Genomic DNA, 144179 nt, shown 5'->3' with positions numbered 1-144179 from the left:
CATGTTAAACATGGGAGCAAATTGTTAGTAAATAACATAATTGATCATATGCGAGAAGGAGGCTGACAATGAATACCAAGTGCGCTGATTTTGGCTTAATTTCATTCAAATTGGTAATTCATGCAGATTAAAAGTGCGGCGAAGTGTAGAATAGCGTTTATCATTTCATATTTTACACGACATATTGGTAGACAATGCAGTTTATAGATACGCTATTTCTTCCAGAAATAGAATATAAAACTGAAAGGTTTTTACTTGTGGAAATGAAAATAAAACCACAACACAGAAAACGCCCGGCTACACATAAAATAATATGTCGCCGGATGCTTAATGCTGCAGTCACATTTCCCTAATGACGGCCGTACGACGAGTCGAAAACAGCCGTTTTATTCATTTTTATTCAAACCATCTATGTGTAGCTTGTACAGAAATGCTAAGACGGTTGTTTCCGACTCCTATACGGCTGCCGTGGGGAAAATGTGACCGCGCCATTGAATTAGCTCAGTCGTAGAGTACCTGTCTCATGGACGGTTTTGGGTTCTATCTTTTGCCGAATCATACCAGCGACTAATGAAAATGGAACATTTTGCCCTACGGTTGCGCGCTAAATCCGAGAATCGGAAAGGGTAATGATAACACTATGTGACTGGCCCTATGGTAGACCAGTTTAATAAGTAACGTGTCTGTCATTAAACATAAAAGCGTCATTGATCGTACACGTGGTTTCATTATCATAATCACCATAATCAGTTGTTCTCCTTTACCTGTTCAGCTTGAAGTGTATACAAATAGTTTAATTCATAATGAAATAAATACATCGAGTCTAACCTCTCCATTAATCAATGGCTATAAAGAATGAAGAAAAAAAAACTGCCGCCCATGTTTCTGTTCATTGCGTATCAAAGGACACAAAGTAGCTTTTTTAAATATTATATTAAGAAAAAATCACTTTCCATATGCTCTCGTACTCTCGCAGACAGTTAAAAGAGTGTAGATTGGAGTAAGTTTTAATTTTGAACCGTCCTCTTCGTAATGGAGCCAAAATTAGTCTTTTGGGAGATGAGTCGAGACAATATATACCCTGTCTTTAAATAATTTACTGATCTTAGCTGAAATTAAAGAGTTTGCTCCCCTGACCCGACCTACATGTAAAAATAGCAGAGGTTTAGGAGACTGAGGTTGAGCTCACACTGGGTCAAGGAGCGCTTACAAAGCGAGGTCTAATTAAAAAGATCATCATCAATTCTTTGAAGAATAAATGAGACTTCGGTGATGGTTGATTATCATAAATGATGAAGATGCGCGAGTCGCTTCCGTGAGGATGCTGTAAAATGAATTGAAGCTCATAAAAAGAGCTTCGACTGGAAGTGAACTCATCAGTGCGCGGGGCAGGTTAAGAGAAGGAGAGGGGTGATAGAGAGAATACGGGGGCAGAGTGAGAGATGGAGGACGAGAGAGATTTAAATTTAAATAGAGAGAATGATTGCGATGAAGAGAGACAGAAGTAGAAAAAAAAACTTAAAAAGAGAGAAGATGGAAGAAAGAAATGAGAAGAGAAAAAATAAATAAGTGAAAAGGGGAAAGAGAAAGAAAGAGAAAGGGGGGGAAAGAAAAGGTCACAGGTGGACGGAGAAATCATCTTATTGTTGCCATGATTATTTCGGTCGAGAATCTTTTCAGAGGAACAATGTGCCAATTGCCAATTGTTCCAATTGGCTTTTAGCATGCTCAGCTACGCCAGAATTGATGACAACAGTCTCCCAAAAAAATACAAGGGAAGATTGGCATATTACAGTATCAATATTAACTGGCTTAACAGAAACTGACAAGAAAACATATAAATTTCCAAAGTTTTAAATTTGAAAAGGGGCCTCCAGAAATTTGTCAAGTTCTTATCTTAATGATGAGATCGACTTACAAAAATCTTATTTTCAGTACTGAAGCCCTGCAGGAGAAATAAGGCAGAGAAATATAAACGAGGACAGAACTACAAATCATAACATGTGCCAAAGATGCCAATGCCGAATGATAAAATCATGCTTTTTTTTCTCTCTCTCTCTCTCTCTCTCTCGGGACAGTAATTCTGACGTCCATCAATTGCTGGTCACATCCTACTTGGCTCACCTCCTGTAAATTGCTGCCGGGCGCAAATTCATGAGGAGGGGGAACCAGGAGAACAGGGGCAAGTTCCCCCTTTGGCAGAAATTTTGCAAATTTGCCCCTTTAAAGATTATTTTCCCTTACAAAGTAATTACTTTTTTTGACAGTCCTATTTGGGGGAGAGGGTGCAATTCGGTATTTAAAGAACTGAGAATCCCCTTTTGGCTTGGTAATAAATGCTGAATAAATCTGCCAACCTGTGCCTCCTTATTATTAAACAAAATCTGGAATCGCCCATGGTTGCTGCGATTGGACTTGTCCACTTCATCAAATGACTCGGTCATCCTACAGCTATTAAAGAACTACTTCAGATTTTTCGATGTAAACTGCTTTTTAAATCCCTTATTTAAATTGATGGAATATGAACGTCCTATCACTATCACTCAATCTCGTATCACCTATTCTAACCTATCATTCTTCCAGATTCGGACTTGAATGTATACACTGTGAATCGAGAGAACGTTTACCAGATACATTGTTTTAAAGACAATCTGTGTTTCCTGAAATATTAAAATGCAGATGTCACAATGTGTAGTCTCGAGGGCCTAGCCCTAGATGCACAATCCGCACGCTTTTCAAAGAGATTTACATCCATGCATTAATTATTATACTACGAATTAAGATCAATTAAGTACGATCTTATCATTCAAATACATACGAATACTGTCTGCTGATAAGAATATACCTCAATTAAAATTGCGTTTCTTCTAAAACTCACCTCTTGCCCAAATTACAGCGATTTGATTTTTCCTTTTTTCAAAAGACGTTCACATCTAACGTAGATTTCGTCTAAGATGCTAAAACACGTGAAAACATAATTATCACAGTATTTAAGATTGTACTTAAAAACCAATACTGCAAAAAAATCTTTCCAGAGTGTGGGTTAAAAAAATGGTTAATCATAACGTAAAATAACGAATTTGAATGTAAAATTCAGTGCACGCCCAGTTTCAATTGCGAAACAAAAAAATGGCAGAAAATGATATAACGATAGATGATTATTTTCATCCTCCCTGGCAAATATTCAATGACTCTGTTTGGCATATCAGTGACCGTAAGATAACTGAAGATTGACAGATTTGAGGTGTCCTTGTGGATTTCATTTTAATAACATGATTAATACAGAGTTTGTTGAGTATAACCTAAGGGCTAAGGATAAGCGTTAAATTTCATAGGTATTGCTGCGTTGTAAAATCATATCTCTTATTCCCAGGTTGACGCCTCCCAACTCCCGCGTCTTACTTCTAGTAGTTGGGTTTGTTATCCTATATTAACATGCCAGTTTATGTTGGCGCCTTTGAAAGATATGACTTTGTAATGTAGACAAGTGGAGTTAAAGACAGGTGGGTTCAATTCTTCTTATTTTTTTCATGACGTACATGGTTTATGAAGAATTCAAAGAGTTATCACGTTTATTGCAATGACATTTTGTGTTTCTGAGTAACATCGTTTTTATACAAATTTAAACTACTGTATGTACCTTAGATGAAATGAGAAGGGGACGTGAGAGAGAAATAGCGTGCTGCCGATTGCGTGCGTGTGTCGGTCGAGGATATGTCGAATGTATACAGGTAGGGATTTGAGATTGTGCGGGTGTGTGCAGGCACGCATGTGGGGTCGGTGCGCGCATGTGTATTTCCAACCATCTACAGTGTTGAATAATAAAAGAAAAACAAATATAGGCAGTATTTGTCCAACTATTTTCATAAGTTAAAATTCCTTGCTGGGGTTTCGATGCATGAATGTGTGTGTGCTGTCTTTAGTAACTCATTCAAGGATGTAGCTGCATTGGTCAATTTGTTGTAATTATTTATTTTGAACGACATGAAAAATATGACAATAACAAAACCAGGACAAACTGGAGGAAAGACTCTAAGTAATGTACGCCATGTGCATGATGTTTGTATTATTTGAAATCGAATCCACCCTCTGCCACGAGGAGGTCATGTTTGGGGTCAAGGTTTGCCATCAAGTTACAGTGAACCATGATACCTTTCAAACATGTCAGCAGTTTGTCAGAATTGCGATAAAGGTGACTTCATCAAAAACGTCCAAAACTTAGTACTTAATGCATGGAGCTGTGTTAATAGCTCTATGCTTTTTAATAATGCATTTGTGAATATCAGAACCTCATAGTATCAAATTTGTTCTTATAGAATTAGAGATGTATGGATGACACATTCATTGGCGTACAATCGATTCGAATTCAAGTGTCTAATATTCCGTAATCAAGTGTGTGTATAATGTCAATAGCGGGTTTCGGAATGTAGGACTATTTAAGAGATTTATTGTGGCTTTAATATTACAGAATTACGTAGATGATATTAAGGATTATTCATCTATTCTTGATGCAAACATTGTCATTTTCTATCGCGTGAAGCAGTTTATGATGACCGCCTGCACTCTTAGACCTATACTACCAGTCACGCAAAGAGAGAGAGAGAGAGAGAGGGGGAGAGACATCTCTGTTAATCTCCTCTTCAAGACATTAATGAAAAGAGACCAGTCTTCATTGATAGCACGAGTGTATGAGATACGAACACCTGTAAGTCCCTGGGCGATTATTTAGGGCCAGTCAACCCTGTAATATGTCGCCTTTTCTTTATCCTTTTATAGTGCCCTACTCCACTTTTTCCGCCAGCTATAAATAAAACGGCGGAGCCGAGTAAATGACGGCAGCAAAATTGTGGTCCCTATATTAATTTTCGAACGCTCTTTACGTCCTCTTTTCCTCAGTCTGTAAATAAGTTATCCGTGAAATGTTTCTTATATTTAATGTCTTCTTGTTTACCGAAAGTAGCAAAGTACGCCAATGTGGGTCTAATTAAATGTAGCTATAGCGAACGGCACTCAATGAAACTTTGAATATCAATCAGGAGGCCATTCAGTTGGATTATTTGTACTTTTGTCTTTCACACGTTTATCATGCTTTCTTGTTGACAGCCATATCGTTCAATGGGTGGAATAACTTCTAAAATGATACGTCATAAAAATGGATACAAACTACCGCTCAAAGTGGGAGCTATTGCCACGCCTAACTAAGCTGCCAAGTGGGCTAATTCGGGGGGGGGGGGGGGAGTAAAATTGATATGCAACGAAGCAAATCTCGATGGCAGGAAATAAAGAATATGATTATTTTATTAAAAGAAAGGAGAGAGAAAACGTAAATTGTTATGTGTATTTAAACTGCAATCACCAAACGACTGCTTCAGAAATGTCGTAAAGATCTGCTTTTCAAAATATCATTTCGATCAAGAAAATACAGATACCTAATTAATGAGTAATGTCCATGTTGCGAAACAAAGTAGGTCTTAACAAGCGTATAAACCTTTTAATGCTTTGTGTTAGTTTTACAGGGAATATGTCACTTTTTTAACATCATGGTTTTAATCTTCCATGATTAATAGAAAATTATCACGTGTATACAAATCAGTCATAATTCATATAGAAGAGATTGTCGGTGCTATCTGCAAGATGGCTGACGGAAGTCTAACTATACCATATGTGAGTGTCATGGTCATACATGCAAGGAAATTAAAACCAGATCGAACGAATAACCAAAATCATTTTTCCAAGCACATTCGGCGATTAGAATAAAGTGTTTGGATTGATAACACTCACCATTACCCTATGAGCGTTAAAGTGTCAATTTAAATTAATGGTGATTTCAAAACTAAATGCCTGTATCCCCAAGGCGACATGAAAAAAATGTTTCTCGTGGTGTATTTAATCAAGATTGCTCTCTGTTTTATCATCACGATTAAATATTCATTATTCAGGGAAGATACAGCTTCATTGCTCAATTGCAAACCTCTAAAACCAGATAGAGGTGTGGTAGAACGATCGTGGTTCTAATAAAGAGTGCAGCATCCACATTGTATCTCTTCAAGGACTAGTGAACACATCTTGCAATACATGTTCTACATAGTGTGTAGTGAACCTGTCTATTTTGTCATGTATGTCGTGGTTTGGCATGGGGGTTGAGATGGGGTTACAAGGGGTGATTTGGTGCCTTGCTAAAGGTAGAGAAGAAACATGGGATTTCGCTCTCCTAAAAATCACATTTGAAAAAAAATTAACATGGTCACGATATATTAGAAAATTTAATTTGTACCATTTTCTTATTCATGAGGATATACCTACCGTACATACGCCCGTCCCTTTAACCATTACAAGTAGACAATCCGTCGTTTTTTTTTTTTTTTTGGGGGGGGGTAAACTCTAAAAATAAAATGCATTTACCTAACGAATATGGCAAAAATTCATCATTGAAAAATTTAAGATATTCAATTCAATTCAATTTCATTTTATTGTCCATGGAAATTCGTTTTGCTCACATTATAAACATTTGTAATAAAACATCACATATTACATATGCATGTATCACATGCATATATACAATTGTACGAAATTACATGAGAAAGCGACAAACACAAGGGAAATTCTTTAGGATAATGTTAATGTTTTTCCAATAAAATATATAAGAGAAAAGACGATAAGCAAAGAAGATCGTCCGGTAGAAAAGATCAGATAAGAAAATCAGGTGGTGAGGTTGAATGTGAGGATAGAAAAGGGAACGAAGGAAATTAGGAAACGTTGAGTGCGATATATATTACCAAGGTATTTGATCATATTATTTTCCTTTTCATCAAACAAGCACGTGATTTGAATAAATATATATATATATATATATATATATATCTGGCATAAAGGAAACCGAAAATATAATATAGGTCGCACAATCACTCAGATCTCGACGGCAAACGAAATCTTAATTTCAATTAGGCTTAGACTGATCATTGCTTATTTTAAAAAGTTACGTGGTCCTGCTCCCTCATTTATTGCACGTTTCCAATGATTATCCGGATATTCTAAAGCCGAAATGAAGCCGAAGACAAGTACTACATCATGCAGCAAGCGTTCTTATTTTAACATGTCCAGTATTATAAGTCCACAGATAAAGAAAACCAACGAGATATAATTAAACAAGCTATCCGTGGCATCGACTGGTAGGGGGTGAGCTGGAGCCGGTATCCACTCGTGCCAAGCAGTAACCGACAAAGGCTCAGAGTAAGTGGTTTCTTAGTGCATACTAAAGTGTCTTCTGTCGGGTGCGTTCAAAGGAGAGAGCTTTTATTGCGTCATCGGTTACACTTTCACCCATTTTAGTACATTGTAGGGCCTCCTAAAATATAGAATCCTAATATTCAGATCCCTTCTTTCGTCGAAACGTGTCTACCATTACACGACTGTGTTATAAAAAGTAGGTATGTGCTATTTAACGTAAGTACAAAGAAATGCTGCTTCTTGGTCATAACCCAGTATTATTATTCACTTGTAAAACCCCTTTTCTTGTATAAGCCCCAGACACATATAGACACGGATCCTCACGGATCAACACGGCAATGCCGGCATGATCCGAGGAGGTCCGGGATCGTTTTGCCCCGGATTAAGCGTCGACAAGCATTGGTGACAGCACACACGGCATCTTCACAAGGATCTACACGGACCATGCCGACATAGCACGTCGTCTACACGGATCATCTGGTCGTCAACACGGACCAACACGTCAGCAACACGGACCTACACGTCAGCAACACGGACCAACACGTCAGCTACACGGACCAACACGTCAGCTACACGGACCAACAAGTCAGCAACACGGACCAACAAGTCAGCAACACGGACCAACACGTCAGCTGCACGGACCAACACGTCAGCTGCACGGACCAACACGTCAGCTACACGGACCAACACGTCAGCTACACGGACCAACACGTCAGCTACACGGACCAACAAGTCAGCAACACGGACAACACGTCAGCTACACGGACCAACAAGTCAGCAACACGGACCAACACGGCAGCTATATTGACCAGCACGGCAAATGAAAATCTGCTCATAACCAATGAGCTGATATTAATTTATTTATTTCATTCTTTTTTCTCATCCTTGTCGCAACATCGTATTTGTTTTCTGAGTGAATTACAAAAAAAAAAAAAAACTCCAAACTTCCTTAACCAGTAAAAACGCTGTTTTATTTTTTATACAACTCGGTTAACTATTTCTACAGTAGTTGTTAAGTACTTGAAATCTTGAACGACAAATTTAATTTTGAATATTTAATCATAAATAAATTAAGCATGTTTGTGTCAAATGTTTAACAACTACTGAAAAGTTCATAAAGTAAACAGCGTTGTACAGATTTGATGGGGAAAAATAACGCGGACTGCCAAGGATACTCCAGGCAGCTACACGGACCTACACGGCAGCTACACGGACCTACACGTCAGCTACACGGACCAACACGACCATCCCGGATTGCTTATCTACCCGGCAGTCCACGGATGACGCCGGGTGTTTTTGACAGTAAAAAACTGCCGTGTTGGCCTCCCGGACGTTCAAGGACCAACACGGATCTCTCCCTGGACCACCCCGGATCGGATCCGGGATGCTCCGGGGTCTATATGTGACCGGGGCTATAGGAAATTTGCGAAACAACTTGAATGAAAATAAAAACCGTGGGTAAAAAAAAAACAGTATATGAATTATTATCAAGCATTGGCAGTCATAACTAAATCATAGAACCCAAAATTGAATTATAATGCTACCATTTCGAAGGGTAATATATTTATATGTTTGGGTCTTTTAAAATTTTGAATTAGTACTTCTCTGTTTGCAGATAGTAATCAATCAAAGTAGCATACTACATCTCTGCTCACATACAAGAGGGGGAATAAGAAGACAATTTCACTTTCATTCTAGCACAATGTCGGGGACAAATTCTCCAGGGTAAGACATTCGCTTGTCAGGTTGGTATTCTGACGCAATATTGATTGAGTAATGAATGACAACGCTATGTCACAAGATCACGTGACCCCCTTTCACGAATCAATTCCTTCCGCGGGGAATGATGCTGTCGCCTTGAGACTGTCTACGCGCTTCGGACATAGTGGACTGTCCCAATTGAACATTCAAGGGTGCAAATGTATGAACTGGAAAGGAAACATCCGAATACGATTTGACAGCAAGGATCACATCGCTAACGGGAAACGATCAGATCAATAGTGTTTGTTATTCAAATATAGAGTCGATTACATTTCGGGTCAATCAATTTATATCCGATGTCAATCCTTTTCTATTTCTCCGTCTTTCATGGGTTTCCTTTTTCTTGTCTTTATCAATTTATTTATGTCTTCTTTCGAAACAATGGTGGCAAGACCTCATTATATTATCATGTACAAGTTTGAATTACATACAATGTGTATAAATGACTACCTGAGAATGCAGCGTCTTCTGTACATGTTCGCAGTGTCACAGTGTTTTGCGAAAGTTCGAGATATTGACTGTAACCTACACGTACCAGAACCCTTAGGTTTCATGCTCTACAAAGACCCGACATTATCCCACCTTAAATACCCTAAGTCAATGGCACGTTGACTTCTAAATGATTGTTAAAGCTCTAACTTCATTTAAATTCAAAAGCTTCATACCCAAAGGATCGAATCCTAGGGAAGACGGGTAGACCTTCTGCATTGGTGTCAGGAAAGGTTATCTTGGTGAGCTTCAAGCTATATGGGTGTGATACGGCCGCGTCATGTATTATTTCCATTATACCATTACTGTGGATTCTGAATTATGGATGCTCCCAGAGTCTCTGAGATTTGGAGTTTCTAGTCGCTGCTAAAAACCGCCATGGTCGTGCCTCATGAGAGTGTTGCTTTCACCGACACTGCCTAGAGGTCATGTTCTCCAAACATTGTCGAGTGTTCGTTCTGTCAGTTTTTGTCAAGGTTTTCTAAATAACATGCATGAACTGAACAAACGAACCAACCAATCCCGCCATGCAGAATTTCCGAAGAACATTTACGACCTTCGTAACATGATGATAATGCTACATATAACGTTACATATCAATCATTAGATTCGTTATGCTTATTGGTATTACATATTGACCTGTTGAATAAGAGATCGGTCACTGATTTCATTTAACGATCCCCCCCCCAAAAAAAAAAAGATGTCGTAATTCAGAAGGGGCCATTCTAAAATAATTGCCTACAAGTTTCACTTTAGGTGAAATAATGCTTGAAATGGGAAAATTATATTAATTCGTCTAACGTTTATTACGGTTTCCCTCTCTGACGTTTGGCAGGTACATGTATAGCCAGGCAGCTTCCGCCTTTTATGCGAATCAACGATGACTTGATCTCCGTGGCTTAGCCTTGATTAAGTAAATTTACAGTTATGATAAATCAATTACAAAAGGGGTTAAATTGCACGTCGAATCATTCAACAAACTGTCGCGATTGATAAATAATGCGAAGCTGACGATTCATCGAGAGGATTTGTTTTTCTTTTTCTTTTATGCGTGTATTTGAAAAGATCATTCTCTAGTGGGCTTACAATAAAAGGGGAAGGTTAGCACTGAGATGAAAAGCTATCCTTGCTTTTAGAGCATTTCTTCGAATACTTCTTGGTTTTCATAGATTAAAACAGGAAAATATACATGCACAATACAGCATCTCGAGATTGAGTTTACCTTCTACTTCCTACACTCCCACTCTCTTTCTTTCAATTTTCCCCTTTATCTACTTTCTCCTTGATAAATATTCTTTCTAGTCCGTAAAATCTATCATGTAGATGCATGATTTATGTGCTTAGTGTTTCTACAAGTACCAACCACCCTCCCCCTCTCTCTATTTCACAATCTCATGTAATGTTTGTTAAATCTATCACAATCGTCAAGAGCATCTATTTAATACCCTTAACGCACGCACACACAAACACCTTTTAATCTCTCTCTCTCGCCCAGAACATGTTTATACATGCGCACCAACACCCAATCACAGCCCGCACACACTCACACACCCTACGCACCCAAACACACACACCCTTCCACATCCACCCATCCCCACATATAGTTACACGCACACACACACACACGCATCCACACACCTATTTTCAATGTAATTCTCCTCTGCGTCCCCACCTATACTCCCCTCCCCTCATGCACTTTGATATTTTTCTTCTTCTCCATCCACCTGACTCAATTTTTTTTCCTCCCACCTTCTCTCGATCTCCCACCCATCTTGCGGATAAGGAACCGGAATTCAATTTGTCAGTGTTCGGGTTACATAGGGCAAGGCGTTTCCATCTCGAGGCCACCAATAATTGATTTGATTAAAAACAAACTATCATCCTTCTGAATGCAAAAAAAGTCAATATTACATTACATAAAAAAGGGAAATCGTAACCTAGGGAACGAAGTGAATGCCTTTTACTCTCAATTTTCCCAACTCATTGACAATATCAATTGTACTCTCGAACGGTTTTTAGTGAATTTCACAACGCATTATATTTTTTTATTACTCAGAAGGTTTTTCCTCTGAAGGTTTCTCCTTAGCTTTGTTTTAATACAAAGTCCGAAAGTGTCTGCATTCCTGCATATGCGAACTAGCATAGTCTATTGACTGAAGAAATTTGTCTGAAATTGCGGTTCCTTTTACGTGTTTTACGGACGTAAAGGATCAAATTGCAGTTTTATTGGCGGTAACAACTTTATGAGGGTCATGCCTCGGAACATTCAACGTCACTCGTCTTTCTTTGCTAAGGTTACTTCTGTTTAAGTCGTTTCGTTTTCTTAAATGTTGACATGGATAGGTGTCATTGTCATACAAAACCAGGCAAAGATAAGCCAACGTGAAACCAGAGCGTTATTCCAAATAAATATGATATCGATAAACCAAATGAAATTATTTTGCTTTACCCAAAACCAAAACAGAATACTCTCGTCGCACTATCTAATAGAGAGGTGCATCTCATTATAATACTCTTCCCCATCACATGATATTATTGGGAAATATCGATGCATTAAAAAAAGGCCTTAAAAACATTTTTCCAGACTTCTTGTAACTTTTAGTTCAGATCCCTCATTTTTACTTTCTTACTTTGTTATCTTGTATATATTTTGTAAATACGTTTCTTCTTACTTTTTTACATTTTGTCAACGTCTTTATCGTAAGTCAACTAAGTTTTTATTTTCCTGTTTTATATTTGCATGTATATATATGTAAGGGACCCCTCTGTAAAACAATGTTGATATGTTATCAACGCTGAGTAAGGCAATCTCTCCGTCTTTTTAATAATAATTTCTTTGTTATTGTAAATAAATATATCATTGTCATTATTTTTAATTGACGGAAAATAAATACAATACAATACAATACAATTTATCTGACCAAGAAATGCGATTTGATAGCAGGAGGGCAATGATCTACAATTAATTGGGCGATAAACTGTTTATAAACTGATTTATCTAAATCTTGTGAATATCTAGATATAAGCTAATTCTTATTCAAGAATAACATTATTTTACCATTGGACTGTCTTTTATTGTTTATCAATAAGAATGCCTTTAAAGGTTTAAGCTAATATGTCGTCGAGATATGAATAGGCCTATTATATATAGGGAAAACATTCCAGCAAGTATCAATTTTACCAAAAAAGAATAAAACCTAGATGCATGCCTACATTAGGTATTTTCGAGTTTGGATGTTCGATGACATTGATAACGACACGTACAATTGCAAGTACTACGTTTTAAGTGGAGCACGGGTAGTATCATAGTAGATACAAATATAACAACATTTCTTCTTGTATTTTGGAAGGTCTTACGAGAATATCAGATTCCTATTCAACTGTGCCAGGTTTCCGAGGTTGTTTTACCTGACTGCTAAGAAAGCACGAATGCCTGTGAGCAAAAGCAACCAGGTGACCAACGGCTTAAGGTCCTCTCCGAGGGACCTGGTAATGAGGATAAATGCCTTACCAAAGGGCACTAGCGCACCACTTGGGAATCGAACCCGGGTCACCGGAATCCGAAACCCCCGCTCTACCGACTGAGCTATCGCGCTTCCTGTGCCAACGACACCTACTTTTTAATTTGTCAAAATGTACTGAGAACACAATTTGTCAACAACTAAACGGGGTGACTGGGTAACGTGACGTATATCTGACGTCACACCAAGGTCAAGTCTTTAATTGATTCTATAACATTTAAGCGATATCGATTTTCCTTCTGAAAAAAATAACGGAAAAATAAGATCGTCAGGGAGAAGAGTTTTCACATGTGTATCCAAAAATAATATCAATCGATTGTGAACTGAAATATATTATTCGTCTTTTTATCTTCTCTTTCTCTTTCATTTTGTCTTTATTTTGTCGATATTGGAAAAAAAAAGTTCACTACGGTTCTTTAAAAAAAAAGTTGATATCATTATTTTTCCATGGATTTGGCGTAATAGGCTCAGCTGAGACTCAACAGATATGATAATTAAGTGTTCTTTGGAGGCGGGTGTGTTGCTTTCTCACCATCATCAATTTCACTGGCTCGATTGGTTATTCTTTATGATTCCTTGAACTTGTTGAAAATGCATTGCTGTTACACTTATTGAATTGTAACACGTGAGTAGAAAAGAGTGATCATGACCACGATGACGGAAATTATAATGATAGTAATCCCAATGACATTGAGCAATAAATATTGTGTTGGAAGTATATAAACATTACAAATAATAATCATAATAATAAAAAAAAATACTTGAAAATAACGTCGCTTTCGTTTACTGTTTTTAGTATCTAACTTTCGGTTTAACCAAAGAACATACATTAGTGAGAATTAACGCACGAGGTATCTTTAGAACAGTTTTAATACGCTCGAGGCACGACCGAGGGTATTGTACTGATTCAAAGGTAATACGTGTATGTATTTTTTCTAATGACGTAGCAAAATTATCTTCATTATATTGTGTTTTATAAGATGGTTATTTGCGTCCTTTTATTCCATAAACCGTTCTCTTTTCCAAACCAAGACCGGTCAATACAAGAAATTCATTAGAAGAAGTCTTTACCTTCTTTTATTTTTCATATTAGCTTAATTGAAAGACTGGTCACGTGACATATTCCAATCAATCATTAATTTTGATTTAGATCCATATCATTATTTTATAATGACAAATGAACACTCTAAATTCCAAGGATTTAGAATAAATCCAGATCGGTTGTGAATAGTGAGCAGCCGAATTTAGAATTTATTTAAATCCTAAGGAATAATTTTAAATCTCAAAAGATTTGAATTCGAATCTTTTAGATTCATATTTAAATCAACAAGGTTTAAATCTAAATCTAATACTCGACTGGTCACCATTCACAGCCGATCTGGATTTATTATTTTAAATCCTTGGAATTTAGAGTGAATGAAGGGGATAATGAAATAACCAAACTTGCGGCTTACCGTTTGTAGATCTCCAAGGAATGTGTAGATCTTGTGAACCATATCGGCAGCCTTGTGATCCAGTTTATTCGTGAAGGCAACAGCGAGTATATCACGTTCCCTCGTGCTCCGTCTCTTTCTCTTCCATCCATTGACTCGGAATGCGCTATTACTAGGTCCTCTCTTGACATTATTCAGCCTGATCTGGTCTTCCCTGGCCGCTTCGCCCACTTGTATTTGCTCGAAGTCACTCAGCGCTGCCAAGAAATCTTTCATCGTGTCCACCACCCTGACCGCGTCGCGAAACAGTTGATTCGCGGGTGTTTCGAATGAGACATCGCTGACCGTTTCGAGGGGAGTCTGTACCGGCGAGCTTGTGGCTACTGCGGATAACCCCAGTAGTACTGCCATGTAAAACAGGAAGTCAGCCAGTGGCATTTTGTGTTGCACCGGATCTGCACCTATGGTCGGAGTTGATGTAGTCAGTGATTTCCTGTAACAATAAAATCCTGTTTACACGATGTGGGATAGGAGCAGGGGTTTGTCCTTGGCCTCTCGGGTGTCCAGCTGTATCAGGTTTTGTATTTCGCCGGAAGATGAATAGGGACAAGTAGAGAGTATGTGGGTTGGACGGTTGGCACGACCTTGCGTGTGGCTGCAATCTTCAGCTAGCCACTTTGGCCAACTCTGATCTTGAGTTAATCGTCGATATCCTTTTCGATTTTCCTCTTCAAGTGTCGCATGCACTCTGCCGTTGAAACCCAATGGGGCTCTGCAATGAAACAGAAGACAAAATGAGTATCGATTCACGTCTAAAGCCACGACACGCGAACCAGCCACATAGGGCTGGACGATCGATTTCTTCAGAAACGTTTACCAGTAGAACTCTAGCGAATTTATGCTCTATCGGTACTCACTTATACGCCCCCTCTCGATTTAGATATTATTGTTTTCAGATTGGAACTGGGTTTCTCGCTAGTTCTTGGTGGCAATCAAAAATATTCTACAAGTAAATGAAGATATATTTCATTACAGTCAATGATTCTTGTTAAACAACATAAAGAATGAATCAATTAATCTTATTGAACAATATATTATCCTCGCCAGGCGCAGATTCAGGGGGAAGGGTGCACCCTTTTTTGCCCCAAAAAACCAGAGATTTGTTTTTTAAGATGACCTATTTTTGGGTTTGTCAAATATTTGGGATTCGGGGCAAAATGCACCCAGACCCTTAATAAAAGTCCTGGATCCGCGCCTCCAGTCTACACCAAATCTACAATTACAATTAGGATACTTTTTATGTTTTTAAGCAAACACCTGACTGATTTATACTTTCATGATTATGATGACAATATCGATAACAATAATAGTAATACATATAATAGTAATGATGATAATCTGCCCCAAAAGCTACCGCAGATAGAATGGACGTTAGGGGGAAACAGTGCATGGGTTTACTCCGTGAATCAAGGTTTGATTCGACTGGTAACGTTAAGGGAAAGCTAGTCTACATTCGGTTAAAATGATAATACTGGGACAGAAAACAAGAATTACCCTAACGGTTGACGTAAAGTTATTCGTATTACATTAATCATGCTAATATAAGAACGACAATGAAATACAAATCGTCAACGAAATATGCAAACAGTGCTTCTCCTAGTTTTCAGATTTTTTGCATATACGTACGCATTTACAAAATTGTGGTGTAATAATTAGACTTCAATCAATTTAATAACAAATATACATTTTTGTTTTTACACAGACATAATGCGTTATTACAAATCTCGTCACTACTGACTTAAAGTATATTACGGCTAGTATTGCTACTATAATCAGTAGTATTAATATCTTTGATCCGTCATGACATCACACACAAACTATATCGAATCTCCGCAAGTGCATTTCCCCATTTCCTTCTCCCTTTTAATTATTTCACTTTCTTTCATTACATATTTGCAGGTTTTATAGTCACACCGAACGCATAATATATCCTTAATAATTCAGATTGAAGTTATGTCATAAAAAGTATGGTCTTGGCATTTGCACTTCCAATAAAACCACGCATCAGCGGGGATTATATTTCGATATCTCCGCTACGGTAAATCAACATCGATGCTCTTTGCACTTCATAGTCCTCAAGTAGTCCTTTCGCAATATTGACTAAACTTGTAATCGTTAATTGGTCCCTTAGTCCGTTTTCAAAGGTGAAGGTACCTTGTTAGCCATTCTGTTCGAAGGATATGCTCACAAAAGCTTCAGGTGCTTTGATTAAAAAAACTAAATGTTGTCGAATTACATCAGTCATTCGGTCATCAATTAGGGTTGAACAATTAAGCAGATTACGCTAACAGTCATGTCCATCAACTTCGTAAACAGCGAGTCATCTAGGAATTGAGAAGTACCAACTTGTATCATTTTGATTGGTAAACATTCAGCATCAGGCGCAGGATGGGATACGAGATGGGAAACGGTTAATGTTCCGTGTTAAAATATATACTTCATCTCCTAGCTACGCGTCCTGGGCTATCATGCTTTAGGAGGTATTTGTGTTTGCCGGGTAGAGTTTTGACAGGATAGTTGCCAGGAATGTACTATATTTTTATTTTTAAAGGTAAATTCCTGGCACCTTGCTGCGCGACTTTCCATCATAAATTTCACGCTTTGAATCAACATGGTACAGTTTACAGCTAAATTTGGAAGCTTTTACATTTACTTTCCCATTAATTGGGGTCTTTTGTAAAGTTAAGGATATTTTCAAGGTAATATTAGCCCCCCCTCCAAAAAAAAAGGGGGTTTGCCCGTACAAAATTACGGTATTTATTTTTTTTTATAGTGTGGACATTTCGAATTTATATACGCGATAAATTATACATGTACAACAGCTTTGGCAACTCTTTTATTTAAATATTTTGTGAAAGAAATGGATGAAGAGAACAATGGTAGGCGTAGCTTAAATCAAGGTTCCCCAGAGCTATCTGCCCTCTGGAAAAATTGGTGATGTCGAAAAAAATGTCTCTGCCGGGAATATATATATTCTCTCTTGTTTTTTTTTTTTTTTTTTTTTTTTTTGGGGGGGGGGGAAGAATGTAGGGCTAATGATGACCTATTCAATGAAAAGTTTCAAAGAATCCTTAGGCAAGCATAGACATATAGATAATAGCGAGCTTACGATTATACGTATAATAAATTGAAAACCTCTTCCAAGGGCGCGGAAAAGAAACTATCTCTATGCAGACAGTAATCACAATGTGCACAAAGAATCAGTTACACTTTGAATTACCGAAGAGATTCAGTCCCTTCCGTCTGTTCGTCCACAAACCAGACGTTATTTTTCTGGAAAATATCATGGAAAATCTTGAGGGTGGAGAGTGGTAGTGTTCCCACATGAACAGAAAGGAGTATTTGGATGGATTAAAGTGTTCTTTGAACCACCGTTATCTTATTTCTTATATTTTCTCGCAGAATCCTCGGACAAGCGAAGATATATTGACAATAGGGGGCTTACGATTCGGATGGCAGAAATATCTTTCAGACAATGCCAGAGGGCTAATGATGTCCTATTCAATAGCACCATCTATTTATAAAAGGTTTTTTTTAAACAATATTTTACAAAATCCTCAGGCAAGCAGCGACATCTTGACAATAGGGAGCTTACGATTTATAACGGTGGCAGCTTAAACTAACGATCCAACACAATGGCAAACTCACTCAAGCACGCTGGAATGCAATCGCAAGAACCGACAGATCAGTACATAACATACACGCACAACACATTTTACCTTGTACAGAAGGTACACTTTTAAGGTTCCTTTTTATTAATCTAGATATTTGCGTAAGACTTAACGCCCTTCACACGGTAAAAAATTCAGTGAAAAATAAGGCTAGTGACGAATATTTAGCTCGTGTGAAACCAAACTAACATGATTTGAATCACGAACGCTAATCACAGTCACGATTACAATAGCAATCATCATTACAATGATGATTCAAGATCCACGTGTGAAAAGGCCCTAAATGCTATTTTGTCTGAATAATGTAAAACAAAAAGAACTTGGAGACGAATCATATACGGTGTATATGGATCTCTACATGTTTTCCTTAAGCAAGGAATTTTCCCAAAACGGTGCTACTCTCGACCCAGGTGAGGTGAATGGGTACATGGCAGGATTAATTCCTGAGCGCCGTTGACAAAGTGTTAGCTAGAGCTAAAGCCGCGGTGCAAAAATAGTTGCCTTGTATCGTCAGACAAGAGAACGCTATATAAATGCAACTACATGTATTATTATTATCATTATTATACCAGGATTTTGATTTTTTCAGGGAGGAGGGGAGGGGGTAGAGGGCAAAGAAATTCACATGGAAGAGGGGCAAATAAGGAGTATTATAGTTTATAGAGTACTACAGCTTGAACATGACGCTTGTGACAGCATGTACATACTGTTTACAAATTACACTTTTTTTTCAAAATGTCTTGGGGGCAAATAGGTGAGAGGGTAATGGTTCTGACTAGAGGAATACCCATGCCTCCCTTTGGTGCCTCCAGTTGATCGTTAATACTTTTACAGCAGCCATGCCAGTATTGTAACGTGTAGCTCTATTCTGAAAGATATTGTATTCATACGTACCTCTTTCTAGTCTTCAACCATAGCCTAGTATCATGAATGCAAGTAAAATTAAAATAATTTTGCTCATGAAAAAGGGATGTAAATAATTACTCGTCAGGAGGGAATACACGAGGACATGCATTCGACTAAAAAATTGAGTGAGATGTGACACAAATGTAAAGAGCACCAGCAGACCATGTAAAGGGTATGAATGTTTAAATACCCAACATAATGTTTTGGGATTCGATGGACACTAACCGAGCCTCGGAGCTATCTAAATTTAGCTGATCGCAAACCAAGCTCTTCCATAATCTAAGTTATGATCTGAAAACATTATTAGTGCCGAGGCGACGATAAATATGCGAGGCGATTTCACTCATCTTCGGTTTTAAAGGGTATGTCAATCTCAGCAACCATCTTAGTAGAGAGAGAGATAAACCAAATAACTTTTAATCGCGAGTTTGTTCTTAGATCGGATTTTGAATAAGAACGTTATCATGGTTATGACGATTAGAATTTTCGCTTAATGCCACGGGTGAAAAATTTATGAAAATGGGAAAGGAATCCATAAAATGAAAAAAAGAACCTTTTGAATGAAAATGGAAATTATTGTGATGAAGGATTTTCAACCATGGAAGCCTCCTCAATTAAAGCAATGAAATGGCAATTAAAACATTATTTGTACATTGTAGATTTTGCGGCTTTTTCATTGAGCCATGACATTTTTTTGAAATTGTATACCTTCATATTTCCAATCCGATTTTTGATGGCATTTTTAATATTCCTATCCGTTAGATTATTCTTTACTCTGACTATTCAAATCAAATTTATAACGGGCCTCGCTCTCGCCTTTAAAAATATCAAGAACCATATAATAAAGTTCAATCGTCCAAATCCACATTTAGAAAATGAACCCGGAACCTACATAGATAGATGTTTTTATTATTTTAAGGTCATAATGTTAAACTAATTGAATACCGTACTTTATTATTATTTTTGTATTCTAATAAGAAGCGTTCTCATTTTCTTTACTCACCAACTTCGATCCTACCTAAAAAAGTGTGTACCGCCTTACAAACGCACCCCTCCCAAGAACGCGGCTCGCTGCATCACTGGCACTTGCATAGATAATTACCAAATTACTTGTTGAAAAGATTACAAGAGTATAAGTAGGAATTCCCGATGTTTCATCATTATTTTTGGTTAGAAGTTGGCTGGTTATTTATAGAACTAAGACGGTGTTTACAAACACGTCTCTCCAGTCCACGCGGTGTACCACTCCCTAACAATAAGACATCACGTGTGCACATCGCTGGTTTGATTTCTATCTTGGTCTTGTTTTTCTATTTTTAGAAACCGGTTTGTATGGGACGAACAAAGGGAAACCTAAAGTTACCAGAGCTTCGAAATCTCTGCTTTGTTACGATGTTTCATAAGATGATATTTTCTTTACTGTAATAGTCGAATAATCAGCACCTTTAGGATGTCACGTGTTTCTCTGTAAGTCTTTATTGTGATAGCCTTTGGCTTACTCTTTCTCTTCCCAGACAAACAGGTTTTTGAAAATAGAAAGACGAAACCAAACCATAAAATAACAAACTAATCACGAGTACAGTGTTAGCATGGTTAGGAAGGTTGTAAATCGCGTGACATTGATGGGGAGTGTTTGTAAACACCGTCTTAGTTCTACAACGATCTGTATCGACAAGCGAGATGATTCCGTCAAGTGTACCGAAACACACGATCAGAAATACCGCCATTGAAATCACTTATTTTTATAAATCTTTTGTTCTTATAATAATATAATGATAATACCGACACGCTGAATCATATAGTGCATATCACTGCTTAATGCGTCCCTATGCGCTTTCTGAAGAAGACGGTAACATCAAAAAGAGATAAATTTGCTGGCAATCCTGGCACGAACTTATTTAAAAGTCTTTTGAAATAAGAATGATTTCAAAGTGGATTTTAAACTTGGGTGTAGAAGAGTTCTTAACATATGATGGGTTGGTATTCCAAAGTGAAGGGGCAGCACGGGCAAAGGATCGTTCTCTATAAAACTTGGTCTGAGTACATACTTAACTAAACATTCATTAAGATATTTTGGAGCCATTGCATGGAGTCACTGATAAGTTAAAAACAGTACTTTAAACGTTCCACGCGAGTGGACTGGGAGCCAATGTAGTAAATTAAAGACAGGTGTGATGTGGGATTGTTTTTTTTCAGTACGGGTGACTAGTCGTGCTGTAGAGTTTTGAATGACTTGTAATCTTTTTAATAAGCCAGTTCGTAGTTCCTTTCTGCGCATGATCAAAAGATTCTACGCATGATCAGAGGAAGGTCATTTGTACTAAAGTGACATGGTGGTTTAAAATCTAATGAGATAAGCACCAACTTTGATGTCTTGATTATTCATATATTCTTTTGAATTGTGGTTTCATTTACATCCATAAAAAACAACAATTCGTCCACGAACGACTGGTATTTCGCAGTATGCCAAGTACATTGTGCAACATGCTATGATATGCATTCAAAGTAGGACTGCAACAAATACCTTCATAAAGTGTTCATTGGTGTGCTATTCTAGTCACCTGGTCTATTCAATTTCTTCATCCTGCTATGTAAGACAAGCTTACGTAATATCTTGCTTTGAAATCTGCCTATCATAATGAAAGAAATGAAAGGTCATTTGACCAAATTTGTCCATGAAGTAACTACGAACTGGTCTATTTGGAAATCGGGCATCCTATAGAGTAATCGAGATGACATATTACAAGAGCCTGGACAAAATAAGCCAGTTCACGGTTAGCTCATGATCAACTTTTCTCAGATGACCTTTGTGATTTTTCATTAGGATAAGCACTATCATTTTCAAATGTAGATGTTGCGTAAGCTTTACCGGTAGAGTATTCAAATTCTAAGAACAAAAGGCATTGTATAGACCAGGTGACTAGAATAGTACATCAGGGATAAAGTTTGGAAATCTGTTTTATTGTCTGCCTTTGGCACATTTGACTATTTTTTAGGCTACTGTCAAATACCAGTGATTATGAAGGCTCTATTTATTACTCTTTAGCTTTGATGCGATAAATATTTTGAAAGGAATACATGAATAATAATCAAATCACAAATGCCTATGTCAGTGAATTTGAAAGCCACCTTCATGGTTGTCTCCAATGACCTTCTTCTGCTCGTGCGCAGTTTACAACCGTGAACAGGCTTATTAGAGGATGTTTTCTGTGTTGTGGTTCCTATTCTAAAACAGTCGAATAATAAGCAACAATAGGAAGTTTCCGCTTCACGAAGCACGGCGGATTCAAGATCATAGAACACGTACTATCAGACGTGTCTTTAAATGCCCCCTCACACCTAACCGAATTGCCTGAAATATGCCTTGCGATGGCTGGCGAGAGGCATTTTTTTTTAAATCGTTTTCAATGGAAACTGATAGTAAATCATATTTACCCTTCGTGATTTGGTTCGTACTCAAAGAGGTGAACCGAAAAATCGATATCCTACGCATGTCATATTTATCCTTCGCTTACCGTTCGTTGATAAAATTTGACGATAGTTACTGATCGCACGATTTGACGGAAATTTTATTTGAATACGTTGAATTCGCGTGCATTTCGTACATTTTTCCCATTCGTCTCCCTTCGTCAGCCTACATTCGCAGGGGCGGATCCAGCTTTCGCCAATAGGGGGGGCCGAAAAATATTTTCATCAACATTTTTCTCGATTGGCCGCTATAATGTGATTTTTTTTTGTTTTTCGGGGGGTAGTCCTAACTAAAGACTGAAGTTTTAAGTATATATTTGTTTTAATTGTTATAAACAAGATAAGGTATCTCATGTGGGCTTTATGTAATGCGAGCGCGAAGCGCGAGCTCAAATTCTTTGATATTTTATGTCCTTAGACCTGAAAATTCTGAGGAGATTGTATAATCATGAAAAAAAATAAGTATCCAACTAAACAATGCGAGCGCGAAGCTCGAGCCGAAATTATATTATAGTAACGTGAAAAGGGACTCAATTAGGACTGTTTTTTAGTGATTAATGAAGAGGATACAAGTATCACCCATTAAATAATGAGAGTGCGAAGCACGAGCTCAATATTCTGATATTCCGACCTGAAAACTGGACAGTCTAAGCGCGTTTTTATTTAAATAAAGAACAAGCTGTGTGTCTCAAACAAAAATGCGAGTTCGAAGCACGAGCTTAATTTTTTGATATACTGACATGATAAAGAAGCATTTTGACAAATTTTGGTAAGAATTTCCAAAGAGGATAGGTAGCTCACAAATCAAACAATGCGAGCGCGCAGCGCGAGCTGAACATTTTGATATATATAAACAATTTGTGTAAATCAAACAAAATAATGAAAGCTTGATGTGCGAGCTAAAATATTGTTTGCAAATTGATTTCAGAACTGGATATATAAGTGCCATTTAATCCTCTTGAATGGGATTCATTACACAGGCAATGCGAGCGCGAAGCGCGAGCGAAAATTTGTATATAAAGTCTATTTTCCCATTCTTCCCCTCACCTTTTTTTGGTTTCCTTTCGGGGTCGGGCCGGCCGTTACGAGGCTGTAAATTACACATCATGGGTATGATACCTCTTTCTTACTTTTCTTTCTGTTTTTCATAGTTTCTATCAAGTTAAAGAGTACACTTTTTTTGCAGGTTGTCAAAAAATAGGGGGGGCCGGGGCCGGCTCGGCCCCCTCCTGGATCCGCGCCTGATTCGGTCAGGTGTGAGGGGGCTTTAAGATAGCTGTTTAATTACATTGTCACTCTCGAGAAATACTCTCAAATAACCTAGACAATATAGGGTATTAATTCCATTGCTCGAATGAACCTATCACTGTCGAAAAACAGGAGAAGATGTAACAATCGTTTGTTTATTGTTCATGCCTGTGCCTAAAAGCATCACATTATCACAACACACTGTCATTATTATATACGAATGTGTGGCACTGCCATGCTAATATCTTTAGTTCATCATTAGGGCGATTCCATGCTAGAAAAATTAGCAATTTTCACAACATTTTTCAACCTGCTGTCCAAACAAACGAAGAATTCAATTTGCTTTGTGGTAATATTAAAGTACTACTAGGTAGACATGCAAAAAACTGATAACCAACAAAAATATGTTGTCCGAAGGTGAATTAGAGCTTAAAATGTTGCGTGTCGTACGGGACATTTCTGTGTTCCGTACGACACACAACATTTTCACTTATGATTTACACATAATAATTTTGTTGTGTTGGTTATTAGTTTTTCACATGACTACCCACTATAGCTTTATCATTGACAAAAAATAATATTTTATTGCTCAAGCATTCGGCTAGGAAACTAGAAGTTGTAAAAATGTCCCGTACGACACGTTTTGAATCGCCCATTAGCGAGACGCGACTGAATAATTGCAACTCAAATTAATGTTCATTTATTCATTTTTTTAAATAATGGAAAAAATGAAAATATATATTTTATTGTTCGAATTCGACATCAGAAAACCTCTTTCGAGATAGCCATTTAATATCGGCAATAAACTAAGACTGAAATGTGGACGAAACTGCCACAAAGTGATAAGGCAATGATGATCATTAACGCACCTTTAAATGTTAGTCTATTCTGTACGATTTAGAATTGAAGGGATACGCAAGACCAGAAATTGCCTTTAATGTTTTTGTATGAAAGTCAAATGCAATGCACACAACATTAGTTTACTGTTAAAGTACCGTTAACGCGTGATACATTAATATCCAAGCCCTGATAATATTTATTTTAAAAAATGACCATGCAACATAAGAAAATCATATCATATAGACATGCTTTAAAGGAATCATCTTTGGAACCATATCAAATAACGTATCATTTGTGAGAAAACTTTGGATGTCTGTGATAGCTTCTGTTTTCTTTAGGCTATGTATGCTACATCTTATTAAATAAGGACTTATACATAAGAGCATTGTTTTTCTCCTGGGTAACTCTGTTGTATACATACATGTACATAATGATGTACATTATGGTTATCATTTTAACGGGCAGAGCATGTTCAATTTGAATAATCTTCTAATATAAATGGAAGTACAGAAATATATTAATATAACGATTATGAATGCCATCGAATTGAATGGAATATATTATAACACTGGCAATCAATTTCGTTGAAAATTAATATTCATGCATTACAAAAATCAGTCTATAGGCGTCAACAGTATTGATTGAAACAAAAATGTAACGATTTCGTCTATAGGTTTATTGAAAAGGCCCTACAAAGCAAACGACCTGCTGGTCTAAAGGTTGTCCTTCTCCTTCTTCGTCGTCGTCATCATCTTCTTTTTTTGGTCGTTTTTGCCCCGTTCTTATTTTTCTTTATTTCTTTATTCCTTTTTTTTCTTTCTTTATTTCCTTCATTCGTTCTTTTTTTTTCTTTCTTTTTTCCTTCTTTCTTTTTTTTCTTTCTTCTTCTTTATTTGTCTTCTTCTTCATCATCATATAAGTCGTCTTCTCCTCCTCCTCCTTCATCTACTTCTTATTATCCTCATCATTTTCCTCCTCCTTCTTTACCTTCGTTTTCTTCTTCTTTTCCTTCTTCTTCTCCTTTTTCTTCTCCCTTTTTCTTTTTCTTTTCCTCCTTTTTCTTTTTCTTCTTCTCCTTATTATTCTTCTTCATCTTTTTCTTCTTCTTCGTCTTCTTCTCTTTCATCGTACTTCTCTCCCTCTTCCTCCCCGTCTTGCTTTTTTCCTGATTCATTCTTCTATATTGTTTTTAATCTATTATATATATATTTAAGGATTTAATTTAATATATTAGATATTATCGTGAATGGCAAATCCAAAATTACATTAGGCATTTCAAGTTAAAATCTTGGGTAAAGATCTTTAATCTTTATTTTTTTTCATCGCTAACTGCAATCACACGAATTTTTTCATCTTTGCAGAACAAACTCTATCATGCCAAGAGAGAGATAATTATTTTTGCTATCTTATTTGTTTTCCCTATCCATTATTTGAAATACAATTTTTCCTTCCCGGCTGCAGTAGATTCTAAACCTCATAAGAGGGACTTCACATCACTTCATTATATCTAATCCCGGCGCCTCTGGGCTCATCATACCATTATGAAACTTGTCAAGATTATTTTCTCAGTGGTTAGCGCACCCTCAAGTGAGCGGGAGATAGGTTCTCCTATAAAAGGTAGCTGACTTACCCAAGATGATCAAAATCTAGAGAGGCAATACACAATATAGATAGATAGAATAGGAGAGAGAGAGAGAGAGGGGGGGGGGAGCATTGCTTGACAACATTGATAAGATCATTATTATACCCGGGGCAAGAAACACAAAAACTGAGCAAGCATCGTAGAACATGTTTTAGCGATCGATTGCATTGGCTAATGTGTACAATTAATAGTGAAAATTAAGCTTACGAGAAATCGCTAACCTTTGTGTTAAAGGGAAAATTGACTTTATTAGGAAGTCCTATGAATTGATTTTTGGAAAAGATCTCGTTAGCATATTTACAAACACACCTTATATATAGCTACACTAAATGTCATTTCTTTTATAATACGGGAAATTAAAGATTCATATTGGCACAAGGGGAAGCACCCTGAAATCACATCATCATTGTCGCAAAGGAGTTTCAGGGAACGGAAATGATTTTCCAACAGTATTTCCGGGTATCCCACTTTCTTTAATAAAATAGTATTAATCCAAGTGATTGGGATCTCAACTGTTTGTTTATTTGTTAGCAATTGCTTACCTGTTATGGATCCCCCTTATTTTCAAGTCACAGTTTTTCTAAGGTGCTTGACCCTCACATTCTACAATGTAACAATTCACTCATGTGATATTGTGCCTGATGGATAAATTGAACTGGCATGAATTATATTGAATTCATTGAATTCTTTAAGCCACATTTAAACTCGCAAATAGTTTTATAAAATATTACATGGCAGAGACATTGAATCATTACACCCATTTTAAACACGTCCACATCTAACAAAGATCAAAGGATTATGAGTTAATCCTTTCTTTCAAAAAACAGGGAATGGTCGATTTGTCATTTAAAAAAAAAATCAGATCGGGTTCCAGTTTAATGTGAACATTCTTCCGATCAATTCTTAAGGAATCTTAAATATATGCGAATCTTTAATCCAGCTCCACATAAACTTCACCATAAAATTGCCTCATCTTTTTAACCTTAGATTTAGGTGTAATGTTATCATTATAACAATCTAAAAGGCTATTGATCACTATTTATATTGTTTCATTGCTATCTTATCATGTTCATCCCCATCTTCATCATAATTATGATTTTTTTATACTGTAACTCTTATCATCGATATATCATGTTACTGTGATTTCTTATAATGTATGTGCGTCTAGGGATACTTGTGACGTGTGCGTGCAAGTGTGTAATGATAAATTTAAAGATAGAAAAGAGAGAGATAATGAAGAAAAAAGGTAGAGAGAAGAAAGTTATATTACGTTACGTTCGTTGCCCTACTCCGAAAGGCGATTCATGTGAACAATGATGAACACAATTTCTGTCTTTTTGAAGGTTAAATTATCGTAGCAGAATAGAGCCAAAATCGGACACTCGGCCTTGCCTATAATTCAATTTTAAACATGTTATTAATGTGCCCTTGACCCGTCATGCTTTGGGTTTGACACTGATGGCCACAATAATGCAGAAAACTCGTACTTTAATTCATCTGACGTAAATTAATTTGAACGTCATGTTACTTCTACAACAATGAATGTTTATCTCCCAGAGCTTTTTTTTTTACCTACAGTATATTAAATTCTGTATTCTTTCGTAATAGTCGAGTCATGAGTGCTTTTAAGTTAACATGTAAAAACGCCTCATAAGCAGAGAAGTGTTAAATATTTTTTTTTTCTAAAGATGACTGTATATTCAGACGAGATTTAAAAAAATGTTCCTTAAGGTTTTTTTCTCCCGAGGGTTTTTCCGATTTTTAGTCAGTATCCTATCATTACGGCCTTGAGTGTGAATGAGTTTGTACAGACGTGTATCAATCAGATATGATTTTCTACGCCTGGGACCGACCCTTAACGTCACCATCGGGAAGGCGTGACCAGGGCTCGAACCTCGAACCTCTGCACAAACTTAACTTCCCCGCATAATTTGGATTACAGGCGCACGCCACAACGCCTAGTTGTGGCAGGCCTTGCATGTACCTTTGAATATGTTGAAGGGTAAGCTTACACCTGGTAATAGCTAAAACTAATAAATGGAGAAACTTATATTTTACCATTCAGCATACCATACGTGTTTTAGAATGGATGGTGGAAAACTGTATTCCAAATTTCAGATAGATCCAATAGCTTTATATTTATACAGTAATTAATCAATAGGTAATAATCTAGCAGAAGTGCTAAATTCGATCATTTATGGCCTTGTTCATTTCCCTGGAAAAACATACAAAACATTACAATGCAACAGTCTTGTTGCTTGGAATAAGGTTGAAGAGTGTCTATTTCGACATTGCTTTCTCTTTAATGAATAAATTTGAATCTATAATTCATCTGCCATCTATGAAATCAACTCAAATTGGTTGGTAGTACGAATTCACCTTATGATTTTAAAGCCGATCATTTATTCACTTCCGTCTCTCTCAATATAAGGTAAACAACTGCTTTATTATTCTCCAAAGGCAGCTGTTTTATTTCATTCAAATGGGTGAAAAAAGATGATTTTGTTGCCTTGAACACGTGTGCTAGCTATGAAAATGAATATGAAAACCACGAAAAAATATATCGGGTTTGTTTTAATTTGACCCGATTTTTTGCACTTGAGGTATTAATTTAGATGAAGGTAGTGAAACGGAAGTTTAGGAAAATACATAAAAAAGTGTAATACTTACCTCTGTTCTAACCTAATTCCTGCCGAGGGATGGTATTGTCGTCACAGGTGCATCGCCAGGTTTTATGTTCGTTTTTCTCCCGCTAATTCTGATTTGGCGTGTTCGTCCGTATGTGTGTTCCTTTCATTCCATTAGGCTCCACGTAAATGACTCCTCTCCGTAAGCAACCATGTCACAATGAGACGCTTCCCGCATTTCAGCTTCCACGCTCGCCACCGTGCCACAGTGGGAACGTCACCCACGCACGTGATTCTCCGCACTCGCACCCGCATCCTCCACACACACACACACGCGCGCACACACACTCCGTTTTCTGTGGCAGACGAAAAACTTTCCTACACACCTGTAAGCAAAGTGTTTACTGCGCAGGCGCGTAACTTGTGACGTCAGGACAACGATAGCCAAGCAAATAGCGAGAAAGTAAATGTCTATCCTTTCTCTAGTTTTCAGTGCAGATATCCACTGAGCGAGGGAGAGTCGGTGAAATGGATGTGGTGACAGTGTTAAATAAGACAACAATGACGTCATTTACCAAGACAGGACTGGGTGATATGAAACGCGATAAAACGTTGTTTCTCAAGATTTTTTTGTGTGCAGAATTTGGGCAAGCATGCCAATGTTATGCAAAGTGGTTGAAAATGGATATTATTTCTACATTCACGAATAATCTCCGTCTGCGTACAGATATTCTGACTTGTTTTGGAGGTTGTTGACTTCCTACCATATCTGTTCGAAACCTTGTATTTCAATGGACTTAAAATGTAATTAAATTTAAAAATTTAAAAAATTGCTTTCAAGGAAATATACCCATGGCATTTAGGGATTCGATTGAAACAAAGAAAACATAGATGAAATAAGTCGCAGAAAAAAATAAATGTAATCGAAATGAATATAAAAGGGTATCCATTTTAACAAACAGCCGTTTATAATAATAATAAAAATAACGTTTTATTTACCCTGGGTAGCCACTTCAATCATATGACTGCTCTTCCAGCGGGCCCTGCATAATATAATATGTTATCATTACCCTTCCCCATTCTAAATGTTGAGCGCTAAGCAAGAAGGCAGAAGGTCCTATTTTTATAAGTCTTTGGTATGACTCGGCCGGAGATCGAACCCACGACCTCCCGTTCATGAGGCGGACGCTCTACCATCGAGCCATCATGCCCGGTTAAAATTAAACTAAAACATAAGTGTAAGCAACAGAGCATAATTACGTTTTGAAGAATTACCTGGAAATTCAATTTGGTGTAAAAAAATCATTAAAATTTATTAAACCATAGGATAACGATGATATGATGTAACCATAATGCAAATTTTTCATTTAAGCAATAATGAATTAAAACATATGCTTGAAAATATATATTACAGTGATAATAACAATAATATAGTTGTTAATTATAATGGTAATCAAAGAAATTTGCATATTGTATTTTCATATCTTCACCACAATTTTTGGATAAATAATAGAGTAATTCATGCTTTGTGTGCTATGATATTGTTTTGTATAATTTTATGTGGAATTGAATAAAAACGATTTTGAATTAAAATTTGAATTAAGAACAAGAATGAAAATGAAATAATGAAAAATAAGTTATGACAATAAAAATAACTAAAATACAATATTTAGTTGTATATTATTAAACTTTAGAAATATTGAGTAAAAAAGTAGCAATACTGAGAAACAGGCACCGTGTCTGATTTTGTAAAGGTATAAAGCAATGAAATTTACAGATGATTATGTAAAATTGAAACAGTACTTGCAGTTATTTTATCAAACAAATTGCATGTTCTCTCTTTAGTCAACGTTTGTGCAAACTTTTATTTCCAGTGCATTTGAATCATAATCTATCCATGTGCTCTCATTTTTATGTTCTTATCTTTATAGAATTAATATTAATTGTGATTTCGTTTGATTTGTGATACGTATGCATAATTATCACAATTCAGCTGCGATTTAAAAACAAGACGAGGGGAGCCATTTTGAATGTGGGGGAGCTATGCCAAGGGGCGATGGCTGAACATAAATATGACAATTTGATTGTCATTTCAACATTGGTTCACATGGATGCCGAAAAATGTGGGGTCAGAAGCCCAATACCACCCCCCCCCCGTTCTGCGGCCCATACAAGAAGGGTTCTTAATGGTATATATTTACGATTCTATGCAACCATTGTATTAGCCTAAATACAATTGGGATTTAACAAGTGAACAGAATAGATTCGAAAGATAGATATTTTGAGGGGGAATTCGCATCCACGTGTGTTAATAAAACGGAATCCACCACGGTTAATTTTAACAACTTGTGTACGATGTATACAAAATAATTGAATTTCATTTTTTAATTTATAGAGACGATCGGTTTTCTCTTTCCATCGGCAGCAAATATTATTACCAGGATTGAACTCCCCTTTAAAGTATTTCGTGAGCACTCCAGATTTAATAAAGAACCAGAAAAGAAAACAAAGAAGATACAAACACAGGACTCTATAAAAAGGTCATCTGCTTGTAACTCTTCCTACGAAGAGAAGTGTAGTTTCGTCAACAATTGTCGTTTGGGGGTGGAAGCATGGATGCAAATACGTTTAGCCCGGGGATCGGGTGTCTTTATGGGTAGCTATCAAATGTTCTTTTGCCGCCTTGGTTTATTAGGTTTTCCCCGGCTTGTTACCGTACTTGGTCGATTTCTTTCTCGATCAGCCCGCTATTGGCCATCCAGACAACCGCTCCGTGCTCGCAAATTGGCGGTCATCTTCTGTTCCGTCGACTATTACTCCAAAAAGACAACGACTGGAAGCGTGCTAATCATTTATTTGATTTTAACCATCCCACAAAGTGCATGCAGAGTCTATTCCATTTTATTTATATGCGTACCCATTATCATTGCTCTTTAAAATTGCTTTTAGTATTTTTAGCTGTAAGCTGCTGTCTGAGAACATGTTTTTACAAAGTTAGAGCAGAAAGTTTGATCTGAGTAACTTTCTCTTTTTTTGTCACGTATGCTCCTTCTTCTTCTGCTAGTCCTTCTTCTTCTTCTCTCCTCCTCCTCCTATTTCTTCTTCTGTTCTTGTTCTTTTTGTTGTTGTTGTTGTTGTTGTTCTCCTTCCTCATCTGCTTCTTCTTTTTCTCCTTCCTCCTCCTCTTCATCTTCTTACTCTCTCCCTTGCTCTCTTCCTTGCTGGATTAAAAAAAAAATCAATTGCCACAATATTTATGTATATATATAAAGTTATATAATTATGAAATAATAATAATAATAACAATAAAAGAGATAAAGTATATTGATGATTTTCTCTATGTTTCTTATATACACGGTTTTGGAAAAAAAGTACCCATCCACTCCCCCCCCCCCCCCGTTCCACACTTCCTGATGTATATCCACACAATAACAGTGTTGTACAAAGATTATACGCATATTTTCGAATTAAAAAAACTTAAAGACATTCAGGGGATATAGACCAGTTCGTAGTTACTTCATGGACAATTTTGGTCAAATGACCTTTCATTTCTTTCATTATGATAGGCAGATTTCAAAGCGAGATGTTACGTAAGCTTGCCTTACATAGCAGGATGAATAAATTGAATAGACCAGGTGACTAGAATAGCACACCAATGAACACTTTATGAAGGTATTTGTTGCATTCCTACTTTGAATGCATATCATAGCATTTTGCACAATGTACTTGGCAAACTGTGAAATACACAGTCGTTCGTAGACGCATTGTTGTTTTTTGTGGATGTAAATGAAAACCACATTTCAAAAGAATATTTGAATAATCAAGACATCAAAGTTGGTGCTTATCTCATTAGATTTTAAACCACCAAGTCACTTCAGTACAAATGACCTTCCTCTGATCATGCGCAGAAAGGAACTACGAACTGGCTTATTCCTGTCGCAAACCTCACGCATGATATAACTGATATGAATCCAATGAACACGAGGGATAGGTCAGGAATATCGCATCCTTCCCATGGAAATAGGTTTGTTGTGCTATCACCTAAATGATACAGTTACACTCACCAACTGGACCGACTACGAACTACTCGATATGCCATTCGAACGGAATATCGTTGATCGTTCTTCAGTCGGTTTCGTTGGAGTGACTGTAGCAAGAAGATCTAACATTTTTCTCGTATTCACACATGTAATGTGTTTAAAAATCATTACATAAAAAACGCGATTATCCTAACGGTAATGCCAATGATAGGATATTCTATACCAATGACCAAGGTGAAAAAAATATACCTCAATATGATTGGTAAAAATAAAATATAGTCATATAGCCACATATAATTATGATTGATTTAAATCCTATACATGTATACTCGTGTGGGACATTCGCAAACTCTGATACTCTATTTTTTTCAAGGTAAACGGTTGGTTTCTTATCGTCGTCCCCATTTCAGTTAAGAAGATTTGAAAGCTTTAAAACAACGAAATGTGGTCATTTCAATAGGCTAATGTGATGATTATTTCACATGCCAACTTCCGTTACCCACGAGATGGACACGAGTACATGTCTGGAGTGCTGCTAAAGACTCCATGGATCATGTTCATATTGATCATTATTTCATCACCTAGGCTCAGGTGATGATGTTCTCACAATTCGAAGAGCTCATTCATTCCATAAACTTAAAGGAGAATGAAACCTTTGAAACAAGATAACTTGTGTGAAAACAGAAAAATCAAAGAAACAGATCAACGAAAGTTTGAGAAAAATCGGACAAATAATGAGAAAGATGTGAGCATTTGAATATTGCGATCACTAATGCTATGGAGATCATCAAATTGGCAATGTGACAAAGATGTGGGATGTCACTTGTGAACATCTCTCCCCATTACTTTAGTATATATTTCACTTAAATTGCCTCTTTTATCACATCTATCAGTAGATCATGTGGTCTTTCTATAGGAGGGCATGTAATACAGATCTTTAAAGAATACATAATGGATAAAGACTTTGTATCACCATAAGAAAAAACAAAAAGAGACATTTTGAGGGTATTTTATAGTCCATCAAAGGGAAAGTTGTTCACATGTGACATCACACATCCTTGTTGCATTGCCAATGGGAGGATCTCCATAGCATTAGTGATTGCAATATTCAAATGCTCATAACTTTCTCAATATTTGTCCGAATTTTCACAAACTTTCTTTGTTCTTATTCTTTGATTTTTCTGTTTCGACACAAGCCTACTTGTTCCAAAGGTTTCATTCCCCTTTAAGCATGTCAAGGCGCTAAAACGCTCTTCTGGATCTTTATTCTGTTTTCTATGTAAGTTTCGGAGTCTTTAAAGCAATTTCTTCTTAAAAATTACACTCAAAATTGAAATCATTTTCTATTAATTTGGTTTGTTTATCACCTAGGTTCAGGTAATGGTGTTCTCACAATTCGAAAAGCTCATTCATTCCACAAACCTAAGTAGCTTAAAGGCTCTTCTACAACTTTGTTCTGTTCTGTTGGAGGTTTCGAGGTTTAATGTACGGTGATTTGTTTTCAAAATTACCGTTAAACAAATCAATCAGTTTAAATTTTAGAATAATTTGATTTCAATTGTATCAATCATTGATGTTTAAATCTAGATACCATTTTTATTAAAGAAAGTACCTACATCCTTATTTCAAACGTATGTAGATTTAGAAAACAATAATTTCCAGATGTTTACACTGCACAGCATTTATTGGGTTAAAGGAGTGTATACACACAAAAGGCTTGTACATGAAGAATGGACATGGTACCTCCTAAGGATTAATGGTGAGGATAATCTCTCGGAACGGATGTCAACGATATGTATAATGATAATAATAATAATGATAATAATAATAATAACAATAATAATAGGCATTTATATAGCGCCATCTATCTAGAAATATTCTAATCCGAGGCGCGTTGTCATTATTACCTCGGCTTTTATAGCTCGAGCTGCCATTCAGCGCTCATGCATTCAAGGTATTAAGCTTGCCGGGTACCCATTCACCTCACCTGGGTTGAGTGCGTGCAGCACAATGTGGATAAATTTCTTGCTGAAGGAAATAACGCCATGGCTGGGATCGAACCCACGACCCTCTGTTTCAAAGTCAGAAGATTAATCCACTGGGCCACAACGCTCATTGTTGCACGTTTTATCCCCTCCATTGTGTATTATTTTTTGCCACCTCAGGACAACACACAATACACAATCAAACTTGACTTCGTACCTAAATAAGGTGGCTTAAATCTAATTTACTCTTGCAAAATTCGTTCATATAATTGTGCCTCTGCTATTCATAAAGCAGGGAGACCTCACCGTCATTATGATTATGATCAAATCTATTTATATATAGCCCGCATGGCCGGTAAGTCAGTTCATAAAGGAACGGTATATAAAAACAAAATTTTACTGGAGTAGTAAGAAGTTGGACTGAACTATTTCAGGTTTTATGTTCACGTATAAGTCTAAGAACAGAGTAAACTTAGAAGGCCTGCAATTGTTTTATAAACTATGAAGTCAGTCGCAGTGTTCGTCACTCTGTAATGGATCGTTTATATTTACCTTCAAGAAATGCTTCGAACGCCGTACGAACGATTTTTAAAGGGATGGTCCGGGCTGAAAGTATTTATAGCTTAATAAATAGAGTAGAATTCACTGAGCAAAATGCCGAAAATTTCATCAAAATCGGATAGCAAATAACAATGTTATTGAATTTTAAAGTTTAGCAATATTTGTGAAAACAGTCGTCATGAATATTCATTAGTTGGGCTGATGATGTCACATCCCCACTTGTTCTTTTGTATTTTATTATATGAAATTAGGTTTATTCAAATGTTTACCTCCGAGAACTAGAAAAAATTGAATTGACAACTGATTTAATGCATTATATACACAACAAAAAAAGTAAGTCCCCCCTAAATCAAATTGCTGTAACTTTTGAACGGAATTATTTTGAGATATGATATTCTGTAGGTGGTTTACTACACTCATTAAGCAACTCCTGGGGAAAAATAAGATTGATCGGTTGCATCATGCATGAGTAATTAAAGATTGAATTAAAAATGACCATTTTTGAAAGTCACAGGAGTCGTTTTTCAGATTGTGCAAATACAAAGTTGGGCAAATGTTGTCTTTAGGTGAATTTTATGGTGTTATGCTGTTTTACTATCCATCATTTAGCCACTCCACACACAATTTTGATATAATATGTTCATGGTTGAGTGAGCATAATGTATTGCAGGGGCCGCGGAAGCGGGGGGGGGGGGGGCTGGGCGGGGAGCTTCAGCCCCCTCCCCCACTTTTTTTCCAAAAGCATGTACACAAATGTAAAAATGACCATACGATTGTGATTTTGTGCATGGTCAGCCCCCCCCCCCACTTTGAAAACCCTTCCCCGGCCCCTGTATTGTGACGTATCATCATAGGGGTTTATAGTAGTATCCTCTACAACTTGTTAGATCATGTTAAAATTTGAAAATGTTGGTGGCTCCCCCGATTATAGGCCCCTCCCCCATTTAAAAATTCTGGACCCACCACTGATTTGTCCATAAATTAAACTGATCATGAAAAATTGTTAGGAAAAGAATACATTTATGCAGTATAAAGAGTAATCATTCCTAAGTTTTCGAATGTGCTCGCTCAACCATGAAAATGTTTAAAGTTCGGAAAGTGTGTGGTGATAGAAATGATGGATGATAAAAACAATAGCAATTAAAGTCTTATTTGAAATCAGTTTGCCCCCAATATTCACTTTATTACCCTTTAAAATGAGTTTGTGACATTTAAAATACCAATTTTCCTACTTTGATGCGTGCTCACTCATCCATAAATAAACAAATCGATTTCATTTTTGCACGGAATTCTGCCCATAGGTTGATAAACATTACTGCCAAATGACATTGCTAAAGACAGCCGTGAAAAAAAGTTCCACCATATTGAATGAGGGGTTACTTATTCTTGAACATGTGCACCCATAATGTACACAAGTCTATGAGAGACGAAGTCAACATTTTAACAAATATGAAATGAGGGTTTTTTTCATGGACGGTTTTTGTTACTTCTGCCAATAGTTATTTCATGAAACTTCGTACATGGCTTCAGAGTAACACTATCCAAAAGGCGCGCACACCAAAATAACCATTCGATACGACACAGAGTGGGGCCAAAGCCTTGAACTTTCTTCTCATTTGCATAATTTTCGAATATTGTGTGCTCACTGATGCATTAAACATCGGGATTTTCGTAAAAATCAAATCAAATGAACTATGCAAGGAGGTTTTTGACAGATATCCATAGTAACAAATCGCATTTTTTCCAATAACGTAAAAAAGAGCGAATCGCATTCCACATGTTCATTCAAGCGTGGATATTTAATTAAACGCCTTTGAATCATTGAAGCAAGTTAATTGGTCATGAACATAACGAAAAAGTTGAGAAAAGATCATTTTCAGTTCCCAAAATGAACCAATACTTGCCTATGATATTTGAAAATCGTATTTTTTTTTTCAATAAATGTTCATTGAACCGTGAAACGATGAATATTGTTGAAGAAACTCTTCCAAAACTAACTGTCATCATATTCTATCATTTTTATTGATATAAATGTGTAAAAAATCCAATTATAGCAAATTTAGACTTGTGTTTATTCAACCGTGAAATTTAGCCAAAAAAGTTGTATCGTGTTTTAGAGAGTACCTTTTACAAGCCTTCTGACTATTTTTTATGATGAGAATGTGGAATTAGTTCCAATAAAGTGGAATCAAAGTCATGATATTTGGCTTGTGACTTTTGAAAAGTTACATTTTTGCCTTCTGACGGTGCTCACTGAAGCATGAAGTGAAATACGTCCATTAACGTTTACTCAGAGGGTAGCTTATAAAATTACCTACACGCTCATGTAAAAATATATTAAAAACTCGCATTGGTTCGGAAATTATTGATGTTTGTTTAAGGGGACTTACTTTTTTTGTTGTGTATATATCTATTGCTGCAACTTATTTCATTATAAGGGAGACATATTATTCACAGAGGTATGAAATAATGAGAAAATTATGATTTCATGTAATAACATAAGAAAACGGAAAGGGGAGATGTGACATCATCAGCCCACCTAATGAATATTCATGACGACTGTTTTCACAAAATATTGCTAAACTTTAAACTTCAATAACTTTAGTATTTGTTTTTATGAAATTTTCGGCATTTTGCTCAGTGAATTCTACTCTATGTATTAACATTTTCAGCCCGGACCATCCCTTTAACGCGTTGGTTCGTAAGTTCGCAACTACGTCGATTGTCTTGTCCACTATTTTTAATGTCGTACGAAACCTTCTCTTCATAAGACGATTGTTCGAACGTCGTGAGAATATTATACAAATCATGCGAGATTTTCAAAGATTAGGAGACAATTCTAGAAGCCTTACATTCTTGCGATGATCGTATCAACACCTTGAGTTGTTCATGGCGGGCTCAAACGCCTTAAACCCGGTAGGATTTATTCCTTGAATGCTTTAGCGCCTATATGGCCGCTCAGCTACAGCCGGGGTAATAATAATAATATACCAAGTATATTTCAGCGCCTTGAGCACATAATCAATGTGGATTTGGCGCTTTATAAATGCTCTATGTTATGTTATTATTAAACACGGAGATTTGCACGGCGCCCTTGCGAACGACTCTTTGAGTTTGTAAGACGTTCATAATCGACTCAAAAGGTTTAGGTGAAACTGTTGAGTAAAACCTTCTTACAAATTACTTGAGGGTGCACGAGTTGCAGGTACGATCATCTTGCGACAGCATAAATTTTAGGAAAGCTGTAAAATCAGACGAAAATAATAATTCAAGGCATTATAAGGAATGAATTACGTATGAATTATATGGACATTTTATAATCTAAAATCATGTCGTTTCTAAATGAGGTCATAAGTTGTTCTTAGGAAGACCGTGCGAATGCATGCCCCATCTATGATTCGTGCGAACAGTTCGGTTCATACGAACACATCGTTCATATGAACCTTTGTGAACGTAGCTAAAGATATCTTGGATGTAGCGACAGGAGAAAACCGCCATCGTACCCTGAAGTAGTGAGAAAAGAGTGAGTGAATAATGAAGTGAGCACATGTAAATAAGACACAACACAACTTTAAGATGAAATGACTTTTAAGAGGGGAGTTAACATTCAAAAAACAAAAAAAATTACTATAGATTCGTAAGGTATTCGTCATATACTGAATACGAGAGTTAGGAATTATGTGGTGTAGCCTTGAAATATAATATCCAGAAAAATAATCAAAATAAAAATGTTGCAACGTAGAAAGTGTGGAAAAGAGGGTCGATGTATAGTACAAGCAGCGGTTAAGACACGTGAGGGGGAAACATGTGAGGAGCAACAGACAGAGAGTAATTACATCCACATTCTAGTCTCAGCTGAGAGAGTTCTGCTTTCATTTCTAGAGTAATTCAAATTCAGTTACACGGATTGCCATTAGGCAGCTTTGTATAAAAGTGTCTATTGACTCCCTTTTCTTTGTTACCGATACTCGAGGGACATTTGGCGGAGTATCGGCGAATATTCCTTTCTTGTCCATGCCATTTATGTTGCTGCAGTGAAATCATAACATTAATATGGTGAAATTTAAGGTCACATATTCCTTATACAAACAGACGATGGCATTTACTAATGGATGTTGTAACTTGGATGTTATTCAACGGAAGATTGCGTGAAGGTCAAATAGCTTGTATTTGATTTATAACAGCAAATAAGATAATTAGATCCAAGCGATTTCACCTATATTGAGTGGAAAGTAAAAACAAAGAGGATAGTTTCATGGCATAGAGCTACTAGAAAGTATTCGCAATGCGACGCAAACGTTTTCAAGAACATAGACAATGTATTGTCAAATGCCTTTACTGCCGATGGACAACCGCGATTCCATAAAGTCTTTGTCGAAAATTGGTGAATCAAAAAGCAAGTTTGTCCTGGAATCTGGACAAACGACATATTTGCACTTTTTTATGAGCTTCGAAACTTGGGAGGAACTGCTGTTCAGGTCCACCAATTTTCGACAAAGGCCTTCCAGCTCTCCACTGCCATTTGGCGGGCATTTCTAAAACAGTTACTGTATTCGTAGAAATATATATATTGTATATATATCTTTTTGTTAAAAGAAACGATTGTTTTTTTAATGAATACCTTGATTACCTACGAATTCAGTCTTAATAAGTCAACATCAGAGTAAGATTTCGACCAATCATCTCTGTACTGGTTGTGAGTGTGGGTACGTAATGTAGTTTGGGTGGGGTATGGATTTTTTATGGGTGTGAATCCGCAAGCGTGTGATGATGTGGTGTGTGGTGTTGTGTGCGTGCATGTGAGCATGCTTATGATTTTCACTTTGAAACTGTCATATTTGAACTAGAGGGTAAGGGCATATTGTAAAAAGTGCCATTGGATAATGTCAATTTCTTTATTAGGAGCATGGTAGGAGCATAGATGATAACTGTCTGTATGCACGCGGGTCAGTCCTGCGGGGATTTGTAGAGCAGTTAGGTATACCTGCGCCCACTTGACTCCAATCGGAGATAGCTGGAGGCGCAACTGGTGCCATTTCCACCATCTTTACACACCGCTGTCATGGAAATTGAGTGGTAACCGATCCCGTTCCTGACATAAATTGCAGGCGTGTATCATCTAAAAGACTGACTTACGCCAATCTAACTTTATACTGGTTGTCTAGATTCCCCGCTCTTCTTAGTAGCGTGGTATACGAGAGCTCCTCGAGAGCTACTCCCGGCCTCTTACGAGTTATCTAATGAACAGAGTCGCCATTCGTCATCTATTTCATTGTTAAGCTCGAGAAATTAGGTTAAAAAAGTTATTCACGTTGTATTCTTTTGAACTTATAATTAAACTCTGTACGAAGATAATAAAGTTCTCATTGTTAAATTTAATCTTGGTAACTAGACCAATTCTATATGCGTAGAAGAAAATTCTTAATTCGTTATTATTTCGATTGTCTAGTATCATAATTCCTATTTCGACCAATAGAAAAAAAAACAGCAGCTTTCATTTTTGTTTTGATTTTTAAAGGATATGTCGATTATTAACTCTCAAATCAAGTCTATTCTACAAATCTAACCAAACTGATTCAGCTGCTCCGGGAGAACAGATGTTTTGATGTTGAACAAACGCAACAGATGGAGGAAGTAAAATCTATGTTGTACCTCAAGGTCCTGTTCTTGCACCTGTCCCTTTCAACGTCTACACCAATGACCAGCCAATGCATCCAGGATCCTTGAAACTCCAAAGCCCGCTAACCCTGGAATTATCATTATCATAACTTTCCAAATAGAGAAGCTTGAAGCTACCCGTTGACAAAACCATTTCATATTATTAGAAAGCCAAAACACTCTTAATATGGAGCTAATACAGGAGCTCCATGCTCTTACACTAATGTTGTGCAACATACAGTCCACACAACAATTGGTTAAACCTTTATCCAATTCTGGGTAGTTTTAAACCAATAATGTGTGCTTTGGGTGAAAATATTGGTTGAAAACTACCCAGAGTTTGAAATTCTTTTTAACCAATTATTGTTGTGTTGACAGTACGTTGCCCAACGTTTTAAGAGTGTACACTCAGACCAATCTGTTCCATCTTCGAAACCATTGCTCTTAGGCCAATTTTCCTAAAGATATATATCATTGTCATAATCCAGTCTACGTCGGAGTGATCCTCAATTGTCGTCTTTCCTACAAAGGTGAAGGGAAAAGTTAGAACAAGAACAACTCACTTTGAAGAATGGTAAATCCTCCAAGGGACGAACACCAGTTCCATTGAAGAACTACTGCCCTTACGCTCTCACATTCTGCTGCAGGATATGTTTGCCGGTATTTGTTCGATCAGCTAACGCAGCGAGATTTGATGGAGCGCTCAATGGCAGCTGCAGATGTAGCTTTGGATGTCTCTAGCCCATAGATGTGACCAAAATTCATGCATTTACTTGCAAGATCCACCATCCGAGATCCATGTAGCCGTGATCGACAGATCTGAGCGCGCCAAATACACTGAAGGAACCCCTTGCACTCTTCACCTCCACCAGGCCAGGTCCAACCGGTTGAGGCCAAGGAACACTGCCGTTGATACTGTCAAACCTCTACTCCACCAATGTCCAGCCACTAAAATGGCCTTATGGGATGGGAAACGATTGACTTCTGGCTATAAACACAATAAATCTGGGTGGAAATCCTGGAAGTACGTTAACCGGCTACGTTTCGGATTGGGTCAATGGATGTGCGTTGTGGCAACATTCTTGAAATCATGACTTAGGCCTTGTAAAAAAAGGGTTAAAAAAAACCCTTATCATTCAGCAATACCTTACAGCTTTATTTTTGGGGTACAGTATTGTGTATACGAAGGGGCGAATTCATTGCAAGTCATACATGTGGCGTAATGCACGTCCATGTACATTAAAGGGTGGCATAATTTAAATCATGAATCTTCAGGGAGACTAGACATCTATTTGTCTGTTTTGAGAGTGAGGTGTATCTGAGATACAAGAGATCACGACTTTGACGAGGAACTATACGTTCGTTTTCATTTCCATTTTTTCCTTCTACGGTAAGGCCAGTGGCGTAACTACGGGGGGCATGGGGAGGCACGTGCCCCCCCCCCCCCATTGGCTGACCAAAAAAAAAAAAAAAAAAAAAAAAAAAACGGGGAAAAGAAGAAAAAAGAGGGAGAAAGGAAGAGGAACGAAGTGGGAAAGAAGAACTTCTTATTCATTATAATTTTATAATATAACTATGTTGTGGTAAATTACATAATAAACATTTTTATCATAACTTTATGAAACATACTTTTCTCAGGGCCTATGTCTTCACTGTTCTTGGTGCTTGTATTGTCTGTTTAATGAGATATAATAATCATGTTGTACTAAAACCTCCCGTTTTCAAGTCAATATACACCAAATATATTTCCTCGCACTTCGAGTTATTATTATAGTGACATATGCTTCTTTTTCATGACTACTTAAAGTGATTGCCCCATGTTAAGGTCTTAATATAAAACATTTCCTGTCGCATTAGTGGATTGGTGAGATATGTCTGCTCTCCATGAATACGGATCAGTCCTTGAGATGTCCCTTTTTTCTAATGTGAATATCAAAAATGTTCAGCTCGCGCTTCGCGCTCACATCACTTGATTAGTGAAATACGTATGGTCTTCGTGAATTCCTGCATACAAGCCTTAAAATTGCCCTCTTCAGGTCTGAATTATCTAAATTTTCAGCTCGCGCTTCGCGCTCGCAATGATTGATTAGTGAGATGCGTATGATATTCATGATTACAATGACTACAAGTGCTTCATGTGTTTAGATGTAATTCTAACAAAATCAACAAGCGCTTAATTGGCACTCGAGACAGGTACGTATCATGATTACAAAAATTTGATTATGTCCCTTTTTAGGTCTAAATATCAAAATTTTCAGCTCGCGCTTCGCGCTCACATTATTTGATTAGTGAAATACATCCGTTTAATGGCATTGTCTTTAAAATGTCTCTATTAGGTCAGTATACCTTGCAACTGAGCGCGCTTCGCGCGCTCACGAAGTGACTCAAAATTTTTGCTGGTGCCCCCCCCCCCCAATGCCGAGACCCACGGTACGCCACTGGGTAAGGCTATAAGTTGAACTTTTTTAGGACCATCCGCCACATCTACAATGAGTCAAAGTATGGTACAGCGAACCGTTTCTTAAAGATTAAAAAGGATTGGAACTTTGCCAGTATTGTTACTACCTTAAAAACCTTGAACGTGAATGGCTACCGAGCTTTGTTACCATGGAAATTGCCATGATGATTGCAAAGTTACCACAGTTGTAACTCTTAATGAAACGGTCCCCTGAACCTCGCCCCCTCCCTCACGACCGTAGCTACCCCATGGATTCTCTACCAAATACTACGGAAACAGAGCGTGAAGCGAGACATGACAGTCGTGTGTTTGGAAAGAATACAAGCAATGAGGCAAACCTGTTCAAACTCGGCAGCAGTGTGTTAGTTGTCCCAGTGACGTACGTGCATGTTTAATGTGACATTTTCGGCCCCCTTCTGAAGAATATATATACATGGTGAAACATGCAGTACGGCGACGCAAATGAATTTTGTGAAAATTTAAAGACATGAGCATTAATAATGTTGTTGAAAGTCTTAAGCAGCATGATGAGTGTACATCATGGATGACAATTTAATTTCCTGTTCGTTTTTCACATGTACCGACAGTACACCTTTGCACAGTAAGTACCCATCCCCACCGAAAAAAATCAACATATCCGACTCCTACCTTCTTCCTCTCCTCCTCCAAGCTAATGTAACCCCATCCACCCGAGAAATTTTATTATAAAGACTGAGTTAAAATGAAAAAAAAAAAAATTCAGACAGAACTCTAAAAAAAGTCGACATACAAATGAAAATATTCGATGAGCAAGAGTGGGATAAACTTAGTTTCCACTCAATCTTGTCGTGTTTGATGGAGAAAAATACGATGTTTGTTTGTTGCTTTATGTGATTTTGTTTACTTGTTTGTTAACGTTGATTTTGCAGTTAATGTCCATTAAAGTTTATGTAATTATCTTTTGTTCCTTCTTAATTATATAGTAAATGGATGGTTTTGTAGCAGTAGAGTCACAGAAGTTGAAGACAACTATTAAAAATCCCCCCGACGTCCCTTTTCCCCTCATGCTCATATTGTAAGTTTGTAGTTTGATGTCGATCAATAAGGGTTGAGCCAATTTTCAAAGGATATTTTTCGCTATACAATCAAACATGGATAAGCTTTCCTATTCTGTTCAATCAACTCACTGTTTGTATTACAGTACACTGTTTGAAATTCTGATTTAACCCAAACAAATCAAATTCGACGGACAATCACGGCAACGATGAGTGGGGTCAATGACCGCAATAAATATTGCATCGCTTTAACCCCTGCTTGTCATCTACTAAACATGTGATAATTTGTGGTTGAAACAAATGGATCCCTTACCGCTAAAAGCTTCCATTAATCACACCTTCTTTCCAGAAATCCTAAGTCACGTAGATGTCGATGTGATTTCATCTCCTATAGAAATGTGTCAGTTGTGGTATCTTGCGAAGTACGGATCTTCGTAATCATCACTTCGTGTCATCAATTGTTTTTATGTTAAGCGTACACAAAAAGAACGAAATTGTTTTAAAATAAGGGCTAACATCGCATTGCGCGTTATCTTCATGAACTTTCATGCCAACGGGTATGGCAGGAGTTTGAGTTTTGAACCACAAAAAAATAAAAGAAGAGAATAATTGAATGCGTCAAATACACATCTTTTTAATTGGAAAACTGTTCGTATTCATTTTACAAAAAAAAAATGAAAATCAACACTTGATGATACTCCTCCATTCTTCGGGTAACGCATCTTTAAAAATATGAAGACGTAAATTGACGATCCCATGGTGTCATACTGGACACTTTGACAACAGCTCCATCTTCTTGAAATGAAAATAAAAGAATGTTATGTTCTTGATCGATTTTCTAGATTTACAGTTGGAATTTTTTTTGCCCTTGCACTACGCCTGAAAACTACGTTACATCCATTTTGATCAACATTTAAGACACCTCTCTCCCACTGCTTCAGTAAGTTGTATCCTGTATTATAGGTTTAATATGCCAAACTTCACAGTCAGAATGGCAAATTTTCTTGCTCGGTTGCTACGATAGAAGTCCTATTCCCAGAAAATCCCCCTTTTCATACCAGAATATCCAAAATTGTAACCCACGCTTATCGCTCGCGTTATTCATTTAGTGAGATAGGTGTAATGTTCATAAACTTTTGCAAATAGTACTCCCGCTGGAGAACAGTTTTTCGGAACTGAGGTGGCTACCCTAGGTAAACATACCGTTGTTATTATTACTATTATAAAATGTCCTTTTCAGGTTGATGTATCCAAATATTTCAGCTCGCGCTTCGCGCTTGCATTATTTCCCTAACGAATTTCCACGCCATAAATTTCATGTTCCTGATTACAGAATGTGAATAAAACTGTCCTGCTGTCATTAATTTAAGTTCTTACTTTGCACTCGCATTATCAAATATGTTCCAAAGATACATGTTTCATGTTAACGATTGAAAAAATATCCTGTTTTTAGATAAAGGTGTCAAAAAAAAAATTGTAGAATTTCCAATCATACTGTGCCGCTTAACATTTCTTCTGACGGACTTGTTTGGGTCCGTGAAATGCCGTCACTGTTTGTACCGGCCAAAATTATACGTTGTACGGTTTTCCTTTAAAGTTAGGCTGGCAATGATCCGAGATTATCAAAATGAAATATTTGACGTTATCCAATTTATAATTTCCTGTATTCGTAAGTAAACATAAAATGCTACCAAAAAACAACAACTACAGAGCATCATGTGGCCCATATTGATTAAAGGATGAAATAGTAGAACAATGCGTTTAGCAGTTTAGTACGAAGTATATCATGTGCACTCATTGTGCTTCGGCTGTTCTAATTGCCAAAATCAGTCACCAACGTTATTCTCTTTTACATTTTGGCGGATATTTTTATTGGAATCAGTAGTGTAAAAAGGTATAGATTTATAAGAGATTAAGAGTAAATATATTACGGTAGATTTGTAGAGAGATAAATGGATAGATAGATGGATAGATAGATAGATATATAGATAAATAGATAGATACCAAGACACACATACCACCCACAGGCACACCCACCCACACACACACACAACGTCACGCACACCCTCACCCACCCTCATACACACATGAACCCACACGCACACGCACACACACACACACATATATACACTACTCAAAAAAAGTTAAGGACCACTTTTTAATGTGTGTATACAATTTTCAAACCGGGTGTTGTATTTCTAGAAATACCCGAATATGGCTGTCTTGAATCTCCTCAAACACCCTGTAACAATTTCACACATGGGTGGTTTCAGTTGTTGCATGATGTCTCTCGCATTATTGCATATCCTGAAAAGTGGGCCCATTGTGAAGTGGTACAAATGTGGATTCAAATGCATTTTCTGTCTTTAGTCTCTACAATCAACAAATTGCTGACAACAGCAATGCCAAGATACAGCTGTCCAGGATGCCATCAAACACAATGAAATCAATTTCACACATGCAGTTCTTTCATGTCTCTTGCATCATTGCAATGTGCCCGTACAAAAGTGGCTTCCAAAGCATTTTCTGTCTTTAGTCTCTACAATCAACAACTTGCTGACAATAGCAATGCCAAGATACAGCTGTCCAGAATGCCATCAAACACAATGACATCAATTTCACACATGCAGTTCTTTCATGATGTCTCTGGCATCATTGCAGTGGGCCATAAGACAAGTGTCTTCCAAAGCATTTTCCGTCTTTAGTCTGTACAATCAACAACTTGCCTACAACAGCAATGCCAAGACACCACCTAAGTGAAACAGATGTAGCCAGAGCCCTAGGGATGCTGGAAGCTGGCCTCAGTCAGCGAAGAGTAGCCAGAATGATGGGCGTGTCACACAGTGTCATTAGCAGAGCAAATCAAAGACACCGAGAGACAGGGCTATACTCCGAGAGACCCCGCAGTGGCCGACCAGTTTCGACAACCCCTAGAGATGATCGCTACTTGACGAATCTCAGCCTCCGCAACCGCTTTCACAGTGCACGCCGCCTCAACAATGACTTCGCTGCAGCAACTGGAGTGATTGTTTCCACTCAAACAATCCGTAACCGACTTCACATAGCCAATATGCATGCCAGACGGCCAGCTCAGTGTGTCCCACTCACCCCTGCTCACAGAAGAATTCGTCTCAACTGGGCCCGGGAGCATGTCAGATGGACCAGACAGCAATGGCGTAGAGTTCTGTTCACAGATGAGAGCAGATTTTCCCTTGACCACAATGATGGACGTTCGAGAGTCTGGAGGCGACCAGGAGAGAGATTTGCAGACCCCTGTATTGCAGAACATGACCGTTATGGGGGAGGCAGCGTCATGGTGTGGGGAGGCATCACCTACGCCAACCGTACTCGTCTCTACGTGGTCCCAGGGGGAGCAATGACAGGAGTGAGGTACAGGGATGAGGTCCTTGAACCTATAGTGGTGCCATTTGCAGAAAATGTGGGACAAAACATCATTTTCATGGATGACAATGCCCGTGCCCACCGAGCTAGGGTGGTGACCGAGTTCCTTGAGGGCCAGGGGATTGAGCGTATGGAGTGGCCAGCGAGGTCCCTGGACTTAAACCCGATAGAGCACGTCTGGGACATGATGGGGAGGAGTCTCGAGCAGCTCGAAGCCCATCCACTTGGACTGCAGCAGCTGGGTGTGGCTCTGGAGGCTGCATGGGATGCACTGGACGTCAAAACATCAATCGCCTCATCAGCTCCATGAGACAGCGCTGTGAAGCCGTTATTGCTGCAGGAGGTGGTCACACTCGTTACTGAACTGCCTGAAAGACACTCAGACATTCGTTTTTACCACTTCATGTCGGTAGCTGATACCCCTCGGGGCCCACTTTTCAGGATGTGCAGTGATGCGAGAGACATTGTGCAACAACTGAAACCACCCATGCGTGAAATTGATTACAGCGTGTTTAAGGACATTTAGGACAGTTGTACTGAGGTATTCCCAGAAATAAAACACCTTGTATAAAATCTTTATGTACGTTTTAAAAAGTGGTCCTTAACTTTTTTTGAGTAGTGTATATATACATATATATATCCTTAGACATGTACATGTAGATATATCGATGGTTGTACAAAGGGCTCATTGCCATATGCGGCACAGCATGACATTCATACCTGTTGGACGTCTGCAACTGGAGGCTTCACGCCCTTCCTTAAGGCGATCTTCAGGCAGACTGACGTTATTGGCTGTATGTGTGGTGAGGTGGGTCAGTTTGACGTTTCGGTGGTTTCCGGTTCGGTCTCGTTCGGTGCCTGTACTTTGAAATCAGCTCAGACCTTTTGCTTAGCGAGTTCCTGTTCTTTTATGATGGTTACATTCTTCTCCAGATATTACTATTGGACAAACCGTTTTTTCTTTGGTTTAAATTTAATTGTTTGTCGATTTCCCAAGTTAGTGTGAATTCGACGTTTTCTTCTTTCAGGTGCCAAATGTACTTTGAGAGTTGGGTTTCGTTCTTGTATCTTCCATGCTCAAGGATATTGACGTGGTTTAAATATCTATCTTTGAAGGTCATCCAGGCAAGAAATAAACAGTGCGTCTCTTCGTTGCCATGTCGGATCGTCGCCTTGTATGCCAAAGCCGTCTGCATTCACTTTCCTTGTAATGGGCATTGGGGTTTTGCCGATAATTGCATGTTGGCCTTTCTTCCGCACATGGATTTGATTGCTTAAGGCCTGGCCCCACTGGCCGACGGACACAAAACGTATTTACAACGAATACAGCGGACAAGCAAAATTTCGTGGTGGCTCCATCCGTTCTAGACGATGTACTGGGCGAACAATGAATTCACAGTGGACGGATGCTCGATGGATATAGAGCGTATAAAACACGAATGCAAAGAGTACACAACGGATACATAACGTTTTCCAACGGATGACAAGATTCTTTTCCGTTTAACATCCTCTCTGCATCCAAGCCTTGAATGACTTTAAAAGCAACCCTCCAGGCCAAGTACTGCTAGACCCTCGTCGCTCTACAGGCCTAACCTGCACTATAGGTGTTCAGTCTTTTGTTTAATTGTGACAGAGCATAATCCTATACGAGCTCACAAATCTCGGCTCCGTCGTTGACACCCATGGTAACATCGAATTGCCTTCGGCCTTCTTTTGTTCCCAACGCTTTCTTTTTGTTGTCGAAGAGCATTGTTCTCCTTGCAGGCATGAGCGTTTCCACCCGTCATCTTCTATGACCGTGATTTTTGTTTGTCCCAGCTTAGACAGGTGGACAATAGCTCAATTGTGATGGACGGGTATAGAAATCAATGAGGTTAAATACAATAAACAACAATGATTCCTTATCTGGGAGAGTTTTTAACCATTGTAGTACATCGGCTGTGCTGACCGGATGGATTGTTTTTTGCTTTTACTTGCCTGTTAATGCGATCAAGCATCATTTTGCGAGCTTGATCCTTTTCCGGTTTTGTGGGGTTAAACAAATTGGTTTGCAGGTTTTTTTTTAAGTCATTAAGCAATCAAATCCATGTGCGGAAGAAAAGCCAAAATGCAATTGTCGGCAAAAACCATATGTGCGCACTACAAGAAAAGTGTTTGCAGACGGCTCTGGTATACAAGGCGACGAAATGACATAGCAACAAAGAGAATCCCTATTTCGGGCTTGATATACCTTCAAAGATATATAGACGTAGAAACCTCGTCAAATCCTTTAAGCATGAAAGATGCCGAAACGAAACTCAACTCTCAAAGTACACGCGGGACCAGAAAGAAGAAAACACAAAATGCACACTAACTGGGAACATAGAAAAAAAAATCAAATTTAAACTAAAGAAAAAGCGTTTTGTGCAATCTTTGCATGGAGGAGAAAATAACCATAAAAAAAAAAAATCGCGAAACAATAGGTGTGAGCTAATATCTAAGTGCAGGCACCGAACGAGACCGAACCGGAAACCAACAAAACGTCAAATTGACCCGCCACAACACTCGGCCAATAACGGCCAATAACGTCAGTCTGCCTGAAAATCGCCTTATGTAAGTGCGTGAAATATCCGGTTGCAGAAATCCAACAGGTATGAATATAACTATAAATAAATGTATACATGTATATATATATTCATAAATTATACACACACACACCCACACGTACGCACACCCACACCCTGCCCCCGGGGATCGAACCCCGGACTTTACATGTATAGCCAGGCGCCTTAGACCACTCGGCCACGGCACCCCCACACACATAAACACCCTCACACACGCACACACACCCCCACACACTCCCCCACACCCTCTCAGACACACACACACACATATTATATGGGTAATGGGTAAATGGGTGTGTGTTTTCTGTGTATTTGTGCGTGTTTATTATGGTAAGATATCCAGATAAATAAACAAAGAGAGAAAAATAGAAACGAAAATAAAGATTTTTTTTTTTTCAAATATAAACAAATCTGTATGTGATCCTTTTGACTGTCTCAGAAACGGTGTTCTGCCGAGGGGAATGTAGAAGGTATCATTGCGTTTTTTCTTGACATTCACTCCTCCTTCGTCATCCACCTTTTAAAGGTGGATTCAATATGGAGGCAATCCAACTGTCAGAAGTTTAGAGAATCACACACAAGCAAATGCGATTTCCTTATCGTACCTCAAATTGGATTTAATCTTTCTGTTTATGTACTCTGAAACGAAAGCGATTTTTTCGATTCTATTTTCTTTAATAATTTCAATTTGTGTATCCAGGCACCATGCGCACGTCTACCCCAAACACTACAAGCTACCAATCTGTGCCCTTGATACAATATAGAGTTGCGGCATTTTATTTTCGTATCACATTTACTCACCAAGTCTGTATAACATGCATAAAGCTTTAGTTTACAAATAGTCCTGGAATAATTAACACTTATGATTCATTTTAATGGCAACTATTTCCTAAGTGAAAGATGGTCCCCCCCCCCCCAAGAGAAGCGCTCATCCGCATCATCGAGATTATGAGAAAAATACAATTGCTGCGAGAATGTGATTGAAATGAGAATTAAAATTGTCATAACAATTGTAATTGGGATCAAACAATAAGTAAGTTTTTCCCAGATACGAAAAATCGTCATTCATTGTAGTCTGGTTTATGCGTTTAACTACCCGCCCTTTCACACGGTAAAAAAAATCTTAATTTGAATGATGAATCCGGTGAAAACTTGGGCTAATTATGAATTTTTAGCACGGTAATTCGAATTCAAACCAAAGATTCCGAGTGAGCGTGTGAAAGGTCCGATGATTCTAAAAGACGAATTGCAATCATCAGCAATCAGCAGGTACTAGGTTTGAAGACAGACATTTTTTCCTCATTTGTAATTAATCCTTTCTTTTACTTATCTAAGGGATTTTTCACACGTGATCTTGAATCATTCGTGACTGTGATTAGCGTTCGTGATTCTAATCATGTTCTAGTTTGGTTTCACACGTGCTAAATATTCGTCATTAGCCTTATTTTTTTTACTGGAATCATCATTCAAATTACGATTTTATTACCGTGTGAAAGGGCGGTAAGTTGTCTTAAATTTTATATTTTGCTCTCTTCTAAGCGCCTTGAGCATTAATCAAAATGGAAAAGACGCTATATAAATTATATGTATTATTAGTATAATCATTATCAATACAATGAAGATTCACGTGTGAAAAGGCCCTTAATGTTTGGGAATCTTTGAAATCAAATCGCATGTTTATCATTATTAGAAAATTGCGTTTGCTCCATCGTTATATCTTATGTTAGATTGCTCTCAAACTTATCGTTATATTTCTTGAGTTATACTTTGAAATATTAAACACAAATCACTCAATTTGTGCACTGAATAGATAAGACAAAATATATGATACAATAAATAGATGGATGGGTGGATGGAAAGATAGATAGATAGATAGATAGATAGATAGATAGATAGATAGATAGATAGATAGATAGATAGATAGAGAGGTAGAATATCAAATAGATATATAGGAGGAATGCTGGATGGATCCAGACAGACAGATTGGCGGGTATATACAACTGTAGTTGAACAGATCGGCAGGTAATGGTCCTAATATTATTGACATCGAGAAGGAGAGTCTCATACAGAATATCGATCACTGATTTGGGTCTGACGATGGTCACACATGTAATTCTACTCGTCGTAATTACTGACATCGCTTGCTCCGTTTTCTCTTCTCATACCATCGATCAGAAATACCTCGTCAGAAAACGTTCATCATTATACTCCATACCTGAAGGTATATTTTATAATCATTTTCAAGCGATCATAAAGTACGATGGCATACCTGCAATCGATAAGTTTTAAGCACGAGACGCTGCCTAAAACTCGAGACTGCCTTAAGGTTCGTGCATACAGCAGTACAGTGGATATTTTGAACGAAGATCTACTGTGCTTCTCATGGGTAGCGATAGTTGTTTTATTTCTTTAACGTTTTGTTACATATTTCCTGGCAAACTACCATGTGAGTAGAGGTAAAATCATTTTGAATGGACGTAGATGAAGACAGAATTTTGTATACAGATAAAACCCGCTATTTTTTCATTAAATAAAACCCGCCTTTTTCTTCAAATAAAAATATATCGTTTTACCAAGTTTTGTAAAAGCCGCAAGAATTTTACAACGACGGAATGGGGGCTCCTATCCTGACTCCTTTGATTTCAAGCGAGATTAATGTAAAATGTATACACAGCTACTGCACTGACTTAGGTGACACGACATTTGCTCCTGCGACATGTGCTCCGACTTTGATACCTCAAAAGGCATAGAGTTAGAGTAAGGATTTTATTTCAGAATAATGTAAAGATGAGGATTAGGGTTTATTTAGTTTCAGAGGTTAGGTTTTATGTTTGATTTAACGTGCATATTTTCCATCGGATCAATAGTCGCCAGAGCAAATGTCGCCGGAGCAAATGTCATGAAACCCAGAGTTACGGGTAGCGATGTCATGAATAGAACGCCCAACACAGCAGTATTTCATTGTATAAGAAATCTAAAATAACATTCATTTTACAACAATATTAATAATAAGTCTTTCAAATGTGAGTAAACATTTCCTTCTTGTAATGCTTTTCTTTTCATTTTCATCAAAGTGAAATTTCAATGTTTTGGGAAGTCTGTATCGGGGTATGTGATTTCCTATACATATGGTTCAATTCCTTCTAATTGTGACCCCCATCTTCTTCCACTTTAATCTTAATTCTAACCAGTGAGTAAATAAGTGTTCTTAGAACAAAATTCAATTGCTTTATCGTCATTGCTCGTATTATACATCAACTTTCTATTTCTTCATTTTTTCTTTTGCAGCAGTTTAATTGTGTTTATAATATTAAAGTGACCCCTTTCCTCCTCAACATGTGCATATTATTTTAACGACGATCGTTCGCAATGTAGGATTAATGTCACGAAGCCTTCTTGCCTCTCACATGTAAATGCATGTACACCCCTTGAAAGGCGTTTGTGGATTCCATTCAGTCTGTCAACTACTGAAAATTGGCTGGCTCGCACCGCTCGCTCACATATTGGCATGCATGGACAGCAACTGCAATTCAATATGTTATGTCACAACAAAAACCATCAGAACAGCTATCGACTAGAATCATGATAAGCCGAGGTGCCGAGGCCGAGTGGTCTAAGGCGCATGGCTATACATGGAAAGACCGGGGTTCGATCCCCGGCCTAGGCACCTATGCTCTTTTATCCTGCATTGAAATAAATGGAAATGCTTTACGCATTATTTGTAAGTAGGTGTGTACTTTTTTTTAATATAAGCGTTAGTTACCATCATGATCACCAAAAGTGATCATTTTATTATGTACATTTTGTGTATCTCGTATACATAGCAATGGATGTGCATGGGTGTACCCCCAAATTTAGAATTTTCAGCTTAATTTGTTGCTATCATCCATCCACCCCCCCCCCCTTCCACTGCTCGGGCCGGATTGACGCCACTGGAATAAATAGCGATTTGCTCACAATCAGAGTTGAAAACATGTTTACCGGTTTGTAACTGAGCTTGGGCCTCAGAAATGTTAGTGGTGGGAGTTGAATGTTTTCCAAATGACAGGGTTTTTGATCATCGTATCCCTCATGAGGAACCTTAAGTGAAAAACGACTGTCATTCATTTGTATATGTTTATCTCTCAAAATAGTAAAAGTTCATGGAAGAATAATAATGTCGTATCTTGTATGTCGGAAAAAAAAACGTTCGGCGGTATTATTGAATTGCCATTCCCAGATGGAAAGCCGAGTTCTGACTAATCCTACACGAGAGGCTTATTCTAGTTAAGGTACTGTAGACCATTCATACATCCCTCAATTTCATCTCCAAATTGGCTTGTTGCCTCATCCTCGATCAATGTTCACGTATTTTGGTAATGTTGGGGAAATCAAAAAGCAATTGCCGTGAATGCTTTGAAATGTAAAATGGGGATCTAGCGAATTGAATGGAAAATGAAACTTCAGTTGTGTGCGCGCCAATTAATTTAAAAAAATTTAAACAGGGTGCATGCATTCATGAATATACGTGGATGCAATCATGTCATGCCCTGCCCCCACCCAATGCGTGGATCAATGCAATGTTACGAGTTATTTGCGGTATCAACCCTTTTGAATATCTCTCTAATGTTGGTAGTATTGCGGACATTTTCTGCTCAAAAAATTATTTATATAACCCTTCTTCAATTACATACCTATTGGCACTGACCCAAATGACCAACGACTGTGGGGTGTGTTATAAAACAATGATTAACAAGCGAAGACTGGAACCCCTGGAACACAAAACGCGCAAAGTGAAGGATACACTCTAAACAAACAAAAAAGGTTTACCCGATATGTGGTAAAATGGAAACATGCATGTTGGTTCGGTAAAAAGATACCAAGTATTTTGTAAATTTTACTCAAGGTTGCGTTGAAATTTACCCTTAAAACATGCATTTAGCCCAATATGGGGTAAAACAAAATTACCCAGCAAACATGCATGTTCCCTCTCTACCCAATATTGGGTAAAATGTTACTCAGTGTTTTTAGAGCGTAGCGTTTAATCCATTTTTCTTCAACACAAATTGTGGCTTTAGGCAATGTTAGGGGTGGGTGGGTGATTTCCTGAAAAGGTGATGACACAAAATGATAATCATCGCACAATTTACATGTAAGGTGTTCAGGGGCCTGTTGCAGAAAGAGTTGCGTTTAAACGCAAGTCAAAAAATCAATCGCAAGACAAAAATGCGCACTGTTGATTGGTTGAAAATCAAGTTGCGCATGATTTTTAGAGTTGCAATTGATTGCAACTCTTTCTGCAACGGGCCCCAGATTTGTTAACTGCAAGCATGCCAAGGCTGTGTCAGGATATTGTGACGGTCGAAGGGTGGGGGGGGGGGCAGAGATGGCCTAAGATGACCTAGTTTATTTATCAATTGCTTTACAGTTTTGATGTTGCGTTATGTCTTCCTTTCCTGCCCCTTTCACTTTCCCTTTTCCTCCATTTGTTTCACTCTTCTTAAAAATCAGAGGGGTGGTTCCCCTTTTCATTCCTTTAAACAAATTATAGGGGCAGTCGCCCCTCCCCTTGCCCTCCCCCTCCCTCAATACATGCAGTCTCCCACGCCGACAATATTTTCTTTTGATTATCTTGGTTCAGCTTCGTCTATATTATTGATGATCATATTACTTTTATTTGTCTGTTTCACTCCTGACCTCTTTATTAAGACACTTTATTAATGTGGATATGAACATTTATCATCTTTTTCTTTCTTGATCCTCCCCCCCCCCTCTCTCTCTCTCTCTCTCTCGATATCTATCACCATTTACCCAATATTTCTCTCTTGTTCTTTTTTTCTCCTCTCTCCATCTCTTTCTTTTTCCAATGCTCTCAATTACGAACAGCGCAAAGCACACTCTCGTTATGATAGTAGTAAACATGAAAAATAAAAAAGACATGATAAAAACAAAACATTTGATGACTCGACAATGCAAAATATATCATCTTTATTTATATACGTGTGGAATGTAACACAAGCTGACAATTTAAATGCATTAGGGTATTATAATATTACAGGCAGTATAGGATATCCAATATACAAATTGATATGTACATTGATAAATACATCCATATATAATAATTCTAAATCATACGTACAATTCTTATTATTTTCTTGATAACTCGAGTCTGTCTTGCATCAATGCATCAAAATCAAGCTTATCTCTTATAATCACAATTCTGTTGATTTAACTCAGTTTTATTTTTAATATAAATTATTAATATTTATTGTCCTCTATCGAATCCTAATAAATTGCCTTAAAATTTTCCAAACAAAATTGTTATATTATCCAGAGTTCTTTAGATACTCAAATGTGAACATGTAAAAATATTAAAAAGAAATAAATAATACCACATTTTTTATAATCCAGTGGAAATGTTAATCAAGACATGCATGATGACAGGAATGTCATAGTTGAATTCATGGTTTGGTACTTCATAAATATCTATCATGTTGGGCTTTTCATCGTCTATTTTCATTTTCATTTCATATCCAAGGTACTGATCATGTTGATAGCAGTGTAAAAAGAAAAGGATAATCGGGGAGATCATGTAGATATGTCTTCACAAAACGAAATCAATAAAAAAATACGAAATCGTATATAGCCCGTCATATCACAGTTTAGCAGCACTTTTTCTTGCTTAAATCACTTCTTGTTTCATTATCATCGTACGTGTCGCCTTTTACATTTTTTTGTTCAATAACTTTTTGAGAGAAAAAAAATTGTTGTCGAATTAAGAACAAAAAAATATGTAATTTTTTGACACTATTTTCAATCTCCTTAAAGTATGAAATAACAAAAGAAAATACATATTTCAAACAACTGAAAAATAATAATAAATGAAAAGTTAAGAACTGTTGGCACTCTATTACCACCAACATTTCAAATTACGCAAGCAGAGGCGCAATGGTGTTGTACTGCGATACATCCCATTAACACGGGAAATACAATAATGATTGTTTTCCGGTGTGGCTGTTCATCACAATGTTAACTTCCCTTTCCACTTTTGATTATGATCATTTACCTTTAATTTTATCCAGTTGGATGAAAGGAATATCAAAGTACAAACTATTTAACTTGCGAATGCATATTAATGCAAGTTTCCTGTCAGGCAGTGGTTTGTGGTTTCCTACAGAATGTCAGATGATATTTGTTGACATATTTTTTTTCTTAAATCATTGTTAATATGTAATGCATTAAACGGATGATGCAATAAAAATATGAATGCTAATTATGTTTTTACCTGAAAAGTGTAAAGCTTCGCCATATTCAGTGCAGTTGTTAAAGTTCGAACTTTCCATCGTGTCTCTTTTTATGGATATTTTCACTACATCTTCCGTTTAGTTTTAATGTACTACATTGTTACTGATACTACGAAGTTGACTTCTCCTTTGATACACGAATCCTTCTTCATCTTTCTAACTTTTTAAAGGTCAAGTCCACCCCAGAAAATGTTGATTTGAAAATAAAAAGAGAAAAATCGAACTAGAATAGCACTGAACATTTCATCGAAATGTAAAAAAAGTTAGTTATGACATTTTAAAGATCCGCTTATCTTTCACAAAACAGTGATATGCACATCTCAGTGACATGCAAATGAGACAGACGATGATGTCCCTCACTCCCTTTTTTTTATTATACAATGTTTATTTTTTTTTACAGATTTGACAATAAGGACTTATTTGACTGAATCGTATAGTATTAAACAATGCTAATTCCACATACGTAGGGAAGAATTAATGGTTGTTTCACTTGACAAAGAGGGGAAAATCAGAAAATTTCATATTTCATATAATGACATACAGTACAAAAGAAATTGTGAGTGGATGATGTCATCAGTCTCCTGATTTGCATACCGACCAGGATGTGCATGAAACTGTTTTGCGAAAATAAGCAAAACTTCAAAATGTCATAACTTTCTTATTTCACATCCGATTTTGATGACATTTTCAGTGTTATCCTTGATGGATTTTTCTCTTTTTAGTAAAGCCAACTGTTTGTTGGGGGACTTGGGCTTTAAATCTATCCAAGTTCGAGAAGAGAAGGTGGAGATGACGGATGAACCCTTAACAGGTCGTGTTTTTCTTGGTGTAGGCTTATCTGTATCATCAAGTCAACTCGATGTTGACCTAAGTGGGTCTGCTTCGAAAACACCCATCGGATTCCGTCTAAAGTCAAACAAACCTACATCCAAAATCAGGGCATACTGTCTTAGGGCCTGGTTTGTGTTGATGTTCCTGTATGGAATACCCATTTGTCGTTCTCTTCCCTTTCCCATTCTTCTACTAATCTTTTTCAGTTTTTGATTTCAGTGTTCTTATACTTCCTGCTAAACTGCGAAACAGGGGCGTGAGGTTATTTTTACGTAATACTACGCTTCTTCTCTATTATTCTAACTATAACATTTGCTTTAGGATTTGGCTTCGTTTTATCGACCTTTAGCTTAATGGTAATCATATTTATTAACACAACGGTACATAAATATGAAACTTAAACATGTTAAAATTGCTCACTAATGTGTTTGCTACGATGGAAATTATTATTAAATGAGACAGTTATTGAAGCGCCTCTCAGACAATCAGAAATTATTCAAATGCATACGCAAAAACACATTCTTCAATTTTAAGTTATTTTTGATATAATATTTTTTTATTGTTACGCGGTTTCAAGTCTCGTAGCATCAGCGAGTAGGATGTCTTGTCTGCAGTTCTTGCCACAAACTGGCGCTGAGGACGAAAACAAGAGGAGTGAAAAAATGTACGTTTTGCACATTTTTTAAAGAGTAAAACACAAAGTCAATAGCTATGCCTGAGGGAATACAAACATTCCCCATTACAGTGGTTTGGGATTGCTTTCCACCCCAAAAACAGTTGCCTCTTTTTTTAAGGAGTTGTCTATCTTTCTTATCATGTTTCTTTGTGCCTTGGATATGGTTTGAATCTCCCTGTTGTTTGCTCAAATCTCTTCTGTTCAAACTATTGCTGTGGGAACACTTAAATGTCAAATAGCATGAATGATATTTGCTAATACTACGGTATTCATATATACACACTTTGTATCTTTCTTTTTAAAATGTATAAAAGTACTAGAAATTCAAGGTGAATGGCCTCTAATGTTTATGCAGATGTTTTAAAGATCATCCTTACTTCATCTTTGGAATAAGCTCTGTATACATGGTATAGTACCCTTGCTCGAAGAAACAACTTTGTAAGCTATCTCAGATTGTTTGAACAATAAGCTATATCATTTCGCATCAAAGGAGCCCATCGAAACTGTATGAACAATATTTAGCTTGGTATTTCCCCCTTTCATGCCTTCCGATTGGCTTAAGGGAGACTGTTTAAAAACGACGATAAAAGAGTGCTGAAACATTTCGCATCAAAGTAGCCTTTACCCATGTAATTCTATAGATGTATGCCTTTGATGCTGTTATTACAAGAAACTTGGAAAAATAAAAAAGGTTTTCGACACAAAAATGAATTATCTCCCAGTAGTCAAACTTGAGTGCCTTTTTATGTGTGATGGTGTGTGTGTGTGTGTGTGAAAATGACTCAGCAACATTCGATTAACATGGTTATGTTGAATGGTCTCATACTATTGCAGTAATAAGAAAGGTAAACTATCCTATGAAAATATACCACACGCATACATGTAAATAGTTACGATTTGTACAAAGTAATTCGACCCATTAAACTTACTACGAGGTTTCAAGAAATACTCTGAAACAGGAAATGTCATCATTTTTTTTTATATGGAGTAGGACAATTCAGGGATGTTGCTATCAAGGCTGCGCTCCGTTTCTCGAATCGCCATATCCAGGAGAAATCGATATCGCCATGTACACTTTCAACTATAATTTACCTATCGAAATATTTTGTTGAAATCAATTTATGATTACTTTAGCGGTAAGGAAATTATTCAAATGATGCAATTTCCTCCATTTCGCTTTATGTTCTTCCTACATCTTCATTTATTCTTTTTTCCTCCAAGTTCTGAATATGTTCAGTTCAGAAAGGGCAATGATGCCAGCGAAGACAGAGCGATCCCTAACCCCTTTGCATTATCCTCGTTGCTTTCATCTACTAAAAACAGAAACTGACCCCTGTCTCGTAAAAGTTGGCACTTTTCACAAGACAAATTACCCCTAACGACCTTTTAAGTTATTGAGAGGGATGATACTAATCGCCCCAGGTTTGATGCTTTTCCTGATCTATTTGATAAATCGGCGGGCAAGAGTTTGGCGAAAGAGAGGCGTATTTCGAGGGTCAATTTCTACCGGGTTTTTTTTACGCAAATGTATAAGGTGCCATCTTTGGGTGAATAATTTACTCTCGGTCGGATCATGTCACTCCGAGTATCATTCACCTTTGAAATTTTCATGAGGTACATACTGCACGTAGGACGTGTATGAATCATGTTATATCAATTTATAGATTTGAGGGAAGCTTACATATTTGTTGTCGTTTTAGCACGCTAACGTCAATCGTCAATCTTCTGAAAACTAAGAATACCATAAATCTTGAGTAATGGTATATGTTCCGATAAAGATTATAGTCAAAATCGATTTTTTATTTTACCTTTCAATCCTTCCTGTTTTTTTTTTAATAAACATAGACGAATCGAAATTGAAATCAAATTACCTAATTTTCATTTTGAATCGAACGCTTATGATGATGATTTTGTTTGAATATAGAAGAAGCATTCAAGTATTGTCCATTGATTGCGTGTGTCAAACATGAAATAGGACGCGTTGATTGAAATAAGATGAGTTTATTGAATATGGAATATGCATTTTTTTTCTTTTATAGTTATGATACAATTGCATTAAAGAAAAATGAAAAAACAATATAAAATTTTAATTGCTTACACGAATTTACCGTAAAAGATTCCGAGGGTGTTCGGAAATCATTCGGAAATGTTCGATACTAATTATATCGACTGGTGACGACACGATTGCATGTCCACTTATACTTCTGAAGTGACTTTCAATTTCTTGTCAAAACGAAGGGAAAAATTTTCGTCATTGAAAGGGTAATTTAAAAGTCGACACTTGCTGCGATGAACTAGAAACGGGAGCCTAAGTATGAACGTGTCGTCCGGGCCTCGGGGATTGTTAAGTTCGTTGCAAACTCAATCCTAACCTCTTACTTGGGTAAATAGAAACGGGTCAGAATTTTAGTTGATCGGGGGGTCTGTTTAGTTAAGCAAGACGCCCCGATGTGTCCCTGCATTAGAAGGATCATATTTACCAAAGGAACACCTTCATTTCCGTGCCTATATTGACGGAAGATCCCCTAAAGAAGTGTCTGCTTATTTTATTTTGGTTAAGCGACAATACGTAAAAACACAGCTTGTTGATCGGCGGTCAACATTTTTAAAAGAAGAAGGTCACTGCTACAAAATACGGTAAAACCTGCGAGAAGAGACTGCCATTAACTGGTTAATCGCAAGCATTGTGAGGGCACTGCTAGGTGTTATTTATCGAGGAGTTGAAATTGAATCCTTTGTGAAAATGTAAAAAAAAATCTTCAATGATACTTTGTAAACTGCAATACACTTACTCTAAGGCGGCGAAGGTATTTCACTGGGGCAAGACGACCTTCATGTTTTCCTTTCAATTATATATAGGGGTAATGTATATAAGAGCACGGCACAAACGTCTCATGGGATGCCCCCTTTATTTTGTATCCCATCTTCTTCATCTTTTCTTGTTTTTTTTCTCTATGATTTGTTTTCTCACTGCTTATTGGGGCGGTCGCCCATTCTGAGCCCCCCCCCCCACCCCTCCCCGAAGTGCCACCCCTGCACGTAATGGTGGTCGTATTGTTTTCCTCACAAAGCAATTGAAATTTTATTATTTTATGGCCTAACACTTTCTGAATGAAATGACTTATTATTTATCTAACCACTTCTTTGACTTCATATATCATCAAAGCATTGAGGGGAATAGAACGGGTTGGACTATCAACAGCCTCGGAAGTTTGTCCCAATTCTCTACATAGACAATGGAAAGCTGCGCCCAACCAAGTGCTTTTAAATGCAAATTGTATACAGTAAGGTGTGCAATTGCTCGCTTTTGCCAAGGTTCTCGATACTGATTCAATGGGTTTCCAATCTGTATAATTTTTAGCCAGTCCTTTCTGGGTTTAATAAAACGAGATTCAATTGAACTATTTTGAGCTGTCAGACCAGGGAGTGTTTCATCAACATTTTCATCCGACAAGTTGTCAGATCTGAAATCTTTCTCTGATGTTGATTGGCTGAGAGGTACTGTTACTATGGTAACTGTCGGATAAAACGTCCGACAAGTCCTTTCATGAAACGCCCCCCTGTACACGTCAACACGTCTATTGTCTAGAGGAAAGTCGGCGACATCGAGTAATGGAACATATTCGATAATGAGCATGTACCGCCTAAAAGTTATACAAAACAAAAAAACGAGCTGAGTACAAATTATGACCTTCGGATGTAAACCAATATCATTAAAATCACTCTATCTGAAGGTATACCCAAAATATTGCAATCATTATTATTTTTTCCCAAAAATTCGTAGTAGGAATATATATTATTTACACTCTAAAAACAGAGAGTAAAAATTTACCCAATATTGGGTAGAAAGGGAACATGCATGTTTGTTGGGTATTTTTTCCCCTCAATATTGGGCAAAATGTATGTTTGATGGGTAAATTTCAACTCAACATTGCTTAAAATTTACTAAATATTTTGTATTTTTTTACCCAAAAAACATTCATGATCCCATTTTACCAAATGTTGGGTAAACCTTTTTTAGAGAGCGTGGGTATAAAAGGGTCTCCTAATCGTATTGCAATTATGTACGCAATGATATTGCTGATTTAAAGAAATTGGTAGTACAAACTATATAAATTGATACTGCCGTCGGTTGTCAATTGATTAATATGAATTCAAGGGCATACAAGTCAAACTTGAATGTTTTCGCCAATTGCGCTTGAATTATTTATACTAGTAATGAACGAATTCGATAAGCGTTAACAGGGTTAAGTGTGTAAGATCGCCTAATGGATATCACATTGTTAAAAATAAAGTACATTTTCCTTATTGATATGGGTCCTCAACAAAACAGCAACAGCTAAGTGGAAGTCTCCGGATTCCGCAATACATTAGCCATTGTTATAAACTTTTATCGTCACTCGCAATATTGACTGGTTCGCCTATATTTTTCGATTACTACATAATATTTTCTCTCTATTATAGGTCATTTGCAGATACCGTATATTGTTAAACTGCTTTTGTGCTGATAAAATGAGAGTTTGTAGTTTTCGCTCCGCAACGCACGACGGATTCATATAAACAGTTAATCTATTGACAAAGTCAGTCAAATGACAATGAATAGCTGACAGGTCTTTGTCGAATATTGGTGAACCGGAACAGCACTTTCGTCCTAGGTTTCGGAGCTGACGAAAACTTGCAAATATATCGTTTGCCCGGAATCAGGGAAAAACTGCTGTTTTGATTCACAAATTTTTCGACAAAGACTTCTTGGTTGTTCATTGTCATGAAGGGCGTTTGACAATACATTTTCTATGTTCTTGAATACAACGTGCGTCGTTGAGCGAAAACTATCTAATTATCCGTCGATTCATCAAAACGGTAACTAACAAGCCCACATACAAGTGGCATAAACATTGAGCAGCAAATCCCCTGGTTCTTTATTTCAATTTAAATGAATAAATAAATTTATTTACGTTCATTCATCAGTGCCGATATATATACCGTTGATCGTACTGGTGAGGGAGAAAGTGTAAATCATATTTATATGACTGTCAAGGTCAAAAGTTTACCTATCAACACACAAAGCGTGTTTATTCTTATTCAAATTATCGATTGCCTATGCGACATTCACGACTTTGACGTACATCTGTGTCTTGGTCAACTAAACATCGTCATTGCCGTTCTTTTTAATTTCTTAGCCGAAATATGTAGGTTAAGCAATAAAGGTATACGCAGCCAACTGGCTAGTCAAAATGTCAACGTTTGAAATCAACTGTCGATTATAAACCTTTATCACCCAAAGGTGTAATATTGATTGGGTAATAGTAATAAATATACAATGGATGTTTGTGCTTCATTGGCTATAATGACGGTTGGCACGTCGACCTTACTGAGACACCATCGTCACCATTATGATAGTCAAATACATTGTACCAGAATCGTCAACACGTTGTCTGATATTGTTTTGATATCGAAAAAAAAAAAAGACGAAACCTTTCGGCCTTTACCTATCCGAAATGTTAAATTCTGAATTTGTATTGAGAAAAAAATGCAGCTCGTAATTCCGAATGTCCGAATACTCCGAAGGTTCGATATTACGAAAGTTCAGTAGTCCAAGGATTTTTTCACCCGAGAATGAAATAGGGTTTGATATTAAAAAAAAGTTATATTTTTTCGGAAAATGGAGTAAGTTTTATCAGTTACTTTCGTACTATCGATATTATTTCATTTCGGGCCATAAAACCATTTTGAATTTTCGAATTATAGGACCTTCGGTATGATGTACTTTCGGTATATAGCGAAGGTCGTTTGATCTGGAACTGGCGTCTAGGGATGGCAAACAATTGGACCACTCAAATGTACGGAAAATGGACCGAACGTTTATTCCGAATCTTTAAACTACACGGGATTTACATATTAATATGCCTAAAAAGTTACTTCCCAGGAGATTGCATTGTAAAATTAATTAATTAGTATTGGAATGGACGATAATGAGATGAGGGCTGTCTCACTTTATTTCTACAGAAAAACATAAAAATAAGCTGATATGAATACCACTTGAGGTGTTGTTTTCACCAGAATACTGGAATAAGTGAGATTTGAAACGTGAACAAACCTACAATGTCGATATGAATTGCCTAGTTCTTTCCTGGCTCCCTATTTCCTTATTCTCTTTCTTTTTCTGTGGCCGAGTATACCTTATCAAACTCTGGTTCCAATTGCATAAACGATTACTATGTGAAATTTACAATCCAATGCAAGGCCTATTTTCCACCGAAGTCTTGATTTTGATCGTTGCTGTTAACTTAAATTATTAGGCCTATTCGATGTTATCATCACCATGAATAGCCTTTTTTGTCACAGGGATCTATTTGATTAGGAAACAGAAATCTGCTGTTAGGAAAAGTGTAGAAAACATCCGTATATCTACCAAGACTTTATTATTGATTTAGAACCTGAGTTGAATATTACATTTTTATTGGCATTAACCTTACTACAAAATCTTCACCATGAAAATGATGAAAAAAAACTCGAGTTTGGACGAAGACAATAAATGTAGGACAAAATGTAACTGATTTATAATTGTCTTCCATTGGCTAGAACAAGGCGCGAAGATAGAGCTCATTGAAATTTACATGCAAAATGCAATGTTCAGTGTTCTTAGATAAAATCCGTGCGCGTCATAAGAGTACACATGTCTTAGAGCCCCGGATGTCAGGAGGTCGACCGCTTCGCAACGGTCGCGTTTTCGCTGATCCTTGACCGAGATATCTACTTCTGCTGGACACGTTGCCGTCATCGTTAGTCCTCGCATCCTGGCCGTCTGCACCGGGTCTGGACGTGGCAGCACACGCTGCATTAGCCATATTCGCTGCTTCCTTTGATGACTCTGTAATGTTAATAAACCGGTTAGTTTTATACTAAGCTTTTATCCATCCCCCTTAAACACCTAACATCTTTAATTAACAAATATCAAGACACCGAAAGTATGTCATGAACAGTACCCAGTGATTACAGAAAGACGGATCAATTCAGTGTTATATTATTGCCATATCAATCACGCAATTAATCATTTTGATATTCTTTGCACAACTTATCGAATAGATTTTTTAAATCAATATTTTGAACATCAAACCACGTCAAATCAAAAGTTGCCTAGTATTAGAAAAAAATACCAGTGTCTTTTTTCTTCTTCTTTTTAATTTTTATGATTTTTCATGTAGCATCATCATCAACATCGATATTTTCTTCATTACTATACTATTTTACCAGCACCGCTATTATCTTGTCGCTTTCATATCGCCATTCCCATGTTCATACATGTCATTATGAGTACATGGTTGTAATTTGTTATGTTAAAGGATAGTGAATACTCTAGTGAGAAGAAATCGAATGCAAGGCATTTCCGTGGCCTTAAAAATATCGGCATGAAGAGAGTTTTTGAAAGGTGGTTATTGCATGCGCATCGTCAACAGAGGGCGTTGCACAACTTCAGCTGGAGTTCGACGTTGAACTTTCTTAACATGGTTCATTTGATTATTACATTGCACTGAAACCACTAAATAAAATCACTGTATATTGGAGTTTTATCAGTCTCTATATTCTTCTTTATCTACTACATTTACACTGATTAAAGAGGATGGGTCAAAGCTACTAATCTGTGGAAGAATATTCCTGGTAGATTCTAACCAACACATTGTTTGGTTTTGACCATTTTTGCCGGAGTTTACTTCCACTAATACTTTCACAACTACTACTACTACTACCACCACCACCACCACCACCACTACTACTACTATTACTACTACTACCACCACCACCACGTCTACTACTTCTACTTCTACTACTATAGTACTACGACGTTTACTGCTGCTACTTCGTCTCATCTTCACTGTGACGAAACTTCTACAAAAAAAGGTCTACTCCTCCCTATTCCTTCTCCTCCTCCCATCTTGCTTTTGATTTCCCTCCCTCTCTCTCTCTTTCTTTTGCCAACTCACACCACCTTACTCCTTCTGTGGACCCTACTACTCGTAGACAAGTTAGGTCCATTATCATCCGGCCCTCATATTTGCGTTTTGTCTGTGCGCGCCCTCTTTTGACGACGCTCGACCAATTGTAACGAAACGACAAGATAATTTAGGTAACCGTGTGTGAACCAAAAATAAGATTGCATTCAAGAAATAATACACTCACTTAGGAAGGGGGAACAACACATGGAGATGCAATATATTTCAAGCAGCAATACAAAAACCACGGCAAGAGAGAAACACAAAATAATAATGCCATCAATAAAGCAAATCAAAATAAATGCAAATTAAAAGTGCAAAGGTACTTACGAGACGTTTATTGCAAGCAAAATCACATGCCCTCATTCGAAATAGAAATAATAAATACATACATATATATATCTTTAATAACAAGAGGCGACTTGTACAATTGCTATTTAAAAGAATACCCTACAGACTGAATACAATAAGTTACACATGCACAGAGTGTTGAAGAGTATTTACAATAAAAAAACGAATTTAACAGCTCTTTTACACACTAGGAGAAAGATATTTGATACCATTATCCATATCAAACTCATTCAATAACGATTGCAAAGCTAAATGTAATCACGTTAAGCTCTTTTCAAGAATCAATTACGAATATTGTTCACAATATGACAGATGTACAATAAAGGCCAAAACTGAGAGGTAAAGAAAACAAAATGATCATTCATGTACAACGAATTATAACGACGAAACCCTTTCTAATGTACCCTGTTCGTATACGAGATATAAATAATAAGGGGTGCTGGTGGACTACCCAACTTCCCAGGACCATGAGCATTGGCCAACTGAAAGGAATATTATATACCTGATATACGGAATTTTAAAGAAAAGCTAGTCCAACTTCATATCAAGACTATTCATAGACCAAAATAAAAAAACACCCACATAATGAGTCATCTTAAATCTAGACCACGTACAACTCTTAATCTAATAGATACTGCAATTTTAGTATGGAAAATCATATCAATCATTTGTATCATCTTTATCATTATTATTGTTTCATCATGGTTGTTTTTTCTCTTCAAACAATAATACGGTCATTTATGTATGGACAATAGCACAATTATGACATAACAATATGTTGCCGTTCTTTAATGGACAATGGTGTAAATGTGATGATATTTTTTCTTTGATTTGTATATTCACTTTTTCTGGTGTATTGACACTTCAATCATTGTATTATGTATGAACTCTCACTAAGAATAAACTATCATTATAATCATTGATAATGATATTGATAATTATGTTATTTACTATTACTTTTTAGATTTTTATCATCACCATTATTATAATTATCATTATTATTATCATATTTATTATTATTATAATTATTATCAATATTACTATTGTTATTATTAATTTTATTATTATCAATATTGTTATTATCATTATCATCATCATCATTATTATTGACATCATCACGATCATAATCATCAGCATAATCATCACATACATTATGACCTGAGCTAAAAAAAGACTCATAATTAAAGCTTTAGAAGAAATTAGAAGAAATAGAAGAGACTGAATATATATATACACAATAGACATCTCTCTATGACAACATTAACTTGGCATAGAGTATAAATTTCTGACTTTGGCAAATAATAAATGGGCAACAAAATATATATTTTCATGCTCAGACGATCTTGCTTAATGGATTAAATAACTGTGCCTATCATACATATCACCATTCGGTTTTATACATAGAACGTATCAGCTGATATACATTGCATTAAAATGATATTCATTCGAAATAATTTAGTTTTCAAATAATAGATCAAAGAAAGCATAAATTGTATACTCAAAAAACAGTAGGGTTTACTCATTGTCAGACTGTTGGTATTTATGGACAATGTAAGGCATTACATTCCGAATTTTAATTTAGTAGAATGTTTTAGGTTGAATGCAATTTGCACTACCCGTTCTACCAAAATTAATCAATACTTTATTGTCGCGCAATTGGAAGGGTCAAATGTAAAAAACTGGGGCAAAATCACGCCCTCTACGTGCGCCGTATGCGCGCGCATGAGCCTAATCGTTAACTGGGTAGGTCGGATCGAAACAGGAGTTGATCTAGCTTGTTGCACAACTTTTCGGACGGTATTTTTCAGTATTACACTAAGACGAAATGGTAATAATTTAAATGTCCAGTGTTCGTTTCGATCTCTAGGGGGAGTTATCTGCTAAAATACGAATTCATGAACTATCGCCCCTAGGGCGTCATTTTCATACTGATATTTGCTGTGAAAAGCCTATCGCATAAAAGCTGACCCGGAAGATAATATTGCCCAAGGAATTCTGGGTAATCCAGCATGTTGTTTGTATAGCGGGTAGTGTGAATGTGTGCAAGACAGGCCAAAGGTGAAATCACTTCTGCAACTGCACTGAAAGATTTCGAAAGTAGTGGCGTTTCCGAGACTGGTTTACGAAGCCTCAGATAATCGGGACATTGCGTAAAAATGACAATCTTTGAATGATTTACAGGGTTAACCGTTTGGAGCTTCCCATATTATTGAGGGAAATCTGAGGGGGGGGGGGGGGTAGCCCGGTTCCTGGTAAAAATAGTCCTTGTTACGCCACTATTGACAGTAACAGTATGCTACATAAAGACAACTAGAGTCATCGCGTTTCTTTAATATTTATACAAGAAATAATGACACTCACTTCACAACAGAGTAAAATTTCAAAGGGAAAATTACATGCAACTAAGGATTTCTTTTTCAGGAATGTGTCCATACATAAGTTTATTCTGTTCATCATGTTGTGAAAGAGCGGGATTGAATGAATGAATGAATGTACGGAAAAAAACGTGTCCGCTGTAGATATCGGGATCGTAATCATTGCCGATACTGCTTTTAAATTAAGCTGTATGAACAGTTGAAATTTGTAAAATATATATTTGTGAAGTACAATATTAGAATAAATCAAATTATATTATCCTGGTTTGCTCTTTTTTCAAAGCCGTAATGCAACTTCACCTCTCTGTAATGATTTGGTTTTCGCATATCCTTAAAACATCTGTGAATTATCCACATCATCAACCTAAAATACATATTACACTCTTACACAACCGACACTTGTATGGACACACTCCAGATAGCATGCATAGCGAAAATGATATCGATATTAAGCACTCTATACATGCAGGGTCAAAGGTCAAGATACCGCACGAAGACGTCACAGCATGGGCAAGAGTCACGTGTTCCCCGACTGATGCGCGCGCACGTGATAATATGCAACTGATACTGATTGTAAGTATATCAATTCAGTTCTCATATCAGAGAAAACTGTCGCATTGCCGATGTCTACTTGTATGGTAACGTATTGTATAACATGTTGAAAAAAAAATGCAATTCGAAGTATTATGTTAAAAAGAATGCGTTTTTGTTCACATAAATCAAAAGTTCATTCAATATGAATATGTATTGCAGTGTGACCATTGATCATTTGTGACATTCCGGTTAATTGGTTTATCACTTTATACGACTTCATTCAACTATTCCCAAATTCATATAGCACGACGAAAACAAACTATTAGAGTTTGAAATAAAGAGAGGACTTTAAGGCACCGATAGCAAATTCTTGAAATGAATTAATGCGGGCGGGGAAAAATACAGTGCGCGTGCGCTTTATGATGGCGCATTCCTTATCTTGCGCAGGCGCACCAGGGCAGGGTATCACGTGCTGGAGGGTGATATAGGATCAAGAAGCGGTTCCATCTGAGGTCTGTGTACTACCTGTGTCATTGGTGCTTGCATTGGGGAATATCGATGAAGCAACGTGGATTGTACTTCCGCCGTTCATGTCATTATCCGGGTACCACATGGGCACCACCACTGTGCTATTGTGGTGGAAGGAGGACACCCCTAATAAAACAAAAAGATGGGACAAAGAAAAGGTGGACTATGATACGGGAAACTATAAGGGGCGGGGCCTAGTCTGCTTATCATTATGCAGTGTAGCTAAATGTACATCTATATACAATGAAGTGGCGTGGCTGTATTTTTGTAAGCACTTATTTGTGGGCAAAATATATTGAAAGAGAAACTGAAATTTATTGTACCATTCTTAGGTTCTTTCATAAGATAGCACCGCTCTCAAAAAAAAAGGATGAACATGTATGTCTATAAACCATGATTAAAGCAATACATTGTTGCATGATTCTAAAAATGGAATCTTATTTGGCGCTAAAATCCTTTCTAGCAAGCCTCATTGTTATTATGCAAGTGTATGTGTGTGTGGTTCTATTCGCCCATCCTGATTTTTCTTTCCTAGGAGCGTGTTACAGCGGTGGTAACTGGACAAATTATGGTGTGAAATATCAGCCCTTCTATCCTGGCTGAGGTTGTATTTTAGTTTTCTAAACTTGCTCTTGAGCAGGAAATAAAGTGAGGGCATGCATTGGCAAGTATAACAAATACATTTTTTTTTGTAATAAGCGATGTCGTCCTAAAAAGTGGGAAACAAAAGCATGGAGTCAGATTCAAACGTGAACAGATGAAAAGAGGCGGTGAGTGTACAAGAAAAAAATAATAATCGAAATAGAGTTAAAATGAATTAATAAATTGAAATCAGGACCAGTCAGATAAAGACGTAAATTTGATCAAAATGATTTACCAGCATTGTTTTTTTTTTTAAACCGGGCCACGGTAATAAGAATTCGAGTGAAATTTAAAGAATATGCACTAACTGGATATGCATAGATCAAATATAATAATTAAAAAAATGTTAATGAATGAAGCCATAGACAATATTGCAAGTATGAACGCAAAACATACTATGCCTGTATTAACGCAAAAGAAAGTTCTGAAATACACACCAAGAAATATTGTGAACAGAATTTGTATGTTATCTAGCATCATATCTTCGAGAAGAAAGCATAAACATTTAACAATAATATTTTAGAATATAAAACGAAGTGAATTTAAAACATCTTTGCTTTTTCGAAAGGTGCCTATTTTCAGTTTTAAACCGTTAAAAGGCAAAGATATTAGCATATCACGCTCACAAAAATTTCATGAATTAATTGAGACATAAAACTCGGACCAAATGAATAGGAACTGTATGACTTTGTCATATGAAGTCAAATATCTGACTTCCACGTATCGGATTGGCTCCAATTAAAAACTTATTACTAAGGTTACTTTGCACTTATTGTAATTACCATGGGAATCTTGATTCTGATCGGCTGCTGAGCCATGTTACCATGGTAGTTGGCATAATAGCAAATATATTATAGTTGCAACTCTTTTGTGAAACGGGACCCTAGACTGATGAAAGATACCAAGGAGGTCGACCGCCTCAAAACAGCCGAAGACAGAAAGAAAGTTACATATATAACATGACAGGGAATTTCCGCTCCGCGACGCACGACGGATTCAAGAACACAGTAAATGTATTGAAAACGCCTGTCAAATGACAATGAACAGCTGGAGATCTTTGTCGAAAATTCGTGAACCGGAACAGCACTTACGTCCTCATATTCGGTGCCAACGAAAAAGTGCACATATGTCGTTTTTCCAGAGTCCAGGGCGAAACTGCGTTTTGATTCACCAATTTTCGAAAAAGACTTCTTGACTGTACATTGTCATGAAGGGCATTTGTTCTTGAATCCATTGCCCGTCTTGGAGCGAAAATGATGAATAAGTGTTTATCTTACCATTGGCCATGTTATTTGTTGGTGTCTCTGGCGGTGACTTACATCTATCCGTCTTCTCTGGGGTACTAGCCTTGGACACGCCCTTACCCATAATCTGATCCAAGCTAGCCCCGGCGTTTTCCTCAAGGAAGTACGTTTTCATCATGCCTTTCCCCTTCACCATAATTTCACCTCTCTCGCTGAAATGGAACGCATGACCCTCAAGACATCTGTAGTTATGATCAAGAGTAAATAGAATGAAATATAATATAGATATTATGAAAATTATGAAGTGACTAAGATTCTATAAGGATGCCGCACGCAGTGAAGCGACAGCAAAATATATTTGGAGGTGATTGGGCTAGGTGCCTCCCTTTTTTAAATCTTGATTAAAAATGGTGATAATTAAATGCTTTTCCGAACAAAATTTTATTTTTTTAAACCCTGAAAACTTGTCACAACCTTGACAGATTTAATAATAAGCATGGAAACTTATGTAAGCATAATCCACCTCTCCTGCGCCAGTATACCTTACAACAACCAGTCTGGTTGACTTGATCCCTTTTTCTAACTTCTGGGGTAGCTCAATTCAATTCAATTCAATTCTTTATTCCATTTCCATTCAAAACATAATACAAAGTAATATAAAGTAATACAAAATAAGTACAATTTTATAAACGAGCATTCTTACTTCGTAAAACAACAAAAAACAGTATAATATTGAGCATAAATGGAAATGAGGGGGTCCACTAAAAAGCAAAGCTTGTAAAGTGTGGAGCCCCCTTGGAAATGAAGAAAATATAATCGACTTATTCATATATGCGTTTATATACAGGAAAGAAAAAAAAAAGGAACAAAAAGGTCGAAATCATATTTATGTAAACATAATTACATAACAAATGCAAAGCTCATGTTACTATCAATTTTTTTTCATACTTTATGAAACAGTTGTTTCATTTTCGGTCAGTTTGCCAGAGGTTTTCCAGAGAATGTCCAGATATAGCAACAACGAATAGATCAGAAATGAACTCCAAGTATTGCAGTTCATTTATTACCAGCAGCCTTAATAGAAGAATAACTTCTTCCTCGGTTACCAGAGAAAATACCTGCAGATCTTTAATCAGTTGGTATTAACCTTTTATGGTTTATAAAAGCACACTTAGAAGCTTTTACTATGAGCTATACGGAAATGATTATTATATTCATGATCATATTATGTTCAAACACCGTGTACTCCCTGGTTTACATCCCTTCCCAAGAGATAACTTATTCCCCATAAAAACAGGGTGACTGTCTCATACCTAAAGGAGCTAGGCCTACAGCAAGTCTTGATATTTCCCAAATGCCTTGGTCCAGTGACGTAGTTACGTTTACCTATTCAAGAGTCTTGTAATCCCGTTATTTCATATTTCAGTGTATGAGCAAGAAATAATTAAGAAATTTGATGATTTCGCATTTTACCTGTAAGTATTATCACTGAGATGAATTTTACTTGGGAGACCATGGCTCTCCATTCTTGAGGCAGTGTTGACAGTATCACCAAAAAGACAGTATCGGGGCATCTTCTCCCCTACAACTCCTGCTACCACAGGACCAGAATGAATACCAACTCGAATCTACAAGGAAAACAGAAAGAAGATGTTATATTATCCATTGTCTCGTATTCGACACCAAGTCGCCACGCAAGTACTCTGACAAAGTACTCTCGAAAAAAAAAATGGGGGTGGGGCTGGAGCACCCTCAGCCCCCCCCCCCCGTTCCGCTGCCCCTGAAAATCACAGTCGGAACAACTTCACCCTATAAACGAAACAAATCGAAACACGAATGATCGATATCAAGGACGTTGTTCCAAAGCTCTGGACTTGCCCTTTGATCAAGAAAACATGGTGGACGATTTGGACTCCTCTATGTCCTAAACTCCAAACAATGTCCCCAAAGTTACTTACCCCGATAGGTTCCCGGGTGACTGGAGACATGACCTCTTTGCATATGACCATCATACCAAGTGCCTGATTGGCTGTCCTAGCAGCGTGTGAGGCTACCGGAATGGGAAGACCACCTACTACCATGTATGCATCGCCTATTGTCTCGACCTGTCACAAGAAAAAAAAAGTCACAGAACATGATCATATCCGTAACCCAATCATCTACAGATGGATCAACGCCAATCTAGCAACAGTCTTATGATGTCATACGTATTGAAAGCTACCAAAGCCATCATTTTTCATCCAGAGATTGTGTGCACCATTCGTTTTGAAAGAACTAACCTGATCGGTGAAGAATGATCGAGATCGAGAAGTAGTATTCTACGATCATTGTTGAGTAGGGCTTTCTTCAGATCGTTGTCTATGATTAAGTGTTCCGTGTTGTATCTTCTTTACAATGTTTTAATAATTATGATTACAGAAATTAAAACAAATATACGGTGTAGTCGTTCAAGGACTATGTGTGGACGTGTTTTATTAACATGTACCTTTTTCTTCATTTTTTTTTGATAAACCGACGGTTTCTGTATGTATCTTGAAAGGACATATCCAAAGCCTTTGGTCCAAATGACCTACAAATGTGAGTCTAAATGTAAGCTGCTCATATCGATTTGTATTAATTTTGGCAATCGTATTCGTAAAACTAGAGGAATTTGAAAAAGAATCACAAAATACATAGAATAGAAATGTAATACATTTCTTAAGCGGCTGTTTTCGTAAGGTACATAACCTTCCCCAGCTCAAATAACACGCCAGAAATATAAAAAGTATAAAAACTGTACCTTGTAGACATCGTGGACCGATGTAAGTTTGTCGAATCTTGTGTAGAGAGCATTGAGCATGTTGACAATATCAATGGGACGGCATTTTGAACAAATATTGGTGAAAGACACGATATCACTGAAAAGAATTGTTACCAGCTCGAACTCGCCTGTGGGATAGAAATTAATAAAATCAGGGATCGAATAGATTTACCATGATAACGTTGTAGTATAGCATTTTACCAGTTAAACTAATATAGTTTGTGTGGTGCAAAAATATAAATCATTGTCTAAATCACATTTTCAGAAAAAAATGTCTAAAGAAATACAGCTGTCAGTATCTCTACTCCAAACTACAGCTGTTAACATTTGCCCAGGGGGGGTGGCGTGTTGAAAAAAAAAACATTAATCCATCATTTACTTTGGATAATTTGCAGGTAAGGGAGCTAGTGATATGATGAAAATTAAAACTAATAATTAATTTCCCAAAACCAAATATTGATGAACTCACAAAATTTACAAGGTTCCATACCCCCCCCTCCTTCGTCAAGCCAATCACCTCAGCATCTAGCTGGGTTTTGGCTTGGTGCGGCTCGAGGTGGCTTGGTGCGGCTCGAGGTGGATTGGTGCGTGAGGGAATCTCGGTAGCTTCCCTCTCCCAAGGGCCAACTTGATCAGAACGAAACTGACTCCAGTCCGACCAAAATTCCTATGTTATTTCCAATAACATAATCGGTCGGTTAGGAGTCACTTTCATTGGCGGGCTTCGACATTACTCCGGACTTTTCGCATTTGCTACAGAGAAACTCTTGACAACGCGCCAATTCCTTTGAAATTGCAAGTCAAATCACGATGGGGAGCCGAGAGGCTTTTGTCGAATGTTGGTAGACCGGGACACCATCAGAATCTCTTGACTCTGGACAACGGCACATTTGCAATTGTTCGTCCGGTGCAAATCTTCGGATGATCTGCTGTCCCAGTCTATCAACTTTTGACAAAAGCCTTTCCAGCTCTCCATTGTGATTTTAACTGCATTTTCAAAAGAATCAATGCGTTGTAGAGGGTATCTCGGCAGTAAATGCGAAAATTCTCTATTCTTAAACCTAGCACAAGAGTACGAATATACTTACCAGCTTCAACTTTCTTGCCATCTCGGAGCTGCTCTGCAACCTGTCTGGGAAGCATAGAATGGAGCAGCATGTCTGTCTTCTTCTTCTCCGCCTCAAGTTCTCCTAACGCTGACCGGAGCTCTTCCTATAAGTAATCAGGGATTTAAGAAGATATGAGGTCGTTACTGATTAAGACAACTTCAAGGCTACTATTGCATCACGATTCTTGTTCACGCTGTTTCTATGGCTATCGTCTTGATCTGTGTTTCTGGAAGGTGTCCATTCAGTTTATCGACTTGGTTGCCAATTGCCGAGTCGTTTATAATTTCCAGGTCATCATCAAGAAATGCTAGATGGCTTATTTGCAGGTATTACCCACCCGTGCCCCCCTTCAATGTGCAGTGTTGACATTGTGACCCGATTTTGTAAGAATCCACTTTCATATAGCGCTTAATACAGCGGAACAACGTCTCTATGCCCTTTATAGATTTATTTATAAGAGAAAATATTTAATGGACCGTTCGATGTGATCACTAAACATTAAATATCCTACTCTCTAAAGATCTGAATACTCATATAAATACTCTGATTTCAAATATAGAGCTACATGTACTAGTAAAATAATATATTCCGTATCAAATTATGAGGTTAACATATCATGATTACCTGCCTAGGTCTCAAGCAAAAGTAGCATTTACTCTGATCTTATGATGCTTGCAACTCACCAAAACAGGTGACCAAAACATTGAGACTATCCGTATACTCTACTCTCCAAAGAGAATACTTCATATACGTTTACATTTTAAAAATACAGAAAATGTCCAATGGTCCAAAATCGGATCGCAGACACGTCCGAAAGGCATGAACTTTAACGCATAATCATCTAGGCCTATGTGTGTCAAATTGTCCGGTTATGAAGTCGCTCCTTGTATAACATTATATCTCTTACCTTCTTCTGTTCGAGCTGCTTCCCAAGTTCAATCTCTGCGAGTCTTTGATGATTGAAGAGGATGAGATCCCTGGTGATATCATGGAGAGGGATATCTGATAAATGAAGATTTCTTTCCTCTAGCTCCTTCAGACTGGCAACACGTGGCGAACAGGTAAACAACATAGCGTCTAAGGAGTCCATCCAAATCATCTGACCTGAAGAGCAGGTAAAGAGAATTTGTATTTTTTGAAGCGGCCCGCATGAGTCTATAGCTATATTCTTAAAAGGCATTAAATTCCATACTTACAAAGAGAGAAAGAAAGATCTAACTCCGTAACTTGCATAAAGTTTATATGGAACTATCATACCAAAATATTGCCTATAACATAAAAAAGTCATTCGTAAGCATTGCGATGTTCTTATTTACTTGGATGTGTATTCTACAAAAGAATGGACTCTCTTGATAAAAGGAGTGAATTTTCACCTTTTTTTTTACTCCACTTAGTGGTGACGTCAAGGATCGGGCAATTTGGTGTGAATTAAGATTAAACCTTCTGATTTTTTTTTTCAAACAAATTTCGTCTCTCTTAACTCCCCCGAGGAGTGAATATGTTACTCGATTCCTAGACATGTTAGAGAGATAAATTAAGACAGAGAGTGATAGAAAATGGTTGATTTTGCGGTGCACATGTACATGATGGACATTGGCGCCATCTACGTGGAATCGTTTATTCGTGAATATCTGCAGCGGCAATTCCGATTGGTTATGGACATGGAACCTTCGTCATCATCACCTCAGTCTGAATAATTTATTCTCATTAATGCCCCATCCAGAGAAAGAGGCCTGCGGAATTCCCAGCTTTTAAATTAGGGAAGTATCAGACAAACAGCGCTATTAACTTACCCTTCAAAGACGTCCAAATTTATTAACACCCAATTTTCCAGTGTGGTTGTTGAGTGATTGTTTTGTGGATTTTTCTTAAAGGAAACAAATTCTGATTAAGCACATGAAATCAAACGAGTGGGTATCATTCCGAGTATCTGTGTATGAGCCATACAATTTACGATTATACATTTCCCACGCAAATGGTATTGCTCAGTAACGGTTTTCCGTGGTGATGTATATCATTTGATATCAATACAAATTCTGTCTAATATTCATGATGTTTGGCTATTGGATAAATCATTATTTTAGTTGATACGGGCGATAGAAGAGGGGGTTCATTTGTTACCTCTTAGTTGGAGCATGGGCTGTTCTTCCCCCCATCCAGGAATTATCATCTCTCGTTTCGTCTCCAGGACGAATTGCATATTGATAAACTTGCGTATACTCGGCACGCTCCAGTCAATCTGCGGATGCAACATGTTGAAAAGAATTTCCACAGTGGTGTCTTCCATGGTCCGCAGCTTGGGCAGCGCCCTCTGTATGTGAACGCCAGATTGCAGAAGTCTGAGTTTCGAGTCAAAGACTAGGTGATAGGGGAAGTATTCACAGAACATTCGCTGGTCCAGCCAGAGCTTTTCGGGATACGAAGGGGAGAAGCTTCCATAGTCGTTTGCGAGGGAGACCAGAGATTGGACATTGAGGGTCGCCGGCCGTTCGTTGTTCGGTTTAAGATCCTGCCTTTGTCGAACATTCTGTTGAAAATGGATTTAATAAGTCATTGCATGAAACAAAACCTCAATCCAAATATATATATAAAAGTAGTAAAATTAAGCATTCAAGGGTCAAGACTATAGTATATCATAATGTGACAAAACATTTATTTTGAAATGAAACCGCATGGAATATTGTTTCATCGATAAACATGTCACAACCAGCACAGACTCTGATCAATATTCCATGGCTGATCACGGCTGACCAAGGATAATAATTGATCAAACCCATGAAAGGTACAGTCGCCCTCACAAAAATAACATAAAACAGTTCTTAGAGAATCACGTTCTCGAAATCTTCCGTATTGAAAGCAATTTGAATGGGTCATCGGAAATGACGGGCAAAGTTTAACAACTTTCTACACCAATTCTGTAAATATCAAATTACATGTTTGTCAGTGAATTGTAGGAAGTAAGGTATTTTTCTTCTAAAATTAGAGGGGCTAATTTACAGCGTGGAGATATGCCAAGATGAAAAGCCAATCAAATTATTCTCTTAACCACTTCAGTTCATCTTTTAAGTGAGGGAAATTCATTTGCGGCTAAACGCATCTCTTTCCGAGTAAGATACCCTGGAACACTAACCAATAATGTTGAAAACCACAAGAGGCTCACGTTTGAGAAACTAGAATGGAATTTTAAGGAATTCCTTTTAATTCAAGAACAGTGCGGTATTTTCTCAAATAATTATGCGCATAGAAATGATCACTAAGGAGTGTCAGCTTTCTAAAAAAAATATACGATTTCAAAGGTGTTTATTTTCAATCATAATAATTTTCCTATCTTCTCTCGTTTTCCTTCTCCTTCCTTCTTTTTTGTTCTTGTTCTTCTTTGCTTCCAATTTCATCGTTCGTATTTCCTTATTTTTGATATTTTCTCAGTAAGGTTATTTTCGAAGTTACATAACGATGAGTTATTGTAATCAATTATGTAAGAATATACCATTGCATGGCATGCCATTTTACAATATTATATTTTCTTTACCAAGACAAAAAAAATAATAATAATAGGAACAATGATTATGTTTAACACAGAATTGACTTTGATATCTAAGTAAAGCAAGTATTCAATGGTACTCAAGTCAATCTTAGCATATCCCCATCATAAAGGGGGCATTTGATCGAAGATCCTATGGAAACATGACATTCAGAACGAACTCTCATTGAAGAATGATGGGTGGCGTCTGTTCCCTTTACATTATAGGGAGTTTTCACGACGGGGATATATTCTACAACATAGAAAATCTATTGTCGAAAACCCTTCATGGCAAAGCAGCCTTTGTCAAAAATCGGTGCATCAAAACAAGTTTCGCCATGAACTCTGGACAGCGACAGTTGGTAAATTTTTCGTCAGCTCAGAATCTCACGACGATCAGCTTTCCCGGTTCGCGAAATTATTTTTCCCACCGAGTTCTGGACCGACATATGAATATTCATGACTTGCGTCTTCGGATTGAGAGTACGCATGCGCGTGGACTTAGTCTCGACCACTGCCGATCGTAAGCATTCACGTTGCTCAGAATGAATTAGCATCGTCAAATTACCGGTACCCTTACATAGTTACATAGGTCTTATATGCTTAGATCTATATATATATATATATCAAATTTTTAAACACTTAATAAACTAGCTGCCATTAATGGCAAGACATGTGCTAGGGTAGGGCTAGCTCCTAGCTTAGGCTAGCGCATTAACTTTACCTCAAATCTGGACCTGTCTAATTAATGCCTAGTACTAATCAGTGTTGTAGTGCCTTCATGCTCGGCCTTGGTACTTTTTCAAAGCCTTGGCCTTGAGGATTTTGAGCCTTAAAATTTTAAGGCATTTTCAAGGCATTTTCAAGGCTTTTTCAAGGCATTTTGTATTTTGTACTTTCATTTGTTTTAAATAAGTAATTATAAATGTTTCAATTGTTTTTTTATATATATTTAATAACACTAATGGTCAATACTACCAATCACCAGTAACAGTAGCAGCAGCAGTAGTAAGTGTACTATCAGTGTCATCAATTGTAATTGTCACCATTATCAAGAAATTCAAACAAAGAATACATCAGTTATGAAAAATAGCATTATGTATTGGTAATGTGTTGTAATCATATGATGATAATGACAGTAAATAATAATGGTCATGATCAAGATAATAGTGCTTTGATGACAATGATAATTTTTACATCTGACTGCAATTTTGACAACAATTTTCATACTTTAAACATAGCTAACTCTAAAGAACGATAACAAGGTTGATTTCTATTCCATTAGGATTTTCCTTGTATTATTTTCTTTGGCCAACAAGAATGTTTTAAGTCTTAATGATATTCTAAAAAGATTTGGTAAACTTGAACACAGTCTCCAATTTTGTCATATCCAAATGGGTTATGTCAATGGCATGATGAGCCAGAAACTTTGAGGGGCCAAGCATGGCATATATAGAGCAAAATTTCTGTCAAAAAAAGAAGAAAGCGATTGAAGCGAGCGAGTGAACAAAATTTGTCCCCCTCTTTCTATAAGAAAAGCTAATTTTGCAATAGATTGTTTAAAAAATAATATCACATTTACTCCATCTTTTCCCTTCCCTTCCCCCCCCCCTTGTCTAAGTTTATTCTTGGTGGTGGGACTTCTTCTTCTCTCTATCTCTCTTCTAAATTTTATATTTGTTTTGGGTCAGATTGACAAAACAAAGGGGAAAAAAAATTTACTTCTTTTTAATCATATATCATTCAACATTGAATCTTATTTCTCTACAGTTTCAAGGAAATAAGCAACGTATTTGTTTTTTGTGTCAATATGGTTTCAAGAAATAATAATTAACAAAAAATAATTTAATAATTATCAATATTATCAATAAGTATTAATAATTAATGATTAATTAACTGTTTGATAAAAGTGGTTGTAAGCAGAAAAAAATATGAAAACTGACAAGAGTCCTAAAAATGACTCATTTTCAGTTTAAGCATTTGAAAATTTTAGCTTGCGCTTTGTGCTCTCTTGCCCCCCCCAAAAAAAAAAATCCCTGTAGGATTTTTTTTCCAAATGAAATATGCCCTTTTTAAAAAAGAAATACCTTCTTTAATAATAAAACATAATACATTTTAGGTTCGAAAATCACAGATTTTGAATCGTGCTTGCATCAATTATTGTTTAGTACAGTACTGCTAATGGTTACAAAAATGTATAGAATGTTGCTTTATGGTTGAAATATCACAAATATTTGGCTCGCTTCCTGCACTCGCATCAATTATTGTACTCGTTCTCTTCTCGTTCGCAAGAAAATGCTTAGAATGTCCAGTTTTCAGGTTGGAATATCACAAATTTTTGAGCTCGCGCTTTGCGCTCGCATTATTTTTTATTGGTGAGTTATGTATCTTATTTAAAATGCAGTAATTAACTGCTTCCTTTACTGGTCAGTATATAAAAAGAATTAGCGAGCGCAAAGTTATTTTTTAGTTAGATACACATCTTTTTCATGATTACAAAACCAGCTCAGAATAAACTAATTACCATGTCTTATTACACGACATGTCAAGAAGTTTGAGCTGGTGATTCGCGCTGGCAACATCGCGCAAGGAAATTTCAACAATGATTAGCCCCATAATTGACCATAAATCAAGTTTTACAACATAAGAATAGATTTTTTTTTCAAAACCGCTTGCACGCTATGCTTTCTCGCTGAGAAGTAAAACCTAAAGCAAAATATCTATCTTATAATTAAAAATCACTTTAGAAAGCCTTTGCTCAACTTAATTTCTATAAAACACACAATTACTTCACGCAGTTCATAATCTCATTTTGAAAATACATGTATCTGTTTGCACAAAAAAACTCATTTTGATAAATGGGTGCCTTTTTGGCGTTGACCCCCCCCCCCATAATAATTTTCTGTTGCCCTTGTCCCATGGAGTGGAGAAAAACATACGTTGAGAATGCCAGGATCAGATGACCGTGGTATAATAATAATTATTGCAATGTAAATCGCCTATAGAAAAATTATGGATTATGTGTACACAGGTAACTATATCATTATTTTAATATGTCTCTATCATGAAATTATTTTTGTTTTAAATGTACAAAGGTTAATTTTTTTTCTCGCTCAGTCCCCTCGCTCACATACATTTTACCATGTGTGATGTCTGCCGCCTAAGTATTGTTAGTTCATTGTTCTGTATATCGTAAGTTTGAAATGCCTTGGCCTTGAGGTTTTCAGGCCTTGGCCTTGAGGTTTTCAGGCCTTGGCCTTGGGTTTCCATGCATTGGCCTTGGCCTTTGGTATTGAAGCCTTGGCCTTGGGTATTAAAGCATTGGCCTTGGAGGTTTGAGCCTTGACTACAACACTGAATAGCCGACTAATGCCATGGTTAACTTCGAACTGGTTAATTCCGAACTTCACGTTTAATTAGGTTTAGACAAATATTAGCTTATTTGCCATGGTTTAATATGTCTAGTCCGTATACAAAACCAGTCCTAGATCTAAAAAAAATTATCTTAGTTCTAGTCTAGTCTCTATATCTAGACTCTGATCTACGCTGTATCAGCATGGAACCACTAGTGTACCAAGGGGGGGGGGGGGAAGACTGTCCCTCTGACGAGTCACAACTGATTCAGGGGACGTGCCCCCTTTGAGAAGCCAAATTAATAATTTGTAATGTAAAAATGCAATGAAAAAGACGTATGTCCCCTTTTTTGAACGTGAAGATCTTTTTTTTTTGCTTGCCAATTTTTTTTTTCAGCTAAGAAATCCATAATTTGGGGTGAAGACCCTTTTTTTTTTTGGGGGGGGGCTTGTCACATTTTTTCGCGGACGAAATATCCTCTAAAAAATTTGCCCCCCTTTTGGAAAATCCTAGGTACACCAGTGCGTGCATGGAACGTATTCTAACGTCAGTGATCTTGATCCCCGTCTTCACCCAAAATTAAGGATTTCGTACCTGAAAAAAATTTGACAAGAAAAAAAAAAAGATCTTCACGTTCAAAAGAGGGGACAAACGTCTTTTTTCGTTGCATTTTGACATTACAAATTATTAATTTGGCTTCTCAAGGGGGGGCACGTCCCCTGGATCAGTTGTGACTCGTCAGGGGGGCAGTCTGCCCCCCCCCCCTTTGGTACACTAGTGGTTCCATGCTGATAGCGCGTAGATCAGAGTCTAGATCTAGAGACTAGACTAGAACTAAGATATTTTTTTTAGATCTAGGACTGGTTCTGTATACGGACTAGACATATTAAACCATGGTAAATAAGCTAATATTGGTCCAAACCTAATCAAACGTAAAGTTCGGAATTAACAAGTTCGAAGTTAACCATGGCATTAGTCGGCTATTCCTATTAGTTTTAGGCATTAGACAGGTCCATATTTGAGTTAAAGTTAATGCGCTAGCCTAAGCTAGCCCTACCCAAGCACATGTCTTGCCATTAAAAGCAGCTAGTTTGATAAGTGTAACTTAAGAATTGGATGTATATATATAGATCTAAGCCTATAAGGCCTATGTAACTATGTAAGGGTACCGGTAATTTGACGATGCTAATTCATTCTGAGCAACGTGAATGCTTACGATCGGCAGTGGTCGAGACCAAGTCCACGCGCATGCGTACTCTCAATCCGAAGACGCAAGTCATGAATATTCATATGTCGGTCCAGAACTTGGTGGGAAAAATAATTTCGCTCCCGGTTCATCCATTTTCGACAAAGACCTCCTTTCAGCTATTCATTGTGTTTTGATGGGCATTTTCAATATAACTTCTATGGTGTATAATCTGTCCCCGTCGTGATTGCGAACAATTGATTGCTAATAACTAATGAACATTACTAATGCTGTGCTATATTTTCATCCCGGGATAGCTTTGAAGCTGCTGAAAGGGATTACTCTTCAAGGTTCAACGTTATATGATGATACACACTCTAAAAACGGTTTATCTAATATTGGTTAAAATGTGCAAATGTATGTTTGTTGGGTAAAAAGATACCAAATATTTTATCAATTTTACGCAGTGTTGCGTTTGAATTTACCCTTCAAACATGCATATTGCCCAATATTGGGCGGAAAATACCCAGCAAACACATATGTTCCCTTTTTACCCAATATTGGGTAAATTTTTACTCTCTGTTTTTAGAGTGCAATAAAACCGGTGAAACCCACTCAGACCGAAAAAAAAACCTTTCCAAATAACGTAGCATTGGTCGGTTAGTGTGACAGTTCCCATGGCCCTGTGAAGCGGGGGTGCTTAAACACCCCCCCAAGAAAAATATATATTTGGGGGTGTTGTGTGTATTATTCTCCATAGATAGCACCCCCAGGTATTCTTGAAAATGTGTGAAAATGGAAACATGTAACTAAAATGACCTTCATTTCGTAGTGAAACCAATTTTTTTTTTTGCTTTTCAAATTAACATCAGCACCCTTTGAAAAAAATCGTTTCGGCGACAATTGCTTTGATGCAAAATCTACACGTTAAGTCAAACTTAAAACCTAACTTCCAAAAATAATAATAAAACAGTTAAACCCTAATCTGATCCAAATCCCCATTGCAATCCTAACTCTAACCCTATGCCCTCTGAGATAATGTATATCAAGACTGGAGTAATTGTAGCATACTTTACATCATTTAACCGGGAATTCAGGTTTAAAGGCACATTTTATAAAGGGAACTCAAGCCCGAAAGTAATATAAATTGAATTGGTGGATACATATCTAACAGGCAAAACCTGGAAGGTTTATTGAAATAGGATGGAAAAAAAATGAATTTCTGAAATTTTGCATCACTTTGTTGAAATTGTAATAAACTGTAAAATGAGTGGGCTGGTGATGTCATCCGCCCTCCTTTTTTCTGGCATATCACATGATGTGATTATTAAAGAGTGGGTATTGTTTTTTCAATTTTAAGATCATATCTGTAAGTAATATGTACCTGGGATTTGTATAAATAAATTTTATTGTCTTTCAATATATCCGATAAATGATTTCATTATGATTCAAAATAGAAAACTGAACGACAGGGCAGATGGAGAATTGACATTAACACTTCATCTTTGCATATTCATGCTAAAATGCAAACATATGTTTCATCAAAACATTCGAAACCTATGAAATCAATGACTCCGCCGTTTGTATCAAATTCAATGATATTTGTAATGCGTTACTTGTGTAAACTTATTCAACTCGTATTAATTTCTGCCTGGAGTATCCCTTTACAATTTTCTGAAAGAACCCCGGTAATCGGCAAAATATCATAATACATCACCATCAACATGAGCAAATAGCTCTTGTTTACTTACGTGGTCTTCGTCCTGGAGAAATAATGGCGCCGAAAGTTGAGGAAGCAAATAAAGAAAATTACCGATATTAATCATAGATAAAGTGAGAATTAGTATCAAAAGCAAAATAAAGATACAGCGCTGTTATTTATTTCTTGTTCTAAACTAAAGAATATGACACACAAAGAAGTAACGTTCTATTAGGATATATACCGTTAGGTTTAGAACTAAGATTTTAGCGATTAGTTAAAATGAGAAATTGTTAATGACGATATCAATAACCAAATTTCCAAGAAATATATAATTACAATCGAAAATTGAAGAGTATGAATTAAGAAATTGATATATATTTATCAATGATATCGTTTGACCATAATTACTGCACAGTACTAGTTATATTAGTAATAGAAAAATTATTAAGAATTTCATACTTTTATCAAAACAATTGTAAGAAATTTCCTGAAAAGGTATTACCATGCTTCATTACTAGTAGAAATAATGAAGGCGAGAATTGGTGATATGTAGGGAATATCTCAGGTAAGCGAGTGAAACGCCATGTGTATTGGTATGCAAAATGATTATATATATATTATGGTCATGATCACAGGGTAGTAAAAGGTGTAAAATTATATAGGGATAAAGATATGAAGATATGATTATATAATTGTGAGACCGTTATGACGGAATGATAAAGATAAAATGCACTGTAATTCATGCAATGTAAATAATGTAATAATCCATTGTCATATATTGCTAGTAAGTACAATAAAAAAAAACCGGATAAAGTAATATCATGCTATGTTTAATGGGGAAGATGCAAATAAACCCTTCGTTCATGCTTTTGATCTATTCATGCATAATTATTATATAGGCCTACTGGTATGCATACATGTCAGTAACAATGTTCATAACACTATTATAATACGATTAACATTCTATAAAATAAAAGTATTATCAATTACGCTTTATTTGAATTATAAGAAACGTGCAAATTAAGTCCATGCCTATCCTTATGGGAAGAATCTCGATGGAAAGAGACAAGGTGGCTGCCGTCATTTAAAATGAGTCCCAGTCATCCAAAAGGGGCAGCAATCTTAAATTGACAGTCATACTAGTCATGACGCGAGCAAATAGGGGGTGGATAAATTAGGGTAAAACGCAAATTTAAAGTAAAACCATAAAAAACATTTATTTAATGTAAGCGACTAAAGATACTCACGGATACGCAGCGTTTCCCAGAGGAAGTGTAAAAAACTACTCGCCATTCTCCAAGATGGTTTTCGCCTACTAAATCGTACTCATGCTTTCACAATTCTGAGATCATACAAAATAGGCCCACAAGATGGTAGCTCGACAAGCGCCGGTCTGCACCCCTTATACCGAGATCCGAAAGTGATTGCTTTATATCAAAATGGCGACAGGCCTAATCGGAATCACTCCAGAGCTTTGATCTGCCTCTCTTCCATCAATTTGGTCCAGATTAAGAAGAATGAGCAGAAATTTCAACCCTGAATACTAGTACAACACCATTTTATTTATGCTTCAAGAGACTCAGCACACAGCCAATTCGAATGTTAAGATTCTGCGTGTTTTGTGAGATCTTAACGACACACTATTTGCCAAAGAAGCGGTCGATTGACTTTCTTTTATGATGCGTAGAAACTATTTAATTATAAAGACGCTCTGTAAGTATAATCGTGTCAAAAATTTAGAAAAAGGTCATAGTTATAAAATTATGCTAAAAAGAAGATACAAGTCTTATTTGGGTTACTATGTTAAAGCATTAAACCCTATGAGCTCTGCACGCATATCGCTTGTGCTTGATAATTATTCAAATAAATCAGCAAATATCTGTATAGACGCACAGCCCTGCAACTTATTACAGATTCTGCGAATACTTGGATTTGTCCTGTTTGTCGTCGTGATATATTTAACACAGAAATCGTAATTCTACGCATGTTACACATGTTAGATGTTAATAGTATAGGCGTGGGTGCACTAAACATGCTAAAAGTTCAGTTTCAGATGTCGCATTTTCTTCCCTTTCTCATTTTCACTTCAATTCGACGATTAACTTGAAGGACCATTGGGCATTAGGTGAGTGCTACGCTTGATAGCTAATCTTCGAATCTCGTGTATGATTACGGCGGGATTACATGTTAAGCATCCTTAGAATGACTGATGAGAACCAATGTTACTAATCACCGATAGTTTCTCTCTTTAACACGTCCATCAAGAGTTTCGAGTTACCGTGTTTACCGCTCAAAAGAGCTGCTATACAGACGGACCTCGCTCAACGCAAAACCAAGTATTATTGCAATGAGAGTCAATTCTTAGATTTATTATATATAATTCATGAACGTACGTTGGCTTGTTTATCGTTTATCTTTTAAGTCTATTTCACGCTATCGTTGAATTTTCCTTGCTTTCTAGTTACGATTATGATAAATCTAGGGCTTTTACTATCCTTTAACTTATGCTTAAGATCGGTCATAATTTTTGTAGTGATGTATGTTGTATTCCATTTTTTTTCAAATAGATATCGATATTAAGTCAATCGCAGCTCAATGTTGTCATGGTAACAATTATAATCAGGTTTTATGTACTGTTTATTAGTGCTTGGTCATGAATTATCTTAGTTCGACTCGAACTTTATAATCAAGAGAGACACTGATTCATACTGTATATCATGTTTTTGTATAACAATTTTAAGGGTAAATACGACATTTTGTGATTATTTCGAAGAGGTATAAAATGTTCAATGGAAATGTAATTTGGGTGTTCCATTGCCTATATTGTGATGTTGGATAGTTTCGTTTCATAGGCATCAAAATGGATTACGTAACTCACCCATTTATAAGGCACCCATTCTGATGACGTCACCGATATATTATCATCAGTAGTGATGTTCTAATGAGAGGGTAAAAGATGGAAGTCATGATCACGTTGACCAATCACAGCAATGGATTATAGTCACGTGACGTGCAAAAGCATGCATGGAGAAGAGCAGAGATTCCAAATTTTCGAGGAAATGACCAGATTAGCCGGTTTAGGTGTAGAATATTCACTCTAAACAATAATTGTGTCTGGTAATGGTCATATTTTCCAACCCGGAAGGATAGTTGGCACACGAGTAAATATGCAAATAGATGCTAAACGAATGTGTGTGTATATATATATATATATCTGAAAAGCTTGCTTTAGCGTGACCTAACGATCAAATGTATTATTCACAAGCATATAAATTGAATCATGTTTCAGCGGAAATGCTTGTATCCCTCTTCCTAATGCAGTTTTCTTTAATCGAATTGTCTACCGTTCCCTAGAGCGAATGGTGACGGAGATATTGATTATTGATGCTATTTGGCGGTTATTTTCCAAATATTAAAGATCAATAAGTTTGATAGATACTAATGGATGCATCTAACATTGCAAAAGAGTCTGTTGCAAGCTTTATTGGAATCGTAGACGAAACTAGGATGAGAATAAGGCACGAAGAAAACACACAAGTCTCTATTAAAATGCGCTTTTAGTACAGTCTGGTGTAAGATATTCATTTATGTCATAACGGGTGATCATGTGTGAAGAGCACGATTCTTCTTTGATTCTTCATTTCTTTTTTTCACAGAAGGCATGCGCATCATGACACTGACAGAGACTGTTCATGTTTAATTAATTGCAGGGATTTGCTATGTTTGGAGGCAAGGCTGGTGGAATGGATGAAATTTAATGCACTTTTAGTTTTAGATTTCTCTGGTTTTCTCCTGGCCATTTTAACTTCGAATTTGGAATCTCTCTCGAGGACAAGTGCAGGATGAGAAGGATCGAAAAAAAAAAGATGGTAGAAAAAAATGATAGGATGTACAAGATGGACTGATACCCCGAACGAAAATGAAAAGAGAGAATTAGAAAAAGAAAATAAAGATTCTAAGGAACAAAGTGGTCATAATATTAATAATGGCATTATGTAAAAAAAGTACCACGTGCATTTATTATTATCATTCGTATACTATTGTGATAAAGAAATAAAACTACAAAAATTAAAGCAGGCATTTACTTTACAGGGTACTTTAATCTTAAATAATGATGATGATGATGATGAAAATGACACGTATTGTTATTTTATCATTATTATTATGATTACAGTGTTATTATTATTATTATCATCATTATTATGATTACAGTATTATTATTATTATTATCATTATTATTATTTTATTAGTAGTATTATCATTATTTCTGTTATCATCGTACATGAGTCATGTATGATAAATGAACCATTTGCTATCAGAAAGCAATTATTCATAATTTCTTTAGAAACGAAATTAAGGGTTTCATTCTATTGCTTAAAAAACTGTGTAAAATTAATATGATCAAAAAGTTAAAAATTAATCTCACCCTTTTGTCCAAGATAATTGTTAAGAATCGACAACTATAAAGACTATTCGCAAAAAATTAACTTATATATATATTAATACTGTAAACAAGGTAAAGCATCATAGTTATGCATTTTTGTACCATTTATACCTATAATTATATTAAAATCTTGCTATGTCTATAGTTATTAATTCATAGAAACTAGTGTAAGCCTATTCAATTACCAATTATTAGCATTAAGAAAAAACTATGTGAATTTGGATTTATATGAGCATTTCTATGCAAATTTAAATTAACTTTATGTCTATCTGCTGCAGAGTTTTTTTTATGTGTAAAAACAATAAATCTCCTTCATTAAGACAGAACACGAAACCCTACCTCTTTATTGTGTTCCGATTCGCTCTGCTGCGTTTTATCGGATACCGATTTTGGCGAAGTAGGATCCTTGATTTGTAATTTCTTTTGAAAGATGGCAAAAGTCACGTGTTCCTTTTTCCCGTTCCTCTCTTCCTCGTGCGTTTCATCTAGGACATCCATTCTCACTTCACTTTGGAAGAATTCCCTTGCTACCGCTCGAACAATGCCTGGATAGATAAAACATTGTTAAATTACTCCAAAAAACAAGCACGATTCTTGAATAACCGTTTCATTGTGTAAACGTGCCATGGCGCAAACGTTTCATCGTGTATACGTATCTGAGTGTAAACGTATCTGAGTGTAAACGTTTAATCGTGCAAACGTGTCTTATGGGGCGTTGCAAGAAACTTGAGATCAAATGCAAATCTATTTTTGTTCCCTAAATCAAGCATATGTCATGCAATTAATTACAAATTTGTGATTGATCGCTAATCTGCTTCATGAAACAAGGAGTGTAATCCGATTTGCCACAGATAAGATTGATCAGTCAATCGTAAAATTGCAACATAATATTTGCGATTGATTGCAAATATTTTCTTGCAACACCCCCTTAGTGTATACCTGACATATTACATAAAAAAGACCAGGTGGGTGTTTCATAAAGCTGTTCGTAAGTTAAGGGCGACTTTACGAACGACTGGTGATCCTTCCTTGTGGTAAATGGTATATTAATTGGCGATGGTTAGGCGTAAGAAAGGTGGAGTCGTTCTTAAAGTCGCCCTTAACGTACGAACAGCTTTATGAAACACCCACCCTGCTCTACACGATAGTAAAGGCACACTCTCCCGCTTCCATACCCATTTATTAACATGATCATATCAAACCTCACGGTCCATTTCAGACGAACCATATACATGTATGAGGCTTTGGGTTTGATATTCGCGCTATGCACCCATAAACATTTACAAAGTTCATATCTAAACTGAATATTTATATTCTTCCCCTAAGTAACAAAGACCAAATGAAATGGAAGCTAATGCATTTCATACTAACATTACTAAGAGGCAGCAGAGCAGTGATTAACATAAGAAATATAAGCCCTCTGGATATTGTAGAGACACGTGCCAACTATAATACCATTATAATACATAATCTGAACAAAATAAAGCATTGTATTTAATAGGTGACTGTATCATTTCCAAATGTCACCCCCCCCCCCAAAAAAAAAAAAAGGGGGTATACAAATAAATGTATAGAAAATCAATTTGTAAAAAAAGACAAATATAAATATTTCAGAAGGGGAAAATAAATAGTTCATATATAATATTAACCTGTCGCGTGAATTATAATGCAATCATCAAGATCGAGCAGTTTCGGGGGGGGGGGGGTGTTTACGAAGACAATGTCATTAGTCATATTTTCCTCCAGACGGTAATCCGGATAATGATTGAGACTGATATCCGGAACGTCTTATTTCGTTAAAAGACATGACCATTAATTTCTTATAATCCTACTCGTTCTACATCATTATTTTGACTCATTCCGTAACCCTTCTTCAAATTCAGACAACATTTCTTATAATCTTTCCTGAGGGGTTTAAATTACGAAAAACAATAAACATGTTGATGCGTGCAAGTAGAGACGTTGGTTTCCAACGGAGTGGGTAATGACCTGCTATTTTAGTAAATCGAAACGTATATAATATTGTGCAACACGTCGAACGTTGCGAAACAGCAAACACCTTTTCTTACTCTCCTTTTCTCTTCCTCTCCCTCCCTATACCCGTCTCTATCTACCTCTATCCCTTTCTATCCTATTCTGTCCTATTTCCCATCTATCTTTACATACACTATAGAGTTAAATACGTACCTCTATGACTTACACACACACGCGCGCGCGCGTGACGCACACACACACACCTTCTTCACACGCAAACACGCACTCATATACCTTTTCAAAATCTGTGTTATTTTTTCTTTCTCTCTATTTCTTTTCCTCTCTTCTCCCCCCTCTCTCTGTCTCCTCCCCAAATTCCATAATAAAGTTGTGACTGACCTTCGTCAATGACTGCCGTGGTATAATATACTTACAATCAGGGCAAGATATGAAACAACTGTAACCCAATATGTTTGATCCAACTCCAGCAATCTTCTTTTTTTTTAAGTGTTAGATGGTCAGTGACCCGTTGCTTCAGGGAGAAGTATTGTGTAACATGTTTTATTAAAGAATGGACCAAGGTTTACCATTCCTTGTTTGGCAGCAGTTGATCCAATGACTTGACAGGATGCAGTAAATGAAATGTGTAATATTACACGGGGTGGACGTAGGGCAAATTTCCTGAATGTATTCGATCTGATCGCAGTGTATATGCTAAAAATAAGAACTGTGATGTAACATATTTGTTTACTCTTAGTTTTCTGATGTCATGTCTGAAATATACTCCCCTTTATATCACACTCTCTGTTGATTTCTCTCTCCTATATTCATGCAAGGTTATGAATTACTGACTTTATCCCCACAGAATCATACTGTTGTTACAACTATCCAAGATTACTTTTATCCCATGTATAAAATTATTCTACTCTTCTCCTTTCTTAAATTTCAACATATAACATTTATTTTATTACTTTTACATGTCATTTTGTTATAGTCACTGTTATTGTATATATTTTGTATTTTGCCTTGTACAGAATTTCGCTATTCATCCTTCGGCTGCGATGAAGTTTTCTTAATAAACCATTTCAATTTCAATCAATTTCAATTTCAATTTCACAATTTCTCTGATTTCTTTTAATATTCCTGTTTAATTTTTTTTTACTTTTATACATTGGGAACAATGTTGCTTGTAGCATTTTCATTTATCTTAATGAAAGAGCACTGTTGATTAAATGCCCTGCTCAAGGGCACAGGTGCCGTGGCTTGGGACTGAACCCCGGACTTCCATGCGTCCAGTCAGACACCCCTCATATTTAGCGTTTTTCCTCTCTCCTCACACACTCATACCTACATAGGCACCCACACATATCCACCCACACATATCCACCCACACCGCCACACACACATAAACGATTTTTTTCTTCTTTTTTCATATACTCTTTGTCCCTCTCCATCTCTTCCCCTTTCTTCTCCACCTCTCTCTCTCTGTCCCTCTTCGTTAATGCATAACAATGTACTATTGTTATCAGGGTGAGATATGAAACTAGTACTGTAACACACCTACCTACACATGTGGGTGTACAAACACCCATCCCCTTCGCTATATTCCGATATTTATGTCGTGCGTATTACTGCCTACTCGCTCTTTCCTTCTCCTTCCATAACGCCTCTGTCTCTCAACACCTACATCGTCGTCATCAGCGCAGTCATGACTACCACCACCACCACCATCGTCATCACCATCCCCTTCATCCACAAACTCCAACATCACCATCATCGTCATCATCAACACCACCACCATCATCATCACCACCATCCCCTTCATCCACAACCTCCACCATCATCATCATCGTCATCATCAACAATACCACTGCCACCACCACCACCACCATCATCATCATCCTCATCACCACCATCCTCTCCATGCACCACCACCACCACCATCATCATCATCATCTTCGTCATCAACAGTATGTGGCCGTCATCAACAGTATGAGGCCGCCATCAATTTCAAGCTTAATCGCTCACGATGATGGTCTCCTGCGTTCATTAGTTAATGTTTCTATTTATTATTATTAAAAAGTGAAGTATTTGCTCACACCATTTCTTGTTCTTATTATGTATTATGATTATATTGCATGATTTATGGATTATTATATATATCGTAAACAATGTAAATACTTTTGATAACGTATTGTTGTGAACGCAGAAATAAAAATAAAGCAAACAAACAAGCCACCACCACCATCATCATCATCATCATCATCACCATCCCCGTTTTCATCCACTTCCACCACCATCATCGTCATCATCGTCGTCATCATCAACACCACCACCACTACCATCATCATCATCACCACCACTACCACCACCGTCGCTAAACTAAGATTTGGCATCCTTACCAACTACTATGGGGTGCAATCCTTTCCGATGTGAGTAGTAATGCAGGATGAGGGCGCCGTCCGATTGCCTTCTCTCGCACCGGAAGGAGGGGGCCTCCATCTTCTTGTAGGAGAAGCTGAGGTACGAGTGGAGGGCATCCAGGTTCTCCAAGAAGCTCTTGAGGTTTGACCCAAGAACCCTCAGCATCTCATCGTATCCGGATCGCTGGCAGAATGTGAAGAAGAACTCCCCGAACAACTCTAGAATCACCGGGATTGGTTGACCTGATCAAAGGTCAAATAGAAATTATATGTATTCACTTAATTAGCATAAGCTGAATATTTCGAATGTCCATAAATACTGATTATTTGTTTTGGCACACTGTCGACATCCGGGGAATTTCCAAGTGGACTGTAAATCAAGATCTGAACTTCATGTATTTACGGCTTTCAGAACAGCTTGGTGATATACATATTCGCACATTTTCTCTTCTTTCCTGGCTGATAGCTGAATAAACACAGTGCATACTGATAAAGAAACAACAGAATATGTCATCTTCAGAAACTACACTGCAACCAGAACAGACAAAAAATAAGAAATGATGAATCTTTTGACATAGAGTATGTCATCCGTTTCATAGATATATTTCATATTATTAATCATTTCATGAAAACACCGTGTAACTTTGAGCGAGATGCTCGAAAAGAGATTTTGTGAATTACACAATGCATACCTTCATAGAGGTAGTAGTAGTAGAAGTCGCAGTAGTAGAAGAAAAAATAGTAGTAGTAGTGGTAGTAGTAGTAGTAGTAGTAGAAGTAGTAGTAGTAGTAGTAGTAGTAGTAGTAGTAGTAGTAGTAGTAGTAGTAGTAGTGGTAGTAGAAAAAGTAGTAGTTGTAGTAGTAGTAGTAGTAGTAGTAGTAGTACTAGTACATGTAAGGTCAGAGGCAGCAGTTGTAGTAGAGGCAGCAGCAGCAGTGTAGTAGTAGGAGTAGTAGTAGTAGTAGTAGTAGTAGAAGTAGTAGTAGTAGTAGTAGTACTAGTACATGTAAGGTCAGAGGCAGCAGTTGTAGTAGAGGTAGCAGCAGCAGTGTATTAGTAGGAGTAGTAGTAGTAGTAGTAGTAGTAGTAGTAGTAGTAGTAGTAGTAGTAGTAGTAGTAGTAGTATTAGTAGTAGAAGTAGCAGTAATTGTAGTGGTAGTAGTAGAAGTAGTAGTAGTAGTAATTGTAGTAGTAGTAGTAGTAGTAGTAGTAGTAGTAGTAGTAGTAGTAGTAGTAGTACTAGTAGTACTAGTAGTAGTAGTAGTAGTAGTAGTAGTAGTAGTAGTAGTGGTAGTAGAACAAGTAGTGATAGTAGTAGTAGTGGTAGTAGTACTTGTAAGGTCAGAGGCAGCAGTAGTAGTAGAGATAGCAGCAGCAGTGTAGTAGTAGGAGTAGTAGTAGGAGTAGTAGTAGTAGAAGTAGTAGTAGTAGTAGTAGTAGTAATAGTAGTAATTGTAGTAGTAGTAGTAGTAGTAGTAGTAGTAGTAGTAGTAGTAGTAGTAGTAGTAGGAGTAGTAGTAGTAGTAGTAGTAGGAGGAGGAGGAGGAGGAGGAGGAGCAAGATGTTAATAAAAGTTCATATTATCTGACTAATTGTGCTGTTAAAGGTGGCTTTATATATACGTTATAAATAGGTACATTGTAACGTGGAAAGAAAACTTTTAAAATAAATTATTACTTTTTACACTGACAAGGGAAAACCGGGTGACGTGATTCTATAAACATGGCAAAAAGAATCTCACAACTTGAAAAGGGAAAATACAAATAGGAAAATTGGTAGGGGCGATAATGGGTGCCAAAACTAGGTCTTAATAAACAATTCAAACGTGTCTATGGTCAATGAATAAGAATTTCAATAAAAGAAACATGAAAATGAGATAAACAAAAACGCAGATGGTATAAGAACTAGAGGATGAAAAAATCAATCGATAATTCTATTGTTCCTTTCCTGGTTAAAAATAAGTCGTTTTTTTAAGTGAAATTGTAATTTGTTTTTATTCGAAATCATTAAGGGCAGGTCTGGCACGACAAAAGGCAGATGTTTCTGAATTGACGCGAATCTGTTTAATGTGATTAACTATTGATTTTTAGAGATTGCACAACGCCCTTGCATGGTGTCAAAAGAATAAAAACAATGTCACAAAACAGCTGGAAACAAATGATTGTTTTTTAATTGCCTTCTCTTGGTATTGTTGAATAATAAAGTCAAAAGCCAGGTGACTTTATCCTTTGTTTAGATTCGATTACTTTGTTGAGATTGACATGAGTTCTCTAGGGCTTTAGGCGAGGCTTTTAGATGAAGGTTACGTTTTCGATTTGTTTTTGTTTGATCAACGTGATAGAGGCAATATAAGTTATTTTTAATTTACTCATTATAAACAATTCAATAAAGAAATACGTGTTGTGAAAACTGGTTGTTAAACATGGAGTTAGCTATTGTTATTTATTGTTTTGGAAGGAGAGATCTCGAACGAAAGTTTTCATATGAGTATTAAAATGAATGAATGCTAACTTTATTCAGCTCAATAATGAAAACAATTGAAAGCAAGAGTTATTCATAACCAGCGATCGACATTCCTTTGCTATACTAAATGTAACACATTATCAAACATACACATGGAACTCGAGGATGACACTTTCTTACACAGAAATCCACTAGATTTTAACATGATAAAAACATAGGGCCTCCAATACATTCTACTTACATCAGACCTACATGTACTTCTATAATTATTCAATATATATCTTTAAAAGTTTGAAAGTTTGAAAGAGACTTCAATAACTTATTAATTCAGGAATATTGTAGACTACCGTGTTTACATGTGATCGGCTTTTGGTTCAGAACCGCGAGCCGATGCAGAATCGGCTTTTGGTTTTATCTTGCACCGCGTTTACATGCTGCATCGGCTCGCGGTTCAGAATCGGCTTTTGGGGCGAAAACCTGAAATGATCCGCGCACCAACAATATACGTCATAATAAAGACAACGCTGGATCCGTGCGCTTACAAGTACGTCATGTACCGTGTTTACACTTAATCGGCATTTGGTTCTGAACCAAATGCCGATGCAGAATCGGCATTTGGATTGCGTTTACAAGTTGTTACAGCTCGCGGTTCAGAACCGCGAGCCGATGCAAAAACTTCAAATGATACGCATACCTACAATATACGTCATAATAAAGACAACGCTGGATTAGTGCGCTAACAATTACGTCACAATGGTAAAGTAATTGAAATGCGCACAAATTGCCGGTGCAGAATCGGCTTTCTGTTTACACGTAGTAAAAAAGCCGATTCTGCATCGGCTCGCGGTTCAGAACCTACTACTTTGGTGGTGCAAATTGCCGGTTCTGAACCGCGAGCCGATTCAAGTTACTCGCGTTTACACGCTATGAAAAAGCCGATGCTGCATCGGCTCGCGGTTCAGAACCGCGAGCCGATTCAAATGCCGATTAAGTGTAAACACGGTAATAATGGTAAAGTAAATGAAATGCGCGCCAAGCGCCGATGCAGAATCGGCTTTCTGTTTACACGTAGTAAAAAAACCGATTCTGCATAGGCTCGCGGTTCTGAACCTACTACTTTGGTGGTGCAAAATTGCCGATTTTGAACCGAGAGCCGATGCAAGTTAATCGCGTTTACACGCAACAAAAAAGCCGATTCTGCATCGGCTCGCGGTTCAGAACCGCGAGCCGATGCAAAAGCCGATCACATGTAAACAAAAACCTGGCCATTTACACGATTTGTGTTACTTTTTTCTTTCCACACCGGATAGTGAAATTCACTCCCCTTGAATTCCACTGTCACATCAACGAAGCCAACTCCATGGTCCCATAACACAAAGGTTAGCGATTGATCGTACGCTTGATTTTTACGATTGATTGTACTTGTAGTTAATGCAGTTAATCGTTACAACAATGTCATACGATGATTGCTAAGCTTTGGGCTACGTGGCCCAGACGGACTGCGCTATCTTGAATGGGATATCATCGGTCGGATGCGAGTTCTGAGCCCCATCTTACAAAGATTGATCCGATCAACCTAAACTATATGGATATCCAGCAATGTCATAATTTTTCATACAGGAAGTTTGCACAATGCCAGTCATTAAACAGAGAAGCACACTGAATATTCAAGAAAACGATGAATGCATGAATATACATCATGTCTAGAAAATATATTGTGAACAAAAAAGCATTTTAGATGTTGACGTTGCTGGCCTTCCATAGTTGTGGTTAATTGGATCAATCGTAACTCACTGTAAGACGGGGTCCAGGCATAAATATGTTCGGAGTGGAAAAAGATTGACAATCCACTCTCGGGGTCAGTATTCTATCTCACCTGCAACATCACTAGCTGCTTTGACTAGTTTTAACGTAATCCCATCCGTATAGGTTGTGTGAGAAATGAAGCTGTCATCTACTCCAGCCAGTGTCCTGTAATGATAAAAAAAATGTTATAAAGAAATTACTGACTTGAATCCCGTAGTCCAACTCTTAAAGAAGAATCAAACCTAAATAAAAGGTTATTGTTACAGGAAAAAACACAATTCAGACAAGCAGATATGAGTAAATATATGTTACGATAAATAATAAGAAATGGTAATCACTCTACTTATGAATACTTCAAATTGGCCGTATCGGTGATGTGAAGCAAGGATTATCGCTGGTGGGTTGATAAAATCTATGAAAAAAATAGATCAGCTTAGAAAAGACTGCGTTTTATTGAATTATAGCAATGGTGTCAGTCTCATATTATTGTCTGAAAACATTCTCGTGATAATTGTTATATATATATTGGATTTATTGCAATAAAAACTATCAAAATACAATCACAAGCAGTCAAAGACTAAAATGAGTGAATGTTTACATGTACAAATATAAATATAACAAAATATAAAGTAAACATTATAAATAAATATTAAATACAATACAAATTCATACAGATGAAAAAGAAATGTATCATAAGTAAATACCAAAGGCCATAACATAATTACTACAAAATGTCACCAATGAAGAATAGGGGAATGAAAGATTAGGACGAAAGAGGAGAGAGGAGAGGAAAAAGATGAGAAAAGGGAAAGAAATAGGGATAAGACAAAAGAGAAGGGAAAGCAAGAGGTGGATATTGGAAAGAGAATAAGAAGCAACCTTAAGAATAAAAAAATCATTATACAATGCAAGACATTTAACAATGGTCACTAACATGTAAATAAAGTAGTAATTGAATCGAATCGAGCACAAAAAAGGGAAAGTAGAGCTGAGGAAATAGACTCCCAGAAGAAGTCCAAGCACTGTGTTGATATTGCACATGAGGAGATTAATTGCAAACCATCTAAATTCAAAACCTGAAACAGTACAACAACAAATAATTCCTGAAGAAAGATAGGAGAGAAAAGGCAGAAAAAGAAAAAAAAAGGCAAATAAAAAAAAAAAAAAAAAAAAAAAGAAGCAGCTAAAAAAAAAAAAAAAATTGTGAAGAACTCTTTCGAGGCAAAAGAAGGTTGTTACCCATGTTATAACTCGAACATTTAGCTTATTCTGAGATGTCATAAAAAAACATTCATTTTGAGATACGAGGTTGTATCACCCCACCTGCTTTATACTTCCACTCCAATGCATAAAATGGCTAATATTGTTTTTTTTTGTCAAAAGCTTCAGTACTTTGAATTATATTTCTCTTTCATTAGGACATAAAACAATGTGTTACCTTGGTTATATTTGGATTACTGCCCCAGGGGAATAGGTACTTAGGAGAGAACACAAATCCATGGTGATTAAGTACATAGCCTATAAGAACGTTGTTATTTCCACTTGCCATACTATACTCACCCAGCTGCCAATTTGAAATTTGAAATTTGAAATTTAAAAAGTCCCAAGGATCTCAATTTTAAAATGACCATAACTTTCTTATCGCTTGTCAGATTTCTTTTAAACTTTCGCCAATCCGTTTTACTTATTTTTTTCCTATTCCACACAACGTTTTTTTTTTAATGAACGAGATTGGATGCCCCGTTGAAATTAATTTAAGGGATTCATCAGGGCTAATTGTGGAAAAGTATTTACCGCGACCAACTCATACATGTCGTAAGATATAAAGGCGAGTCCAGAATCGGACGTTTATTTCTTCGTATTTTTTAAAGTGTCATTGATAAGATTAACTATTTTACAGTACAATCGAGTAATATCCTGGATGCTGAATCAAAATGTTACATGTGAAACATCATTATTAAAAATGAGAAATTCATAACAGAGCCAGCATACACGTAATACCGTTTAGAATGTCATGTTGCTTTTGTTTCATGTTATTTCAGCCATTGGCGTCAAGAGCATGCCGCCATTGCCTATGATTAAGATATTTTGGGGCTTGATAATATGGGCACATTCGCAAAATATACGAGGTGAGAAAGAGAGGAACCCTTTCGCCCAATAACAGAAAAGAGCATGCCATTCTTGGGTTACACAACAATCTGGCTCTCTTTCAATCACCGATGGAAATAGCTGTAGACAGCCCAGAAACATATATCCGCGGAAGGAGGAGTGAAAATTGAGAGAATAAGTCTAGAGGGATTTGCAATACTTCCATGATATCTGAAATCGAGAGGCTGTTCTGGACCCGAGTTCAAATTGAACCCGAACGGTGCCGTTTCTTGATATACTGATAAAGATTTCGTAAGAAGGACCTTCGATGAATCTTCTCTTTGTATGCCTTAAATTAAATTTAAACAGATCATAAAACATGCGCCGAAGTTAAATATGCAGCGCAAAAGAACCAGTGCGCAGTGGCGTTGGTGGCTAAGGCCTCATGATCTGTCATGGAAATCCCATTTTATGAATACTTGGATGTCACATTGAACAGGGAATACTAATTAAATTGTACGTCAGATCAATTAAAAAGGCGCATTGACATGAATAACTTGGTGGGTTGCTTAGAAACATTGATATTAAAAGTACTACTGATATGAAAATAGTATCACAATGCTATCTATCATAGTGGCATATTCATAAATGACTCTGTCGTCCGTGTCTTCTAATACATGATCCCACGGGAATTGTATAAATTCGAGTGTGTTAAGCTCACAAGTCTTAAAATCACAAAAGGAACTAAAAAATTTGCATCTTAACATAAACCAGCCCGAAATAGAATATCAAGGACAACAAAAATTAGCGGAAGTGAGGAGAGAGGGGAAATGGTTTCTGCTGAATAGAAGTAAATCCCAGACAAGAAGAAAGGAATCTGAAAGATCCTGTTGCTCTGACGTCTTAAAGTTATAAAATTGCATTTTTTAAATTGTTTTTGTATTATTCGAAAGGAGGTAATAGAGATCAAGTATTAAGTCGATTAGTTGATCAAATCTGTAGTTTTCATTCTTCACAAATTACAGCAATTTGACATCAATGCACCCCCTTGACAGAAATATGAGCGGTCGTTACGAAAACAAAAACCGTTATTTTTTCACCACAGGGTCTATTTTCAAATATCTCTTTCGAGGTACAATGCAAACTTTCGAACTTAGAAATAAATATCAGCAACTCCTTGGTTATTCGGATCCTGTACGATATGTAAAAAAAAATTATATCCGACGTCATTATTTCATTTTGCATTACATTGACAAAATATCAAATAGGAAGTCAGACATTTTCGAACACTAAATAAAGTTTGCTGGTTAGCAAAATCATCAATATTATATTTCATACGCGATAAGTATTAATGATATAAAAAGAGAATATATATTCTCATTTTAAACCGTGTTATACAACTCCCAGAACCGATAACATAAGATTTTCTTCATTCGGCAGTTCTAGACACTAAAGACTTGGCTCTAATTCATTTCCCCCATTTACCCAAATCGATAATTTTGAGAGAAATTATGGTATTCTAGCTTATCATCCTTCCGACTGCACGTCCGTTGCCAAAATCTTTTGCGTTACGATGACGGAAGCGCTGCTTTTAAGCAGACTTTTCGGGAGGAAATGAACAAAAATGTCTCGCATCTAGTTCCAGGCGGAATCAGAGGAACGAAAAAAAAAATCCCCAGACCGTGTTTGCTCATACGTCATATTCAGAGTGTCATAATTCTGTGTAAATAGGTCCCGTCAGCGTATTAATCACGCCTTAAACCATGCTTTGAAATGGCGTAAAATGACATAGAAGAAACATCAAAGGGTTTAAAAGGTGCATATTGTACGAAAATGCTCGAGACCTGATGATGATGTAGTGGTGACAATTGTATGTTTAAGGGATTATTGATTCATCCGCAACTAACATTGTTTTTCCTCCGTTCTATCATCAAGCCAGGTCTTTATCTTAATCTTACATACAGCTGTACACTGAATTAAAAAAAACATTACACACGCCTCTGAGAATAATTTGATTCTTTTGTTTTAAAACTAAATTCATCCGTGAATCAGCACGTTTAATCTCGAAGAAACAATTATACCTTCTCGTAAATATGGTATATATAGTATAAGTATTTCTTTGATTTATTAACAGCTTTACTGATTGTCATTCATGACTTTAAAAGGTGGCTGGGGATTAAAGACTACAGCCAGTGACAGCCATGACAGAGGTAATCTCAGTAGCCTGATTTCTACACCATAATGTCCATAGCTCGCTCTGTCAATCTGCTCTGAATTTCGGTCATGTATTAAGGCAGTATCTGTTTTCATTAGGAGCGCCTCTTGATGACCCGAAGCGCTGGGGAATACGGTGTTGGTTTTCAAGAACACGTTACTTCTTCAAATGAGAAGTAAAACCGTCTCAATGATTAAAACTTACTTGTTCTACCTTAACCCATCGCCTAGTGGATGCGTATGTCCCAGTGATATCGCTTGGGAAGGTGCGATTTTGGTTGTGTATGGGTTAATCAGGAAATGCTCAGCTGTTTGACAGCATGCAAGTCACGTCCGTATACACGTTGGAACACCTCAAAGTTTGATACCGAACTATAAAACGCTTCATTTGCCAATGTAGAAGACTTGTATTAGCTCCTGGGGTACCGCAAGTTCTACAGGGCAACCTGTTTAGCATGGTATGACTTAATGATAATGTCCATGATATTGCCAGAGTTGTCATCGCACTCATGCCTACCAAGCAAAAGAAAATAGTCCCCAATATGCTTGGGGAAAAGAAAGACAGGGACAAATTCACCTTAAACCATGTCCCCGATAGCAGATCAGATAGCTTGAAAAGCTTTTATATTGAGAGTTTTGGATTTGATACTTTCATTAGTTTATTACAAAAAGTAACTAAAAAGGTATTAACCTATCTTCGTTTTGAATTGTGTTTCTGGGATCGAGAGAAAGAAGCAATTTGTCATTCGGGAGTGCGTAGGGTATATCTCGACAAAGTATTGCCAGTAGGGTTAGCTTTGGATTCCTTTACACCCAACAGCACTGTTAGAAAATGTATCCTTAAAAAAGGAAGTTCCTGCAGCAGAGTCTCAAGAACAACTATACTCTTACCAGATTGCGTAATCTTACATTGTATAGTGTAAAATTACAGGAATTGGTATTTGGTGTGTGGAACCTTACAAATTTCCTGAAATAAAACACCCTTTTCCCTTTTTTTTAACAGACCTGTTCTGTTAAATTGTAGAAAGATTCCTGTATTAAGAATTTACAGAATGATTCTTTTATTGCTTCCTGCAAAATATTGGGGTGTTTTGTGAAATCTGGGAGTTTTTTAACAGTGGATGACTTGTATATTGTATTTATGTACAGAGCCACATTAAATATCAGCTGTCTATAATTGCTGTAAGAAACATATTCATGAAGGATATCAATCCGTCCATATTACTCAATTAGAGGAGAACCATTAGAGATTAATCATTTTTTTCTTTATCATGAGAGGTTGAATAAAAAATTTACAATGATAAAAGAAACGGTGAACTTGCATTGTTGCAGGAAAAGGGGAAAAAGGCAAGATCATGGAGCTATTGATTGGTTTCTGGTGTGGAAATTACAAACAAAGTCAAAGAGCCTCGACAATTATGAATTGGATGAATAGCTGATCTACACTGTAAAAAATGAAGTGCTAATTTAGTACTTACAGTGCTTGTATAGTGACTGCACTACGAGTGCTGATTTTATAGTTCAAATTTAAACTAGAAAATCAGCACTCGTAGTGCAGTCACTATACAAACACTTTAAGTGCTAAAATAGCACTTCATTTTTTACAGTGTACATGAGCATAATAATTATTCTTTTTTGCTGGTGAATTTTCTCGTGACCAAATTGTAGTGAGTCCAAACCAACACTCCTGTTAGAAAGGGGCTCTGAATGTAACACTAATGTGGACTTCGGTGTCTGAATGACCGAGATTCGAATGCACCCATACTATATAATACATTCATATCTAATTTAGACGAAACCGTTTCTTTTCGTTTTCTCGCGTTTCACTAGCAGGAATAAAGATATCGAATACGTATGTGGTTACAAGAATGAGGCACTTCAACAAAGGAAACATATGTCCCAATTATGATGAAAAATATCAGTACTTCCGAACATCGCTATATTAAGGTTTTCAGATTTTCTTATGGAGTCCTTCGAGACACCCATAGCATGCATGTTAAAGCTTTACTGAACTACGGGTTTTTTTCTTGCTGGCGGTGCCGTTAACTATTCGTAAGTTTTTGGATGATTTTATACACTGATAATTTTCTATGTGATGATTAATTTCATTCACCTACAAGACAGTCAATACCTTCTTCACTGCTGAAAAGACATGTTAATGATGTACAAGTGCATGTCTGCGTGGTATGATAAAGAAGTCCAAGGTATACCAGCTAAGGTGCAATATGCTTGGTACCATAACATATTCTAAATTAAATTTCCGCAAAGCAAAAATGTCAGTAACCATAGCATCCAATGTCGAGTAAAAGAATCATCCAAACCAAGTGATTAGCATTTCTTTACAGACGTTGGTTGAAACTGAGTCTTGCGATGGTAAGAAAAATTCGACCAAAAATACAAAGACATGCTCCGTTTATATAATTATACACAGTAGTATGTGCATAACAAAGGCGGTTTAATGGAGGCAACTCTCTCCAAGTGTCTAAAACAGACACAATATGGACCCCACCCCGCTCGCCTGTCCTTTACGGATATTTAAGTGTTAACCGACACCGCTGTCCTCCATGAAACTATTCAATATAAATAATTCAGAAGTAAGAAGTAGGTTGGTGGGGCGTTATTGTAATAACGTTGTCTAGGAATGTATGCTTGGTCTTATGATCATCGGCTTTTTCTAACAATACCAAAGAGCAGGGGGTGTTCCACAAAAAATTGAAGTATGACTAAAGGCGATCGCACACCTAACGATTGGTCTGCGACCCGATTTCAGAATAAAATGTAGTAGAATTTGATGTTAATATTGAGACTTGGAATATCTTACTGTGTAATGTTCTAAATCATCATACGAATACCTATGTTCGAATCTGTGACTATGCTATCATCCTTCTTAGAATAAAAGGAAATTTAATATCTAGTCGTAATGACGCCGTAGCAGTCGTACGATTGGCTACGATTTGAAACTAATTTGGCATTTGCTCCAAAATCAAGGCTTGCAATCTTTCAAAATGGTTATATTAGTTTTCTTTCAATTAATTTTAACCTCAAATAAAATGATATGTTCCATTCACATTTCAAGAAAATGAGCAAAATGCGATTTGCTCCAAAATGGGATCGCGAACAGTCGTACGGTGTGCGGTGGACTTATACAGTCACACTTAAATGCCGACGCGTACAAGATATGCAACACGCATTCTTAATGATCAATATGCAGTTGTGCGCGTCCTCTTGGCATGATTCGACCAATTTGGTTATGCCTTTTTATATCGCACGCAGCTAGGCATTTAAGTTCGGCTCTAAGTCATACTTCAATCTTTGTGAAACACCCCCCGCTCTTCGAATTCACATTCGGTATACTTTCGTCAAACAAATTTGAATGCTCTGTATAATGACACAAATATGGATTCATCGAGGATTGTAAGTTTACTGACGACTCTATATGAAATGTTAGTTTCTTTAAGACGGCCGGCGTCAAGTACCCAGAGGATCGCATGGTAGTTTCCTGGAGAGGGAAGAAAAGGCGAGTATTCGAAACCGAATTTTTAAACACTTCAGCAACTTGATTCGGAATACTAAAGATCTGGGGTAACTATTTAGTAATTATTTTTTAATTGACTCATTAATATTTGGAAAATTCAAACACCGAGTTACCAATGGTAACCTTGGGCATGTTTCTCTTTGTTTGTATTTTGTTATTATTTTTGTAGGTCTTAAATGATGCATGCAATTACGAAAACGGCTATATCAATGGTGCGAGCAACAGTTAATAGTGAGAAAAGAAGGGGAGCCCCATCCCCGAACATCATCACTTGGACTCGGTCGAATACCAAACAATGGACATTGACGAACCATGACTCGCGTTCACCACCCGGCCGAAGCTTCAAGTGTCGCATGGGAAACATTGGGTGTTAAAAGGGCCTCGAGCGGTGATTTATTAAGCATCGTAATGACGGGTGAAAGAAGTAAACACAGGGGCTGGTGCCCTGTCTAATCTTTCATGCATGAAGGCAAGGACTGACAGACAAACAAGTAAATCGAGACCCACACAGTTTTTAAAAAAGACCGATGTTTAAAAATTATACAACGCTGTTTACTCAATGAACATTGCAGTACAGGTTAGTTCAAACAAGCGTTTTAAGATTTAAAAAATAATAAAGAATAATCTTAACATTTAGTCTCCAATACATTGAACAAGTTTATTCAAAACTGTAAACACTTGTTAAACTAAACTAACTACTTTAAAGTAAACATAAGAAACAGCTTCGTAAACATCATTTTACTGTGCATTAACGCCTCTATAAAACAATAAAGATGTATACCATAGTAAAGCGGGTAAGATGTGGTGACTTAGGGGTAACGGAGCCGCCATGGAGAAAAAAAATGCCGGATCGGTACATGTCTATTGGAAAAACATGAGGCCTATACACAAAAACTGGTTCAAGTTTGCACCCCAAATGTGGCAGCAACGTTTGGTGCAAATTTGCACCCGAAGTGAAAAGGGTGCAAAAATAATTTTTTGTGTTTGCACCCCGAAATGTGCTATTGCGCACCATTTTGGGGTTAATTAGTTTTTACATCCAATAGGTGAAGATTTGAACCTTTCCTAAAGGTACAACTCTGCATCCTGAATGGGTGTAAAATGGTGCTAACTGCATCATTAAAGGTGTAAAATGCTTTTTAGGGTTTGAACGTGCACCCCATAAGGAACTCCCATTGTGGCATATGTGAGATGCAAAATTGCGCCGTGTTTTCCAAGTGTAGACGCTTGTCAATGATCACAAAGATATTCAAACAAAACAAATATCATCAAATAGCATGTCCTTCTATGACCTAACTTGCCAAGCACGGTGAGAAAGTGGAACAGGATATTGAAGAAGCGTTGGTCACTGGTCGAAAAATTAACGGGTCAAAATTAATTGAATCTCTACTCCTATGTCCGACGATGTTTCCCCCAAGAGGATGACCAGCTCAATTGATTCAAGCGCGCGAGCTCATTGACCTACTGATATAAACACAGTCGTGTGCACTGTCATGACTTGCTTACTTCTGAATTATTCGTTTCTGCACACAGAGTAATAGGTTTGGGTGCCGTGGATGGGGTCGGCAGTGCTTCCCTATCTGTTCAATGCATCAACAATATTCCCGCTTTTCCATGAAAAACATAAACAAATTGTATTTTAGGAATCCTAAGTGTGAACTAATCTTAATGTAAAATGCTTAGCCACTTAGTGTTGAAACACAATTGTGTGGGCGTTATGATCACTTACGATTGAAAAAAATCCTATAAGTGAAATGAGTAAACAAAAAAGAGGAATTGCTTCTGAAATTGCCAAAAAACATTAAAAGTATTACCACATTGGATGACATAACTTCGTTTATAAAGGTCATTTCAAAAGCGTCTTTTTGGCGCCACTATACATGTTATATTTCACCCTTTGCAACTTTCCCGTTAGTGCTGTAAATACATATTTTGGAAGAAGGGATGACGAGTTGGCACGGCTGAGAACAAGTATAAAAATAGCCCTGAACTACGTCTCACGTTTCTTGTATCCGCTCTTAACAAGATAAAGGTTATGAAATCAAAGATTGATGCACGGAAATGAGAAAATCGAGAGACTTGGGAAAAGTCATGAGAGGAAAACATTTATCTTCGTTAACAGTAGAGGTATCTTGTACGTAGTTGTTTCCAAGAAAGCTGAGTCTGTTCTTTTTGCTGTTTTACATATTTTTTTTTAAATGGAACCCTTAGAGGCTCAATTGCTAATAGCATGTTATTTGATCCAGGCCAGACCGCAGTTGCTCCAGTGTGAAGTTAGCGAGTAATTTCCGCTTCTTACGTAAAGTAGAAGCCTTTCGAAATAAATAACAATAGGCTTATATAGCGAGAGTTTGAAGAAAGAAAAGGAGAAGAAGAGAGAAAGAGAGAGAGAAAGAGGACGGAAGATGGAAAGAGGAGAAGGGGAGAGATAACATGGATAATGAAAAGAAGAAAAGCGAGAAATAGAAAAAGAAGAAAAGGGTGGAGGAAGAGGAGGAGGAAAAGAAGGTGAAGAAGTAGAGAAAAAGAAAGGAAACAAATTGTATGTGGGAGGGGAGAGACCAGCTTTGTGTGAGAATGGGGCTAAAAATGATGGATGGGTAGAAAGAAAACAAGAATATTCAAAAAAACTAAAGCGATGATGGAGAAGAAAGAGAAAGAACAGTATAGCGAGAGGTAAAAATAAAGAAAAGGCGTGTGTGCATTTGTGAAAGAATATGTGCAGTTGTGCGGGGATGTGTGTGTGTGAGAGAGAAAGAGAGACAGAAAGAGAGAATAAATAAAATACAAACGGAAAGGAAAGAACGAAAAGAAACGATAAGCATATAGTAACACACACACACACACCCTCACACACAAAACCTCGCGCGCACATTCAGGTATGAAATTGAAGTAATTGGCAATGGTATGAACCAAAAATAAAACAAAAATAAAAGCTAGCCCAAATTATGTATTAGGTTTCTATGTACAAGGTTCTTCTGATGGCCAAGACATTGAAATAGGGTTACAATTGATTTCAGATGGAGATGGAATGAGTAGTGGAATCAATCCGAACGAAAGTGAGCCGAAAAGGAGAGGAATGAAGGAGGGGTGATAGATAATGGGAGCTGAGAAGGGGGTGCGGGTAATGATGTTGAAGAGTAGATATGTCAGAAAAAAAATGAAATATTGAATAAGAGCGACATAATGTAAGAGTGAATACTAAGAGAAGAAAAAAAAATATTAAAAAGATATGGACACATAAAATGGAAAGATAGTTAGACGTCGCTTGAAAAGGAAAAAAGCGAGAGGAAAATGAGAATAGAACGATCCTACGTCACTCGCCAAATTTTAATTCGCCCTAGTCCCACATGTGCTAATAATTTGCGGCAACCCGCCATTGACTTCATACCCCCAAAGCCCAAGCGTCTCATATTCTGTTGACTTATCTCTCTGTTACATGATGGAGTCGAAAGTGCCTTACAAAAGGAGCTTCGAGAACGCCACTAGCACCTCGTGTTTCGACCATTTTTTTTTTATATTTAAAGGGTTGTCGCAGCAATTTCCAATCAGTATTTAGAGCACTTCATATGATAATGGTGTTTTTCTTTCATAATTTATGATAGTTAACACACTCTTTCAAAATATTTGACCAGACAGTCGGTGGGTTAATGAATTAGCGCCGAGGGAAGGCCAAAACGTTAACAGTGACCTTTACCGACGTCGCTATGTCGCGGGGAGAGAAAAATATGACATAAGTTTTGCTTTTTATACCTTTTCCGCATTTAATGCTCGCCCTACCTCTCTCTGTGTGTAAGTTTTACCTCCTGAGCAAATGTAGACCTTGTATAAAATGCCCGTTATCAGGGGTATTTGAAAATAACTAAAATCCAGACCAATTCGGGGCACATCGTACCCTAATCGCATGACCAGCATCACCATAATAAGTTTCTCTAAATTGTGCGTTTATATGCTTCTTGCACTGTCAGTGAAAACACTCAAGTTTTTATTTAGTTTCATTAAAAAAATACATTCATGTTAGATGTGTAGTCGTGGGTGATTAACGGCATGAGTGACCAGCTGTGCATCCCTTGAAAGAAGAAGGAAACAACTTACTTGATTTTGATCCATGCTTCCTCTCCGAATTTCTCGGTAACCAGTGCCTTGACACAAATGTTGATGAACCCGTACTGCCGAAAGAGAATAAGAGAAAAACAGAAAGTCGAAGTTAAAAATCACGGCGTTGTAACTAGAAAGTAAAAATATTTCTACAACTATATTTTCTTACGACTCCTCGGAGACACTGGCGTACAGATGGGGGGGGGGGGGGCCTTGGGGGCTCTTGCCCCCGTCATATCTAGCCCCCTCAAATTCTTTTGGCTCATCACGCCACTGCTCGAAGACTCAAAAATATTCAGGAGATACAGTATATCTGAGACGCAGCGAAGACGTCGCAGAGGCGTCTCTGCAACTAGCCAAATTTGAGACGAAAACTCGTCGCGAGCTAGTTGCAAGCCCAGTGAGATGGCCCCTTTAGTGTTAATTTCTTAATTAAATGTTCTTTCTTCGTATATCGGTTATGTTCCATTGAGTTGAACTTTTATTGCACTCGTTCTGAACTCATGCAATCTTTCCAAGGTACGTGCAATGCAAGTAACCTAACAGTCAAGGGTAGCCAAAGCAAATATGTGTTTTCATCATAATGGTGTTATATTAATAACGTTGCTTACAGAATCATGAACACCACTCCTGACCTTGAAAATTGTTGATATATAGAAATGCGAATTTCTATTTCTTTTTGGATTCGTCGAGCACTTAATAACATGATTTCACTTTGTGAAGCACGGTAGGCTGGTGCGCCTGGATGCTAAACTTTGTAGACTGCAATTGCTATACAGACAATCTTCTTTTCAATATATTCTATCGGAAATACGAGCAGAAGCGGAAACGTCCTGAACCCTCGGCTTCGAAATTGTTATATCTTTGACAAAAACTAATAATAAACGTCAACAGGGTTTAATATACCACGTGTTTTAATATAAACTTCTAGGACTTGCTTGTAATTTCAGAAGAATCAAATGTGATATATACATATATATGTCTTTTTAATTTAGTGTGCAGGCAAATCTCTTAAATGCTTGGTAACATTTTCCTCTCGGCTGCACTGTTGACGTGCAAAAAGAGTAGAACTAGTGACGCTTAATCAATATGATCAACAAAAAAACTGTAAAAAAGTATATTTCCCTACCCAAAGTGATCACTTTCAATTACATTCCATATAACATGTCCTCTTCGTTAAATATAGACTTAAACGCTGATATTTATTGGTTAACAGAATATACCATGACAACGCCATAAAGACATCATGGATGTGACCTTTCAAACCTTGATAAGCTTTAGACTTGATAAATCTGGCACTCATTTCCAATCGAAAACCAATTGACAAATAATTAGGGGCAATATACACAAAATCAAAGATACAGTGCACGCACATTGAACACGAAGTGCTACCGGGAAATTGTTGGGGTGAAATAGTTTATTTGGTAACGTACTATAAATGATGTGTCCTTTCTGCTGTACGTTACGTTTTGTCAATTTATTTGTGGTGGTTCAAACGAGCATTTTCAGGAAATCGTTTTAAAGTATATTGTACAAGCTCACACCATACCAAACGTCTCATATTTACCATATTCACTAAATACTTTAAACGTAAGAATACATATAAATATGAATCATAAAATATGAACAGACACGTGATTTGTCAGTTTTCATTTTTGAAAAGGCTATAATGGACTTTTTTTTAGAGTGGTCGATGTGATCATGCACGGGAAATGAAATTCTTCGGGATTGTCATCAATGGTTAAGTACCTATATAAGGTCGAACAAATTGAATATCTTTATAACTCATTAACGATGAGGGGAATAACACAATCTACATTCAAGCAATGTAACGGAGAATGAGCATGTACATAAATTATAATTGGCATACATTCTGCAGTCATGTTTAATCGGTACGACGTGGCTGCTTCAAAAAATGAAATGAATATATACTTAATGAAATTTATTGCAAGATAACATTGTTTTGGTATATGCATCTCAGAGCAATGCATGGATATTATGTTTATGTCTCATAATTACACTTGCTTATATAGCGCTTAATAGTTTTGTATTTATTCGAAGTGTCTATGCGCTCAGCAATGAAATTGATACAGTTATCCTGCCAGATACCATCACCTGGGTTGAGTAGAGTATAATGTGGATCAATTTCATGCTGACTGAAAAGTAAAAAGTGAAAAGGATTCGAATCCACAGCCCTCTGTTAGTCCAGATACTAATCCCCTGGGCCACGACGCTCCACAAAAACGTTACCTCAGCCGATAATTATATAACTCAATGTCTGTCTAGTAAAGTTCGTTTCATACTATTAGGTAGTAAGCAAAGGTAATGAGATGAACAGTATATATTTCATTTTATGGTTTCTGGTATATTTTGAGTTGTTTCCACTTCTTTCTTTTTTATCACCATTTGTTCCATCTATCATAAACAAAAAAATGAAATTAATTCGAAATCTAGAATGTGTCCCCAACCCGATTCGGATCTGGCCAAATACATCATTAAATTTCGATTATCTCCACACGTTAACTATTCCCAAGAGATCCTGGTGACGAAGGCTTTGATTTAATCAATTCATAAAAAGAATTAGTACGCGGTATCATTGATTTGATTACCTCCCACGAGAAGAAAAAATAATATGCGTGTGTGGAAAGTGTGTGTCAATCAATAAAGGTGCGTGCGTGTGTGTTTTTGCGTGTGGGTGTGTGTGTATGTTTTTGGTACACAGGAAATGTCATTTAGATCAAGCGGAATCCTGGGATATAACACAATGGAATTGGAACTCACTTTAATATCAGGGATCATTACCAGGGTCCAAAGTGGCCGTTTGCGAACAGAGGGACAATTGCAAAAGCATATTCGTCATTGGTATCATGGTTATAATGATAATAATGGTGATAGTTACCATGGATTCTAATATGTATTGTCTCTCGAATAGGACAATTCCGGTGTTCCACAACTATTATTCCGCGCCGTTTACATGTACATCACCATAATATCTAAAATCGATTAGTCTTTGTTCGTGTTTTCATCTATCATGATTAATTTAAAATGAAAAAACCCAAATTATTTTTTTCAGAGTAATATGAGAGTATATACAATCTGGTTTTATTATCTGGTTCGAGTTCGTTAAAGAGAGGTGTATCAGACAATTTGTACAAGCCCTTCGCGTTCAAACGTTGCTTGGCAACGTAATTTTCACATTAAAACTCATTTTCCTTTTTTTTTATACCATTGGATGTTGAACTTATAGTTATGTGGATGAACAAACACTTAATCTATTCACGGTCACATATTTTTATTCATTGCTATTGGAACTTGTTTAATTGGTGGTGTGAATACTATGAATCTTCTTTCGCCAGGGTATATGCTTAGTTTACTATTAAAATTTCAATTATTCCGTTGCCAGTAAGCTGTCCTCAACCATGTTATATACAGATATAGCAAATTCAAATAGCCTTAGAGCGGGAAATACAAATAATATCTGGAGGACATTTATTATAATAATGGATATTAATTTGGCGAAGGTCTCGTGGTAAGATTTGCGCTCAAATCTCTAAAGGAAACCAAATGATTACCCTTTGCATGAAACCTTTCAGTCTCATAATTAAATTTTAATCACCGCCATAATTGGTTTTCATAGTTCCATTCGTGCAGATAATCGATTCACGCAATAATATCAATCTACGGAATTTGAAGTGAAGTATGATGCGACAGAGATTATCGCGAGTTGACATTTTATACACCACATGGTTGAAATTTCGAAGTTCTGACAATTAAAATATGAACATATACATAGGAGCAGCCAGTGTACAGTGTTTTCGTCATTGAATCGGAAGGGCTTAATAATGAAGGGGCAAATTGGGAAATGATAAACATCCCCCGAAGAAGAAGAGAAAAAAAAAGAGGAAAACTACATATGTAGGTTTATGACACAATGTCGACATTACAAGTCGGGTCAACAGCGCTTTCGTAACGTAATTCGAAACCACTGATTATAATTGATATTAACACTTAGTAGCAGACGTTTTTAATCTAAACTTCATATTCTGAGAGGATTCAATGAAATTATTAAATCTTTTTAAGCGGGAATCACGCATCACACCGGGGTCATTAGCTCATTCGGGGCAGTTGCCATTCCATTTCAGTCTATGCTGATTATCGATTTTACTAAAGATGTTTTGCTTTACAGAAGATGAATAAAAAAAACAATCGAATTGTTTAGCAAATTTAATTGGCCAGTTCTGTTGATGGTGGGTGGGATCAGAACAGATGATAACTTTAAAGAAAAGTTAGTGGTTGGCAGGACTAGCAGAACTGATAGCACACACACGATAAAGCTGTGTGCGCTATGAACGCCTAGCTTTATTTAGCCGGGTAATATAGGAGCGCCTTGAGCACCTAACAAGGTGGATATGTGCGCAATATAAATACCCTATATTATTATTAGTATTATTATTATAAATAATTCATCATACCTTTTTTATGTTTTAAATCTAATAAACGCAAACGCCGATGAACATGATACTTATCATCATCTTTGCCCTATGAAAGGGGCTGGTCTCGACCAAATTGAATGGTTCAGATTTTAAAGGCGATAAGTCAATTTTAAATGTACAAAGTATATGAAATCTATAAAATTCTACTGTTCGTAAAGTCGTTAAAGTGAATTGATTCGTGCACCAAAAAGTTTCTGAAACCTGACCCTCACATTTAACCTACTATTTCTAATCAATTCACTTTATTCTCAGAAGTCATCATTGCTCTAACGACTTTCTTGCTAGCTCGGTCTTTGAAGCCAGCAAACGTGTCAACAAATCCTTCATATTGCCCAGTTTTACGAGTAAGCTGACCGGGCTTATTGCTATCCGAAAATCTCGCCGTTTATTAAAATAAATATAATACGAGATTTCGCTGAGTAATCCGTCTTGTCCAGTATGTTTGCTTACATGTATTTGTATTACGGCCTCACCAATGTACTATATCGCTTATCGTTATTACTCTTGATCCTATAAAGACCACGGGTCGCTGCCAGCTACATTGTTTGTTTTTCGTTATCTTATCCATGCTGCTATCTACTGAAGATATTAAATCATTCACAGGGAAGCGTTTTTCATCGATATGAGAAATGTATTTCATCACACCAATTTTATATGTTATGTTTTTCAGCAGAACGGAATATTTATGTTTGGTACCATTGGTCTGTAAGAACAGGCTAGTGTATGGGAGGGAGTTCCAAATGTTTTGAACACAAAAGGCATGATAAGGGGTGGGGGGGGGGAGGGTGAATCATTCGATTAATTTTCAACCTCATAACCTGCATCAATTTTCGTAAACTTCATATTGACATATTTTATTGCAACACGTAATGCAAAATTTACTATCTATTCAAGTACTTTTGATGTTATTTTGTTTATTATTTTATTTTTAGCGGTTCTTTGTGCTCACTTTGTTCCCACACGGATTTTCAAACACAGTACACTGTGTATCCAAGATCTCCAAATCATTGACTCATTACACATTACCTGTGATCGTTATCTTTAACATCGTCACATCATCGTAAACAAATGAACAACACCAATTCTACACTAACTTTCACCAATTTTCTTTTAAAGGCATTGGATAACATTGATTTGACTTTTAAAAAATCTGAGCTGCGAGGTCCCACTTGTCACCTGTGATATGTTACAAGAATGAAGCCCCGAAAAAATCGCTTCCGAAAATCAGTATTTAGTGCTTCAAAAAAGTGAAATATAAAGTAACCGGAAACACCATCTTAATTTCTTCACATATACCTATGTGTTTATTAATTATCGGCACGATAGAAATTACACAAAATCTTCGATTATAACGTATCAAAAGCATTTATTTCTATTTTTTTTTTGGTTTCAGAGTTTTTAGGTTGATAGAAAGGCATCCATGTACATATTTTATTACATGTCTATAACGTTAACTTATGCCTTTAAAATACGAGTGCGTGATTTAGAATACAAACAAATGACCAATTATAATGTACTCCCTTGTATTTTCTCTTTAATATTTTTAAAAACTTTTTTCTGAAGTTTATCACCTGCGTGAGTAGGCCTATGATACATAAACGCATTAAAATGTTGATTGAAAATTTGCGATTGGCGCACAAATTATAATCCTTTTTTTTATGTCATTAAAAATGAGCCAAGGGTCTAGATATCCAGTTATATTATGTGGCTTTGGCACTTATGATTCTGGCAACTTCCAAAGGGCACATTTATCACCTCAGTCTGATTTTGTCTGAAACTATTAATGCTCATTCCCCGTTTGCTCAATTTGTGTGCACAACGCCATTATTAAATTGTTTCCGGTCAGTGTATCAAATGTTCACCCGAGCCACTTGTTTGATCATAAAATGACATAAAGAGGGCTATTATTGTTGAAACGCGGTTAAAAATAATAATATTGAGTAGGACCTGTATAGGACGGGTTCAATGGGTGTAAGCAAGTAAGAGTAATGACCCATTTATGGAGCTATAATTAGACGGTTACACTGGCGAGCATGTATATCCGATCACACAACGTCAACGAGCCGCCAGCACACTATCACCACCATACCATCATCACTTCCGATTTTTTTTTATCTGAATCTTCAAAATTATATTCGTAAAAAATTCTAAACCTCGTGGTCGATATTATGACCGTAGACTTCTTAATATTTCACCATTTCTTTAAAGCACAATTCGTCACATGATCAATGCAAGTGACCCTTTTGACCAAGGCCCGCTAATCATTAAAAAATCATAGCAATCTTTACCGCCACAATACTATGATAAATTGTTTTCAACCAATCAAATGACGTCACAATAGTTTGACAGGTGAGGGATGTAAGACCCCCCCCCCCCCCCGAATCACCACGCTCTGTAAGAAGCGGAACACATTAACCTGCTTATAATATACCAGTATACGCTCTTTACCTGGGGGGGGGGGTCCTCATCATTTTTTAGGATGACACTTTGTCTCTCTTTTATTGTGATTGGCTGAGAAGCAGCGTTACCATGGTAACTATCGGATAACGCACCTGATAAGTCCTTTCATAAAAATGATTCCCGGGTCAAAGAATACCCTTTATCAACGTGATCAATTTGGGGGTAATTTTTTTTTAATTTCTGCTGGGTGAAATAAGTTTCACTAATTGTTTTTTTTTATCCACCATAACAACATCATGACCGACTAAAACCGTGAGGTAACAACTGACTTATTTCAATATTTGAAAGTGTGCCTTTAACACCACAAACCTCTCAAAACTGAAATAAGTGACGGAGTGATATGACGGATCATCGATACAAATAATAGAACGATATTATCATCACTGAGCGGTCTTAGAGTAACCGGAAAGTCAATTTATTATCAAATGGAGCAGCGGAGAAGATGTGTGGTTTGATTTGTGAAGCGTTTCAGACTAGTCATTAAATGAATGAAGAAAATTCGACTCATATGTACATGATCGATTATGTGACAACCCCCATGACAGAATTGATGGATAGTTTAGACTTGGCAATCCAGTCGCAATCGATCACTTCGATGTAGAATTTGGTTTTTCCTTACTTAGTCAAATTATATTTTGTCATGCCATCGAGGAATTTCATCGATTCAACAGGATCAATGTTGGTATAGAATTTATTATATGAAGCCCGTGTGCCAACAAGTGTGGATACCATGATATATTAAACAATAGCAGTAAAAAACAACTTGACTCAGTTCGCCCCCTTCTGTCGCCCCACCGCACCCATTTTTATTATTTTATTTTTCTTTCCATACCTAATGTATTTGTATTGTCCGAAATATTCAGGCTTAGAAATCTCTTCTAAAAGGCCGAGATCTTTCTTGATTTCATCAGGAATACATCGGAAATAACCGTGCCGATGAATACGCAAGAGCATGATGGCTCTTTTAAAGGAACGACCCAAATAGAGATGGCAGGGGTAACCCATCTCAAGCATAGAATATATGGCTTCATGCAAAATAAGCAAATGCAGGCATTATTATTTTATTATTGCCACTCAGAAAAGAACGAGTTTCCTTATAATCTGTTTCCTATCCCCCCCCCCCCCGCTGAATCACATCCAAACTACACATAATTTCTTCTCAGTTTTATACATTCTCCTTCTTTCTCTTTTTTTTCATTTCCACTTGTCCCACTCCACTCTTGTATCTCTCTCTCTCTCTCTCTCTACCTCTCTCTTATATTTCTCTTCTCTCTTTCTCTATCTCTCTTGCTCACCCTCTCTAATATCACCCTCCCACACACACAAACCCGCGCGCACACACGCTGTCTCATTATCTCTGTATGTTATTTTTGTTGTTACATCCCTTTCTCTCCCCCCCCCCCCTCTCCCCCTCCCTCCGTTTTCTCTCCCATGAACACACACATACACTCGCATTCAAGATTTTCTCTTTTTTTCAGATTCAGAATATGTAAACGACAATAGACATTTTAAAAACATGATTTCGAGAACTTCCGCTGACTCGCTATGCAAATCACCAATGTATACCATCGCTTTACCTTTTCATCTCCTCTTCAGGTCCTTGCCCCTTCAGTGAATCATTTGTCATTCTTTATGATTCATTCGAAATAAAAACCAACAAAATAATCCAAATGCGGTACAGAACGGATTTTAAACTTTATTCCATTTGACGTTTCAACATGTCCGATACCCATTATTATAATATTTTAGTAAATGGAGTTGGAGTGGTTGGGAAAAGCCTGAACCACGGGAGGCTATGTGGTGAAAATGAATTGATTCTATTACATTTTTTGATCGTTTCTCTCCCTTTTACGGCGCCATGTATTGCATAAATTACCTATTCCATACAGGGTACATTTTCTTTCAAAATCATGTATGACTTTACTAAATAGGTACTATTTGATTATATAAACTCGAAGTGTGGACCTGAAATATTCCATGATGTTTTACAACTGCATTTGTAATTAGCCGCTTTTAATTTTCTTCATTTAATAACTTTGAAAGATAATTTTCAAACAGATGTTTTTATCATTCCATGTTCAAATTTTGATTGTTCAATCATAAAATCATGTTTAAGATACAATTGGTGTGCGATTTATTCATGATGTCATGATGAACAATATGAATATCTTTAGAAAATGCTACCATGGTCATGATGGTTTATGTAGGTTTCTTTTTCAGATTACCGAAAACCTAAGTCGGGGTTCGAATCCGGCTACCAATTCGATTTCACAGAGCCTAATTCCAATGTCTCTTCGCCTAAAGACTATTGTAGCCAGCATAGATGTGGTGCAATCTGAATGTAAAATATTATGACATTATAGCTATCAATTCGCAGACGCTTTCTATAACACAGGGAATCTTTTGTCCAAAGCCCTTCATATTCCTAACAAAGCAGCCTTTGTCGAAAATCGGTCATTAAAAACAGCAGTGTCCTCTTGGACGCTGGACAAACGATATATTTACCATTTTTAGTCTTAGACGATGTGCTGTCCCGGTCCACCAACTCTGACAATGACCTCTAAGCCGTCTATTGTGATTTGACGGCATTTTCAATAGATTCTAAACGTTTCAGAAAGCGTCTGCGAAAGTGGATGCTAAAATACGCTAATATTATCATATTTGAGGCATCAAGCATAGACAACGTCGTATTATGTATAAAACACACAAATATGATTTTGCTTATGCAATCAAAGAGCCAGACTTTACGGGCATCTCAAAACAAAGCAGCAGGGTGATCACAAGCTAAACTATTAATCATATAAAAACATGTAACAACAGCATAATTATATTACCATGCACATGTGGTTTTCGACCTTCATACCCACAATTAATGGTGTTGTCATGGTTACAAGATATGAAAAGACGTAGATTTATTCCGCTTTATCATTTTGAAAAAAATGAAGTTGAGGATAACATACAACGGAGAAACAAACAATTTAAATCATCCACTGGCTTTAGTTTGAACGTAAAAGCGATGAAAATATCTTTCTGCAAATTCCCCCTACATGTATAAAAAAAGCCCGATGAAACAACACTCCACATTCCTATTTCTTTACATATTATTTGTGGGGTTATGAGAGGTGGGGGCTCATATCATAGGCCCGGTGCTTTACGACCCCAGCCATCCGGAAAATAGACATCTTAAACGACTTCTTCAAGAACATTTCTAACAATGAAGAATTCAGGATAATATCAAAAATATTACAACACGTGAATGCTGATACAAGAGAGGTATGAGGTACATTTCTTAGATGTGTCATAATATTTATTTTGAATACATGTATCCCCATACGGCAGCTGTGATGCAGGTAATCATTCTATTGTAATTGCAATCGGTAGGATTATCTTGCTTCATCGCGATGATTTCTGTGAGCGTTTTACACATAACATTCACTGCCTCTGTCATTGGACCCAATTTGTCAGTGGATTCCGTCGAGATTACAAGTATGATAATTTTCATGCTATGGTGGTAAAGTGTATATTGAGGTCTTGCCAAGTGGCGCAAGCCGCTGGATTCGACCAACCATTCCGTATGCGGCTTCCACCAAATCACTCAAATATTTGAAAACTCTGTTTCATGATTTTCCGGTAATTACTGTGAACCTGGAGAAGACAAAACTTAATATTATTTGCATTGCAATAAGCTTACTAAAGCAACAACAAAACGGGAGGATGAATGAAATATTTAGCTTCTTAAACTAATGGTTAACCATTAAGAATACGATCACGAATATCTTTAGGAACTACTACGAACACCTTACGAACGATTTGTAGATCACATCGTAGGATCTTCTCAAGAATCTAAACCAGTGTTTGCAGACCGATCGTAGACCGTTCTTAAGTGTAATTACGAACGTCGTGAGAATATCGTAAGAACCATGCAAAATTTTGTATGATCGAGAGCCAATTCTAGAAACCGTAAATTATAAAGATAGTCACCGTACGGAAATTTCGTACGGCACTCTTACGAACGACTCTTGATGTTTGTAAGACGTTCGCAAGGGACTCGTAAGACGTGGGTACACAATTTGTGCAACTGTTGAGTAAAATCTTCGTATGGATGACTGAGAGTGCCGTGCGTTGCACGTAAGGCCAACTCGCGACAAGAGAAATCGTAAGATGGCCTTAAGTCTCATGAAAGAATAACTCAAGGCATTCTTCTGAAAAAAAACAGTCGCATTTTAACTAAGGCAAGATTGCTCACCGAAAATTACTCGGTCTCTCATGAAGGTCTTCAGCTGTTCGTAAGAATATACGTCCCATCTACGAATCTTTACGAACCCCAGAATTCGAACGCATCGCTCGTATCAGCCTTTGAGGCCGTATGTGGTTTAAAGAAGACCAAAAAATGTAATGTTAAATTCGTCAACAGCAAATAAGAACGGTATTGACAGTAAAAATGTTTACTTGTATTGATGCTTTAAGCCTACTTATTTTTTCGTAATCGAAAATCAATAGGCAAGAGAACGTTGCTTTATAAAACTTACTTCGAGTTATATGTTTCTAATATTGAACCTTAGGAAAAATGTGTTTCTAGCCCATGTTTTTGAAATCATTTAAACTTTGAGACAGAATATGCTTTCAATAAAGCGTAGAAAGAACCCTTTTATCTTTTTTAATTAAATTTTAGTCATCCAATCTTTGCGACAGAATAAGGGTTGTTTCGTCTATTCCCAATGCATGGGAATGTCTTTTCAATAATAAGAAAATAGAAATTCAGGATTGATTTCTGTCTGACTTACCATGTCGGCTTAGCTCTGCTTCCTTTTTTATCAATTCATGAATCCTTAGAATATGTTCAGTCCAGTCGGCGACAATGCGGAGGGAGAGACACGGTTAAAAATTGCATGAGGTACCGTTGGGTAGTCTTCCGCAGCAACACAAATTCAAAAGAAATCTCCTCTGGAAAATTTAATTCTAGATTCATCTACGTTTTATGGTGATGTTGTTTGTCATCCAATGTCGCCCTATCTTGGGGAAAAGTAATTGTCGAACAAACAACGATGGCTTTAAAAGTCCACTCTCCCTGGCTTTATTTGTTTTTTTGGTCTTATTATTTTTGCGGGTTTTCGAAATGATTCGTCGCTTGACGCGGTTGAAATCAGAACTTATTCAACTGCTCTGCATATTCTATACTCATAACACACCGTCCAATGAATCCCACGGGCTGAATAAAGATGTCGCTTATAAGTTGGTGGAAGTCATAGAGTCCGGCTGCCCTCGATAAAGTGTTGCTGGTTGGTTGTCGATGTTGCTATGCCGATGACCTGGGAAGGTGTGCTAGATAAAAAGCGGGCACGATGATGTGGTTGGTCGAATATTTGATGAAGATGAGCGTGATTAACTTTCCCGTGAGTCCAACGTCAAGGCAAAGTTTTCCTGCGGATCAACAAAAACACAACCCATGACAACCTGGTTATATACATAATTACAAATTAACCAATTTCTATATTTGAGTGACAATGGCATTTACTCCCAAAACCATATGTGTTGGTCTTTCGTTACTAAGCTACGATGCCTGCTATGTTTAACAAAATTAAACGCTATTTCTTTCAAGAAAAATTTACGAATAATGTATCAGACTCTAGTTCGTATACTAATTAAAAACTCGTAACATCTTGGAAAATTACAATGGGTCTTCCGTCCTATTCTTCCATATTCAAACTGACTTTGTATCAATATTTCAATTGACAGAATCAAAAGGCCGTTATCGATTTTGAATGCAATTTGTGCCATTCTATTTAATGCCACTCTGCCCCCCCCCCCCCCCATTTCATGCAAACCATTTGATTTTCCATATATCGTTTTAGAGCTTGCAGTTTTAGATATTCCAAATATCGTTTTTAAGCAGTACATTGCTATGGTTAATTAGGATGCGAAATCATTGAAGGTGTCATGGCCGAGTGGTCTAAGGCGCCTGACTATACATAGAAAGTCCGGGGTTCGATCCCCGCTCTTTTATCCTGCATTCAAATAAATGGAAATGCTGTATTCTCGGTAACTAGGTGTGCATTGTTTGTTAAAAAAAAATCGAGATAATTGCAACTAATGTGAAGCCCATAATACAAACTCAACCCAACATTAGATAAATGTTGAACCAGTAGGGGAATTAGAAATGTGAGGTCACCACTAGCGTATTGTGGAGAGGGGTGGATAGGCTGGTGCACCCCCCCTCCCCCATTCTCTGAAAGCATTGGTATTTTGAAGGTTAATTAAATGTAATTTGCTCTTAATGTTGATCGAATTTCACACCTCGGTCTATAACAAACTTATTGACAGAACAAAAGGACTATGAAGAAATAACAGAAAAGACTCCTCAATTTACAGTCGTTATTGTGGGAAATAACATAGTCATACTGCATCAAATGCAAAATAAGGTGAAATAATCTGGTATGGACGCATGTTTTTCGCAATGGAAATGAAATTACGGATACACTAATCAGGGAATTTGTTGGTGTACATGTATAGCAATGCACTATTAGTCAAGGGAAGTAATTTAGTTATTCCTCACACAGAAGGTGGCGTATACTCTGGGGTTTAAACCCATTATTTGACATGACTGAAAGTGAAATATAATATACTCAAAAATATACATTACATATATGTTTACTGAAAGGGTGCATTTCTGGGAATACGTTATCAAAATTAGATTTGCGAAGGAAATAAACACCCCGGTTGTGATTCCCATGACAGCTATAGGACGAAAATAAGCAGACCAAAAACTTAATTTTGTCCAAAAAAAATGTCTTAAAGACGCATTTCAGAATTTTGCTAGTTACGATTCGATTGGCATTTCTGCTTGAGGGTAGAAATGGGGAAATTGTTCGTTTTCTTTGTTGCTTTTCTTTATGTATTTTTTTAATCCATCAATTCATCCACTTTGTGTTTCCATATTTTAATCAGTGTTTTGTGATAACAATTAAAAGGAGAATGTAGATAGCAACAATGATATTGATAGTAGTAATGGCAATAACGATGATAAGAATAAGGATGAAAATAATGATGACGATCATGATGATAATAATGATGATTATAATAATAATGATATTAATAATAATAATAATAATTATAATAATAATGATAGTAACAACATATATACTAATAGTATCAATATCATTATCATTTAATAATGATAATGACTAACATAACAATAATCATAGCAATAAAAAAAATAAGGATAATAATCATAACAAACATATAAAATTGAATAAAAAAAAAACAATAATTGTGATTATACTTAACGAACGTTAAACAACAGCCATTTTCGGAATTGCTATCATCTTCCACTTGCTCTCCTTTGTTTATTTGTTTTTGTTGTGGTTTGTGGAATTTCATTTCTGTGTTAATCAATGGACCTATATACTGACAGTCGACTGGGAATACTGGTAACGATGCATGTCTGGTGGGGACCGGTTGCCCAAAGCGGTGCAATCATACGCAATTCTCACTATCATTCACAACTTGATTTTCAACCAATTAGACGCGCGTATTCGTTACCTGTGCTTGATATTTTGTAGTTGCGTTTAAACGCATTTCTTTTTTAAACGGGGACCCCTGTTCTGCCTGGATGATAAATAGGAACACAGTTCAATGGGCGCCTCCTCGTATCGATTAAAAATCATATCGCGGTCACTCATCGCCATCATTCTCTAATATCAAGCAAATATTTCACCGCTTCATTAAACCATCATTTTTTTTTCTTTTTGTACCCCCACCCCTTCTTTTTCTCTCTCGTTCTCTCTATCTATCCATCTAGTTTCTCTCTCGTTTCCTCTCTATTTCTCTTCCCTGCTGTCTCTTGAAGACCGTTGTGTTTATTCTCTCGATCACTACCCCCCTCCCTCGCCCTCTCTCAAATTCTCTCAACAGCCCATCTTTCTCAAATCTGCTTTCATTCTTTTTCTTCATATTTCATCACCTCCCCTCTTTGGCTCTTCATCTCCATATTTTTCTTAATAATCATAACAATCAAGGAGCAAATAGCAATCGATCCATCTCCCAACGACAATATTTAAGGGATTTTAATTTCTATTCATTGTGTGCTCTCCCCGCCTTCACCCACATTTAAAACTTCTCCTTTTAAAGCATTCAAGCAATTAACCACCAATACATCGATGGCCAGTAATACACACTCCCTGATTTAAAGGTCAAGTCCACTCCAGAAAAATGATGATTTGCATGAATAGAGAAATATCAAACTAGCATAACGCTGAAAATTTCATCAAAATCGGATGTAAAATAGGAAAGTTATGGCATAAGTTTCCCTTATTTTTCACAAAACAGTATTATGTACAACTCATCGACATGCAAATGAGACAGTCGATGAGGTCCATCACTCACTATTTCTTTTGTTTTTTTATTGTTTGAAGTATACAATGTTTCATTTTTTACAGATTTTACAAGAAGGACCAACATGACTGAACCATACAGTATTAAGCAATGCTAATTCCACATGTTCAGGGAGAAATTAATTGATGTTTCACCAGATAATGAGGAGAAAATGAGAATACTTCATATTATAAAATGCAAAAGAAATAGCAAGTGGATGACGTCATCAGTCTCCTCATTTGCATACCGACGAGGATGTGCATATAACTGTTTTGTGAAATCAAGTGAAACTTTAAAACAGCATAAATTTATTATTTTACATCCGATTTTGATGAAATTTTTAATGTTATGCTTGTTGGATTTTTCTCTTTTTATTCAAATCTTTGTATTGGGGTGAACTTGTATTTTAACTATACGAAGACGAAATAGCATGGTGTAAAGAAATTATGATTTAGGCCTATTTAAACTTTAATGGTGCAGCTGTAAGCTTTCAAAAGAGGATCGGATGTCCTTGACAGATTCATTCTCTGATTCAACCTCTATTTACATATATTTATACATCTCTTTTAAAAAGCTATAAAAATTCATTGAACTTCTTCCCTAGAATTTATGGTGTATTTAAAAAAAGTGTGACTATGAAGTAAACATAGGCCTATTATAATCAGGACAATAGTGGAAAGTCGTTGATTTGACCATTTCCGGAGGTTAGCAGGAGTTCTCGGGGAGTTGGGGATTTTTTCAGAAAGCCCTGGCTTGTTTACGATTTTATGATGAAGTGGTCATTAGACCGGCCGCTTTGTCATGTTTCTGAGTACACTGTACCTCAAAGGTGACACGACATTTGCTTCGGCGACAATTGCTCTGGGGAGCGTTTCATGAAAGGATTTTATCCGACAAGTCCTGTTTTATCAGACAATTACCATAGTAACAGTACCTCTCATCCAATCAAAATCAGGGAAAGTTGTCAGATCTGACAACTTGTCGGACAAAAATGTTGATGAAACGCTCCCCCGGTCTCATTATCTCAGAGGGCATAATGTTAAGAGTTAGGATAGCAATTGTCGCCGTTGTAGCGGCAGAGCTGGTTCCACCGGCGGATACGGTATCCACCGGCATGTATCGTTCGTAACGGCAGATACCGTTTTCACTCGGAACCATATCTGCCGGATTGCCGTCGTTTGATTTTCTTATTATTTATTTTCCTGTTAAAACAGATAACTAAAATTGGTATTTCCTATGTTATTTTGAAGGAAATGGGTACCGTGTGCATGCAGATCGAGAAATGATAGCACGAACGATATCTGCTGAAGAGAAATTGGTTCTGATTCTGCAGGAGTTGGAACACGATCCGCCGGCAGATAGTGTTCCTAGAACCGTATCTGCCTAGCACCGGATCCGCTGCTTCACCGGACCAAATGTCATGGAACCGGTCGAAAATATTGTTTGTCTTAATGCTCGAAATTACTTTGATAAAGTAGACTTCTGTCATCTAAAACAGGAAAAAAAAATAACGATCTATATGAAACGCATCCGATATATTGATTTTTTTTTCCCAAACCATTTGACGCCCTTCCCTACCCCCTACCCCAACCCTTAATTATACACCCTTCCCATTGCACCTTCCCCGTTCTCCGCCCCACCAAACTGCAGTTCTGAATTGAATTGTCCTTGTCAAATTGCTCTTTCTCTAAAGAGACGGCTCAAAACGGTATTTGATAAGTTTAAATTCGATTTTAGACAAATCCTTACTCTCCAAGTTGCATTGAAACGATATCGATTGAAAGATAATGACGAATGTTTGGGTTTAGTTTAAAGTCGATTTGATACTGTATAGTGTGACCGGGTACACCTGAGACACTGATATCATGGGTTGTCGTGTCATGTCAAATATCATATCATGCAATCCGTGCTTGAATGTGTCATCTGATACAACAAGGTCCCATAAATTTTCTTATAATGTTTCACACATTAGGGGCGATATCTTCAATCCAACTTTTTTTTAAAGACAACCGCCCCATGCAGAGTTATTGCACGCAAGCCTCGAAGGAAATTCAATCCAGGATCTTTGATCATAAATGTATTTACGGTGTTATTCAATACTTTTCAAATCCCCTTTTATTCCTGCAAATCAAAGTACGAAGAAACATAACGAATAAATACGATTTTCGAAACATCAATCACCCAATTGTTTTCCGATTTATTGTAGAGAAGCGATGTTGCTTTGATAAAACACCGTTCCATTCATAGTACCCCCTCGAACATTTTATTTACATCTCTATTGTAGTCTGTTTGAAGTATTTTTTTCTTTCAGATAATTATTTTGAATCAAGTCCTTTTTCATCCCCGTAGTACCATCCCTCTCTGTCTCTCTTTCTCACTTTAATTTTTTTTCTGTTTCATTTTCTTTCTACCCTTCTACACATGTCCTCCATTTACCTCACTTACCAAATACAGTTTGGATCACAAATTTCGTTATTCTTTATAATAAAATTAATAATAAACAAAATTCATTTCGCGTGTCAGAAAAAAACATGAAAGTAAGAAAAAAAGAGAAGTATGAATAGAACAAGATACAAATTTTACAATGTATATTAAACAAATAAGACTATGATTGTCACAAACATGAATATCGAAATCATGTTCAAAACTATTCTGACACAAGTTATTGTTGGTTTGTCACGCTAAAATAAAGAAACTGTTAGATATATTCTGGAAATTTAATCATCGTTATGTGCAAGAAAGTGAACAAAAGTAAAGTTTTATAACATTTCACCAGTGTCTTCAGCGAGTCGAGGAACCCCTAAATCAGCACCCCATCCCAAGACTGTTATCCTATCTTCGACAAACAGATGAACACATCATACTGGGTCATCTCACTGAGATGTGGCAGTTAAGACTGGTGAATGCACATAACGTAAACATGGCGTTCCTTGGATCATTGACATTCAACTAAACATTTACAGTTTCTAAAAAGAGATAGATCTTCAGCTTGTCTTAAATGATGATAATAAACATGTTCCTCATCTTGAATATGTCTTTCGTCGTGAAGTGAAGTTTTTGAGGTTGGTACTTTTTTCTATTTTCCTATGTTACCAGAGATGGGAGACCTTCGGTAGACCAGCCGTACCATGATTAATCGAGTAGGCCATCTCCGTTTTATTATCTTTTTATTTCACATACAGTCAGGTACATTGTTTTTATTTTTATCGTTACTTGTCAACATCAAATTAGTGCGAGTTCTACCATTTTATTTTAAATATGAACAAGATAAGCAGGTGATGCACAATAATTAATCCCAAGTTTATTTCAGGACTACGCAAGTTTTTCTCAGTGCTACACAAAAAATATAAATTAACAAAATTTTCTTTGTAAAAGAGTTTATTGACTCACCATACAGTTAAGTCGTAGTTTTAAAATGACATTAAAGTGAAACACTGAATAAGATTGTCCCAGAAAGGGAAAACGAGGCCAATAAGAGCTTCCTCCAAGAGACAACTTTTTGCTCTTGATCAACGTTAACGTCTATCTTCATATACTTTTCAAATACGTTACACGAAATAAGAATCCATCGATGTCTCGAAAATCTCCCGTCCTAAATCTCATCCCTCCTTCTCTAGCTTATAGCTCTTTTTCTTCCACACCCAAGTTGCAGTGTAGCTTACACCCCCCCCCCCAAACTATATTTACCAGTCACTTTCATGCACCAATGGCCGTACAGAGTAGGGTGAATGGGGGCAGTTGTCCCTCCCCCTGTAAAGTTGTTAACCTAGTTTTTATTTTCATTTCACACTTTAAACACAAAGGATGCATTAGATTATGCTATATGTGTACACACACCATCGTCGATGCGCTTGTTCATTTTGCTCGCTCGCTTGAATATTTTTTATCGATCATTAATCTATTGCTGTCCACCCCTAACCCCCCCCCCCCCCTGTATTCAACACCTTTCCTATCCTCTTTTACATGGTAGCTTTCGACGAGATTGTATCCACTATCTTCCCAAGATCCTTTGGATAGAATTCAATCGTCCCCGAGGTATTACACTACTTTTTTTTAACACACGCCTTGCCCGCACTGACCTGGACATGGCTTGGGACATGTGGGATTGATAACGCTTAGTGGCGTTGACTCCGTAGCCTACCAGTAAAGTGGAATCGCCCAGGAAAAGGGACTACGCCAAAGGAGCGCGTGGTTGTACGGAAATGCCATCTGATCATGGTGATGTAAGTTCCAACTAAGTTTACAGTACTTTCCTAATGTAGAACGGAAAAAAAATATCAAGAAAGAAACCTGATAATGAAGACTTGACTTAACACAAAAAAGAAAGCGACTATTCTTTTCAGTTCTCTTTCGTGACGTCACTGACAACCTGCTCTGTTTGGATTTATCTTTATAGAGATAATATATAGGCGTTATTGAATAAATCTTTATGGGATCTAATAAATATTTTCCATTAGCATCTCGAAAGTAAAACATGTACATGATCAGTTATTCTCACACATCTTTATGAAGAAACAAAATGACCTAAAAATCGTCGACCTTTGCATTTCGGATTGAAAGAAAACTGCATGAAATGGCACGTGACACTAAACACCCAAAGATTCATTTTTTTGTACAAATTCGCATTGATATGTTTCTTTAATTATTATCTTATTTTGTATGAACTTGGTTATGCTGGAGTTCGATTTTTATTGGATTATCCATTTCCGCTATTCTTTCGTTTCCCGATATGGCTACGCTAAAGCCACTGGAAAACTGGGTTTGAAACGTCAAATGTGATCTTGCAGACATAGACTTATATATATATGAATTGTTCTGTATGTACTAACTTAACGTCCGGATGGAGTTCATTGGCTTTTTAGATCCGATCTTCTATTTCATATTTTCTCGACATGGCTCTCTTCAGGTCATTTAGGGACCGAGTTAAAAGAGTCGAATTAAGTCTTTTGGCGTAGATTACTCTAGTTACTCTAGTCGCACCCACTCTGTAGGTGCGACGTGGTCTAGTGGTTCTGACTCTCGCCTTTGAAACAGAGGGTCGTGGGTTCGAATCCTAGCCATGGCGTGTTTTCCTTCAGCAAGAAATTATCCACACTGTGCTGCACACGACCCAGGTGAGGTGAATGGGTACCCGGCAGGAGTAATTCCTTGCATGCACTGAGCGCCGGTGATGGTAGCTCGAGCTAAAGCCGGGGTAATAATAGCAGCGCTTTGTATCCTCAGGAAAAAGCGCTTTATAAATCCAGCTAACATTATTGTCATTATTAGTTAAAATTCGTGTGTATGAACTAACATCAGAGTACAGTCCCATTTTGGTTTTCAAATCATACATTTCATATTTTCCCGGACATGGCTCCGCTCAGGCCATTGGGGGAACGGAATAGAAGCGTCAAATTCGAGTCTGTAGACGTAGACTATAATACGAAAAGAACGACGAGGAGGTGTTATGATGTCGACCCGTGGGGGTAACTCAAAACGACATCGTCGATTATGACATGATTATGGTAGCCGCATGGATCCACGAGATAACATCATTGGGGATTTCCCCCTGATGTGGAAACTGGTCAGAGACCACCCCATGCCCGCCGGCATAGGATTCCAGAGAATGATCCTCATCCCAAAGAGATATACTTTTTTTATACTTATAAATTGAATCAGACGCAACTTTATCATGGTTGAATATTTTTTTAATATAAGAGAAAGTGAATCCTGTTTCAAATAAGTACAGAATATGCGGGAAATAGAGAGTGTATAGGGGATGCTAAAGAAAGGGACCAAAATATAGAAGACGACAAATTAATCACCTCTCAATGACAAACATGTAATCGTGCCTAAACTTCGATGCAATTAATCATTGAATGTTCGAATGCTCCCCAGGGAGTGGGTGGAGAAAGTGTGTATATTGTGTTGACAAGCCGAGATCCGATGACCAAATATTACCAGGTTAATAAAATCATTGTTAAATAATTAGAGACGTCGTTCCTCTGTATCAAATAAGGGGTGTATTTTTTTTTAAACATTGTATATTCCCCGATCTAGTGGGCTTAAAAATAACGATTTAATTCTAGTATTAGATATCTTAGTGTATTTACTTTTTTTCCTACAAAGATGACGAATCAAATTTCCCAGATATTACCTCGTTTACAGAGGTTTTTTCAAATATATTATAAACCTACTATGAATGGCGTGTTAGAATGTTTAAAATCAGGTTAACTGAGGTCGTTTACTGGTCAGTCCTCACTTTTTCACTTAGAGTATTCGTCAAGTGCTCTTCAAATGTCGTCTTCATTTCACCAAAGAGATCACATGACTTCTTCCGAGATGTCCCAAATTACAGGTCACGTGATTAACCGTACACAGACACTGTAGTCAAATGCATTACCAGCAATCAGGAGTATATAAGGTTAAACCAGTAGTGTGTAATGAGTCAAAGATTTTGAGGGGGCCAGATACGGCGGATAGAGCGAATGTTCTAGAAAGATGCGAGTGTTATATACAAGAAGAATTGTAAGAGCAATTACATTCATTTATTTAGTTATTTCCTCTTTAAGGATATTCATAGCATACTGTAGAATGATTAAGAACATTCCAGAATGTCCCAGTAAAGCTTTATTAGGCACTATATTTAATAGAGTAATTTCTGTTATTTCTGGAATTTGCAAAGATACACAATAGAGAAGGGTACACAATAGGCTGATGAATTTTGTTATTTCTGAATAGAGATTGCTTTACAATAGACTCATAGGGTAGTGGAAATGAACAATGGGATTAGCTATGTTGTTTACAGTACATTGTTAATTCCACTGATGTCATTCAAGAGTCTTCTTAAATTAGACTGCTTTAGAAATTGGCAGAATGTTCTTTTTGTGTACAATAGTAGAAGCTTCCAGAATAGTGAATAATTTGTATATAAGCTGGCAGTTTCTTCAAGGACGTCAGCACATCACTTCATATCAGATCAGAACTCAGAGTTTCACACCAGACTTTATGTCAGAGCAGAGTTTATTTCCACCTGGAATATTTATCTTCTGTGGAATAATTTGCACGCCATCAATGAACTGTTTGCAGTTACGTTGAGGAATTATCAGTTCTCATCGAGATCATCACGCTGTTTTAATGAACGCGTTTCAACCCAAGGATTGCTGAAATTGACTGTTAATCATTATCAACATCGTCTTTACGGACATTTGAACTCTTTACAGTGACTCTTTTTTATTCATCGTGCTTCAACATCAATTTCATCATCGCCATCATTGTGAACTTTAATTTAAGGAATCTTCGCCAACCGACTTGGAATTTTAATTGGATTATAACCTTGGATTGTACATCGGACACTTCAAGAAATTGACGTAAGATCATTGTTTGGTTTTATTTTGTTCAAGTACATGATCTATTTCCTGTAATAAAAGAAAAGGAAATCAAGGTTAAAACTAAATTTTCATTGTTATTTGTTGCAGTATCGTAACACGAGCGAGCGAAGTGATGACAACTGATGGACAGAAAAAACACATCTTCAAAATATGCTTATACCATCATGCTTATGGAAAATAATTATTTCTCAGCAAAGATCTAGAGAATGTGAAACAGGAAGATGAATCTCTACTCGATTTCATTATTTTTTTTTCTTTTCTTCGTTTTGTCAGGTTTGTAGAATAGTCTCCTATTGGATTTACATGATCACGATCCAGTGCAGAAAATAACTAAGTAGACAACAATGCAACACAAATTTATACAACATCGGTTCTTTATGAACTTACGGTTGTTTACCATGTCTACTAACTTCTAAAGAGGGTTTAAACTACACCCCCCCCAAAAAAAAAAAAAAAAAAATAATAATAATAACTTTCAAAGAATAACTGGTCAACTTTTAAGCAATTATAAATAAAAAAATAAGATTTGAATTTTTCTACATTTTATATGAATTTAAGCAATATCTGATCAAATCACTTATTGGTAAATTCGTTGCTTTCCAAAATGAAATTTAGCGACGCAGCGGCATTTGAACGCTGTCATCGGGTGTGATTTTTTAATGCTAAAAATTGGTATCCGTATATGATCTGATTACATATTTATTTTTGATGGAGTTAACGTACTTTATTATTAAAGTTTCCTTTGTAATTTTTTTTTCATTTTCAACTAGATAATTTGTTGTGCATTTCACATCCCCTTTCCCCATTGAAAGGCATTGTACATTATGTATTCTATTTGGATGAATGTGTAAACAATTTCATGCATTTCATTTATTATAGTGACCCGTTTCCATATGAATATAGAAATGAATAACGAAACAAACGACCAATTGAAGCTACTACAAAATTATTCATACAGATAGATTTTTTTTCTTTGTGTGTATAGGCAATAACTTTTCCACCAAAAAAAGCCAAAACACTAAAAAGGAAAAAGTCAAACCAATGAAACTGAGCCGTTTGCTCTTTTCTTCCGGTCGAGAAAACAATGCTGATTAAAGTTCCTCTTCGAAGTTCCAAGGAACAAAAGATATTGCGTTATTTCATAAAGATATTTCAATTGTTTCTCTCAAGAGATCACTTAAACCTTTACGCTGTCAAAACTATATTCCGCGCAAAAGTCGCAAATGGTAATTGCATCTTTATACTTCCCGAGTCGAAGCAAAGGTGTGCATTTCATGCGCGTACCATATCACAAAATTTAATACAAAAATTAATATGTGCTTTGTTAAATAATTTTTTTTATCTTATTTATTTATAGAAAGCGCGATATTCCACGAAAAACAGGTGATCATCGGACCAAAGTACGCGTGGAGGCGACTTGGGGTGCAAACCCAAGAAGTGCTCAAATGATACTCTACTTCTATCGTCAAGCAATATCTAACCGTCGAGATCGCAATTGTGTCGAGGACTTAATCGAATTGATTAGAATTCTAGCCACGAGCTCACGTGGGAATAGCTTAGCTTTCGTTTGTCAGTTCATATTCCTATTGCGTTAGAAATAGATTCGTTTTACTTTCTTTTATCTGTTTTGTTGTAGATTGCAGTTGTTCTTTTGCTCGACGAATATCACTATTTTGCTTCATTTACAGCCAACCTGACGACCGTCATGGCCACCTTGGTCTATATTATCTTGGAAAATCTTTTGATATATATTCTATATTTGAAAGGATTGTGGTACATTCCGCTTTCTACTCAAGTTCTTAACTGTTACAATATTGAGTGAATTATCATTCATCTTGCTTTTCGTATGAAGGTTAAAATTAAGTTATTACATGAATTACATGCGTTGACGATTAGACTGCCGATATACATTATTATCTCTAATCAGGAAGCAATACAGATTACGCATTTTAATTAAATTTTCCAATAGAAAATGTCCTTTCAATATTGTTTAAAGGGATGGTCCAGGCTGAAATATTTATATCTCAATAAATAGAGTAAAATTCACAGAGCAAAATTTGATCGAATTCGGGTAACAAATAAAGAAGTTATTGAATTTTAAAATTTGCATTATTCCAGTGAAACAGTTCTACTAGGCATGTCTTTATGTATATTCATGAGGTGGGCCGATGATGTCATATCCCCACTTGCTCTTTTGTAATTTATTATATGAAATTAGGTTTATTCAAAAAATTTCTACAAGGAACTAAAACAATTGGATTGACAATTGATTAAGTGCATTAGTTATTTATTGCTGCAACTTATTTTATCATAATGGAGACACATCATTTACACATGATTTCATGTAATAACAAAAGTAGGGATGTGACATCATCAGCCCACCTAATGAATATTCATGACCATGTGCAAATAACTGATTGATTAACTTTAAAATTCAATAACTTCCTTATTTGTTATCCGATTTTAATGAAATTTTCAGCATTTTGCTCTGTGAATGTTACTCTATTTATTTAGATATAAATATTTTCAGCCTGGACCATCCCTTTAAAATCAGCCATAACAGACGATGAAGAGTCCGTGTATACAATATTCCGTGCAAAAGTATTTGAACTTCTTTGCACGGATTTTTATTTAAATTGATAACAGAAACGATAGCTGTAAGTCCTTGGGCCGGGAATGTGGTTGATTTGGGAGTTTGTGTTCCGTTGATCCCCGCTATATAAGAAGCAATCATTGAAAAGGGCTCCCGCGGTGGGATCATATTACCCCTAGATCAAGACACCTGTATTGGTTTGCCTCCCTCCCGCATACATAACACGCTTGTCAGTGCAAAGACAGGTGCGTTCAATACACAGAGTATCCGATTGTTTGTGCCCTTGACATAGACCGATCGAGGAAGGGGTTGCTGTCTTGTGTGTGAGGGTGTGTGTGGGTGTGTGTTGAAATGAAATTATTACGAAAGTGTACAGTACCTTTATATACACAGTAAAAAAATTATACAACGCTGTTTACTATATGAACCTTACAGCAATTGTTTAAACAGTTTAAACAACTGTTTAAATCTTAAGCAACAAAGTTTAATTTTCAATATCTAATTTTCAATAAATTAAACATGGTTGTTTAAACGGTTAAACAAATACTGTAAGGTTCATATAGTAAACATCGTTGTATAAAATCTTAAACAGCGTTTTTACTGTGTGCAATATATAAAATCCCCATTATCGGAGAGGACCCCAACTCCCCACTTCTTCAGAATCAAGAAACAATCGTAAGGATTGCAAATTATCGGATATAATAACAACGGTATAGGCCTGGAAATAAAATTGTTTACAGTAAACAAATATATCAGGCTTTGAGAAAGTATAGTGGAATTATTTATCCGAGGTTGGTCTGGCAATTACTATTTTTCCCGAGGGGCGAGGCCCCGAGGGAAATATAGTACTTTTGCCAGTCCAACCGAGGATTAATAATTCCCACTATGCTTTCAAATGAAACGCCTGATATATTTCTTTTATATCCTACTTTTAATAATTTATAACCAAAATCTATGCGCTGAGCTTGCAAAGTCCGGTTATTTGCGTTGAATTACCTACTTTTCTCCGAGCTACCGCGCTCAGCGGAACGCAGATTAGTGCCTGCGCCTACACATCGCTGGACTTGCCCGGGAGAGAGAGCTCGCTGGCCGGTGCGGTGCGTCCGAGAGTTTAGCTAAATATCCAGTATATATATAAATATTCTGAAATAATGACGTCAGAATATTGGTATAGCGAAAAATATATCGAGGTCTGACGTCACGCAACATCGTAGTTGAAATATTTTCGGTCACATGATGCTATTTGAACCAATCACTATACAGGATTCAATCTCTGTAGGATATAATTATATATATGTTCTCAAGTACATTCCCACTCCCCGCACAACACAATCAAGACCTAGCCTTATCTCCTCTTTAGCTCCCACTCAGGTACATCTCCCCCCCCCCCCACGAGATGCTAAATGTAGAAGGTACCCTGAGGACTGATGCATTTTAGAAGTTTATAGGCTTATAGGCAGGATAGGTCACGACTTCTCCACCTAGTAAAAAAAAATATATATATGACACAACCCCATTCCGCGCATAACACACCCAATACCTAGTCTTGTCTCCTCGTCAGCTCCCACTCAGGTACCCCCCCCCCCCCCCATCGAGATGCTAAATGTAGAAGGGACCCCGAGGACTGATGCTTTTAAGAGGTTTGTGTCTGCGTTAATTCTTGAGACGAAATCATGGAAAGTTTCTCCTGGAATACGCATGAAAAGATTTGATATCGATACACTCATTTCATGATTTTATTTTATTGAAATCAGAAAGCACTTCAATGAACAAAAATGCGGGTAAAGGAAATTCTCTGATTTACGTTCTCCATTAAAGTTATGAAGTCACTTAGCCTGGAAGAACGTAAAAATTAAAAAGTGCAATAAGTATGGAATTACACTAATAAAAACATCATACTCAGAATCCCGGGCTTAGAATACTTTTTTAATACAGAATAATATTTTCATCTTATTTATGAGGTACACAAAGCAGTCAATTAAACGGTTTATTACAATCCCATAAAAATGTATTCGTAGTCAGATGCCACTTCACAGAATCGAGGGCCAAGTTAAAGCTGCATTAAATAAAATTCAATTGTATTGATTTGTTTTTTCTTTTACCGCCATGAAAATACAAATTTCAGTGCCATCGCCGATATCGGTCAAGTTTTGTTGAAGAAGTTTCAAGTTGCAATAAAGCGGTTGCGTGTAAGGAAGGGATATACGAGACTTTGTATGCTTGCCACCTCCGACCTAAACCAATTCATACAACACACTTGGGACTGCTATAAGGTGCTAAGATTACCGTTAATTCCAGCTGAAAAACAAGGTCTTTCTGAAAATATTCATACCTTTTCTTTGGTATATCTACAAGAACGATGATTGGATTTCGAATTGAAATGGTGTTATAGAAGTCGGTACTCCTTTAAAAATAGCAACGTTGTTGGTCGTGTTAATATTTTGATTGAAATAGCGGCTCGCCTCAATCGCAAACTTTCGAGAAAACAAATATTTTGAAGAACAAACATGCTCAAGAAGCTGAATTTTATATGGTAGATCTACTAAACTGAGCTCCAAGTCTGAAGCTAGAACTGAAGCTAGAACTATAGCAAGAAGACATTTTTTTTTCAATAAAGAGCAAATAATAAGCGTTGTAAAAAGTCGTAAGATATACGATCATTTCCAAGACATTTTGAATGTCCAGTACTAGCTATATGTTTCGAAGCGAAGCTGAGGGCAGATAGCTTAAACATTCATCAAAGAAGAAGTGATAGTTTTCTTTTTCTTTTTATCTCATCGACTGAGATTAAACGGTGATTGTTTGCTTTATATTCCACATCGGAGTTGGATTTCTCTATTGAAGGAAAATGGCGCATATTTCTTTGATAAAAAAAAATCATATTGCTCATCGTGCCTCTAAAGTTGAGAGCTGTTTAAATAATAGATAAACGAAAAGTAGAACATGTATCCACAATTTGTCAAGTGATTCACTTTTTGATAATCGCAATCAACATTTGAATTATGTGGCAGGCAATAGAAATAATGATTCCGACAAGAAACTTGAAAAGTGAAATTTATACAATAACAATGGTAACAGTGGTAATGATGTTGTTGATGATGATGTTGATGATGATGATGATGATTGTGGTAATGATGATGATGATGATGATGATGTTGATGATGATGACGATGATGGTGATGATGGTGGTGATGATGATGTGATGATGATGGTGATGATGATGATTATGATGATGATGATTGTGGTAATGATGATGATGGTGATGATGATGATTATGATGATGGTGACGATGATGCTGATGCTGATGATGATAATCATGGTGATGGTGATGATGATGATGGTGACGATGATGGTGATGATGGTGATGATGGTGATGACGATGATGATGATTGTGGTAATGATGATGATGGTGATGATGATGATGATGATGATGCTGATGCTGATGCTGCTGATGATAATCATGGTAATGGTGATGATGATGGTGATGATGATGACGATGATGGTGATGATGATGATGGTGGTGATGATGATGTGATGATGATGGTGATTGTGGTAATGATGATGATGGTGATGATGATGATGATGATGATGCTGATGCTGCTGATGATAATCATGGTAATGGTGATGATGATGGTGATGATGATGACGATGATGGTGATGATGATGATGATGGTGATGTGATGATGATGGTGATGATGATGATTATGATGATGATGATTGTGGCAATGATGATGATGGTGATGATGATGATGATGATGATGATGCTGATGCTGATGCTGCTGATGATAATCATGGTAATGGTGATGATGATGATGGTGACGATGACGATGATGGTGATGATGATGATGGTGGTGATGATGATGTGATGATGATGGTGATGATGATGATTATGATGATGATGATTGTGGTAATGACGATGATGGTGATGATGATGATGATGCTGATGCTGATGCTGCTGATGATAATCATGGTAATGGTGATGATGATGGTGATGATGATGACGATGATGGTGATGATGGTGATGATGGTGATGACGATGATGATGATGGTGATGATGGTGATGATGATGGTGATGATGATGTTGACGGTGGTGATGATGATGGTGATGATGATGATGGTGATGATGATGATGATGATGATGATGGTGGTGATGATGATGATGATGATGGTGGTGATGATAATGATAATTGTAATGATGAGGATGATCATGATGACGACGAAAATTACAATAGTGATAAAAACAAATACTATAATCATGACAACTGTCATCACGATAACGTTAAGATGGCCTTGTTTGGGTCTCCAAAAAGAAAAAATTATTTAGATATTATGAAATCTTTGTATTGCAGTTTCAGGAGCATGGTCAATGAACAGGCCACAGATCATGCAGCAAGAGTATAAGTCCCTGTTTATTTTTTATTCATTTACTTATTTTATTTCTTAATTTTTATATTCTTACCGGCGAAATATTAATATCCAAGCAATTTACATCATCTATGCGCAGTTTCTCTGCAAAATTTGAGGATTACATGTATATGGAGAATTAACACAGTGCAAAAACTCCGGTGTTGATTTAACACCAGCCCGGAATCTATATATGTCCACACCCGAAAAGTATTGAAACAACACTAGTTTGAATTCAAACCGATGCTGCTTTAATACTTATTGGTGTTGTATAACACCTATCTGGTGTTAGACCAAAACGAAACTGGTGTTGTTTAACACTTCTCTGGTGTGGACATATATAGATTCCGGGCTGGTGTTAATTCAACACCAGAGTGTTTGCAGTGCAGAAATCCCCGGGTAGATGATACACATTATTCTCTGGGGACTAGGTCCCTCACATTGCGTGCATGATGGCAGGCCGTCTGAGTAGGAGGAGAAAGTTATAATAAAAAGTCCGTAAAAATGTTTCAAAGCTCCTCCAAACAGATTGATTTCAGCAGTCTATAAATGTTCATAGTGATGAGACAGAACAGTCTCAAGTGGAAAAGAGGACAATGTCCGTTTCAATTCATTCGTAACACTTGCCCTCGGAACACCTGGCTCGCTAGACAAGCATAATACATGTAGTTATGAAAAAAATATATGTATCGACCGGACATTGACCGCGCATCGTCTGCTCATCGGCACAGACACACCCGAGCCGATACCAGAAACGATCGACACTTTAGCACTGGAAATAATGCAATCGTTTTGATCGGTCTTGAATCGGTTTCTTTCGTGTGACTACGGCATTTCACTCATAGCCTGATCATAGTTACTATGGACAGATGTAGGCCTTATTATAGTCAGAAAATGACAATGATGCTCCGTATTTCAAGTTTGATGAATAGCATGGGAGGTACCATTCGTCAGTAGGGGATTTAAAGTCCGGGTTTAAAGTTTTCTAGGAACAGGGTCCTGTTTCGATAAGACTTGTTATGATAACAAATGTACGATATCTATAACAAATTTAACATCAGCCAATCAGAATGACGGATTTCGGTAGCTTTCAACTGCCATTTTAAATGTGTCACTTTAACAAGTTCTTTGAAACGGACCCCAGATATTCCATCAGTTTTCAGTTGCTAGTATGCCTAAATTCATTGCGCATTAATTATAAAGTCAATTTCGGTTTATCCCATATCGTTGTTTTGTTCTATTTAAATGCATTTTTATAATTCTAAGATCGTAGAATGTGAGGATTCTAAAACAATTATAGCGTAAAAAATCGAAATATATTTCATTTTCATTTGAAATAAAATTAATCAAACCGCTTATTCATTCAGTTATCATACTGTATATTTTATAATGGTACACTATCGCTATAATTACAGCATACTGAATGGATCAGATGCATAAAAAGTAGCATTTGCTTATATAAAAAAAGAAACAACTAAATTTGACACCACGTTTGATGAAAAGATGTAAGATGAAAGAAGCGGTAATTTGCATTGCCACATCTTTGCGTTTGAGTCCTGCCTCTTCTGTGAGTCGTGTTCGCACCAGCGTGACGTCACTATTGTTCAAACCGCTAGCAATTGCTTTATGTAGGCAAGAAAAGGGTTATTCATATGTAATAAAGCAATTGCTGAAGCATGTTCTTTTGCTTGAATAGCTATTGCTTGTGCTTGAAGCATTTGCTGCTTTTTATGCATCTTACCTATTATATAACTTTAATGAAGCCACTATTTCAAAACCATTTTGAACAGCGCCATCTCAACACCTTAACTGCATGGAGTCTGTCCTTTACCCAGGATGCAACATCGGAAATGTACTCTTTAAATATATACTCGTGAAGATGAATAATATGTCTAATCTTTACATCATAAACAAAGTTAACACAATATTTGCAAAAAAAATGATAGCTGTTTGAATATGCTTCTATGAATTTCAGTTTTTCAATAGAGATCAAATGACAATAATGGGTGTCAAGACTCTACCAGGACCCCGTGACAAAAAGGAACAAAGAACAATTCTGATTGGTTCCTATATTCAGTATATTGAGCATAAAAGGGTCCATTTACGCAATCCTTTGGCATAAATTGAATTGAATTGAATTGAAATTGAAAATCCACTTCGTTCCGAGTTCAGTGCCCCTTTAATTAAGTATTTTATTTTCATTTTGAACTTTCATGACATTTTTCATCAGCCACTTAATAAACCAATGGACTGAATAAAAATTATCATCTTATTGACTCATACAATTAGCATCCAATGCCTCTATATTGATTACCAATCCCTTCTATTTACAAAAACCCCAAGAGACTGAAGTATTTCCGTCTAAACTTTGTCGAGTGCTTCCATCATCTTCAAGTCTGTATGTATTCATTTGGAGGCGTATTTGTTGTGTCAATATGATCACCCTCTCTGCAAATGAACCCACAATACCAAGGAACGTTTATATTTAATTTCTCATTATACCTGTTATATCAGATTTCAGAAAAATATCTTTGTGGCAACAAAATGATATTGAATGATTGAAGGAACATTTAACATTAATGAGCGGAATACAAACGGATGCTCTTTCCAGAATTTCGAAATCGATGAGGGAAGCTAATTGTTGCTACCGAGCGCGAAAGCAACTTCATAGAAATACTTTCGC

The 144179-nt window shown here is 36.9% G+C and overlaps 1 protein-coding gene across 1 annotated transcript; it reads right to left on the bottom strand.

Moving 5' to 3' along the window:
* Window positions 1–62376: 62376 nt before the first annotated feature.
* LOC129278803 (guanylate cyclase soluble subunit beta-2-like) lies at window positions 62377–120386 on the bottom strand. Its single transcript, XM_064111616.1, has 14 exons — window positions 120337–120386; window positions 99942–100036; window positions 95581–95844; window positions 91544–91749; window positions 86810–86821; window positions 79120–79525; window positions 77906–78102; window positions 76978–77101; window positions 75869–76017; window positions 75048–75194; window positions 74563–74717; window positions 73123–73331; window positions 71201–71329; window positions 62377–66295 (listed from the first exon to the last, which is right to left on the bottom strand). The coding sequence occupies exons 1-14, from the start codon at window positions 120384–120386 to the stop codon at window positions 66087–66089; spliced, it is 2352 nt and encodes a 783-aa protein (XP_063967686.1). The 3' UTR covers window positions 62377–66086.
* Between the last annotated feature and the right edge of the window lie 23793 nt (window positions 120387–144179).

Source organism: Lytechinus pictus, chromosome 16 (assembly GCF_037042905.1).
Source record: "Lytechinus pictus isolate F3 Inbred chromosome 16, Lp3.0, whole genome shotgun sequence".
Lineage (NCBI taxonomy): Eukaryota > Metazoa > Echinodermata > Echinoidea > Temnopleuroida > Toxopneustidae > Lytechinus > Lytechinus pictus.
This window is presented reverse-complemented; position numbering and strand designations above follow the sequence as displayed.

Bases quoted from the DNA above. Each gene is read 5' to 3' on its own strand.
- LOC129278803 (XM_064111616.1), bottom strand. From the start codon at position 120,386: ATGACAAATGATTCACTGAAGGGGCAAGGACCTGAAGAGGAGATGAAA. The intron at 78,103-79,119 runs GTAACAAATGAA...CCTGCTCTTCAG, and splicing joins GCCCATGCTCCAACTAAGAG to GTCAGATGATTTGGATGGAC. The intron at 74,718-75,047 runs GTAAGTAACTTT...TTTTCCTTGTAG, and splicing joins TCACCCGGGAACCTATCGGG to ATTCGAGTTGGTATTCATTC.